We start from the raw sequence: 137,311 nt of genomic DNA on the forward strand, positions 1-137,311 counted from the left end.
CCATGGAGTCAACCTCCTGGTACTTATTTCTACTATTCTTGGGTGTTAGTCTCCTACTCTGTTATTCTATATTCCCCAGATGAGTGCAACCTTTCTATGTCTGTCTCTCTTTTTCTGACTCATTTCACTTAGCATGATACTTTCCATGCTGATCCACTTATATGCAAAATTCATGACCTCCTTTTTTCTAACAACTGCATAGTATTCCATTGTATAGATGTACCAAAGTTTCTTCAACCAGTCATCTGTTCTAGGGCACTCAGTTTTTTTTCCAGATTCTGGCTATTGTAAACAGTGCTGCAAATGGGAGCTCTATTTCTAATTTTTTGAGAATCGTCCATATTGTTTTCCAAAAGGGCTGAACCAGTCGGCATTCCCACCAGCAGTGTAGAAGGGTCCCTTTCTCCCCAAATCCTCTCCAACAGCGATTGCTTTTGTTCTTTTGGATGTGTGCTAGTTTCTGTGGTGTGAGGTGGTATCTCATGGTTGTTTTGATCTGCATCTTCCTGATGATTAGTGATGTAGAGCACTTTTTCATGTGCCTTTTGGCCATTAGTATGTCTTCCTTGGGAAAGTTTCTGTTCATTTCTTTCCCCCGTTTTCTGATGGGGTTGGATGTTTTCTTCTTGTAGAGTTCAACCAGTGCTTTGTATACCATTGATATCAACCCCTTATCTGATGGGTATTGTGTAAAAAGTTCCACGATTCTTAACTATAACTTAAGAGCACAATCATGGACAAGTGCTGTCATGATCCAAAAACAACGAAGAGACTAGGACCCTACTAAGGATAGGAAAGAAAAATCTGGCTTGAGCACTGTAGTCTGAGATCGAGATGGCCCCAGGAGAGCAATTCTATGAGCTTAATGTATCTCTTTCTGTGTCTATACAAAATGATTAATATTATGAATTCTTATATGTTAGTTTGGACAAGGAGAGGAGAAACACACCCATGGGATTCTGCTCTTGGGCGGGTGTCCTGCTGAAAGAGAATTTGTCCTAGAAGCAGCATCCCTTGACGGAAAGAACTTGACCCCTATTGATTGTGACCACACCTATGTGTAAGCCCCAAACCTTCATGCTTGGGGATTTAACTAGGCTATAAGAGTGGGTTGGGGGTTCCAGTGCCAGATCCAGAGAAGCCAGATCGAGATCCAGATCCAGAGGGAGAAGGAGAATGAAGTAGCATGGGGGAGGAAGAAGCAGGAGGAGAATCAGAGGAGAACGGAGATGGGAATGGAATAAACTGCAGCTGAGACCCACCAGCCCTGACTCTCATTCCTTCCTTCACTTCCTCATCGCCATCGGCCTCGCCGGGGTGGGAGATGCGGCATGAGACTACTGAACGCAGGTGGCAGGAGAGAGATAAAGCCCGCTACTCTCCTTTTTTGTGCTTACACACGCAAGGTCTCAGGAGGTCTGAGTTACTGGCAGGCCCCATCTTGGTGCCCTCAAGCCCAGACTATTATCAGGAGAGCTTAGCCCAGCAGACAAACAGCTCTGGCCCCTGACAATCCATATCTGACTGCTCTGGTAGAAGCCAACCCTTGTAGTCTGAAAGCACCTTTGGAACGCCCAGGCGTACTAAGGTCCATCGCCTGCTGTGCTCCCCTGTCTGTCCATGGGCATCAGGGCTTTGCTCCCTGACAAAGACCAGGGCACTCTATTGCCAGACGCAGTGTAGTCCCGGCCCCGTCTGAGTCTGTGTGATTAAAGCGACCAGTGGATGCTGGGTCCCAGCAACCCTGAGCCCATGGGTACTACCTAAGCCTGTTCGAAGCTGGCTCAGATTTTTCCAGGCATCTAAGATCTCAAACAGTATCCAGCTATGCTCACACTTAGTGCCATCAAAGAGGCCAGACAATGAGGACCGTTGACCCCAGCTGCATTCCATCATGGTGCCATAGCCAGTGCCAGGCTCGTGACAACACATTCCTGGTGACTCCTCAAGCCTGCTCAAATTCGGAGCCACGGCTTCCCCTGCTCTATATTATTGAAACACTGGTTTACAAAGTTGTTCATGATGGTGTGTTACAGGTGTTCATGTAGGGAGCCATTTTACAGAGCTTGGCTCTTGTCTTCTGATCAAACAGAGGCTTACTTAAATTCCTGTAGCAAGGTTGCCACTACTGATCTTATTGATCTTATCTTACCGCCATTTGTTTCTCACTAGCTGATGCCCATGCCTGATCTGCATTTTACGACTGTTTGTATGGGGGTCCCAAGCACCATACCATACCACCTCCTCCAGCAGAGAGGTATAAATACTGTAACTGCCCTAGAATAAACTCTCCTTCTGGCTCTTCGTCTGTTCATTCGGCTGCGTCCCCTCCTTAGCCCCACAAAGGGTCCTCCCTGCTGGACAGGACGGGACCCCCACATGTTCAGTATTCCAACACCAATCCTTATTATGTGACCGTGGTCACCTTCTCTCCACCATTGTCTCAACCACCAATTTTCTCAACCACCCCTCAATCTACCTCTGTGGCAGACCCACAATCATTTATTTTATAAACATTTTTTTGTTAAAATAAATTGCCAACAGAATGATCAAAAATGATTTCATTACAGAGAAGAAGCCAGGCGTTCTGGCGAGCAACGCGGCTGGAGAATGCTCCGGACCCGAGAGCGGGCCAGCAACACCAGGGATCCAGACAGAGGAGGTATAGCCGGTACACCTTCTCCAGATTGAGCCCCGGCGACAATGAGCAGCAACTAACACTGCTCTGGGATGCGGGACTGGGACAGCTCCGAATTGCACAGCTGCTAACGTGGTCGTGCGACCTTTTCTAAAAACTGAAAACATACAATCTTTTATTGCCATCCAACATGTCTGCCTGCTGGAGGAAAACCTCCAAATAATGATAGTGAGATCCCTGTTGAAAATTAAAGGTAATCAAAATAAGGAAAGAGTAAAGTGAAAAATGTCTGCCACACAGGTAGAGGGGGAGTGGGAGGGGAGTATGCGGGGGTTTGGTGGTGGATCAAATATGAAAACTTTGTAACTGTATCTCAGTGATTCAATAAAAAATAAAATTAAAAAAATGATTTCCTTAGAAGAAAATTATTGAATATTGTTGATTCTCACCATGGGGACATTAAGTCCTTGTCTGAAGGATTACTAAGATGTTATTACAAGTTTAGCCTTCCGTGATACCATTTTTGTTCTTTGAAATTGGTTGATTCTATGTTTCATCCCATCCAATCTGGTGTGCTGTTGCAGGATTGTCAGCATTGTAGAGGTGGAGACATCATGCAGGGAATTCAGAATTTTTTTACTGGGTGGTCTAGTGTAGGATAACATAGCCTCTGACAGTTTAGGTTTATTGGGTTACTCCCATCACAGTACTCCCATTCTTCTGTGTTTATTTGTAACTTCTTTCTTTGTGTTCTGTTGACTTGTGAATATTGTTTTTCTCTTCTCCTTGAGTCCTTTGCATAGTTTATTCAGGGCCATGTCCTTTTGTATGGACACAGGAAGACTTAGCAAATGCTATGCTTTTGTAACCTGGGAGTCATTTGACTCTACATGATATTTTCCTCTAAGGACCTAAGCCTCAGCTGCCCTTACTTCCTAGCACCCCCAAAAGCAGGGTCCCGACGAGGGACGAGACGGACCCAGGGCAAGCGGTGAGCAAGGCTGGCAGGTGAGCATCCGTGCGGGAGAGCTGGTTCGTCCCCCTAGGCCTCTGGAGCAGAATCACCAGCCCCTGCTTAGGCCTTTGTGGAATTCTAGAAATAAGGGGAGATGGAGAGACTTGCACACATTGATGGTAGAGACAGCAACTGGAAAGTACTCCTGCTGTTACCCAGCTATGAAAGATGCGAGTTTCAAAAATAGAAACGAATGCCCAAACAGGGACGAGAGCCATCGGTGGCCGAGAGCGGCCTTCCCAGGACAGACAATGGAGACTGACAGAAGAAGGATCGGTGGATGGAGAAACTGGGTCCGGGCTCCAGGCTGATGGGTAGACAGTTGATTTCTCTCTCCCTCCCTGTGTAGTCCAATTTCTCCCCTTATGGCACAATCATAGTCATAGTTTTGGCCATAGTCCCAGTCATCATAGTTCCCTTATTCTAGTCTTCTCGTAGACCTCAGAGTCCTCTCCTTTCTTACCTCCTTCCTAGTCTCGTCTTAGTCTCATAGTCCTCTCCTTCCAGTCATCGTCCTCATCTGGTCCTCCTCCTAGTCCCGGACTTTCTAGTCCCCTCTTACTCCTTACAGCATAGTTCTAGAGAAATCATGAAGGGTGGGGTACACATAGGTGGGGTTGAATATTGTCATAACAACAAACAGAGGTAAAGCCACCCCTTCAGGGGAAGTTCTAGGAGATTTTGTCTAGGACAAAATCTCATCGGAGGGTTCAGCACTCTAGATTACTAGGAGATCTGCTCAAAGGCAGGATTCCATCCAGGGTGAATTCTTTCTCCTTTCCTCAGCTGGTAATCCATTGAAACAATGAGAGTAAATCTACTTGTCATACTTCTAGTCAATATAGGATTATTAGTGCTTGATGGAATTGGGTATGTCTCAGGGGCACTCTTGTGGGAGTAACTCAATAAACTAAGCTCCCTGGGGGAGCAGCAAGGACACGCCATTGTTATCCAACAGAAAGCTACCTGAAGAAGACTTCAAAACAACTGTCTTACTGATACTCACTGAAATGAGGACTTCTATGGAAGGTAATGACAATAAAATCAGAACTCTGATATAAGCTTGAGAAAAGTCCAAGCAGAGAGAATAAAGAATGTAACTGCTGCAATTTAAAACTTAGAATAGAAAGCTTCAACAGCAGAATGAAAAAAAAATCAGTGAACTCAAAGGTAAAGTAGTGTAAAACAAATTAAAAATTTATCACCAGTAAACTGACCATCCAAGTAATATTAAAGACAATTTAATGAAAAAAACAAGAAGCCTAATTTGGAAGTAATGAAAAACCTTGAAAAAAAGAAAAGAAAAAGTAGGAGATAAGTTGATTGATAATGAGGACTCAATGTTTTGGTTTAGGTGGTTTGTTTTTTGCTTTTTGGGTCACACCCAGAGATGTACAGGGGTCACTCCTTGCTCTGCACTCAGGAATTATTCCTGGCAATGCTCAGGGAACCACATGGGATGCTGGGAATTGAAGCCTGGTTGCCGTGTGCAAGGCAAATACCCTACCTGCTCTGCTATCACTCCAGCCTCAGACACATTGCTTTTAAGTTTGATGGTTCTTATGCTGATTCTTTATGCTACTTAGTCTATTTTAAATTTTAATAATTTATTTTTTATGGGGGTCACATCCAGAAATGCTCAGGGGTTACTCCTGGCTCTGCACTCAGGAATCACTCCAGGCAGTGCTGGGGGGATGATATGGGATGCCAGGGACCAAATCTGGGTTGGCTGCGTGAAAGGCAAATGCCCTACCTGCTGGACTATTGCACATGGCCCTTAATTTTAAATTTGAGATAACATATTTCTCAGTTCTAAAAGTTATACTTATTCTTTTAAAGTTCATCTTCTTTCTGGGTGCCAGAGTGTTAGTGCAGTGGGAAGGATGCTTGCCTTGAAAGTGGCTAATCAGGGTTGAATCCATATGTTAGGGTCGGCAGATCTCTGCCCGGGGGAGGCTCGGAGAGATAAAAGAACAAAACCAAGACAACTCTTTCTGCAAATGCATGGGGTTTATTTAAGCCAATATAGCTATATTGGGACCTTCAATTGTGCCACAATAGCGTGGCATAACCGAAGGCCCCAAACTCAAAAAGCTAGCTGTTTTTATACCCTTTTGGGGGAGAAATGAAAATCTCACATATCAAAGGGAATCACATAGGTCACTTAATTTGCATATCTAAACATTTGTTGACAAATGAAAATCTCACATATCAAAGGGAATCACATCTATATATCAAAGGGGATCACACATAGGTCACTTGATTTGCATATCTAAACATTTGTTGACTGTTAACTATTTCCCTGCAAATGTTTGCCTATAGTTCCTAGGGCAGTTTGTTGGCCCATTTGGTGACAGAGTCCTGCCCAGTGGAAGGTCCTGAAGACATTTTTCAAAGCAGTCAAGTAGTTACAAAGGGCAACTTCAGCGGTTAACCTTTAACCTGCCCTTCAGTTCTTGACTCTTAACTTGCCCTCCTCTTCACATAGACCTTCTAGGGTCCCCTGACCACCCCCAAGAGATCCCTGAGTCCCACAGGTAGTCCCCAAACAAAAATAAATAAAATAGATATTATTTCAGTAAAAAATTTTTTATTTATTTATTTATTTTTGCTTTTTGGGTTACACCCAGCGATGCACAGGGGTCACTCCTGGCTCACGCACTCAGGAATCACCCCTGGCGGTGCTCAGGGGACCATATGGGATGCTGGGATTCGAACCGGGGTAGGCCGCGTGCAAGGCAAACGCCCTACCCGCTGTGCTATCGCTCCAGCCCCTAAAAAACATTTTTGGATCCTTCATGTGTGACTTATTTTATTTTGTATCCTTTTGGGTAGATTATTTTTTCTCCACATATTGATAATGGCTTCCATTTCTCTTCTTTTCTCTTTCATTCTTGTTGGAGATTTATTTTACTGGCCTTTCAAAACACTTTAGCATTTTAATCAGTTTCTCCATTTTTTTGTTTTCAGAAAAATAATGCTCTTAAATTTCCTTATCTATATTTTTCTGCTTAAATAATATGTACTATTTATTCCCTTTTCTAGATCTTGCAGAGGAAACTTAGATTACTGATTTTAGAATGATCTGTTTTTAAATAATATGAACACTTAATACTTTGAGTTTCACTCTCCAATTTTATTTCAAAATATTTCTGTAGAATTTATAATTGTTTTGTTTGTTTTTGGTTTTTGGTTTTTTTTTTTGCTTTTTGGGTCACACCTGGCTCTGCACAGGGGTCACTCCTGGCTCTGCACTCAGGAATTATCCCTGGCGGTGCTCAGGGGACCATATGGGATGCTGGGATCGAACCCGAATCCGGGTTGGCCGAGTGCAAGGCAAATGCCCTACCCGCTGTGCTATCGCTCCAGCCCCTTTGTTTGTGTTTGCTTTTGGGGTCACACCCGCAATGCACAGAGTTTATTCCTGGCTTTGCACTCAGGAATTACTCCTTGCACTGCTCAGGGGACCATATGGGATGCTGGGAATGAAACCTGGGTGGGCTGCGTGGAAGGCAAGTGCCCTAACCACTGTGCATGGCCCCAGCCTCAGAATATATACCTTTTAAAATAAAATTTCTCTCTTTGACCCATGGAATAAAAACACTTTGCTTGATATTAAGAATTTAGAATCCTGTTTTTGTGTGTAGTTATCAATGGATAGTTTCACTCTCTAACGGTCAGTGTGTGTGTTTATGTAAATATGTCACTGTCACTGTCATCCCATTGCTCATCAATTTGCTCGAGTGGGCACCAGTAACGTCTCCACTGTGAGACTTCCTGTTAGTGTTTTTGGCAAATCATATAGGCCACAGGTAGCTTGCTAGGCTCTGCCGTTTGGGCAAGATACTCTTGGTTGTTTGCCGGGCTCTCTGAGAGGGATGAAGGAATAAAAAGAAGGTCGGCTGCATGCAAGGCAAACACTCAACACATGTGCTATGTTTATAAATGATACATATAAATGAAATTCTTCAATAAAACCAGGATCATTCATCTTAGAGCATTCATCTTAGAGCGAATGCATAGCATCCATAGCACCTGTGTTCTGTGCTTGGGCCTTAGCAGCACAGGATGTAGCCTTGGTGGCTCCCAATGCCAGGCCTGGCCACTGAGCACCCTGACCCGAAGGGGGCATAAGGGGGACCCAGATATCTTAATAAAGATACCCCTCCTGAGTGTCTTAAGAGTGACCCCTATTGGGGCTGGAGCCATAGCACAAAGAGTAAGGCTGTGCATGCAGCCAACCAGGTTCGACTCCCAGGATCCCATATGGTCCTCCGAGCACTGCCATGAGTAATTCCCGACTGCATGAGCCAGGACTAACCCCTGAGCAACACCGGGTCTGACGCAAAAAAGCAAAAAAAGAATGACCCGTATTTTAAAAATAGTTTTAAAAAAGTAGATGTGAAGCAGAAAAAAGGAATGAACAAATCACACACATAAAGGACCAGGAATAGGACAGACACAGCAGGTAGAAACGGCTACAGAGAAGGCCCAGCTGGAGGGCCCCAAGGAAGACCCCCAGGCCGAGCTGTGGCCGCCTGCGGGGGGGATGCAGCTGTGGCCTGGGGGGTCAAGCCTCCGTGCTGGGGGCGGGCGGGGTGGGCTTGCCGGGATGTGCCCGAGCACTGAGCCCTCCTCCCGGCTCTGCCCTTTCCAGGAGAGACGGACGCAGCTCCTGGGGGTCGCCAGGAACCCGGGCACCTTCGCGTCCCTGATCTGATGTGACCGAGCCCTGGTCGCGCCTTCGGAACTTCGACTGTTGGTGACCCGCGGGTCGCGGGCCGAGGCGCGGGGCGGGAGGTGGCGCACAGCGGGCCCGGTGTCCATGCCCAGAAAGGCTCGGGCCGAAGCGCCGCAGTGTGTGGCCCTGGACCCCTGGGCCCGCCAGGCCGGGCCGCTGCTGCCGAGTCCTGCAGACCCCGCAGGACGCGCCTCTCTGCGCTCACCAGGTACCGCCAGGAGACACCGCCGAGTCTCCTGAGCACCACCCGACTCCCCCTGGGCTCCTGGGAAAGCCCCAGACCCGAGACGGCTCAGCGGAGCAGTCCCCGGCGACCCTGCGGAGAGAGCTCAGGCCCGCAGCAGCCCCCCGCGGCCAGGACCCCTGGGAAGGCGCCTCCTTCTCCCGCACGGCTTCTCCACTGCCCTCTAGTGGCCACCGCTGGCATTACGCCAACAGGCCGGGAGAAGCGTTTCAAGAACCCAGGTGCATTTGGACCTAGCAGGCCAGGAAGAGGGTATGGGGAGGGGCTGGAGCAGCAGCACAGCAGGTGGGCCAGCTGCCTTGCAAGCCCCGCTTCAGTTCCCGCCACCACCGTGGGTCTCCCAAGGTGTGGCCCAAAAGAATGTCTTGGGAATTGACAGGCAAACCAAGACTTGACTGGTGAGGCAATTCCTGGTGAAAAGATTGAGGAGTTGTGTGTGTGTGTGTGTGTGTGTGTGTGTGTGTGTGTGTGTGTGTGTGTGTGTGGTTTTCAGTTTTCAGGTGTGCACATACGTGGTGTGTATTGCTGTTAGGCATGCACATACCTGGTATGTGTCTGCTTGTTGTGAGGTGTACTTATATCTGTGTGTGTGTGTGTGACTGTGTGGTGTACACATACCTGGCAAGTCTGTGTGTTTGGCGGTTGAGATGAGCACACAGCTGGTCTGTGTTTGTGTGTGTGGCTGTGAGGTGTGCACATACCTGTGCACCAGGTTGAGAGGGGTAGAGACAGTCTTTGTGAGGAAGTGAGTCTGCAAGCTCTGGGGGTTCATTGCAGGGGCCCCAGAGAGGGGACTGTTCAGGACAGTCCAGGAGCTGGCCTGGTGGAACTAAGCCCAGGTCTGAGCTTCCCCTCATGCTCAGCATGGACCTGGGAGCCACACACGAGACAGCTCTGGGCTTGGCCCACTCCTCTCCCTCTGAGCCTGGTCTTACCTAGGGCTCGGTGCTGGCCTGGGGCAGCCTCTCGATGGAAGTGTCCCCTCAACAGCAGCGTGGGAGAGGCAAGGCTCCTGCCTCCTGCGCAGAAGCCCCAGGCCTAGCTGGGTCCCAGAAGCTCCCTTTCTGGCTCCAGCTGCTGGAGCAGGAGCTGGACGTTTTGGTGAAGGTTGGTTGAGTGGCAGGTGGTGTGTGTGCGAGTGTGTGTGCGTGTTGTGTGTGTGAGTGTGTGTGTGTGTGTAACTGTCAGCTGTGTGTGGCATGCACAAAGGTAAGATGAAGCTGCAGAACCCTCCCCTGACCTCACATTTGTCCCCACAGTTGTGTCCATGGAGTCCCAGCTGGCTACCTCGCCAGGAGCACAGGGTACTGTCCCCACCTTGGACGGTGGCTGCCCTATTTCCTCTCACGCCACACTTTTGGCTCTAGAAGCTGGGTCTTCCTGGGCTCTGTCCTTCTCAAACAAATCAATTTTTAAAAAATCAATCCTTCAGCCTTGCTGCTGAAGATATCAGGAGGCAAGATAGCGCTTCTGAGGAAGGCACAGCCCACTCCCCCCCACAACAATTGTTTCTGTCCCACTTGGCTAGTGACACAAGGGTGGGTGGCCACCCTATACAGCTTCCAACTTAGTTCTTTTGCTACCAAAAGGTCACAGGACACAGGTCCTGCCCCACCTGGTCTGTGTTTGCCCACAGGCAGCCTTCCAGGCTTCAGCACCCCACATTCTCAGCCAGGTCAGCTTGCACAGTCACAGCCCAGGGCAAGTATCACCCAGTCCAGGCACCTCCAGGGTGGGTCAGTGCCCTGGGAGAGGCATTGTTCAAGGACAGCGTCCCCCACCTTCCACCCCCTCCACCCCGCCCCACACACACACAAACCTGGCTGTGCCCGGTTTATGTAACTGCAGCTGCCAAGACCACATGGGCAAGAGTGACCTTGCTTCCATAGCAGAGGGCCCTCCAGGCACCGGACGTTCCCACCCAAAGCATCTCCCTTGATTCCCCTTTAGGGAACCCGTTGCACACAAACAGGGTTGAGCAAACACAGGCAGAGGCTCTGCAGAGGAGAAAGAAGCCCAAAGTTCCCACTTTTCTCCCCCATCTCACCACCTGGACAGATATTGGACAGCCCGCTCAGTCACAGATGGGAGGGTGCACTGCAGAATCTCCTTGGGCATAAACGTCTTCAGACTTTTCCCTGCGAGTAGACCGAGCAGAACCAGGGAAGGGCCCAGGGCCACACGCAAGACCAGTGCAGACGGGCGCGCTTCGGGGAGCCGCCGCTGCAAGGCTGGTGGTACCTGTCCTGGCAGGTGCATGAGCACCCACAGCCTCCAACTTCCCCATCCGCAGCCCCACGCAGCCAAGCACCCGCTTTCACGGATACCGGGAGCGCCCTCCCACCGCGCCTCCTCTCTCTGGGGTAGCCCGAGCTGAGCACTGACCCCCAAGCTGTGTTCAAATAGGCTCAAAGTCCCCTCCCGAACCCCTCCTCTCCCTGGCGCCCAGGCCGGGCACCTGTCTCCCGCCTGCCCTTTCCAGTCCCAGAAACTTCCCCCAGACGCAGGCCTGGGTGCTCTCCAGACTCGCGCCGAGAGGGTGTCCTTGGGGCTCCCCCGGGGGCAGCGGCCACCCACGAGCTGGAAGGCACCGCGTATGGGCCTCTGGCATGGTGGTTGTCCAGGCTGCCCGCCCCGCCAAGCCCAAGGCTGACCAGTGTCCGGAAGCGCCCGAGGGCGGGCGGGTCCCGGGCAGGGGGCAGTGTGCGTGGCCTCAGGCGCGCTCCTGGGCGGCAGGGCAGGGCAGCGCGGCCAGGTTCGGTGCAAGGTGGCCAGAGCTGGGGCCAGCGCGTGGCCGCAGGACGGCTCCTGGAGAGCGCAGGCAGGGTGGCCAGCGGCCCTACAGCCCAGCTGTCATCTCGTGCATCCTGTCCCGCCAGGGCTGCCCTTGGGTTTGGAGGGTGAGATAGTTCAAAGCTTTCATGGTTGGGTTACAATCTCACAATGATCGAACTCCCATCCCTCCACCAGTGCACATTCCCCACCACCGATATCCCATGTATACCCCCCCCTTTCCCACCCTCCGCCTGTGTCCATGGCAGACAATATTCCCCATACTCTCTCTCTACTTTTGGGCATTATGGCTTGCAACACAGACACTGAGAGGTCATCATGTTTGGTCCATTATCTACTTTCGGCACACATCTCCCATCCCGACTGAGTCCTTCAGCCATTATTTTCTTAGTGATCCCCTCCTTATTTCATCTGTATTTTCCCCTCCGTTTATGAAGCAGGCTTCCAGCTAGGGGGCAATCCTCCTGGCCCTTGTATCTACTGTCCTTGGGTGTCAGTCTCATGTGATGTTATTCTATACTGCACATGAGTTAGTCCTTCTATGTCTATCCCTCTCTTTCTCACTCATTTCACTTAGCATGATACTGTCCATGTCTATCCATTTACAAGCAAATTTCATGACTTCATCTCTCCTAACAGCTGCATGGTATTCCATTGTGTAGATGTACCAAAGTTTCATTAACCAATCATCTGTTTTAGAGCGCTCGGGTTGTTTCCAGATTTTGGCTATGGTAATCAGTGCTGCAATGAATATATAGGTACAGAGGTCATTTCTATTGTGCTTTTTTGCATCCTCAGGATATATTCCCAGAAGTGGTATTGCAGGGGCATATGGAAATTCAATTTCTAGTTTTTGAAGAACTGTGCATCATTTCATATTCTTGAAGTGTGCTTCCATCAGGGCCTGGATCAAGGTTATAGCAGCTAAGACACTTTCCTTTCACAAGCCCATAATAAGCTTGATCCCTGGCTCTCCATAGGGTCCCCTAAGCCATGCTATAGTGGTTCCTGAGCCCTGAGCCAGGAGTAGTCCCTGAGTGCTGCCTGGTGTGTCACAAAGAAATGAAACGAAACAGTCACTGTTACCAATATTTGTCATTCATTGACTTACTTTGAAATTGTCTGATGGTCAAGTTGCTCTTCTGAGACTATGGTTGAGACTTGTAATCCTTTTGTAGCATTCATTGCCTCTCTGAATTCTATGTTTACTTAGAAAACTATCTATCTGAATGGGCAGTCTGCTGTTACATACTGGTCCTATAATTTTCTAACTATGCAGATACTAGAGACGCACAAAGGAATCTTGGAACTGATCAGCTAGCTGCAGAGATGCTTCCAGAATTTGCAGTAGGCCACTTTCACCGGGCTACTCCAGATGGGAGCAAGTGCTGTCCGTCTGCCTGCCCCCTAGGAAATCCTGCGGCTGCCATCTTTCAGAACTCAATGAAAAGCCCAGGTATGTGAGAGCAGTAGCGGCAAACACCAGGCCTCACAGGACAGGGGAGGAGCTGGTCCCTCTCCTCCCCGCCGCCGATGGGACTCTTAGGTGACACCCATGAAATGCCCCCGGCTACTTATTAAGATCCTAAAGGACCATGATCCAGAGACACAAACAAACCTCGGAACTGAGCAGCTCACTGCAGAGATCTCTCTAAAACCTACATATTAAAAGTATAGAATTCCAGGAGAGAAGCTGCATGACACTATATGCTATTCATAATAAGCAATACAAAACAAATTGTCTAGCATTGCTTTTTTGTCAGGTTTGAATGGTGTTGGGAAAATTCCAAATAATAATGGGAGACTGGTGTCTAAATATTCAATGTAATCAAAGTAGAGAGAGAAATTGTCACCACACAGGTAGGGAAAGCATTGGGCTGGGGCAAGAAGAGAAAACTGGGGATTTGGTGGTGGAAAATGTGTAATGGTAGAGGGATGGGTATTTCATCATTGTATGACCAAAATTCAAACACAAAAGCTTTGTGACGGTATCTCATGGTGATTCAATAAATAAATAAACAACAGAACAAAACAAAATAAAAAACCTACTGCAGATACTTTGATGGTAAACTTCATTTTACTACTCACATTTAAGATTATATTACCATGCTCAATAAATAATAGCCCTGTGCTTTAGCTGCATGCATTTCTGCTAGGCACAGCATCATATCAGCTCTACGTTACTGCAAGCTTTAATATAATCATTGAATTTTCCTTTTGTTTTACCAGTCCTAAAGCCCAATAGCAATCTATTTTAGCCTTGTCAAAGGACAACATATGCAGCAGTATATATTGAGCTCCATGAAATGGGAACAATCTTAGTCAAATGATCGTTGACATCCACATAGGTTACTCAGTCCCTTGTTTAACATTAACAAAGGGATGAACTGTGAATCTATTTTTTTTTTTGCCTTTTTGGGTCACACCTGGCGATACTCAGGGCTGACTCCTGGCTCTGCACTCAGAAATCACATCTGGCGGTGCTCTGTGGACCATATGGGATGGTCAGAATCGAACGCCCAAGTCAAACGCCCTACCTCTGTGCTATCATTCCAGCCCCTGAACTGTGAATCTTGGAGTGGATTTTTCCCCCAAGCTTTTAGAGGACAGCTACTAACTTGGGAACTAACCTTACTGCCGTAAGCAGATTGTAGTTCTCTATCTACCCAAATGTCAGTTCTTGTCAATTGATCCATAGAGATATTGATCTTGGGATTAGCTTTTGCATTTATAATTGCCACGGGGCTATACAAGGCTCATATCCCCATTGCCAAACTTTGGCATGGGAGAGACAGGTACAAGGCAATTGTTCCAAATCTGAGGAATCATCGCATTCTGTTGCAGCTAAGCCACGAAGTCCTGTAATATAAAGAGAGTCAGCTTCTTACTGCATACAAGCCTGTTTTTTTTAATTAGTTTATTTTTAATTAGAGAGTCATCGTGAGGGTACAGTTACAGATCCATACATCTTTGTGCTCATGTTTCCCCCATACAAAGTTCGATAACCCATCCCTTCACCAGTGCCCATTCTCCACCACCAGTAAACCCAACATCCCTCCCCCCTCCCCAGTCCGGTCTCCCCCCACCCCACCCTGCCACTATGGCAGGGTATTCCCTTTTGTTCTCTCTCTCTGATTAGGTGTTGTGGTTTGCAATAAAGGTGTTGAGTGGCCATTGTGTTCAGTCTCTAGTCTGTATTCAGCCTGCATCACCCTTCCCCCACCTGACCTCCGACCACATTTTACTTGGTGGTCCCTTCCCTGAGTTACCCAGAATGAGAGGCCAGCCTCCAAGCCATGGAAACAATCTCCTGGTACTTAATTCTACTATTCTTGGGCGTTAGTCTTATAGTCTATTATTCTATATTCCGCAGATGAGTGCAATCTTTCTATGTCTGTCTCTCTCTTTCTGACTCATTTCACTTAGCATGATACTTTCCATGTTGATCCACTTATATGCAAACGTCATGACCTCATTTTTTCTAACAGCTGCATAGAATTCCATTGTATAGATGTACCAGAGTTTCTTCAACCAGTCATCCGTTCTAGGGCATTCGGGTTTTTTCCAGATTCTGGCTATTGTAAACAGTGCTGCGATGAACATACATGTGCAGATGTCATTTTGGTTATACTTTTTTGATTCTCTGGGATATATTCCCAGAAGTGGTCTTTCTGGGTCAAATGGGAGCTCCATATCTAATTTTTTGAGAATCGTCCATATTGTTTTCCAGAAGGGCCGAACCAGTCGGCATTCCCACCAGCAGTGTAGAAGGGTCCCTTTCTCCCCACATCCTGTACAACAGCGGTTGCTTTTGTTCTTTTGGATGTGTGCTAGTCTCTGTGGTGTGAGGTGGCATCTCACGGTTGTTTTGATCTGCATCTCTCTGATGATTAGTCTTGTAGAGCACTTTTTCATGTGCCTTTTGGCCATTCGTATCTCTTCCTTGGTAAAGTTTCTGTTCATTTCTTCGCCCCATTTTTTGATGGGGTTGGATGTTTTCTTCTTGTAGAGTTCAACCAGTGCTTTATATACCATTGATATTAACCCCTTATCTGATGGGTATCGTGTAAATATCCTTTTCCATTCTGTGGATAGTCTTTGTATTCTGGTCACTGTATCTTTTGCGGTGCAGAAGCTTTTTAGTTTAATGTAGTCCCATTTGTTGATCTCTGTTTTTACTAGATTGCTTAGTTCCGTGTCACCTTTGAAGATAACTTTATCTTCAATATCATGGAGGGTTTTGCCGACCTTGTCTTCAATGTACCTTATGGTTTGTGGTCTAATGTTGAGGTCTTTAATCCATTTTGATCTGACTTTTGTGCATGGTGTCAGGTCAAGGTCTAAGCCCATTTTTTTGCATGTGGTTGTCCAGTTGTGCCAGCACCATTTGTTAAAGAGACTTTCCTTGCTCCACTTCACATCTCTTGCTCCCTTATCGAAGATTAGATGATCATACATTTGGGGTTGTGTGTAGGGATATTCCACCCTGTGCCATTGGTCTACGGCTCTGCCTCTGTTCCAGTACCATGCTGTTTTAATTGTCACTGCTTTGTAGTAAAGTTTGAGGTTGGGGAGGGTGATGCCTCCCATCATCTTTTTCCCAAGAATTGTTTTAGCTATCCTTGGACGTTTTTTGTTCCATATGAATTTTAAGATTGCTTGATCCATTTCTTTGAAGAATGTCATGGGTATTCTTATACGGATCGCGTTGAATCTATATAATGCTTTGGGGAGTATTGCCATTTTGACAACATTGGTTCTCCCTATCCATGAGCAGGGTATATGTTTCCATTTCCTCATGTCTTCTTTGATTTCATGGAGTAGCGTTTTGTAGTTTTCTTTGTAGAGGTCTTTTACTTCCTTGGTTAAGCTGATTCTGAGGTACTTGATTTTCTGGGGCACGATTGTGAATGGGATTGCTTTTTTCATGACCCTTTCTTCTGCCTCATTGTTTGCATATATGAAGGCCATGGATTTTTGGGTATTGATTTTGTAGCCTGCAACTTTACTGTATAAATCTATTGTTTCTAAGAGTTTCTTAGTAGAGGCTTTAGGCTTCTCTAGATATAGTATCATATCGTCTGCAAATAGTGAGAGTTTGATTTCTTCCTTTCCTATCTGGATGCCCTTAATCTCTTTTTCTTGTCTAATAGCTATCGCAAGTACTTCCAGTACTATATTGAAGAGGAGTGGTGAGAGTGGACATCCTTGTCTCGTGCCTGATCTGAGAGGAAAGTGTGCCCTTCTAATTTTAAGATTCTAAAGCTGATAGGACCAAGTAATAAAGGGACCACTCAGAATCAGGTAGGATGCCCCTTTTCTTTGAGCCTCTGTTAGTTCTAAGATCAGTTCTAAGATCAAACAAGTTCTCAGATCATCTTCTTCCATTGTTTGGAATGTAAAGTTCCTTGGAGGGTGGCCAGGGATCATGCTGCCCAAAGCCTGAAATAATTTCAGAAAGTCTTCCTTTTCATTTTTAATCCTGGTATATGCATTATATGCATCAGTGCTTGTAGGAGTTGAATATTCTCCCCATGTTTAGAAGCTCTTTTTGCCCCATTCTTACCCTGATTGCCAAATCTCAAGAACACACTCACCCTTGGGGTTTTGCTTACTCTGCTTCAGCAGGGATCCACTGCCTCAGTTCTGGGTACTCCTAGTTTATTGAGGTTTTTTTGTTTGGAGTTGATGTCAGCCAGTTCTTACTGTTCCGGTCCCTGTAACAGTGCAGTTGCTAGGCACCTGCACGGGCGAACAGGCTTTGAAGGAAGCAGTCATTACCTCAGGATTAAGGAAAGAGACAGAAATAAGAGAAAAATCATGGGGCTATGGGGCTAACATCCTCATGGGCTGAGTACATGGATTCAGGTGAACACAGATGCTTTCAAAAGTTCATTCCTCACAATGTAAGATGCACTTTTGAAATCACTCTCTCGCAGGCTGAACACAAGAACAGGTCAATACTCGTTCTCACATCTCTACTTTTTCCAATATGCATTAGGTTGTTTGCTCTGAGCCCTTGGCACATTTGTTTGCTGTGTCCTTTTGATGGCTTGATTGGACATCACACACATAGTTTCTTCTTGCTTCCTGACCTACTGTCCCTCTCTGTCATTCTCTCACACACATGCAAAATTATCCTGTAACACTGTGGCACTAATACTACTTGTCCCCATTCATACTCATGATGGTGCACATTGCTATTAACAGTATTCTACAACTTTTGATTTATATTCCCTCCTTTGGGACCGGGAGTGCTAATGCAGCATGTAGAGCACTTCCTCCCACTTGGCCAGCTGGAATTTAACACGTGGCCTTCTATATGGAAGGATTTATCCTCGACACTGCCAGGATTTGTCACAACATAGAGGTAGGAATAAACCCTGCTTGAGTATTCCTGTCTATGACCCCAGGAACATTCAAGAAAAGACAGTCTTTTGGTTGCCTGCTCATGAGAGGTTATTCAGAGTACCTCAAATTCATGTGATCACGGTTCTGCGTACCTTTTCATTTCTATTGAAGCAGTATCTGAAATTTACTTCTCTGCTCATTTGCTGCATTTGTCTGAAGCACTGAATGAGTCTTATTTTATGTTTTGTTGTCATGAAATACTACTTGGCTCTTTTTTCTTAATCGATATATTTATTTTTTATAAATTTGTTAATTGAATTGGGCTGGAGTGATAGCACAGCAGGTAGGGCGTTTGCCTTGCATGGGGCTGACACAGGTTCGATTCCTTTGTCTCTCTCAGAGAGCCTGGCAAGCTACCGAGAGTATCCCAACCTCACGGCAGAGCCTGGCAAGCTAGCCGTGGTGTATTCTATATGCCAAAATCAGTAACAATAAGTCTCAGAATGCAGACATTACTGGTGCCTGCTTGAGTAAATTGATGAACAATGGGATGACAGTGGTACAGTGATTATTGAATCACTGTGAGAGTAGTTACAAAGCTTTTGGTTTTAAGGTTTGGTCATACAATAATGAAACACCCATCCCTTCACTAGTGGACATTTTCCACCACCAAAAACTCCAGTATGCCCCACATCCCACACCCTCCCCTTACTGTGTGGCAGATGATTTCCTCATTACTCTCTCTCTCTACTTTGATCACATTCAATATTTTGACAGCAGGCCCACCATTATTATTTGGGATTTTACCCCGGCACTCAGGTCTGCTGAAAAGGCAACACTGACAATTGGTTTTCTATTGCTGAATAGGAATAGCTTATGATGTCGCGTAGCTGTGCGATGTTGGAATTCTGAAATTCTGAAATACCAGGGGCTGGTAACCTAATGCGGAGTCTGGACACTTTTCTGCCAAAAGCCACTGGGTTCCGAGATCTGTTTCTGAGTCTCTGGGATCATGGCTGTTAAGCAGCAGCTTGATCAGGAGCCAGAGAGGCCCACTTGGCTCTTTTTTCATGGCTAACGGAAGCATTTCCCTCTACAGACATTCTCTCCTGCCTCGTTCTCATGCCATAACAAGTTGTTTATGACTTGGTAGGTTGATTTCGAATATCACAGTGTCATCCTCTTTTTCTTTAAGATCACTTGCTTCCCTTGAAATCTCTGAACTACTGATTCATGCTTATGTCTTTCCTCAACAACAACAAAAACATGCCACTTAGTGTCACAGAGGCTGACAAAGCATGGATATCATCACATTAACCAGCATCCTTCCTACGCAGCATGGAGGATGATTCCTACCCTGGACTATGGGACATATTTTCTTCAGTGTGAGGGTTCTTCCCCACACTGCAATCGTTTTGCTTGTCACATTGCTCATAATCTTCTTCTACAGTGCCGTCCTTCTAAAGAGAGCATGCCAGTGTTTCCTCAAGCCGTGCAGTTGCTTGTCAGTATTGATGCCTACCGCATACAGTTCCATGTGCATTTGGCATATCATGCGCTGCCAGGTAAGTCTGCCTCAATGGCATCCGATAGATATGGGTTGATGACAGGTGACCACTTGGTGCACAGTTTCTGAACAGTAAGTTTCGGGGAGGTGAATGGGTGGTTAGGTTTAGAGTTCGGGTTAGGGATTTAGGTTAGAACTAGGGTTAGGATTAGGGGTTGGGGTTAGGATTGGTATTGTTCCATTAGGGTCCTGAAGGTGGGGGTAAGAGTGAGGGTGAGGGTGAGGTTAGGGTAAGAGACTAAGGGTTAGTTGTAGAAGGTTCAAGTTAGGGTTGGGGCTAGGGGTAGGAGTAGGGGTAGAGTTAGTATTAGGGTAGGGTTAGGGTTAGAGTTGGGCTGGGTTGGGTTTAGGTTTAGGGTTAGGACTAGAGTCAGGGTGGAGGTCAGGGTCAGGAGGTAGGGTCGGAGGATGGGGTAGGGGTCAGTGTCAGGGTCAGGATCAGGGTTAAAGTTAGAGTTGGTTAGGGTTAAGGTTAGTGTTTACGGTTAGGGTTAGAGCTAGGGGTAGGGTTTGTTTAGGGTTAGAATTAGAGTGGGGTTGTGGTTGTGGTTGGGTTAGGGTTGATTAGGGATAGATTTGGTATAGTTTAGGGTGTTAAGGTTAGAAGAAGGGGTAGAAATAGGGGTAGGGGTAGGATTGGTTGGGGTTCCGGTTAGTTTGGGGTAGATTAGGGTTGTCACAGGAGTATTAGTAGGGACATAGTCAAGGTCAGGGTAGGGGTAGGGCTTAGTATAAGGTTAGAGGTAAGGGGCAAGAAGAGGGTTAGGGTTACAGTTAGGTATAGGGTTAGGGCTAGGGTTAGGTTTCAGTTTAAGGTTAAGGTTGGGTTAGAGTAGAGTGGGTTAGGATTTGGTTAGGGTTACAGTTTGGTTAGGTTAGGGTTGGAAATGTGTTTAGTGTTAAGGGTTAGGACGAGGGTAGGGTTTGTGGTTGTGGTTAGAGTTAAGGATGAGTTGAAATTGAGGATGGAGTTAGGTTAGGGTTAGGGCATTAGGGTTAAGCTGAGGAATAGGGTTTGGTTAAGTTTAGGCTAGGTTTAGGTTTCAGATAGGGTTTGGAGACGGTTATTAATAGGGTTAAGGGTGGGGTAGGAGTGTGGGTAGGGGTAGAGTTAGAGATAGGTAGATAGTCACCTTTCTTTAGGAGCTGACAGGTATGACTGTGTATGTACCACAGCTTCACATTGACTTGGGCACCAGCCAATGTTTGCCTCTAGATCATGGGTCTTGTCACAGACACCCTTACAATGGCAATGAACATGGCTCCCATTTTGGATGCAGTTAGCAAGGGAGAGTCGCTGCCTTCCACTGGAAACCTGCCCCTCACCCAAGACTGCACAGCAACTTCCGAGCAGGCGCCCTTGTAGGGCCATCTCTGTTGGCTCGGTGAGTCTCAGCATAAGAAGAAGCTCCTGATCAAGCAAGATGCAGGGACGGAGGGTGTTTGAGGGCAGGAGAGGTTGGTGTCCCTGAAGGAGGAATGGCTGAGTCATATCCCAACAGGGGACAGCCAGACCTCTGCTCCCACCCTCTGAGTGGGCATCTGGAGACTCTTGTGCCTGTAGCTCATCCGGGAATGCAGCCCCTGCAGGTGTTTCCCAGACAGAGGCCCTGTGCATGGCCACTGAGTGGGCCAAGTTCCTTGAGCATCATGGCCTTCTTTTGGGGGGAAGGGCACTTACAGGGATGGCAGTTTGCTGAGGAAATTAGTTCGATGCTTTTAGAGCAGAATGAGGAGAATCGAGTAGGACACCGGGATCCTGAACACTCTGACACACAGTTGCCTCCACTCTAGCTGTAGAGAGGGAGGAAGTCATGACCTGACTGGGGGGCAAGTTTTGGTGCTTATGGGGGACACCAGTAGCTCTTGTCTCATGCACAGGCCCTACCTCCCTGAGCCTGACATCCTGTCCCAACCCTCAGTGACATTTGCTTCTGCAGAGGGGAGGGAGCCAGAGAGGGGAGAGGATTCCCAGGCCTGTGGGATGGAGGACGCAACTTTGGAGTCCAGGGCCCAGGGGTCTGGTCAGCCTGGACGGGGGAGACATGGAAAATCCAGTTGAACTAAATCCTCAGAGTTAGGACCCACATTCTATTTCCAGATAGTCGGGGAAAACTCTCAACTCCCTGGTTCAGTCAGTGGGTGCCATAGCAGGGGAGGGCATTTGGTCAGATGGAAGGAATTCATCAGCTCATAGAACTCTGGAAAATGACCTCACTTCCCTGGTGACCATCCCCAACTGCCATAGAACCCTGGTTCCCCTGTGGGCTCATTCTCGAGAAAGTGACCGTCTAGTTCACTTGCACTGAGAAGCAATAGACATGTTTTCATGTTGTATGCCCAAGATCAGAGGCTCTGGGCTGAGGCGAGGCCAGAGTGAGGGTGATCGCTGTCCCTGCAGACTGTGGAGGAGGGCTCCACCCTACCCACAACACCTGTCCCAGGTGAGGAGGAACTCAAGGGTAATCGGGGTCAACTGGGTCAATAGTTCAGAGTTGTGATGTACTTCAGTGGACTCACACCCCTGTTCCTGTGTGTGTGCGTGTGTGTGTGTGTCTGTGTGTGAATTAAATTTGATTGTTTGAGTTGTGGGTCATGGTCCAAGGGTGTCTGACGGGAGTGAGTCGTGTTCCTACCGGAAGTAGCTGCTGCCTCGTGAGGGAAGGCTGGTGTGTGTCATGGACACTCTTGACAAAACAGTTTTTAAAAAATGGAATCTCCATGAGATACTCAGTTTCAAAGTTGTTCTTGATTGGCTTTCAGTCATACATGTTCAAACATCCTTTCCTTCACCAGTGTATATTTCCCACCACCAACATTTCCAGTTTCCTTCCCACCACCCTCACTCCACACCTACCTCTATGGCACGAAATTTTCTTCTCTTTCTCTCTCTATTTCTTTTTTTTTTTTTTTTGCTTTTTGGGTCACACCTGGCGATGCACAAGGGTCACTCCTGGCTCTGCACTCAGGAATTACCCCTGGCGGTGCTCAGGGGACCATATGGGATGCTGGGAATCGAACCCGGGTCGGCCGCGTGCAAGGCAAACGCCCTACCCGCTGTGCTATCACTCCAGCCCCCTCTCTCTCTATTTCTTTCTCTATTTTTCTCTCTCCTCTCTCTTCTCTCTCTCTCTTTTTGAGCATTCTGGACTGCAATACAGGTACTGAGAGGTTATCGAGGTTATCATGTTTGTTCTGTTACCTACATTCAGCACACAGTTTTCATTCATGATTAACTACCTTTATCATAGTGGCCCTTCTCTATCCTAACTTCCTTCCCTGTCTCTCCCAAAAGTTTGTGGACCAGCCCTCCTGGCCCTGTTTCCAATATCCTTGGGAACTAGTGTCATACTAATTGAATTTCATGATGTTTATTCTGGTGGCTGTGTAGTATTCCATAGTGTAGATGTACCATAATTTCCTTATTCAGTTCTCTGTTCTCGACACTCAGGCTGTTACCAGATTCAGGCTACTGTGAATAGTGCTGCAGTGAACATAGAAGTGCAGGCGATTTTTCAGCTCTGTGCCTATTTAGTCTGTGGTATATTCACAGAAGTGGCATTACTGGGTCCTAAGGAAACTAATTTGAGGTGGGGGGCAGGGCAGAATGGCCATATTGTTTCCCAAAAGGGCTTTGCCAGTCGGTCTTCCCACCACAATGAATGACAGCCCCTTTCTCCCTGCATCTGTGCCAGCACTGGTCATTCTTCTTCCTTTCGCTGTGTGCAGTCTCTGTGGTGAGAGATGATATTTAACTGTTGGACCAAACAGATTCTTCAAGGGGGCCCCCGTGTCAGGTCCCTCCTGGGCGTGACGGACTCTGTGTTGCAGAGCTCAGCTCGGGACATCCCAGTGGAGCCCCTGGTGGGAAGCAGCTGTTCTACCTGCCAGGACAGGAGCCCAGGACCACATGTCTGCAGTAATAGCCAGTGCCTGGCACAGGTGAGCAGGTGACATGGGTTCCCACACTCGGGGTCTGAGATGGGGAGGTGGGTGCAGAGCCCAGGCCCCAACCCAAGACACCTGTGACACTTCCATGGTGACCCCTCGGGGTGTCCACGGCCCATCTCAGAGTGATCCAATCCCCAATGCTCCTCTGGCACAGGGTCACTGAAAGTCCATCCCCACCCACTTCAGAACATGGAGCTGACCCAGAGGGCCACGCCCACATTCCCCTCAGTCACACTGTGTGTCTGCACTGCTGCTGTGTGACCTTGCCCCAGGGACACGGGGCTCAGACAGCTCCCCTGTCTGGCTGACTCTCCAGGCAGGAGCAGTTCAGGTTGGGGGTTAGAGAGAGAAGGAGCAGAGGACTGCGGTGTCCGTTTCCCTGAAACTGCCATTCCTTGGATGCACCCCTGGGGAAGGAGGCCCAGAGAAAGGAGCTGTGTTGGCTGAGTCCCTACACTCCCTCAGGACACGTGGGGACAGGACTCAGCCCACAGAGCAGGGAGACCTCAGCTGGCATCAGCTCCTGAGCATCTCAGCAGCAGAGCAGGGCCCTCCTGTGGCTGCTTGCTGCAGTCTGGGTCTGAGGCTTCCCCAGCACAGGCCCAAGGCAGGAGAGGCCCCGCCTCCTAGTGGCCAGGGACAGAGTCTGTGGGCTGGCCCAGGGACTCCTGGAGGGGAGATTCGGTGGCACATGCCAGCTCTCTCCACTAAGGGAAACACTAGAATACACTGGCCACTGGGCAAAGGGGGACCTCACAGGAGGGCCCAGAGGATGGGGGGAGAACTAGGGAGGAACTGCCACAGCTCTGAAGCCCCCCAACGGGAATCCCCGGCCCCCTCATGGGGGCAGAAGAAACTGAAGAGAAAGCAGGTCCCGAGAGTAGCTGCGGGAGCTTCTCTGCTAATGAGGAGGGACCTGCTCAGATCCTCAGGGCCGTGCTTGTCCTCTGGCCTGTGAATGCCCCCAACTGACAACAGCAAACTTCACTGGTCAGAAGGGCAGTCCTCAGCCCGATTCCTCGCACATGTGGGAGCTCCTGTTTCCGCCCCCAGGAGCTGGTTTCCCGCAGTTCTGAGCTCCAAACCCTCAGCACCGGCTCCATGGGGAACCTGCTGACCACCTTGCACCCCCTGCCCACCAGCAGGAGGAGCCCGTGTGCCCGCGCTCTCTGGATGAGGCCTGCACGATGCTGACCCTCAGCGAAAGAACTGTGGAGATGTTGGTCTCCCTGATGCAAACCTCCCCAGGGCGGAAGTTCTCCTCTGTTACCACCATCCTTCCTACCGGCCTGGCCTTCCCCATTCCCACGCGGAACCTGCACCAGATGCTGCGCTGGTGAGAGCCACCCCGCCAGCCCCTGGGCCTCACCTGCCTCCCCGCCTGGGGTGCTCAGAACGGGCCAGGGCCTCTCTGGGCTTCTGCTGGTTCTTCTGAACACAGTGTGGAGAGAGTCACGCAAGGTCCTGGAGGTGGACATGGGATGGGCCGTGACAGTGCTGGGCTGCTGCCTGGTCTCCTGGCCATGAGCTTCCTGTTCATTCTTGTTCCTGCCCATGGAACAGCAGCCGCAACACTCAGAGCCTGTGGCTTGGGACTCCCAGAGTACATGCACAGGAATCCCCTCCGAACTCCAAAGCATTTCTGTCCATCCATGCCCTGGTCTTCCTCTCGGTGTTGCTGTGGGCGATTAGATGTCTCTGGGGACACACAGGTGTCCCAGCACCCCGGGACAGGAGAAGGGTTTGGTGGGGTGTTTTTCCATACATCAAAGCAGCACCTGGTCATGCAGCATTTCTCCACACAACATTGTCACGCGAGAACAGAGCGACTCCCTGGGACTGAGTCCTGGTCTGAGCCTCAGGATCCTGCCGTGTGTCCCGAACACTCCATGGGCACTGTCCTGCTTCCTCTAGGTCTGGATGCCTCCTCCCGTACTTGGAGCAGGTTCTCAACTACGGAGACACACTGAAGCAGTGAGTGGTCCAGGGTCCTCCATCCAGAGTGGACACACAGGACTGTGTTAGGTGCCATGTGTGGGCAGAGTCAGAGCTCAGGCATCATTTCCCCAACACGGGAACCTCTCTGACAGGGTCCCTGCATCACAGAGGGCTGAAGAGGGGTCCCAGGGCTCAGGAAAGAGAGCAGATTGGGCTGGGGTCTCCCTGAGTGGCCCACACTCCCTGCCCCACCGCCATTGTCTGGCCTCCTCTCACCCCCTCCTGCTCATCATCCCTGGGCCTGCAGCAGCAGACGGGCCCCGGCAGGTGCTCTAGAATTCCCAGCAGCCCAGGACAGGCCCAGGTGGGGAAGGTCATTTTCACGACCTTGGGGGCCGACGGCATGGGGACCCAGTCACAGGTTCTCTGTTGGATCTTCTCAGTGGCATGATGGCTCAGCTGGGCTCCAGGTGAGGGGACCTTCTGTTGGGAGCAGGGGAGGCACGTTCCAGGGTCCTGACTCTGCTCCCCGCACTCTCCCCAGCGCCCTGAGTCCCATGTCGGGGTCCTGGCCTGAGGGATGTGCTGAGTGGCTGTGCTATGTCCCCATGCAATCGATGCTGGGCTGCATTCTGGTGCATTTCTCTGACTGTGGCCTCCAAGTTCATCTGAGGAAGGAACTTCTCCTGACCGCACTGATCGGGGCTCAGGGTAAAGGCCCTGCCCTCTGGGGTGGCCGGGCTCCTGCATGTCGTGGTCTGGGGACAGGGCTCTGCTGTTTCTGGTTGTGGCTTGGCGGGACCCTGAGGCGGGGCCCTTCTCTTCAGACGTTGCTCCAGCCCCAGCAGTTGTCCCAGAACCACCTGAGGAGCTGGGCCTGCCTCCGCGGGATGCCCCAGAGTCGGAGCCTCTCGAAGCCTCAGCTGCGGCCGTAGCACCACGGGCTGAGCTGGAGAATGCCGGGTCTGGAGACACGCATGATGCCAGTTCAGGGAACGAGCAGGTCTCCATCAGCACGTTCCCTGCCCGGCTGGTGGCCGAGCAGCTGACACTCATGGACAAGGTGAGAGGCAGCGTCCGCCCACACCTGCCTCCCCGGGCACCTCTGCCAGCAGCGGCCCTCCTGGCCCACACTCACCCTCTGTGGCGGCTCCCTGAGCCCGCACTGTCCCAGAATGGCTGAGATGGCCCAGTCAGGGGAGGCACGGGGTGCGGTGCGTGTCCGTGAGCTCAACAGAGAGCAGTAGGGGGAGGGGCTTTTGTGGCGGGTAGACTAGTGTCGAGAGTCCCCGTGTCTGCTATGGTCTGAGCAGCCTGGACTCCATGAGGCCCCTCAGGGCGGTTCCCTTTGAGGGGGACGCAGGAACCAGCCCCCAGCACAGCTGTCACAGAGGAATGTGCCTCTGAGGGGTGCAGAGAGGGGAGCCGGGGAGGCCCTGAGCCTGAGAGGGCCCCAGGAGCAGGCAGAGAGGCCCTGTGCCTGCACCTCGCATCAGTCTGGGTTCCAGAGTAATGAGACCCTCAGTGTCCAGCACACCCCACAGGACCGAGTGGGACTGGCCCTGTCCTCTGTCCTATCTCCTGGGGTGTCTGTGGCTGATCCTGTCCCTCTCCATAGGAGCTGTTCCTTGAACTGGTGCCATACCACTGCCGGGGGGACCTCTCTTCTATGAGGAAGAAGCCAGGCTATGAACATGTGTGCCCCACTGTGCGGGCCATCGAGAGCCAGTTCATCACTGTGGCCAACTGTGTTCTCACCACCTGCCTCTCGGAACTGAGCCTGCCCACGCGGGCTCGGATGCTGGAATACTGGATCCTGGTGGCCCAGGTATGTTGGGGTGGCTCCCTGAGGGTTGAGGTCCCTGGTTTGGGTGGGGTACCTGTGGTGTTGGGGTCCCTGGGTCCTGGGGGTCCAGGTGTGTGGTGGCTGTGTCCGTGTGGAGTTGGGGACACTGGGTCCTGGTAAACTGGGTATCTGGAGGGCATAGTCTCTGTGGATTTGTGGGCACTGGGTCCTGGGGGCCTGGATATGCGGGGGCAGGGGTCCCTGTGGAGTTGGGGCTGCTTGTTCTCCTGTGAAGCTCAGGAGGGAAGATGGTCTCCTGCTCCTAGGACCGCGGGTGTTTCCTGCAGGGACAGTGACCTGGGGCCGTCCCAGTGGGTGGTCCATCATCCTACCTGCTCCTTCCTCGAGTCATGCACACGCTCTCCCGGGGTTTCCTTGGGGATCTCTGTGTCCCCTGTGGACCCCAGGCTCTCAGGGTCCCCCATATGAGGCTTTGCACTGAGTCCTGCAGGGAGCTCAGACTCCAGCTGCCCTGTCCCCTGCTCTTGCCTCCCAGGAGTGCCAGCGCCTCCGCAACTGGGCGTCCACCTATGCCATCATCTATGCCCTGCAGAGCCCCGCCATCAGCCGACTTCGCCAAACCTGGCGCCTCGTGTCCTGGTGGGTGCCCCTAGGGCTTCGGCCTCTGAGCCCTGTTCGCAGAGCCCCTCAGTGAGCTGAGACCCCTGGGGACAGCAGCCCGGGAACCAGGCTCTGGGCAGGGAGCAGGACTCGGCTTCCGCAGCTGAGCAGGGCCCTGGGGGTGCAGGGACAGCTCCCTCGGGACAAATGTGCTCCCTCCCTAGGTGGAGCCTGTGGAAACTGAGGGCCCTGTGCAGACAGGCCCGGAAACATAGACGCTGCAAGCCACCGCAGGTATTCTGCAGGCTGGAGGCCTGCATGGAGGAGGCGGGAAGGGAGGGGCGTGTGCTGGTCAGGTTTCTGTGACATTCCTGTCTTCTCTGTATGGGCACAGCAGGTGTGTGGGTTGGGTCGAGGCCTGTTGGGGGCTGTGAGCACAGGAGGCCTTGGGGGCCTCTGCATGGGGCTGCTGCTCTGGGTGGGGGCTGCACGCTCAGCTGTCGCTGTTCTCCTCAGTCTGGGCCTGAGGGAGGAGAGTGGGGGCCGGGCAGGAGGGCAACAGAGGCTCAGGGTCGGGTGCTCGTCCCCATTAGGAGCAGCGCTGCAGCATTGTGTCCTGGCTGAGGAACCTCGGGAGGCGCCAGGTGAGGGGCGTGTGCGGGACCCAGGGACAGAGGGGTGGCCCCCATAGGGGTCTTCCCTCAGCATGAAGTCGGGGCCCGAGCCCTGCCTCAGGCTGACCCAGTCCCGACCCAGGACAGAGTGGGCGGTTGCAGAGCTGGTGCTTGGAGGGTGGGTGGGGGAGCCTGGGAGAGGGCTGGGACCCTGGGACCCACGGGAGGGCCCTCAGCTGTGGGCAGGACATTGGGAGGCCCTGAAGAGGCTCCTGCTCACCTGGAGCCTGGCAGTGGGAGGCTGATTCTTGGGGTATCCTGAGGACCCCAAAGCAGGGCCCCTTTCTAACGGCCCCTTCGGCACAGGGTGTGGTCCCCTTCCTGGGGCCCTTCCTTCAGGAGCTGGAGAGTCTGGACAGAGAAATGGAGGATTTTGGGGTGAGTGAGCTGGGGGCTGGGCGGGCTGGAGCCGACACCCCCCTGCACCTCAGCCCTGGGCAGAGCTCCTGAGGGAAACTCCCCTGGCGCTGGGCTGACACCTGAGGCAGGAGCAGCACGGGGCACTCAGGCCACGTCACCCAGTTCCCAGGGATCAGCAGAGCCCCTGGTGCAGAACCACCTGAGGTCGGGGGCATCCCCAACCTCTCCCTCAGCAAGAGGCGTGGGGCAGAGGGACCTCAGCATCCACCTCAGGGACAAGGTCCTTGTCCCCGCTGGACACCCTAGTGTGTCTCAGGGAGAGTGGGCCCGAGTCCCTGACACCCAGCCCTGTCCTTTGAGCTCAGAGCCTGGCATAGGGTCCCCCAGAGGCCCTTTCTCATGCCCTTGTCTATTTGTTCCAGCGGGAGGTGTTCAACAAGGAGAAATTCACAAAGGTGAGCAGCTGGGACTCTGCAGGGGAACAGAGGAGGGGACCCGACTTCCCTGTCCCCTGGTCCCCTGTTAGATCCTCCTTGTCTCTGTCCCTCTGGCCTGACACCCACAGTAGGAGAATGAAACAATGGAAACCCATACATGAGCATGGGGGACAGAGATCCATCAAGGGGAACTTCCTGGTGGAGGGTGTTTTCTGATCTCAGACAAGTGGAGATGCTGATGGGCAGAGTGAAGGGGGGATCCCTGTGGAAATTCTCCTTTCCAAATCCCTGTGAAAGTCCGCCTTTGGGCAGCCCTGGCCTGGTTGGCGCCGCCCACTGAGGTCTTTCCCTTCCTTCCTTCGCAATATCCCAGGAAACTAAAATCCTCCGGGAGATTGTTGTGCTCCAGGAGGCCGCGGAGAACTACCGCCTGTGGCCCCACGACCAGTTTCTCACCTGGTTCCAGGCCCTGGAGCTGATCACGGAGGAGGAAAGGTGGGAGGGCCAGGCCTGGATCGGGGCGGGCCCGGGTTCTGGTCCCTGGGACAGTCTGCGTCGTGTCCATGGACCCACGGTTCAGATTGATTGGCAGCCTGGGCCCTTCTGATATCCTGAGCCTGGGAGGGACCGTACTAGTGTGGCTTTGGTCACCAAGCTCTCCCTCTCTGTCCCCAGCTGCGTCCTGTCCATCCAGCGGGAGCCCCCGACTCAGGCGTCCAACCAACACCACGGCCAGGAATGTGCTTCATAAGCTGCTGTCCACACTGTCACCTTCACCTCCTCCTCTGCTTTTTGTCTTTAAACAATCTCAACTATTTTATATTTCTTATGAACATTTAGTTAGTTTAGTATTAAAAGAATTGACCCAAAGAATGTGTCATATTGCAATTTCCTAGTGACACAATGTCCCTCCCTGGCCATCCCCACACACTCGGCACCCACACCAGCAGCAGCCGTCTCATCATCACAGGGTGGTGGATGTGCAGATACTATCCAGAAACTTCTTTCATCTCCTTGGTTTCTGAAACTTCCTTCCTGCACAGGAACCTTAGGTGGACACCACTGTCAGGAAGGCTCTGCTTCTTCCTGTGTGCATTCCCTGGGCACTGGGGCTGTTCTCATTGCTGGGGAAGCTCTTGCACTTTTTCAAGGTATCTGCGGGGTATCTTCTGGTATACCCTCAAGCGGGGCAGATGCAGTCTCTGCAGCATCGTCCTCTGGTGAAGGTTGTTAGCAGGAAAGAACTGGTTTCCCTGGCTCCCAGCCCCTTCGGGTGAAGCTGAGCTGCTGTTCCCTGTTTCTGTCCTCCTGGTAGCCACGATGTGAAGAGCTCAGCTATTGTTCCAGAGACACGACAGGTTGTGTTCTAGTGACAGCAGGACCTGAAGGCCCTCATTAGTGATGCCCCAGTTTCTGCTACCCTGGGGATTTCCCCTTGCCATAGCTTTCCTCGTGCTGCTCATCTCCTCTGGGGAGAGACCAACCTCCACCAAAGTGGCCCACTGCTGGTTCCCTTTAGAGAAAGTCGACCCGTTTCCCAGTAGCCTGACGTCCTCTCCCAGGGCCAACAGGCTCCTCTTCTCTTTGTCCTCTCCCCCTTGCCTGGGGTGTTCCTGCAGTGTCCTGGGCTTTACTCTAATTGTGCATAGAAATGTACCATAGAATCCAGTAAGGCACCATCTATGTGAATGCTTCATGGTAGCACATGTAGACATTGGTTTTCATGGTCCTCAATAACAAAAATTAAAAGTATATTTACACTTAGATCTGATTTAGGGGGGCTGGAATGATAGCAGAATGGGTAGGGTATTCACCTTGTACGTGGCCGACCCGGGTTGAATCCCCAGTGTTCCATATAGTCCCTGAGCACCACCAGGAGTAATTCCAGAGTGCAGAGCCAGGAGTATCCCTTGTGCATCGAGGGTGTGACCTGAAAAGCAAAATAAATAAATAAATAAATAAATCATATTTGTGAGTTTCATTTCCTTTCTGACATTAAGTCACTTTCCATTAGGACTCCTGTTTTCAACAATGGTATTGTTCGTAGTGTCAGTGTGTACACTTGGCATTATTTCCTCCTTTCATATTGAATCAGTTCCCCAGAGAAGTTAAGGAAGGAAAATGGGCCCGGGCTGTTCCCTGTGGAAGGTTTCCCTGAAAGTGTCTTAACTGCACCTGGAAGATGATGTGGCTGTCTCAGGTGACCGTGTGTAGCCCAACAGCCCCCTAGGCACAGTATCTGCCTCATCAGTCCCCAACCCTGCCGAGGCTTCCCTTCCCTCCACCCCTCGCTTCCTCAGGCCTATTCTGAGGGCGCGGCTGGGGTGTCCCTGAGACAGAGGCAGGCAGGTGTTGCCAGTACCGAGGCGAGGCCTCCGTTGTGTGGGGCTCAGCACCCCTCAGGTGCTTCTCCAGCTCTGATCTCCGGCATCACTCTTGGAGGAGCTTAGGGGTTAGTGTGTGTTCAGACATCAAAATTGGTCCCTGTGTGAGAAGAGTCCACTCAGCACCTGCCCCTCTTGTCCCGGGCCCCTCCCTGATTCTACCGTGTTTCAATGCCCCGTGGCTCTGAGAACTCCAGCCTAAACCACACTCAGAGAGAGAAATATACTCTCCATGGGAGAGTTTGTGCTGTCACACTTTCAAGGTGTGTGCTACAGGGATTTGTTGTGACAACATCACGGGTCCTTCAATTCTTCTCATAATCATTACGGTTGAATCCACTGCCATTAAATAAGAGGACATCCAGGGGGTCACCCATTAGATGCTTACCATTCAGTGCCAACAATACACATACAAGCCTACAACCAAGACAGGTAAAACAGCAGGCTCACAAAATAATAAAGTCCAAATGACTCACTTTCCTTGACTGAGAGGTGTTGTGTTCAGTTGCATTCTTCTGTTTCAGTCAGGAGATGCCCGGCCCTCATAAAGCTCATCCCAAGAGGTCATGGTTCTCTCAGCCCAAGGGAGAAACCCAGGAGGCACTGCTCGGGGACACCAGCTATCTCGGGGGTGACAGCAATGACCCAGAATCAACAGCAGTGCTGACAGCACGAGCCTGTGGCCTCCAAGAATCCCTGCATTGCGCTTTGCAGATGTGATCGTGTCAGTGTGAGATCATTCTCCGTCCCTCCCCAGCGGGCCTGTGACAGCAGGCTGCTCCCCACACACTGGACAATGGTGGAGCAGCTCCTGTATGTCTGTGCCCAGGCCCCTCACAAGGGTGCATGTCAAAAGGAATCATTTTTTCCCTGTTTGGATGGCTGTAGATTCTTGATTATTCCTGTCATCAATACTTAGAAAGGACACATTTGACCATGTGTGATGACAAAATGCAAAAGAAGATATGACCGTTAGCATGATGTAAAATTCTAAGTTTTCTTGATATCCCATATGGTGGTGTGGAGTTCTCGGGTCCGCCCTGGTGACTTTTGGCCCATTGGGTGGATGGGCCAAGGCAAGGCCCTGGGGGTGTGGTAAAGCTGATCCTATGGGGTTGGGACTTACTCAGACTCTGAATAGGGCTCAGGGCCTCCAGGTCCACATCTGGCAGTGCTCAGGGCCTCCTGGGCTGCTCACTGCAACATTCAGGAGACTATTTGGTGCTGGAAATTGAAGTGGAAAATCCAGCATATAAGAGATGGACCACGTGCTCTGGACCATTTCTTCAGGCCCAAGACATCTGATTTTACTGTGATCTATTTGCCATTTTTTCTTTTTTATTAGTTTTTGGTCATACCTAGGGATACTCAGGGGTTACTCCTGGCTATGTGCTCAGGAATCACTCCTGGTGCTGCTTGGGGGATCATATGGGATGTGGTGAATCAAACCTGGTCAGCCGCATGCAAGGCAAGCTTCATGCCCCTTGTATTAGCCCTTTGGCTCCTAACTTTGCCATTTGTAAAAAAAAAAATTAATATTTCCTGACCACACATATTTAAATTCCAGAAGGAGAAGAACAGTGAATTAAATTTGTGTTCAATACATTTCTAAATTGTATCTCTGAATCCTACTGAACACAGGCTTGCAGGCTGTGTGAGCCTCAGCCCTGCCACACTCCTTGAGACAGTGTTCCACTCACATCTCCTTCCGAACTCCGGGAGCTGGAGCCACCCACCCGGGGCTGCTGTGGGTCCGTGGGCTCAGACAGGGACACCCTGAAACCCTGCCGTGAGAGAAGACCCTGATGGCCCTGGAATGAACCAGACTAGAGAACAGAGACGGTGGGAGGTACCCATGGTCCGAGTGTCTGTTCTGTCTGTCTGCTCTTCCCCAGGGGCCTGCGGGGAGTGACAAAGGCTGTCTCCTTGGTTTTCCTCCTCCCTTTACTCTAAGAAGCAAAGAGTTTGATGTCAGCCAATATCAAACGCTGAAAGGTAAATCCCTCAATCTCCCTTGAGCTCCAGGGAACCAGGGGCCCCCTGCAGCCTCGGGCAGCTGCACAGTCGCCCTGAAGGGGGGGGGAGGCGGCTTCTTCCCAGGTTTGTGAGCTGCTGAGCTGACATGCAGAGGTGGAGGCTGGTGCTGGCTGGAACTCCAGGGGCCACCCGGTCCCCAGACAGCCCTGAGGATGTGACAGACACTAAGATGCTGAGCAGAAAAGCAGGTGGTCTGTGCACTGCCATGCTGGAACACCGGATTCCCAGAGCTGCTCGCCTTCAGGGAGCTTCCTGGGAGACACCACCCCCTCCCGTGGGAGCCTGGTGAAGGGTGCAGACACCGCACGCTCAACCAGTAGTCGCCAACTGTGAGTTTTGCCGGCCCACTTTGTGTGTGACTGAGGCAGGCAGGGCACTGCCCACAGAGCCCTTTGCTCCTGCAGCCTGGCAGCATCAAGGTGGGGTGGGGGGCGGGGTGGGGGGACGACTCTGCTGCTGCTCTTTGTCCGAGCTGTGTCCCTGTCCTCTCCTTTAGGAGGGTGGGAGGGCTCAGGGGTGTGGTCTGTCCCTCAGAGCTGATGGATGAGGAGAGTGACCAGTTCTTGAAAGGCAGGTGTCCGCACACATGTCCCCCTGCCCGGGACACCACAGCCCCTCTGTCCTCCAGGCTGTGCACTGGAGGTGTGGATGATGGTGGGCTGAAACCAAATGTCCACCTATGCTTGGAACCTGCAGCGCAAAGGTGATGACTGAGCTCAGAAAGGAAGGGACACTCTGTCCACTCCTGCGAGTCCATCAGAGCAGAGAACAGCTCCCAGCCAAAGAACATTCCAGGCACTGCACACTGACTCTGGTGGTGTGGGAGAAGCTGAAATCTTACTGGCCTTTACCTTCTCCTTGGGATTTGCAGGCCTGGGGTAACTGTATCACTGTCATCCCGTTGTTCATCCATTTGCTCAAGCAGGCACCAGTAATGGCTCCATTAGTCCCAGCCCTGAGATTTTATCAGCCTCTCCTTACTCATCCTCCCAACAGTGCCGTATTGGAGGCTCTTTCAGGGGCAGGGGAGTAAGACCTGTCATTGTTACTGCTTTTGGAATATCGAATACACCACAGGGAGCTTGCCAGGCTCTGCTGTGTGCGTGGGATACTCTCCATAGCTTTCCGGCTCTCCGGGAGGGATGGAGAATGTATAGAAGAAAATGCAAGCAAGTATGTTAAAACCAAACACATGTGTGCTGCTTCAGGCACATCAGTGGGCTAGACCCTAAGAGGTTGTGTGCCCGCAAATGCAGCTACGAGCTTCCAGGAGCTTTGTTTTATAGTGTCTGGATCTTGGCCATTGACGAGATTACATGGGGCCGGGGGCAGTTTGTGGGTGTGAGTGCCAAGCTACTGGAAAATGGGGGATCTGGGAGAGGTGGCCAGTCCTGATTCGAGCAGGCTTGGAGATCTCAGCCCTGGGTCCCGCACAGCTGGGATCCTCTGCCGGTTCCTTCATGCGTGATGCTCACTGAGCGTGTGGAGAGGGGCTTTGAGCATGGCTATGGCTGGGTTCTGGAGGGTTTTGGCTGCTGGGGCTCTGTTCGGTTCAGGGAGGGAAACTGAACCCACTCCCCTCCAAGGGGCCCCGGTGAAGACAGCCTGGTGCGGGGGCAGGAGATTCTGCCCCCTCCACATACTCTTGTTCCCAGAGATGCCCCTTCTCTCTGGGGGGGGCAGAAGAGGCCTCAGGGAGATGCATGAAAGGACCTTGGGCTCACAGGTGCTCAGGTCTCTGGTGCCCTGGTATCGTGTGGGCAGTCTTCCTCTGATGTGTCTCTGCAGTGGTGATGTTTGAGACTCGGTCACATCACCTTTTCACATCACCTGTAATGATGGCAGAGATTGAGCTCCTCAGCTAAACCCAGGGCTCTAAGGAGCTCAAGGTTGCCATCCTGAAGGTCAGACGAGAGCACTGCTGAGTGCTGGGGCTCATGTTCCTCCTCTGTGCAAGTTCCTGAGGTGAAATTGCTGGGCTGAGAATTCTGGTCAAATCCTCATGAGGCCATGTGAGGTCACTGCCCTGTCCCTCCCCGCCCACCTAGCATGCAAACCGAGTCCCTCCTGTCTCAGGTTGAGGACTGTATGATGCTGACCCTGGGGCAGGAACCCGGGGGGACTTTCTGGCACCTGACTTCTCATGGAGAAACAATTTCTGTGTTGTTTCTACCCATATAATTTTTACCATAAACTTGTTAAAAGTTTTTGTCACTTTTTTTATTGAATCATTGTGAGGTACAGTTATAAAGCTATCAGGACTTAGTTTCAGTCATAAAATGTTCCAACACCCATCTCTAGACCAGTGTACATTTCCCACCACTGATATCCCCCCATATCCCTCCTGCCACTCCCCTCCCCCCACCCCAGCCTGCCTCTGTGGCAGGCACCTTTCCTCTCGCTCTCTCTCTACTTTGGGGCATTATGGGCTGCAATACAGATACTGAGAGGCCACCGTCATGTTTGGTCCTTTACCCACTCGCAGCCACATCCCCCATCCAGAGCCATCCCTTCCAACCATCACTGTCATCATGGTCCCTTCTCTAGCCCGACTGCCTCTCCCCCGGCCTTGAGGCAGGCTTCCAACCATGGACCAATATTCCTGGCCTTAGCTTTCTACCATAAGCCTTCTCCACACCTGGCCTTCCCCATCCCCTCAATCCCTGGAGCAGGTGGTGCTCAGATGAGAGTGCTCCCGCCAGTTCCCGGGCTCCTCCAGTCTCTAGCTGTGTGTCCTGGGAAGGTCCCAGTGCCTCTCCTGGGTCAGCTGATTTCTCTGAAGGGAAGGCGGGAAAGGATGAACCATACAAGGTTCTTGAAGAGAACATGGGATCTGTCATGTAGAGGCTTTGCTGACGCCTGACTTCCCCAGCACTGTATTAACGGTAATGTTGATTTCTCCCCCGAAAGGCTCTCCCGCCTCCTGCCACAAAGCTCTGTGACCTTTGATGATTCACAAAGGCATCTGGGTGTGGAGAGTCGCTCACTGACTGGGCACAGGCTCTCCACGAAGGTCCTTTTGATTCGATGCCTGGAGCTGTACATTTCCCAGGATCACCAGGACCAACCCCAGCACAGACCAGGGCGTAACCCTGGACACCTGCTGATTGGGCTCCTACATCCCTAAGTCACACCAAAGGCAGATTCTATAAAATTTCAAGAAGCACCTTTTTATTCATTCGTCTGCTACCATGTTTGCCTTTGCTGGGGCTAGTTTAGGGGTGTTTGTGGGACAGAGACAACTCCAGGTCTCAGGGTGCTTATTCAGGCACTCTATGAAGTGAGCACCTACTATGCACATGTCATGGGACACGAAGGTCGTCACTGAACAAACCAGAGAGTTGCCCTGAGTTTCATTCCTAATCTAAGGGTAGGAATCCTGAACAATCCTGTCTAGAACATTCCCTTCGCCACTATCTTGGCTTCCTCCAGGATGGACATTTTCCTCAGGCTTTGAACTTGACATCAAACCACAGGTCCTGCTGGAGCAATAAGTGGTCTCTGAAGTTAGAAGGGGCCCTCCTGTCCCCACTGGCAGAGAGGACACACGGTGCTATGTTGGGGGACTGGTTGAAATTGGAGCTCACACATCATTTCTCTGAATGCAGGGCCCCCCTAACCCCTTCCAGGGTCACTGAGTCACGGAGAGTCCAGGAACCAGAGCAGGCTGGGAGCGGGCAGCCCCTGACTGCCCCAAACTCCCTTGCCTGCCTCTCACTCCACCTGCCCCGGTCCAACCCTCCGGAGTGAACCCTCTGGCTCCAGAGCACAGCTGCTGACAGCTGCCCCCAACGGCCCCCAGCCCCAGGGAGCAGGGTCGGGAGCTCGGCATGAGCAGCAGAGCCCCGACTTCCTAGGCGTCCATCTGACCCTCTCATGCCCCGGAGCCCAGAGTAGGAGGGTCGCGGAGCCGCGGGGTGGGGCCCCCGCAGGCAGAGCAGGGAGGCTCGGGTGAGGAGGGACAGTCCAGCGCTGCCTGTTTCCACGTGACTCCGCGGTGTCCTGCCCGCACCGTGGGGCCGGCTGGGTGCTGCGGGCGGGATCCTGGCCCGGCAGCTCTGTCCCTCCTCCAACCACACGCTGGCCTCTGGATCCCAGCTTCATGCCAGCCAGCACCAAAACATGCTATGCCGGGAGCACGGGGCGGAGCAGCTGCTTCCCCGTGGAGGCAGGGAGGTGGAGGCCTGAGCGGAGAGGCTGAGAGGGAGGGGCCCGGGCAGTGGGGTCTCACGGAGTTTCTGGGGACTCTCCCATCTTCTCTGCACGTGCAAGACAGGCCCTGGGGAGGCATCGGGAGGGTGCTGTCGGGGAGATGGGGCGGGGGCGGTCTGCTGGAGGGGACAGTGCGGGCTCAGGACAGGTGTGCAGGGCTGATGCGCTCCAGAGGCCACCAGCGGGGTGTGCGCAGGCGCTCTGCGGACGGAGCGCACTCTGTCCGGGGGTCCTGCCCAAATGGGAAAGGGCTGGTCCCATCCTAACCCTGGTCCTCGCAGAGCGAGAGCCCACACTCGCAAACGGAGGGATTCGTGGCCTCTGACCCGGGCACTGGGCCGCTGGGGGAGGTGGAGGGGGAGCCGGACAGCGGGGGCCCACACTCACCCCTGCATCTCAGCACGGGGCCATCGCCAGTCTGAAAGGACTCGTGGGATGCCCCTGAGTCCCGAGGGAGGAGCAGCCGAGTCCCCAGGCCCAGGAAACAGCAGAGCCCCCGTGCGGAAACGCTCTGCAGGACCCCTCAGGCCCTCTCTCCCTCAGAGCCCCTGAGGCAGAGGGACGCCCGGATCCACCTCGGAGACGTATGCAGTGACACCCCAAGCACAGGGCGGGTGGCCTTGAGTCCCTGACACCCAGGACCCTAATACCTGATGCTCAGAGCCTGGCCCAGGGTCCCGCTGCTCTCTGTGTGGCGCCCCTGTGGCTTCGGGCCGTAGTGCAGGCAGGGCTGGGCAGAGGAGCTCTGAGGCCCAGGGGCCCTTTCTCATGCACTTGGTTGTTTGCTTGCAGGGAAAGGAGATAAACATGAGAGGAAGGCAAAGGGGAGCAGGAGGTGCCTGAAGAACTGTTGGACGTGTCAGAACGGGGGAGGCTGCGTGAGCCTGATGGAAGAAGGGTCCTCTGTTAGCAAAGTCCTCGCCCCCTCCCTCACCTTGCACCCCCAGAGTGCTGACACCCGTCCCCGGAGGCCCTTTCTGCAGCCCTTCCCGATGTGACCAGGGAAATGTACTCCTGACTGGGATCACGTTGCCCTCAGAGGCCACAGCGAGTCACACCCTAGAGGAAGAGCAGTTTGTAGCCCGCTTTTCGGACTTGGAGGGGCTCTCCGTGGGCCAAGGTGAGGAAAGATAGGATTGAACTTGGCCAGGCCATGGGTCCTGTCCCTCAAAGAGTCCAATGACATATCATGGTCCTGGACAGCTCAGACTTCCCAGCCTGCCGACTGCTGGACACATGGGCCGGCTGCCAGACTGACCCTGAGAGGGACATCATTGATGTGGCTGCTGGTCCCCCACCACTGCCCCTCTGCCCCACAGCCGTGTCCTGTTCGGCCATAGAACCCAGGGCCCAGGTGGTCAGTTCAACTGTCACCAACAGAAAGACCCTTATGAGAAGCCAGTGTCCACACTGGCAGTGTCACATCCTCTGCTGTATGTCCTCTGCCCCATGCCATGGTTCTTCTGTGATGTCGGGGTTTTACCCTAGTTATACAGACAGATACACATGTAAAATGTAAGCCATGAAGCACCTTTAAAATGTAATATTTACATTGGAACACACAATTGTTTGCCATGGTCCTCACTGACTTAAAATTGAAAACCTTAAAGCTTCATTTTCTAGTTTTTACTTTTCATTTTTCAGTTTTGTTTCCTTTTTTAAAAATTTACATGGCATTCCATCCTTTTCTGTTTCCAGTAGTGCTATTGTTCACAGTTACGGTGAACACAGTGACATTTCATCCTTTGATATTTGATTCAGGTCCCCAGAGGAGTAAGTGACAGAAAATGGCCTGGGCTGTTCCTCTTGGGGGTTTCACTGACAGGCACTGTCATGTCTGTACTGCACCTGAAAGATGCTGAGTGCCATGGCAGGTGACCTCGTGCAACCCAGCTGCTCCCTGGGGACCACGTCTGCTTCCTCTGTCACCACCCCTGCAGTGGCCTCCCTTTCCTCCACCCCTTGCTTCCTTAGGCTTGTTCTGAGGGCACGGCTGGGGTGTCCCTGGGACAGCGCAGGGCAGCTCTGTTTGAGAGAAACCTGCAGGAAGGTGCTGCCAGAGTCAAGGAGGCGGGACGCACCCAAGACTGAAGCTGAGCCTGACCCCATGACAGAGGCTGAGCCTTTCATGTGACCTTCAAGTCATGATGCTAAGTGTGGCCCCACAGTCCCAGCACCTGCTGGACAGAGACCTTAGGGAACAGGGATCAAGGATTGCCTTGTCTTCCTTCCAGAATCCCGCGCCCCCTCACTCTGCTCCTGGGCTTCTCCCGGAGGGGTGCCCGGGCCAGGCCCTCCGAGCCTGTTCTCTGGAGCTTCCTTATACTCTTTAATAAGGTTTCTGGACTCAGCATTGCACATTACTGTTGTCTGAAATAATCTAGTGACTGCTGAACTGTTAGAGTGATTCATGTCCTTTGTTTATGTACATATAGATGCTCAGAAATATACACGTAATTACCCTGTTCAAATAATATTCTCTCAGTCTGTAAGTTAAGTTTCTTTCTTTTTTTTCCCAGTGTTTTTGATGCGGTTGATTATCTGTTTCCAGGACCTGAAGCAGATTCAGGAGGAGGACAGGTAGGGGAGGACACTCTGGGTCAGGCAAGGACTGGGGGCCTGTCCCTGACAGAGTCCAGTATTCACAGCTCCCACAGCCCTGACTTCTAGCCCGGCTACTGCTGGACCCCCAGACCGTGGGAGGGACACTGCTGGTGTGGCTGGCGGGAGCCCAAGCACTGCCCTCTCCCTCAGCTGCGTCCTGTCCTCAGGCCCCAGGCTGGCAGCTCAACTGTCCACACCATCAAGAACCCTCATGGATGTCTGTGCCCACACCCAGGCTCTCTTCCTCAACAGCAGGGTAGTGGGTCACTCAGGGCTCAGCAGCCCCTCCCTCCCACTGCTCCTGCCATGGTCCATAGTCGGGGTGCCCACGTGTTCCCTGTGGACACAGCCTGAATTTGATGCTGTTCTAGTCAGTTCTGTTCCTGTCCCGTGGGGTCTGTGGTGATGTGGTTGGTTCTGACCCTTTCTCTGCTCCCTAGAGGGAGGTGAGTTCTCTCCTCTCCTGCTCCTCTCTGCAGCCACGGGCTGACTTCACTTGGGGATGAAATGAAGTGCTCCCCCGGGTCCACCTTCTGAGGGGAGCAGGTCCCCTTCCTGGATGTCATGGTCAGGTCAGTGCTGTCGTCGTGAGCAAGAGAAGCAGCAGCAGTGGCTCCCCTTGACCTGGAGTTTCACCACCTGTGTGATTCCTGGGAGACCAGTCGCTGCCTCTCAGCCCCCAGCTGCATCCTGCCCTGCTAGCTGAGGCTGCCAGTTCAACTGTCACCAGCAGGGAGAATCCTCAGGGGACGGAGTTGTCCAGGCTGGACGTGCAGCTGATTGCACAACAGCATGACACAGTGGGCCAAAGGGTATGCTGGGGACCCCTCTTGCTCAGATGTTAAGAATGAGCCTCTAGGGCACATTAATGATGGGGAAGGTCCAACCTTGCCACGTTCTCCCCACATTCTCCCCACTGGTGGGCAGACAGCTCTCATCTCAGTGAAACACCCGCTGTACTGGATGTGGTCAGAGTAAAGCTGCAACTCCCTGGACTGTGGTGATATGTGGGTCTCTTGCTTCCTGCGCTCACTGAAATGCAACTGCTTCCCTGGCTCCTGGCTCTTAACTCTTCAGCCTCAGCTCATTGTCTGTGACAGAGGAGAAGGGCTCCCCTTGGCCCACCCCTCTGAGGGGTGCCCTGTCCCAGCTATCCTGCTCATCTGGTAACTGTGAGCAAGAGCAGACAGTGCTGGTCCTCTGAACTGTAACTTGTCAGACATGAGTGTTCATTGGCTGGAATAAGATCTGCTCTGAAACCACTTTCTGCCCCAGGACATTGTCATTCCTTGGCTATTTTTTAGGTGTGGAATTTTTTTCTAGAAGCCAATTCTTTGAACTAAACTTTGGAAATCTTTCTTCCCCTAGCATACAATCTTAGCTTTCACATCACCACTAAATGAGGATAAACATTTCAGGATATAAATCAGGATTGGAGGAAGCAGACAGAAGCCATTGGAAATGGACTCCGCATGGGAGAACTATCAAGGCCCGTTTCCCCTCCTGAAACTAGATCTTTTCTTCCACATCTAGATTGGAATCCTCCTTTGATCCATGTCCTTGAGCTCTAAATTAAGCTTTTTCCATTTTCCTACCCAAGGGAATTATGAGAGATATGACATTGAAATCAGTACTAAGGAAATGCATCATGACCTCAGAGATCCCCACAAACTAGGATGTCCCACACATCCCTCTTGTCTTTGTGCAGTGACCTCCCCCGCCCTCTTCCCTTTGCTGTGTTGTCACCCTTGTGTTGGCCATGAGCAGGATTTCCATAACTGTTGCCGTGTTTTCCAGTTGGCCTGGGGTTCACCCAGTTTGGGGTCTGGAGATCAGTGTGCACAGTGAGGTGTTGCACTAGTTAATGTGAGCTGGTGCCGAATTGAACTCTTAGTCTCATGCACTGCAGGCAGGTGCTCTGCTAGAAGTCCCATTTCTGTGACCATGCATTCCTTTTGGTTTTTTTATTTGTTTTTTAAAAAAATTTAATTCATGAATCACCATGGGGTACAGTTACATACTTACAAACTTTCGTGTTTGCATTTCTGTCATACAGTAATCGAGTACCCATCCCTCTACCAGTGCCAGTTCTCCACCACCAATGATCCCAGTGTCCCTCCCACCACCACCACCCCTCCCCCACCTGGCCTCTGTGGCAGGGCATTCCCTTTTGTTCTCTCTTTCCTTTTGGGTGCTTTAGTCCATGCATTCCTTTTAGAGAGACTTCCCTAGTAGTGTCAGTCCTCTCCGCCAGGTCTCTGGCTGCTGTGGTTGCCGTTCCACTTGTGACATTTGGATCCCAGTGAAGGTTCTCAATAGCTTGAGAAGTTGAAATGAATCTTTTCGATAAAGTTAGGCAAGAAAGATAATAAAGCCTTTCAGACTAGAAAAGTAACTAAACTCTCAGTAGTTTCAGAGGACATGATATTTTACCTAGGAACCCCTAAAATCTATACCAAAAAGCTGCTAGAAACTATGAACTTGTTCAGTAAAGTGGCAAGCTAAAAAGATCAATTTGCGGGGCTGGAGAGATAGCACAGCGGGTAGGGCGTTTGCCTTGCACGCGGCCGACCCGGGTTCAAATCCCAGCATCCCATATGGTCCCCTGAGCATGGCCAGGGGTAATTCCTGAGTGCAGAGCCAGGAGTAACCCCTGTGAATCGCCAGGTGTGACCCAAAAAGCAAAAAAAAAAGAGATCAATTTGCCAAAACCGTGGTCCTATTATTAAATAATAAAACAGAAGAGAGAGGATTTTTGTTTTTTTTTGCTTTTTGGGTCATACCCCAGCAATACTCAGGTGTTACTCCTGCCTCTGCACTCAGGAATTTCTCCTGGCTGTGCTGGGGGACCACACGGGGTGCTGAGGCTCGAACCCAGGTCAGCTGCATGCAAGGCAAATGCCCTACCTGCTGTACTATCTCTCCAACCCAGAGAGAGAAAGATTTTTAACATCCTCATTCACAACTTTGCCTCAAATAAAACAAGTGTTATGGAATTAACCTAACAGAAGAACAAAATTCTCATATAAAGAAATGTACAAATCACTGTCACTGTCACTCCATTTCTCATCGATTTGCTCTAGTGGGCACCAATAACGTCTCCATCGTGAGACTTGTTACTGTTTTTAGCATATCGAATATGCCTCGAGTAGCTTGCCAGGCTTGCGGCTGACCCGGGTTCGATTTCTCCGCCCCTCTTGAAGAGCCTGGCAAGCTACTGAGAAAACAAATCACTACTAAAATAAATTTTGAAACACGGGAGAAAATGGAAATATGTCCCCTGTTCATGGATGGGAAGGATTAATAATGTCAAATGACAACCTAGCCCAAAGCATTATGCATATTCAATGTAGTCCTTATTTTTTTAAAAAACCCTTGACATTCATTAAAGATACAAATCAAACAGTGTAGAAATTTATATTGTGTAATAACACCCTCTCTTCACAATAGCCAGAACAATCTTAGGGATAAAATAAAATGAGAGACTTCACTCTCCCTAAATGTCCAACTGTAGTATAAAGTTACAGGAATCAAAACCATGTAGCATTGGATTAAGGACAGACTCAGACCTTGGAATAGAATCAATAGTCCAGAGACAGATCCTAGGTATATGAACAATTTATTTTTGATAAAAGACCAAAAAGTATGAAGTGGTCACAGAAAGCCTCTTCAACAACTGTTGTTGGGTAAGCTGGTTGGTCACATGCTAAAGAACGAGCTCAGTCCCCTTTCTAACACTACACATAAAAGTTAAATTAAAATTTAAGATCTTAATGTCATACAGGATTCCATAAATTATATTGATGAAAACATAGTCTGAACACTTTTGAACATTTGATTTAGAGATATCTTCAATGATTCAATGCATTTGGCCAAGTAAATGGAACCAAAACTAAGTAAATGGCACTGCATCAGAGCAAGAAGTTTCTACACAGTGAAAGAAGCGACGAGAATATAAAGATACTACACAGACTGGGAGAAAATATTTGCCCACTATACATGGTACAAATGGTTAGGATGTATATATACATGTGTATATATAAATATATACATCCCATTACATACATATAGGTACATACATATAGGTATACATACATACCTATATATGTAGTCACACACATACATATGTATCCTCCTCAGTGGTAGAACTTTACAAGAAGGAAAATAATCAACCAATTCAAATAAGGGGGTGAGTCATTTACAAATACTTTTCAAAGAAGGCATGCAGATGTCCAAAAGGTATATAAAAAAATATACTGTACCTCTTATTATTAGGTAAATGCAAATTAAACCAGCAATACGACATCTCATAGAAGACCAGTACATGTCATGTTGCAACAGTCAAATGACAGTTTGCTTAATCACGCTCACCAAGACAGAGTCTTGTGGCTGACCAGACCCCAGCAAAGCACCTGAAGCTCTCAGTGCCAATCAAGGCTCTCAAGAGCATTTATAGGGTAATCGTACGAGCTCCCCATTCTTTCACAGTCTATCACGCATCAGCAAGGCAGGGCAGGTTACAACATGACTCTTATCAGGCGACAGGCAGCACAGCTCACAGCAAAGGAAGGGAGTTTCCTGAAGCCAGGGGTTTTGTGATTTGTATTCAAACTGCAAGTTAAGACCTTTCTCAAAGGTAAAATTGGTCACCCATACCAGCAAAATCATAAGTCCAAGGAATACCTGCCATAAAATTTTAAAAACACATGATAGAAAACTACATTTATTATAATTCACACATCACAATCACAAAGAACAAAAGTGATCAGTGTTGATATGGATGTTGGGAAATAAGACCATCATTCATTGCTGGAGGAGATGTCAATATGTGCAACCTTTTGGGAAAACAATATAGACACTTCTCAGAAGAAAACAGAAATTGAGCTTCTATTGCTGGGGGTATGACCCAGTAATCCCACTTCTTGGCATGTACCCCAGACGCCCAAACTCTACTCAGAAAAGACATATTGCTCTCCTATGATCATTGCAGCACTATTTACAATAGCCCAAATCAGGAAAGAACAAGGCAAACGCCCTTCCCGCTGTGCTATCACTCCAGCCGCAATGTTAAAATTATTTTTATTTTTTATTTTTTATTTTTTTTGCTTTTTGGGTCACACCTGGCGATGCACAAGGGTTATTCCTGGCTCATGCACTCAAGAATCACTCCTGACGGTGCTCAGGGGACCATATGGGATGCTGGGAATTGAACCCGGGTCGACCGCGTGCAAGGCAAACACCCTACACGCTGTGCTATCGCTCCAGCCCCCCAATGTTTTTAATAGTGATTTTTCTCTAACGAATAGCTTACAGTTTGATGAAGCAGGTAGCAGAATACTTACAATATTTATATGCTTATATACTTATATAAGATGATGATGAGGAGGAGGCTAATTGCGAGAAGTTGGCTGTTTTAGAAACATTGATATTACGGTTAAAGTATTCTTCCCTGACATAACAAAAAGGCAGTGGTGGAAGGTCAAGGGAGTTTTGGAGGTGGTAGCACATAGTAACTTTGTTTATAAATACTATGAGCTTAAACACCATTACAACCATATTATTTAAACTTAATAAAACTTAAAATAAGTAGAATATAATAAAATTATTGTCACTGTCACTGTCATCCTGTTGCTCATCCATTTGTTCGAGCGGGCACCAGTAACATCTCTCATCGTGAGACTCATTGTTACTGTTTTTGGCATATCGAATACGCCATGGGTAGCTTGCCAGGCTCTGCCATGCAGGCTCGATATTCTCGGTAGCTTGCCGGGATCTCCCAGAGGAGCGGAGGAATCGAACACGGATATGCAAAATATACTTTTTCAGTGAGGCAGAAATTTTTTTTTTGTTTGTCTTGTTTTGTTTTGGTTTTGAGCGACAACAGCACTCAGGGGTCCCTCCTGGCTGGCTTGGGGGCCCATACGGGAAGCTGAGGAATCAAACCTGTGTTGGCATGTGCACCCTACCTGCTGTACTATCACCTGACCCCCAAAGAAAGATAGTTTTTCTTGAACAAAACTTACTTAGAAAGATGTAAGGAGGGAGAAAGAAGAAACATGTGTTAAAGAGAGAACACAGTCTTCTCCAGAGAGGAAAGAAGCCCAAGCAAAGAGACTCAGAGATAAGCAAGTGGGATGCATGTTTAAGGGAGAACACGAGCTTGGAGAGCAATTAAGCAAAGAAAGAGACATAGAGGCAAGCAATAAAGATATGTGTCCAGGGGAGAGGACTGGAGCAAAAGCACAGCGAGTATAACGTTTGCCTTGCACGCAGCCGACCTGGATTCAATTCCTCCATCCCTCTCAGAGAATTCAGCAAGCAATGGAGAGTTTCCCGCCGAACTGGCAATCTACCCGTGACATATTTGATATGCCAAAAATAGTAACAAGAAGTCTCACAATGGAGACGTTACTGGTGCCTACTCAAGCAAATCGATGAACAACGGGACGACAGTGCAGTGCAGTGTAGCTCAGGGGAGAACACAGACCAGAGAACACAGGCCTTCAAAATTTTAATTAAAAAAAATAAAGAGAAAAATGTAGACATAACTCTCCAAGACATTGAAGCTAAAGGCATCTCTAAGGGTGAAACACCACTAACCAAGTAAGTGGAAGCAAAGACAAACAAATGGGACTATATTAAATTAAGAAGCTTCTGCCCCTCAAAGAAAATAGTCATCAGATAGTCCACAAACTGAGAGAAATTATTTGCTTATCTGCAACTAATAACGAGCTTATATCCAAGAGAGCTAAAGCACTGGTAAAACTGTACCACTGTAGCACTGTCGTCCAGTTGTTCATTGATTTGCTCGATCATGCACCAGTAATGTCTCCATTGTGATATTTGTTGTTACTGTTTCTGGCATATTGCATACGCCAAGGGTAGCTTGCCAGGCTCTATCCTGTGGGTGGGATACTCTCGGTAGTTTGCCGGGCTCTCCAAGAGGGATGGAGGAATTGAACCTTGGTCGGCCGCGTGCAAGGCAAACGCCCTACCTGTTATGCTATCGCTCCAGTCCCCAGGTAAAGCTGTACAAGGAAAAAAAATCCAACCCCATCAAAAAATGGCAAGAAAAGATGAACAGAAAATTTCTCAAAGAAAAAGTATAAATGGCAAAAAAAAAATCATATGAAAAATAAACTCCACAAAGCATTAGAAAAATGCAAATCAGAGTCCCCACCAGGGCCGGTGCTGGGCTCCGGCCGGTTTCGGCCCGGGTGCCCACGCCTCTGCACAGCCGGTGGATGTGGAACGAGCGGGAACCAGAGACAATTTAGGATTTGGGGTTCCAGCAAGTGCTTGCACCCATGTATGGAGACTGTGAACTAAGCTTTTGCCACATGCTGGTCCAGGAAGGGAAATGATTCATTTTCCAACTTTAGTCTCCGCGGACTTAATTACTATAATACAGAAATTGTAAACCGCGCGGCCGCAGTGGCCACGGGACATTTTATCTCTTCATTCTCATCAGTGGAAAACTTATTATCAAATATTTCCTTGTTAATAGAGCTGTATTCTTGGGGGATAAATTCCAACAAAAATAGTGAGTCTGTATTGAAACTCTAACAACAATAGTGAGTTGAGTGTTGAAATCTGGAATGTAATCAAGGTACAGAGAAAAGGAAGTGAAATTGTCACTCACTCGGGGGGGGGGGTTGGGGGGTGAGGGGTGGGATGTATACTGTTTTTTTTGGTTTTGCCTTTGTTTTTGTTTTTATTGGTGGTGGAATATGGGCACTGGTGAAGGGATGGGTGTTTGAGCATTGTATAACGGAGATATAAGCCTGAGAACTTTGTAACTTTCCACTTGGTGATTCAATAAAATAAATTAAAAAAAAAAGAAAACTGCAAATCAAAGCAATGAGATATCGCCTCACACCAGAGTCACACTCATCACGAAGAACACAACCTCCTGTGCCGGCATGGGCAGAGGGAAAGAAGGACTCTCTTTCACTGCTGGGGAATGTCCACTGCTCCAGCCTTTTTGGAAGACAATCGAACATTCCTCAGAAAACTAGGAATTGAACTCCCATACGATCGACAAGTCCACTCTTGGAAACATACCCAAGGGCCCCAAAGCACAAACAGAAAGGGCATCAGCATTCCTATGTTCATTGCAGCACTATTCAATAGAACCGAAATCCACAAACAACCCTGAGCAGATCTCCTAGTCATCAGGAGAACCCTCAGATGAGACTTGTACCTTGAGTTCATCTCCTAGACCTTCCCCTGAAGGGGTGGCTTTACCTCTGTTTGTTGTTCTGACAACACTCAACCACACCTATGAGTACCCCACCCCTCATGGTGTCTCTGTAACTGTGCTGTAAGGGGAGAGAGGGGACGAAAAGACAAGATGAGGACTAGGATGAGGGAACTATGATGCCTGGGACTACGACCACGACTACGATTGTGCAGTGAGGGGAGAGATCGAACTATGCTGGGGAGGGAGAGAAATAAACTGACTCCCAACAGGCTGGGGCCCTGTTTCTCCGTTCCCCAGGTCCTATGTCCGTCTCTTGCCACCGTCTGGTCTGGAGAGGCGGCTCTCAGCCACTGAGCCCCCGAGTCCCTATACATTTTGTTATATAGATCTCCCACCTCTTTTGCTAAGTCCATTCTTGGTACTTAATGTTTTGGGACACTATATTAAATCTGTTTCTTCTCTGATTCAATTTTTGCATATAGAAACACAACCAATTTTTTGTCTATGTTTATGTGTTTCTGTGCTTTGTGTTTATGTGGCTAACTTTAAAGCTAGCCACATTGCTGTGTTGCTTTATTGTTTCTAGGAGGTTTTTGGTGAATTATTTAGGGTCTTCTATGTATATTATTATGCCATCTGAAATTGATGATCATTCTACTTCTTTTTCAATTTGAATATCATTTTTTTTTAAATTTGAATATTTTTGATTTATTTACCTTGCCTGATTGCTGTTGCTAGAACGTCTAATACTATACTGAATGAAAACTGAGACAGTGAACATCCTTGCCTTGTACCTGATCTCAGTGGGAATTCTTTCAGTTCTTCACCATTAAGAATGAGATGTGGAGCAAAGAGATAGGACTTGCCTTGCATGATGCCAACCCAGGCTTGATCCCCAGTATCCTATATAGTCTTACAAGTCTCACCAGGAGTAATTTCTGTTTGCAGAGTCAATAGAAAATTCTGAGCCTCGTGGGTATGACCCCCCCCCAACACACATACCAAAACAAAACAAAAGAATGATACTGATGAGAAGAACCCCCTGCCTGTATTACAAACAGTCTCACTTCAAGGAGGTTAACCCCAAAGAGCAGGACCTGCCAAGGAACCACTGAGTCTGGGCTGTGCCATAGAGCCATGGGGTGTATTTGGGATGGTCATAAGATGGTTTGAGTCTCGCTTTGTCACCTTGGCCACCTGTCAAATGTGCTCAGGTCCTTGACGTTATCCAGACCCAGCTTTGCAAAATAACACACTTTGGAATTTCAACTTCTGTCCTCTCCTGCCAGGTGCCTGCAAATGCCCCAACCTCCATCAGATAGGCTATCAAACGAAGCTTTTGCCTTTGGACTGGAGCCAGTTCTGGAGCACAAGCTCACCGGATCTGCTGGCACATTTTCCTACTTCTCAGTACGTATTGTTTGTTGTGTCACTGTGATGAGGTCACTGTCACTGTGATGAGGTCATTCAGATGTAACTGATAAAAAATAGAAGAAAGGGAGGTCTCTGGAAGTCGCTCTTCGCCTCGAGCCAGATCGATGCCTTGTCCCTTCTTGCTCTCTACATTTCTCTCGTGTGTCTTGCCTCTGCACCTCCGACTGACTGATATATCGCTTCACAGAACAGAGGTTCTTTGCACTTCTATTTTATTGAGAATTGTTATCATTAATTCAAATTGGAACTTGTCAAGGCTATTTTAGCATCTTTTGCTATGTTCATATGATGTTTGCCTTGCCTTTTACTGATGTGGAAAATATGTTAATTGATTTGCGTATATTGAACCATCTTTGATGAATCCCACTTGATAATTATATATGATTTTTTGATGTGCAGTTGGATTCAGTTTGCTAAGGTTTTGTTGACGATTTTTGCATTGATGTTCATCAAGGAGATTGGTCTAAATTTTCATTTCTGGATGTGTCTCTATCTACTTTGGTTATTAATGCAATGTGAGGTTAGTAGAAGCTTTTCGAAAGCACTCCTGATTCTTCAATATATTGGAAGAGTTGAAAAAGTAAATGCAGTAAGTTTTCTCTGAAGGTTTGATAAAACTCACCAGCCAGCCCATCCTGATGGAGAATTTCATTCTTGGAAGATCTTAATCACTATTTCAATTTCATTATTTGTGATTAGCTTGTTCAGTTTTCTACTTTCTCCTCATGGGAGATTAGATGTTTCTAAGAATCTGTTCATTTCTTCTATGTTCTCCACCTTAACATCACAAAGTTGTTTGTAGTAACCTTTCATAATATCTTGAATATTTGAGGAGTATGTTGTAATTTTTCCTCTTTCATCTCTGATTCAATTCATCTGGACATTTTCTTTCTTTCCCTTATGAGTCTAAGGGTTTGTCTATCCTGTTTACTTTTTTGGTTTTGTTTGTTTGTTTTGTTTGTGTTTTTTGCTTTTTGGGTCAAACCTGGAAATGCACAGGGCTTACTCCTGGCTCTACACTCAGGAATTACTCCAGGCGGTGCTGAGGTGACCATATGGATTGCTGGAAATCGAACCCGGGTCGGCCGCATATAAGGCAAATGCCCTACGTGCTGTGCTATCACTCCAGCCACCTTGTTTACTCTTTTGAAGAACGAACTCCTGGTTTCATTTATTCTCTTTTTTTCTATAATATTAATTTCTGTTCAAGTTTTTATTACTTCTTTCAGTCTATTATATCCTATGTTTATTTGTTGTTTCCTCTACAGATTTTTGAGATATGTGCTTAATTCATCTATTTGGATGCTTTCTTCTTTCTTAATGTAGGCCTGCATTACTCTGAATTTCCCCCTTAGTACAGTTTTCAGTGTATTTCATATATTTTGGTATCTTATATTTTCATTCTCATTAGTTTCAAGAAATATTTTTATTTCTTCCTTTTTTTCTCTTTGATCCAAATGCTGTTTAACAGTGACTTGTCCAGCTTCCAAAAGTTTGAAGTTTTCCCTTTTTTTATAATCATTTTCTACTTTCATGTTATTGTGGTCTGAGAGAATACTTTGCATGATTTCTATATTTGTAAATTTATATATAGTGGGTTATGCCCTAATATGTTATCTATCCTGGAGAACATTCCACATGCACTAGAGAAAAATATATCCTCAGTTTTGGGGAGGTTGGTGGAGGTGCCTGAATGTAGGATAACATTGGTTAGTCCTTTCTCCCTGGCTGCAGGGAGCTTAGGTTTGTTGGGTTACACCCATCACCATGCTCCTGAGGCACTCCCATTCCTCTATGTTTATCTTTAACTTCTCTGTGCTCTCTTCCCCAATCACCTAGATCCCTAAATCAGACCCTGTGACTTGTAAGGTCAGATCCCTGTAACAACTCTGGATTTTGTATTTTAATTGAAATATTGCTTTTCTCCTTCCTTTATGTCCTTTGCATAGTTTACTTCAGAGCAATGTCCTTTTTTGTATAAACATAGGAAGACAGATAACTCTATGCTTTTGTAACTTGGGAGTTAATTGATTCCAAATAATATTGATTCCTGGATGTCTGTAGTATATATTACGTGACTCAAGCCTTAGTTCCCCTTTAGTTCCTAGCATCTCAGAAACAGAGTCCCGATGAAGGGACTGGATGAAGCCAGGGCAAGCTGTGAGCTACCCTGGTATGAAAACAGGACAGGCCAAGCATCATAATACTTAATTATAACTTAAGGCAAGGTCGTGGATGAATTCTGTCATGGCCCAAAGAAAAATGACTGGACAAGGACCCTGCTAGGGTTAGGAAGGACTCATCTGGCTTGAGAAATGCAGTCTGGGATCTATAGCCAGATGTCCCCAGCAGAGTCACCCTATAAGATTAACATATCTCTTACTGTGTCCATACAAAATGACTAGAAAGATTATTAAGAAGTAAGTAGATCTAAGATGATTGTTTGTGGACTAAGTAAAGGAGAAGTGTGTCCTTAGATAAAATCAAAGCCCTTGGGCTGATCTCCTAGCAGGAGGACATCTTTGTCTTAGAAGAGCTTCCCCAGAAGGAAGGGCTTTCAGATGTTGATTGTGCAACCTCACCTAGGTGTCCTTGCTACCCTGAATGCTGGAAAGCTGGGCTCTAGAAGAGGCTGCAGGAGTGTGTGTGGAGAGACTGGCACGGGGGACAGGAGGAGATGGGAATGAGGGGCAGTGTGAGACTGGAACGGGGCGCATGGGGAGAATGGAATAAACAGCAACTGGTCATCAACTAACCTGGCAACCCTGTGCCCTCCTTTATTCATCTGCTGGATGCTGTTTGGTCTATTATAAGTATGGCTACTCCAGCTTTATTCTGTCTCCCACTGGCTTGTATGACAGTTTTCCATCCTTACACTCAGAGTCTATATTTACCTAGTGAGTTTAGGAGTGTTTTCTGTAAGAGCAATAGAAGTTTCTTTCCTAATCCATCCAGCTACTCTTTGTCTTTTGGTAGGACAGTTTAGTCCACTGAAATACAGAAAGCTTATTGATAAAAGGGGCTCTGTTGCTATTTTATGTATGTGGGTGGGGGTTAATTTTTCAAATGCTTTTTATCGGAAACCTTTCAGTAATTCTTGCAGGATTTGTTTACTTTGTCTTGTTTGTCTGAAAAGATTCTTATCCATCCCTGCAATGTAAATGACAGCTGGATGAGGCAGCTGCTGTAGTCCAAGATGAAAAAAAATTTCTTTTTTCATTTGGTACGTTGAATACCTCCATCAACAATCAAGAATCAGGGTTGCTGCTCATTTGCCAAGGCATCAAAAATCAGATGGGCCAGACACGTAATGCAATTTAGAGATGACCACTGGACTAGAGCTGTTACTGACTGGATTCCACGGGATGTCAAAAGAACGTGTAGCCACCCACCTACGAGATGGTCACACTTCTCCGTCAGTACCCTGAGTGAATGGTTTGAGGCTCCTCGTGTTCCTGGAGTGAGCAGATGCCATTGGACTACACTAGCATGTGACAGGGATGAATGGAGACATTACTGGCACCCACTCGAGAAAATTAATGAACAACTGATGACAAGTGGTACAAGTGATACGTTGAGTATGTTATTCCATTCTTTTTTTTTTGGCCTGAAATGTGTCATATGGGAGATCTTTTAGTTTTTTCCCTTGTACCAGAGAATTTTATTCTTTCTTGATGCTTTAAGTTGTCTGTCTTTTGCTTTTTTCATTTCTATTACTATGTGCCTTGGTGTTAGTTTGCTTGATTCTATCTTGTTTAGTCTCTGAGCCTCTTGAATCTCTGCAAAAGCCTCCCTTCAGAAACTGGAGAAGTTGTCAGTTATTTTTTCTTCCTCTCGTCATTCTTCCCCTTTCTCTTTTTCCTCTCCATTTGCTACTCCTATAATATTCCATTTGCTGTTATTCATCAATAATCTTATTTTATATTTTATTTCTTGACCTCTTTTCTTTTGCAACATCATTATCATGGTTGGCTAGCATTTTGTCTTCACTGTGACTGATATGGTTTTCTGCATGCAGAATTCTGTTTTTTGTGGCTTGCTATCCTTGCATTCTTTATTTCCTTTAATTCCATTTGTATAGACTCTTGAATAACACGTTTCAATTCTTCCTTGATCTGATTGAGTTTCTCTTCCAGTGATTCTTTTATTTCTATTGCCATTTCATGAAGTGTTGATTTGAGGGTCTTTTTAATGAGGCTCAAAATTTGAATTGAGCATGAGAATTTGCCTGGACTTCCCTCTCTTTCTGCCATTGCAGATGAGTTTTTTTGGTATCCCCACATTCTTAGAGCTTTGTGGGTGCTGCAGGTGAGCTTTAGATTTTCGTTTATCTGAATATTGACTTTATTTGTTATTAAACTGATCTAATTTATTATTTCCAGGGCTACCACTTGTGGTCTGTTGTTTTTCTAACTATTTCCATGATCTTGAGGTGGCATTTCAGTTGATAGGCAAGTGTAGGTCTAGTTACTCCCATTTAGATACCAGGGTTATTGTGGAAGGATTGTGGGAGAGAATTATGAACATGCTGTTAGTGGAGTTGAAGGAATAGAGTTGTTGCAAGGATGCTGACATGCCCACGTGTTGGGGGGTATTAGTACAGCCACTGGGTCCACTTGGGACTGCTTGGGCTTAGAGACAGGGTCAGCTTAGGCAAGTCCAAAGGGATGGTATCAAGGCACAGGGTGGTGGTAGTGGGTCCCACAGTCCAGGTGTGGGAGGAAGGGCTGTCTCAATGAAGGCTGAAAGGAGACGGGGTGGGTAGGCAGTAGTGCCTCACCATACGCCTCACAGATCTTTAGACCTACATATTATTTTCATTCCCTATAGAGGGATTTATTTATAAATTCTCCCAAATACGCTTACAGATTTGAAATTCTAGGAGGAAAAGACCATAGAGAGTTCTTTGTATAACAAAAGCATCCTTCAAAAATGAAAGAGAAGTTCAAAGAGCACTGAAAGAAATTTAATCTAGCAGGTCTGCCCTACAACTAAAACCAAATTCACTGTCACTGTCACTGTCATCCCATTGCTCATCAATTTGCTCAAGCAGGCACCAGTAACTTCTCCATTTTGAGACTTGTTGTTACTCTTTTTGGCATATCAAATACACCACGGGTAGCTTGCCAGGCTCTGCCGTGTGGGCAAGATATTCTCGATAGCTTGCTGGGCTCTCCAAGAGGGGCGGAGAAATCGAACCTGGGTCAACCGCGTGCAAAGCAAATGCCCTACCGCTGTGCTAGTTATTAGACAAGTATTTCTCAATCAGAGACCATAAGATATTTTAGAGGGTCATAGGTTAAAAAGTCTCATACCTGGGGAGCCAGAGCATGAGACCAGGAAGCTAATTGGTAGAATGGGGTGGGAGGGAGACACAGGAAGGAAACAAGGTCAAAAGCCGTCATGATCAGAAAAAGGTCAAGACACAGTACACTGGCTGGACACTAACTCACATTTTCATGAAGAAATGTAGATGAGTAGACAATTACATGGGCATATATAAAAATTCTATCAATTTTTTTATAACTTTTCTCTAATCTCATTATAAAATAGTTACGTGCTTGCTAACTATAAAACCATGTTGATGGGTTATACTGTTTAAAGATGAAATGTGTAAGGTAAGCAGCAAAAAGTAAAATGAGAAAATAAAACAATAATATTTTTTAAAGCTTTTTAAAATCTTTTTTTAAAACCTTTTTTATTGAATTAAAAAAAAGCCTTTTTTGTTGAATGTGAGATAGACCTTTACAAAGCTGTGCATGATTGGATTTCAGTCATACAGTATTCTAACATCCATCCCTCCACCAGTATATTTAGAACACATTGTTTTTTTCCTTTTGGTGATGCACAGGGATTATTACTTGCTCATGTGCTCAAGAATTACTCCTGGTGGTGCTCAGGGGACCATATGGGATGCTGGAAATTGAACCTGGGTCAGCCACGTGCAAGGCAAATGCCCTTCCCTCAGTACTATTTCTCCAGCCCCACACAATTTCTTAATACGTGAGATGAAATCCCAGAAAATAAAAAACATTTATGGTGGAAAAAATAGCAAATTCATTAAGATTAAGCAAAATAAGTATTTAACACAAAATGAAAATCCCAGAGGAATAAAGGAGCGAGAGAGTGGATGAGTAGAAAAGTAATTATAAAATAAAATACAAAGATATTGTTTAGCAAGTATATTAAATGTTTATGGAGTAAACATTTCAATAAAAAAGAAGAAATTTGAAGAAATGAAAGAAAAACCAACGCTTTAACTTTCTACAAGTTGTAGGATTTAGAGTCAAAGAAAGAAATAATTGAACATATGCAAAAGAATAAATTCATACAATATATGAAAGGAAAAGCTGTACAATGTAAAACTAACAGTAATAGAGTTTCTATGGGCATATCAATGCTGGTAAAATAAATTTCAATATGAAAATATATACAACAGAATTCCACTAAAGGAAAAGATGACAGAAAGAAGTGAAGAAATACTCCAAAGGCTACTTTCAATTGTGGATAGGACAAATAACGCAATATATACAATGATATAGAAGATATGGCAACACTACAAATTAGATCTAACGAACACAAAATACTGTCCCACACAACAGCAGAATAGATCCATTCAAGCACACATGGTAAAGGCCATAAAACAAGTCATAATAAGTGTAAAAATGCTGAAATTATTCAAAGCACGCACTCTAGGATTAAAAAAATAACAATAATTAAAATTAGATATTCACAAATACATAGAAAATTAAAAATGTTGGAGTATTTACAAATGCATCTAAGAAATCATATGGGAATTAGAGAACAAGTTAAGATGGATACAAGAAAACCACAATGTACAGGGTTTGTAGGATGCTGCTAAATCGGTGTCTGGAAGGAAATTCACATCTGGAAATGCTTATGCTAGTGAAGAAGAAGCATCTCCAGTCAATATCTACATTTCCATTTTAAGAAACTAGAAAAAAGGAAGTGAAAGTTCAACCCAAATCAACCAGAACCAAAACATGAATATTAAAAAGAAACAAATGAGATAAAGTCGACAATGGGAGAAAAAAAATCAATAAAGTCAAAAGTTGGTTCTTAAAAAAGATCAACAAAATTGACAAGTATTTAGATTGGTCAAGGAAGAAAATGGGGGTATGGTGCCGCCAGCAGGTCAACCTATACCTGCAGGGTGAGTGCATCAGCAGCCTGATGGTGCCTTCAGGCTTCCTGATACCCCGAAATTGCCACCATATCTTTGGCCGGACCCCAACAACTTGGGATCAAGTTTCCCAAAAAATTAAAAGGCCAAAAACTCTGTGTGAGGGAGCCACACCCACAGACCACCTCTGGCTCAGCTATACAAGCTCAATTATGGGTCTTATTTCAGAGACCCATAAATAAATCTCGAAAGAGATCAAAAACCACAATTAATCTCATACCTTCGCATGGCTGAACAGACCAGGGTAAATCAGAGGGGAGGGGGGGAGATTGGCCTGGTGACCACCCAAGCAGAGAGCCCCCAACAGCCACTTGCCTCCACAATCCAAAATCACTGCCATACCCTGGCCTGACTCCATGGTCTCAGGATGGACCTTACCAAGATATAATTTGCTGAAAATTCTGATATGTGGGTTTTTTGACTGAAATCTCCAGGCTTTCTTGGGGGTCAGGATGGGCTACCCCCCCCACCTCCCTGTACTTCCAGAAGCCTTGGCAGTCACATCTACACCCCAAAGCTGCCACCCAGTTAAAAAGCTGCTCCAGCCTTAATTTGGGAGCCCCAGCCGAAATTAGAGCAAAAGTAACTGCCACCCCCCAACCCGGAGTGGGGCTCTCCTCAGGGAAGAGTCTCCCACCAAGAACTGGGGGCTTCCACCGCCATGACCCAGGCTGGGAACTTGGGACTCAGTCCCCTTGCAAGTCCTGCACTGCCGTAGCCTAGAAGGTCCAATGGGGGGACCCCCAGGATGGGGCGCAGGGAAAGTCTAAAGGGAACGTGGCCCCAGGGCGCATGGTGCACCCCCACGCCACCCCACCCTGCACCGTGCACCACTACCCGGCAGCCTGCACCCCGCACTGCACCACACACCCCCAACTCGCACACTGCACCCCCATTCCTCACCGCACACCCCCACCCAGCCCTGTGCAGCCTTCATCTTGCATTCTGCACCAAGATTCCCACACTGAGCACCATGCACCGTTCACCCCCAACCTACACTCCGCACCCAAACCCGCCTCCGCACTTGAATCCCCCACCGCGCATCCCCACCCAGCCATGTGCATCCCTCACCCTGCACTGCCTTCCACGCACTGCGCACCCAAACCCTGCAACGCACACCACGCACCCCCTCCCAGCACCCCCACCCCATAAGGCGCACCCCGATCCCGCATCCCCCATTCTGCACCATGCACCTCACAGCCCGCACAGTGCACCCCCATCCCGCACCATGCACCCCCACCCCACACCCCGCACTCGCACCACTGCCTCACACTCACACTGGCTCCATGGCAGCAGTTCCGAGTGGTCCAGGGCAAGCTTATGGGAGGCTGGCCTCAGCCCGGAGTCTGGCAGGAACAGGAGAGACAGAGTTGCAGGGGCAGAAAGGGACATGGCAGCGACCTGGGCATGGCACTCAAGCAGCTTGGCAGCGACTAGGCAAGCCCAGGTGAGGCACTTTCCAAGCTGGAGAACTAGCAGCCCGCCTCAAGTAGGGAGGGGGCGGGGCCACGGCGCAGCTGCCACTCTCAGGGATGCTGCCCTTCTCCTAGGCAACCTACACAGGGGAGGGGGAAGGACTCATGAACTCTGGGCTTCCCTGGAGAACGCTGAGGGATTCCTTTCCTACTGTGCAGCAAGACCAGGGGTGATTCGGAGATCACAGTGCTCTCCTCTGATGACTGAGATTAGTTATCTAATCAGTGTGCTCTGACTTGTGCTGTGCCCTGAGCAGGCTCAGACTCACTCTCTGGCTGCCAGAATCACCACTAAATTTCAGGACTTCCTCTTCCTTCAAAACAGTTTCCTGCTCTCTCGGCTCTGGTCTCTTCAGCTCCATCTGATACAGAAGTTGTTTTTGGTTTGAGGGTCACAGCCAGCAGTGCTCTGGGATAACTCCTGGCTCTGCACTCGGGAACCATTCCTGGGAGGCTCTGGGACCTTACGGATGCCTGGGATCGAATCCTGGTCGCTAGCGTGCAAGGCTACTTCTCCAGCCCTTAGACATGCATTGTTTTATCAAACTCTCTCGGTGTAAACTCATGACTTGGCACATGTGAAGCAGGCTCTCATCCACAGCTCCAGCTCCAGCTCCAACATCATCTGATTAAAAAATATATATAAGGGGGTCAGGCAGCCTTGTCTGGACCCAGCCACAGTGCGGTCTTTCTTCTGGAGGGGCTCAGTAGGGGTGTCTCTGGGTAGGGACAGGCCCGGGCAGTGGGTAACTGGAAACTGTGGACTTCGCTTTATGCTCTGGCACAGTTCCGGGACCCCTGAGGATCCAGCCGCTCCCTAGGTAACCCCACTGGCTTGGAGGTGCTGGGAATGAAAGGTCCTTGCAGGACTGTTTGGCATCTTGGAACCTTGAGGCTCAGTACTGTTTGGGGGCCTCACCTGGCCATGCTCAGGGATTACTCTTGGTTCTGGGCACAGATCGCTTCTGGCAGACTGGGGGACCACGTGGGTGCAGAGGATCAAACCCAGGTGGACCACATGTAAGGCAAATGCGCCCCATGCTAAACTATGGCTCTGGCGCTAACAGCTAAAAACTTAGGTAATAAGTCATGAAATTAATAGGCTTTTGTTATGGTTGAGGGTGGCACACTTGGCATTGCTCAAGGGTCACCCCTGGCTCTGCACTCAAGAATCAATCCTGGCAGTGCTCAGGGGACCCTTAGAATGCTGGGGATCAAACTCTGGTCAGCAGCATGCAAGGTCAGCACTCTACTTACTGTACTATTCTGCCCACCCTTGACCTAGAGATGTGTCCTGTGACACGCACTTCACACGCAGCACCCTGAGGCCAATGTGAACCCAGAGCCTCACCCTGAAAGCACAGTGCCACCCCCTGGCCCCGTAGACCATCCATGAGTGGTGGTTGTGGGGGGGGGGCGGGTGTTCTGGCCTGCTTTGACAAGTGCCAGCTGGCGGGTGGAAGTGTGCGTGTGCGGTCTGGTCCTCTGTTCCATGGTCTGCTCACTTCAGCAGCCCACAGCTCCTCTGAGCTCGTCTCTTTGATCATGAACCAACGTCTCAGCTAAGATGTTTCAGTATTTCTGCTGAAGCAAAAGAAAGCAGGACTGTAGGAGGGCCCGGAGGGGCCACTGGATGTCCTCCTATGGCTTTCAGAGGTGACTGAGCTCTGGGCACCTCAAGTTCCAGAGTTCCAGGCTGAGGAGCTGGGGTTCTGTTGCTCTTGGATGCTGCCCTCCTTGCCCGCAGACACTGAGGCCGGTCTACTTTGAGACACCGCCTCCTCCTCTGGCCCTGCAGCCCAGTTTCCAGCTATTCCAGCTCTCTGGTGGGGATGTAGTGAACTGTCTTTGGAGCCTTGCTGAGCACCCGCCTGACTGCCAAACTGTGAGGGACTGCAGGCTGCTGGACCCCTCCAGTCTCAGCCCCCAGCCCACAGACCAGCTCCCTCTGCAGGCCAGAGAGGCAGGCTGAGCCCGGTGGGGGATTCCCCCCCTTCCTGCCCCAGTCCTGTCCTGGATTGCACCTGCAGTGTAGAGAGGTGGGAGGGTCGGTCAGGGCCTTCTGCAGGGCACTGAGTACTGTCCATTCCCTGACCCAGCTCCCCACACCTGCCAGGTTCTACTCAGACCATTCGCCCTCCTTCCTCCCACAGAACTGGGACAACAAAGTGCTCTGGACACTGTTTATATGAACCATTAACAACACACCAAGGCCAGCAAGCACAGCCTCCCCTTCCCGCTCCTGGGAACACCCAGACTCAGCCACAGTCACTATAAGACCAGTGATTAGGGCTTCGTACCACCCGCCCCCTCCTGCCACAGTCTCCTCCATCCCCTCCCTCTCCCTCTCCTTCCATTCCCTCCATTCCTTTCATTCCTCTTCATCCTCCTACATATCCCACCTGCCTCCTGTCTCTCCCCTTCTCTCTGCCCCTCCCTTCCCTCCCTCCCTGCCCTTCCTCTCCTTCTCCCTCCCCTCCTTTCCTCCTTTATCTGTATTTGGAATCTTCTTCGTTTGAATCTCCCCAGCCTCATACACATCTTTGCCACCACATCACAGCATAGTACCTCCATCCTTTAACTAATCCCTTCTGACACAGATCTAACAGAACATCTAAAGGATTGTTTCTATACTCATATCTCTAGTCTCTGACTCAGCATTCCAAGTCTGCCCTTGGAAAGTCAGCCAGGAAACTGCTTCGTTAGATGTTCCAGAACCCTGAGCTACCCTCCCTGCTTGCAAAACATTGTGAACCATCCACTACCCTCCACCTGTCTCATGGAGTTTTCTTTGTTGTTGGTTTTTGTTAGGGTCCGTGATTCGAGGAACGAGACATAGTAAAAATTGTGAGCAGATTTCCTTTATTCACGCCAAGCATATGTGACTGGTCGACCAAGTTCCCCTGCATAGAGTGGAACCCTGCCTTGCTGTAAGCAGCCCCTTTTATGCCCTCTTGGTTTGCACCTGCCTTCCTTGGACTGGCTCCCTCCCAGTACTCAGGGTGGTGTTTTTGTCTGATTGGCTTATTCCTTCTTTGCAACCCTGGCCCTAAATCTCAGGTAACTCTACCTGACTTCCTTTCCCCTGCCCTGTCTGCTGTTGGGTGTTTTACCTTTTATGGTCTTGGACTCTTGCTTATTCTTCTGCTTTTGCATGCCTTCCCAGGACTTATGCCAGTGATGGTCTCAACTAGATTAAAGATAAACCCGGATATTCTGTTCACTATGCCTGTTCAAATTAGAGCCATTACTAACACGAAGTCCCTAATGTCAGTCACTGCAGCCTTTCAGCTTTGTTTAGCTTTGTTTGATTTATTTATTTTGGTTTGGGGGCCACACACAGCAGTGCTCAAAGAGTACTCATAGCTGGCTCTGTGTGGGGTGTGGTTCTTGTGGGTGTGGGTATATGGGTGGTGTGGGGTCGGTTTGGGATCTGGGGGTAGGGGTGAGTGGTCACCCCAGGCTTTGCTCTGGGAACATGCAGTGTCAGGCTCGAGGAGCTATCTCCCTGTCTGTGGTCATGTAGCTATGATGGTGCTGTCTTCTGTCCCACAAAAACCCAGATCCCCGAAGTGCTGTGAGGAAGCCTCACTGTTAAGGCGTGAATAGGTCGGGCAGATTTATTTTCATTAATTTGGGGTGGGGCACATCCTCAGGAGCCCAGGGCTTACTGCACTTCATTCAGGGGTGGCCTCTGGTGGGTTCAGGAGACTCTGTGGTGTACTGGGGATTCAATTCAGCTTGGCTGAATAAAATAAAGTGCCCACCCACTGTACTATGTCTTCGGTTCCTTTTCTTTTCTCTTTTGTTTTTACCTATTTATTTTTAAATTTTAAAGGATCACAATGAGATAAAGTTACAAATTTACAAGCATTCGTGATTACGCTTCAATCAATGTTGGAGTACCCATCCCTCCACCAGTGCCCATTCTCTACCACTAATGGTCCCAGTGTCCCTCCACCACCCTAACCCCTTCCCACCCCCTGCCTCTGTGGCAGACACATTCCCTCTTTCTCTCTCCTATCGGGTGTTATGGTTTTCAGTATAGGTACTAAGCAGCTATTATGCTTGATCCATAGTCTACTTTCAGCACTCATCTACCAACCTGAGCTATCCCTCCAACCATCACTTACTTAGTGGTCTCATCTCCATCCCACCTGCCTTTACCCCCCAGTACATGAGATAGGCTTCCAAGCTCTGGAGTGAACCTCCTGGCCCTTATCTCTGCTATCCTTGGGTGTTAGTCTCCCATTCTGTGACTTTATATTCCACAAATGAGTGCAGTCCTTCTATGTCTGTCACTCTCTTTCTGTCTCATTTCACTTAGCATGATACCCTCCATGTTGATCCACTTACATGCAAATTTCATGGTTTCATTTTTTCTAACAGATGCATAGTTATTCCATTGTGTAGATATAGCAAAGTTTCTTTAACAAGTCATCTGTTCTTGGGCATTCGGGTTTTTCCAAGATTCTGGCTATTGTAAATAGTGCTGCAATAAACATACAAATGCAGATGTCATTTCTACTGTACTTTTTGCATCTCCAGAATATATTCCCAAAAGTTATTGCTGGGTCAAATAGGAGGTCAATTTCTAGTTTTTTGAGAAATATCCATATTGTTTTCCCAAAAGGCTGGACCAGTCTGCATTCCCACCAGCAGTTAAGGAGAGTCCCTTTCTTCCCACGTCCATGCCAACACTTTTGTTCTTATGGATATGTCCCAGTCTATGGTGTGAGATGATATCTGACTGTTGTTTTGATCTGCATCTCTCTGATAATTAGTGATAAAGAGCATTTTTTCATGTGTCTTTTGAATATTTGGATTTCTTCTTTGAGAAAGTTTCTGTTCATTTCATTGCCCCATTTTCTACTGGGGTTGGATGTTTTCTTCTTGTAGAGTTCAACCGGTGCCTTTTATATTCTAGTTATTAGTCCCTTATTGGAGAGCTATTGGGTGAATATCCTTTCCCATCCTGTAGACTGTCATTGCATTCTTTGTAAACAGACTGTCACTGTTTTTTGGTTTTTTTGGAGGTGCAGAAACTTCTTAGTTTAAGGTAGTCCCATTTGTTTATCTCTTTTTCCACTTACTTGGTCAATGGCATTTTGTCTCGAAAGATACCTTTAAGCTTCAGTATCCTAGAGAGTTTTCTGATCTTTTCTTCAATGTTCCTGATGGATTCTGGACTAATGTTAAGGTCTTTAGTCCTCTTTGATCTAACTTTTGTGCATGGTGTTAGGTAGAGGTCTGAGGCCATTTTTTTTTAATGTAGCTGTCCAGGTTTGCCAGCACCATTTGTTAAAAAAAAAAAAAAAAAAAAAAGCTTTCCTTTCCTTGCTCCACTTTACATTTCTTGCTCCCTTATCAAAGATTAGATGATCTCATATTTGAGGGGATGTGTAAGAATATTGAACCCTATTGCACTGGTCTATGGATCTGCTTTTGTTCCAACACCATGCTGGGTGTGGAATAGTAGCTGGTTTGTCTATCCCGTATATTGTTTTCTCCAGAGATCAGTGGTTTCCAGAGGTGGCAATGTGTCTGTAATGGGGAAGTGACAGGGATCAATAGTCTCAAGAATTACCCATAGACCTCTGGCCACTGAGTACTGGTCCTGGAAGCTCTATTTTCTCCAACACAAGGGATGTAGAGAGGGATCTGAGCCTTGCAGCTTCTTGGGAAATGATTGTGCAATCAGCACTAAGACCAGGTTTCTGTTATTTTTTTCCTGATATTGGAAAATTGCTGGGACCTGGGAACTGGTTGGTTTCATCTGAGTTGAAACTGCTACACTTTCTCTGTGGCAACAAAGTCCCAGCCCTATTAGGTAAACACAAAGTATCCACCAAGAGTGGGGAGGTGGGGTAGGGACAGGCATCTGCAGCACAGGCCTCTCTGTCGGAATCCTGGGGTCTAGGACGTGCCAGAATATTAAGACTTAATTCTCTGCTCAGAAGTTAGTCTCTTGTGTAGAACCTTCTAGTGGGCTCAAACCACGCCCCGCCCTTCCCCATTCCCTCCCTGTGGTGGAGCTTTTCTATGGAATGATTTCCTATAGCATTGGCTTATTGGAGCCCTGCTGGTGTTTCAAGGGGGAGCAGCGCCCCCTGGAGACAGCGCTGCAAGTCGACCCTTCAGGTAGAACCTGTGGCACAGCAGGTGCCCTGGGCGCTGGGGGTGGAGGCCCAGCTCAGGATCATCCTCACAGGGGACTCGGGCCCATGCCAAGTGCTTTGGGCACACTGTTTCCTTTCCCTGAGTCTCACATTATGTTTGATCCTAACCTGACAAATTTCCCATTTGTTTTTGACACAGCAGTTGCTTCAGAGAATACTAAACCCTGCACCCTTTCCTTCTTCACCATGTCTAGCAGTTTTGTGCTGAATTGATTACATCAGAGTATTCTTTTCAATTAATTGTACTTAAAAGTACTGTTTTCAGTGATGGCCCTTCAATGAGTTCCGTTGAAATGAATGTGATGATAGAATTGCTGTTATCAAATTATGTGTCTGAATTGCAATTACTTTGTAGCAGTCATTGCAATGTCCGGTTATTTTATGTGACTATTAAAATATACCTCAGCCTTCTACTATGTACTACTATTAGCCATTTTCTAGTGGGATTTCTTAATGGCAAAGCAGGTTTTTTCTGAAGTCTGTTTATCCACTGCTTAGTATCTGAGATTTCACTAGCGAGCTCTGAAGCTAGTTGCCCCCACATCAGATAGCTTATTGCTGTGTCAAACACTCAGGCAGAATTTCCTTCCATCTCTCTGTTCACATATGAACCAGCGGCCCCTCATTCTTGAATATGGAGTTTTCCACCCCAGCAGTTGGGCCATTTCATTTTGGTCCTGGTGTGTCCTTTGGTAGTTTCCCGACCTGCCCATTTCATTCACATCTCCCTAGGTGACCTCTGACTTGCTTTTGCCTTTAGCCTCTTGTGAGTGCAGCTGCTGGCAATATTCCTGTGTACCTTCAGCCTGAATGGGCCCGTTTGATTCCACCACCAGCAATCATTGGCCAAAATTTCCCCCTACCCTTCTCCCATTCGTGTTCTGGGCAATGCTTGGGAAACTGGTAGCTACTCCCAGTGACGTTTGTTCATCTGGTTGGAAAGTTTAGTGCTTGTTGGGAACGTGAATTGAATGCTGCTCAAGCCCAGTGATGTTTGGGGACACTAGGGCCACGCCTGACTGTGCTGGTGTGGGCACACAATGCGTCATGGATTTAACAGTGGAAAAATCGGTAATCATTTTACATAGGGAACTTCAGTATTTAATGATCCACTCACTAGAGTCTGTATCCGTATACAGTGGCCCTGAGTACTCTAAACAGTTTTGGGAAACACACAAGTCAGAAGTCACTGTCATCCTGTTGTTCATTGATTTGCTCGAGCGGGCACCAGTAAAGTTTCCATTCTGAGAGTTGTTGTTACTGTTTTTGGCATCTCGAATACGCCACAGGTAGCTTGCCAGGCTCTGCCATGCAGGCTGTATACTGTTGGTAGCTTGCCGGGCTCTCCAAGTGGGCGGATTTGGGAAAGAGTTAATTTATAAGTTATACACAAATTGACAAAATTTTGTCATGTTTTGATGTCAAGAATTTCATCTTCTCTTGCATATGTGCATAATCTGGGGTGTCATGAGTTGCCTTTTTCACGCCCATGTAAAAAGTATCAAAGTATCTTTCTCGCCAAGATTTTTTTTTAATGTAGGAGTACTGCTTTTTATTCAGCCATTGACTAAGCTGATTGAATTGGGCATGAACTCCACATTACTTGTTTTTAATCACCCTGAGACACAGTTACAAAACTTTCATGTTCGAGACTCAGGCAATGACAGAACACCCATCCCTCCACCAGTGCACACTTCCCACCACCAGTCCTCACCCTGCCTCCATGGCAGACAGTTTCCCCAATACTCTCTCTCTACTTTTGGGCATTATGTTTTGCTCAACTTTTCCCACCACCATTCAAGCCTGCCTGCCAGGGGCAGATGCTACATCATTTATTGTCCATTGCTCATTTTGAAAATCTTGGGTGCTGCGGCCACTCGCTTCTAGAATCCTAGATTGAAATGGTTGGGTTCAAAGACGTTTCCGGAGGGCAGTAATTCATTTGGGGATTCGGTTGGGCGTCTCTGTACCAGGACTGTTTCTGCACTAAGGTGGCACCAGGAGCCACATTTTGGGTGTAACACCCAGGCCAATAAGAAGTCGGGGAGTCGGGGAGGAACAACCTCTGCCGCCATGCAGCATGGATATTTAGTCCTGGAACCCGCATACCTGGGTCTTGCTTGTGGAAGCTCTTGGTTGCCAGGATTCCATTTGGAGTAGGTGGGCACACAGTACCTGCTCCATCTGGGATGCTCCAGTGAAATTGGCTCAGTTTGGGGCCTGGAGAGATCTCCAGTTTTTTAGAGTTGTTTGGAACTCATTCCTGTGTCTCTGAACCAGGGTTGTTGTTGCGCTAAAGTGGCACCCTGAGGCACATTGTGGGCAACAAGCAGGAGTGGAGCCAGGGAGGGACACCAGCACCTCTGCCATCATGTGGCATGGAGATTTAGTCCTGGAACCATACTGGGCCTTGCTTGTGGAAGCTCTTGGTTGCCAAGATTCCATTTGGAGTAGGTGGGGAGATTGCACCTGCTCTATTTTGGGTGCACCAGTGAAATTGGCTCAGTGTAGGGCCTGGAGTGATCTCCAGTTCTGTGGTGTCTTCCGGGAATTGCTGCTGTGTCTCTGGCTTTTGATCTCTTGGAGATTTATCTATGGGTCTCTGAAATACGGTCAATAAATGAGCTTGTCTAGCGGAGCCAGACGTGGTTTGTGGGCATGGCTCTCACATACCTAACTTTTGGCTGTTTAATTTCTTGGGAAACTTGGTCCCAAGGTCTTGGGGTCTGCCCAAAGGCACAGCAGCAATTGTGAGGTGTCAGGAAGCCTGAAGGCACCATCAGGCTGCTGATGCTCTCGCCCTGCAGCTACAGGTTGACCTGTTTGTGGCATCATACTCCCGTGGCCAAGATTCTTTGTCAAGGTCCTGGTCAAGCTGCCTATGAGGCTCACATGGACGCACACTTCCTTATACACAAGGAAGGCATGCTTTGTCAATCTTTCCTGCTTCCAGCAGATCACTAGGTCTTGCTCCTTTTTCCCCCTGGTGGTGGACAGTATGCAGTGTCAGGGAAATGAAGAAAGAGCAAACTTTTTTTTCACACCCGGCTGTGCTCAGAGCTGATGCCTGACTCAGTACTCAGGGATCCATCTCTGGTGGTGCTTGGGGTACTGGAATTTCAACCTGGGTTGGCCACGAATGAGGCAATAGCCCTACCCTCTGTACTGTCTCTCTGGCCTCTTCTTTTTCTTTTTTCCCCATTCAGACAATTTGTATGCAGAAGCTGCTCTCTTCCACTTACCTGTACTCTTGAGGACTGAGGGCTGTAGCCTCCCATTCCAGTTGCCTAGGGGTGTGGCCTCCCCTGTGTGACTGCTGAGTGGGTAGGCTGGACTGTGTGACAACTGGCAGGGTGTCCTCATTTGTGTGATGTAGGGGTGTGGCCTCACCTGTGTAATGCCTGGGGTGTGGCCTCACTTGCCTGTTGCCTAGGGGTGTGGCCTCACCTGTGTAAGGCCTGGGGGAGTGGACTCACCTGTGTAACTACTGGGGGTGTGCACTCACCTGTGTAAAACCTAGATGTGTGTGTGGCCTCGCCTGTGTAACACCTAGGTTTTGGCCTCACCTGTGTAATGCCTTGGTTTTGGCCTCCGTGTATAATGCCTGGGGGTTTGGCCTGGCCTGTGTACCGCCTGGGGCTGTGGCCTGGCCTGTGTACCGCCTGGGGCTCTGGCCTCCCTTCCAGCAGTGCCTCAGGCTCTGGCCCACTTCTGGGCGCTTTCATGCTTTTCAGGGGAGGGGGCTCCTTCCCGCCAGAACCCCCTCACAGGCCTGTGCCTGGGGGTGGGGGTGGGGCGGCTGTGACTGAGGGGCTGCTGTTTTGGGCCAACCTCCTCCTGTGGTTTGGTCCCTTATTTTCTCGGGGAGGGCTCCAGACCCTTTAGCCCTGCCCGCTCCTCCACGTGGTCAGAGTGGCGCATCCCCTCAGCCTCCACAGACTGAGGTCCTGCCTGGCGCGCCTGACGCCAATGCCTGCTCGCTTTCCCTGGGCTCTGAGTCCCGCTCACCGCCTCTCCAGACCCGCTGTCCCTGCAGTGACGCCCCGGGAGCGCTGGCCCTCCCCGCACAGTGCTCAGCTGGGCCCACAGACGGACCCGTTGGCCCCGACAGACGCTGTGCTTTTCCCCCTCTCCGAGGCAAAGTGGATTTTCTGAGAAAAATTTGGAGATGTGGCGAGAGGAGAGAGCAAGAGACCACCTGCTTCTCTTGAAAATGCTCTCGGGCACCCCATTGTGTGCTCAGTTTATGCCTCTTTTTTTTTCTTTTTGCGGTCACACCTGGTGATGCACAAGGATTACTCCTGGCTCTCCACTGAGGAATTACTCCTGGCGGGGCTCAGGGGACCAATTGGGATGCTGAGAACCGAACCCGGTTGGCCGCGTGCAAGACAAACGCCCTACAGCTGTGCTATCACTCCAGCAGCAACACCTTTTGCTTTATGCATCCTTTTGTTCTCTTGGCCTGCCAAGTTTCTCTACAGAGTCCAGTGCAATATTATTTTCATTTCATATTCTTTAAGTGTGCTTCAATCAGGGCCTGAAGCAAGGTTATAGCAGCTAAGACACTTTGCTTTTACAAGCCCATAATAAGTTTGATCCCTGGCTCTCCATATGCAATGTGGTTCCTGAGCCCTGAGCCAGGAGTAGTCCCCCAGTGCTGCCTGTGTGTCACAAAGAAATGAAACGAAACAGTCACCGTTACCAATATTTGTCATTCATTGACTTACTTTGAAGTTGTCTGATGGTCAAGTTGCTCTTCTGAGACTATGGTTGATACTTGCAATCCTTTCGTAGTATTCATTGGCTCTCTGAATTCAATATCTACTTAGAAAACCATCTATCTAAATGGGCAGTCTGCTGTTACATACTAGTCCTATAATTTTCTAACTACTGCAGATACTAGAGACACTCAAACGAATCTCGCAACTGAGCAGCTAGCTGCAGAGATGCTTCCAGATTTTGTAATAGGCCACTTTCACTGGGCTACTCCAGATGGGAGCAAGTGCTGTCCCTCCGCCTGCCCCCTAGGAAATCCAGCAGCCGCCATCTTCCAGAACTCAACAAAAAACCCAGGTATGTGAGAGCAGTAGCAGCAAACGCCACGCCTCACAGGACAGGGGAGGAGCTGGTCCCTCTCCTTCCCACTGCCCTGATGGGACTCTGAGATGACACCCACAAAATGCCCCCAGCTACTTATTAAGCACCTAAATGACCATGATCCAGAGACATACAAATGAACCCCAGAACTGAGCAGCTCGCTGCAGAGATCTCTCCAGAACCTACAAATATGTAAAATAAAAAAAAGTTTAGAATTCCAGGAGAGAAGCTGCTTGATATTATATTGCTTATTCATAATAAGCAATATAAAACAAATTGTCTAGCATTGCTTTTTCGGCAGGTTTGAGTGGTGTTGGGAAAATTCCCAATAATAATGTGGCCGAGATGTGATCCCGGGGGCCGCACGCATGTGCGGCCTCTCCGCAGCTGCACAAGCGTGAATCCAGACCCAGCAAAACCTTTCGGCGTGGGCAACTCCTCGCAGAATGTCTCCAGCCTGAGAACTAAGCCTCGGCCCCGTGCCTGCCCAGGAGGGGAAAGGTATTTCTCTCTCTCGCCTCTTTCTCTCCGGGGATGAAGGGCGCAGTGGCCGCCATATTAAGACGACCACAGATTGGGTTTTCAAGCCTGCAATTATCTAATATCTGGAAGAAATCTCCCTGGACTTCTTGTTAAAGTACAGAAATTCAAAACCGCGCGGCCGCGGTAGCCCGTATTTGTCTTCACAGTAGGTCTGAATCTAGTGGGGTACTCCTAACAACAATAGTGAGGTTTGTGTTGAAATATTGAATGTAACCAAAGTAAACAGAATGTAAAATGAAACTTATCAGTTACAAGGTAGGGGGTGGGGGGGCGGGATGGGAGGTGTACTGTGTGGGTTTTTTTTTTTTTGGTGGTGGTATATGGGCACTGGTGAAGGGATGGTTGTTTCAGCATTGTATAACTGAGACCTAAGCCCGAAAGCATTGTAATCTTCCACACGGTGATTTAATAAAATAAAAAAAAATAATGTGGGACTGATATCTAAATATTAAATGTAATCAAAGTAGAGAAAGAGATTGTCTGTCACACAGGCAGGGAAAGTGTTGGGCTGGGGCAAGGGCAGAATACTGGGGATTTTGGTTGTGGAAAATGTGTAATGGTGGAGGGATGGGTATTTCATCATTGTATGATCGAAACTCAAACACGTAAGCTTTGTAACGGTATCTTATGGTGATTCAATAAATGAAATAAATAAACAACAGAACAAAACAAAACAAAAAACCTATTGCAGATACTTTGACGGTAAAGTTCACTTTATTACTCATATTTAAGATTGTATTACCATGCTCAAGAACACAGTTGGATCGCTCAGTCTCATTGAGCCCCCATTTCTGCAGTCCTAGGACTGATAGACATAAGTGGTCACTCACACAGCTTTGGAATGAAACACCAGACTCTGTACTAACTTGACTCACCTGGCTTCTGGTTGAATGAGGATGCAGTGCTGCTTACTACCTGAGGTGCCATGGAACATCAGCGCGACTCTGATGATTTTCAGATGCCTCTAAGGTCACATCCAGTGGTGTTTGGGGGGCCTCCAGAGCTTCACTTAGCAATACTTGGTGTGGGGGTGCCATGGGAGTGGCATTGGGATTGAGCTGGGGTCAGAAAATACAAGGCATATGTCTTAACCCCTATACAGTCTCCCTGGTCCCCCATACAGAACTTTTATAGGCAACTCTCTTTGGGCCTGGCTTCAGAATTGTCTTGACTTTGTGTCTAATTGAGGTTCCTGGATCTCCCCAGACTCACTAAGTCAGGGACTGGAGTGCAGGCCTGTCCTGTTTGCCCAGTTTCCAAAGCGTTTCGCCACTTGTTCCCACTGGAGAAGCCGGACGTGGAGACAGACTCAGGAAGATGGGTGGCTCATGCAGAGGTTGGAAGGGGCCATAAAGGTGCGTCAAACGAGGATGCACAGGAGCCTTCTGAGCAGGGAGAGTGAGCGGTGCTGCAGATGGCCTGGGCTGTGGTCAGTGAGGAGAATGTCTCGAGTGCCTGAGAGGGTGAGCAGAGCGGTGGGACGTTAGGTGGGCACAGACATGCTAGCGTGGGCACCGGAAAGGCCTGAGTGCTGCTCGAGCCCCCTGTGACACTCTGAGAACAGGAAGGATGCTGTCCCAGGGGCAGGTCCCTGCGCTGCACTTTCCTCGGGCAGCTGCTTCTGCTCATCACAGCCCCCCTCAGCCTACTTCATTGCCAAGTCATTTGACAGCAGATTGTTCCAGGACAGGCAGACCAGAGATGGTTCAACACCCTTTGGCAGTTCAAAGGGGCCCCAGGGTAGACAGCTCACAGTTGCACCAGAATGCAGGCAAGAATGGGGTGTGTGTGTGGTGGGGGAGGGTGGTGGTGGAAAGTCAAGCGACCCATTTGATTTCCCGCAGATGGAGGGAATTCAGAGTCTTGAAACCAGTAAAGTCAAGCGACCCATTTGATTTCCCGCAGATGGAGGGAATTCAGAGTCTTGAAACCAGTTATTCAAGAAGTATTAGAAGAGCTTCTGTAAAGGACAGGAAAGATTTCCCTTGTGTTTTGCAACTCTGAGTGTGGCTCTCATTCAAAATGCTGATGGTTGCCCTCTACTAGATTAAGAAAGGTACGTTTATTCCTAGCTTCCTAAGGGGTGTTTTAAAGAGTTTTAGTGATGAATTAACATCTCACATACACTGAAAGTTCTATGTTTGATCAGATTTTTTTGCATCCAATGTGATTTTTCATTACAATCTTTTACTTATGAATACAGACACTTAAAATCTGTAACATAATATTTTCTAGGGGGCTGGAGTGATAACATAGTGGGTAGGGCGTTTCCCTTGCACGCTGCCGACCCGGGTTCAAATCCCAGCATCCCATATGGTTCCCTGAGCACCGCCAGAAGTAATTCCTTAGTGCAGACCCAGGAGAGTAACCCCTGTGCATCGCAAGGTGTGACCCAAAAACCAAAAAAAAAAAAAACATTATATTTTCTAGTATAAAATCAATCTTCCCTTTCTTAGGATAAAACACTTTAGTACATTTATAGGCCTATTCAGAATTTTTCCTTTATATTTTCTTAATTCTTTTCACTTTTACTAAATTTATGTTTGAGGTTTTACCTATTTCAAACTTTTGAGTTCATTTTAAACTCTAGAATATATTATAACATAATTTAAAATGTTTTACTAATGGTGGGGAATATAAAATAAATACAAATGAGGTCCAAGTACATATTAAAATCTAATGCAATATATTTTAGATTCCAGAGTTGGAAACTTATTTATGTAAATGAGAATAGGCTTTATATTGTGTTAAATGATTTTAATTTCTCTACATAGGTTAAAAACATATAGCACTCGACCACCACAAATCGACTTATTTTCTGATAGTCCCATTTACCTTTCTTTCACGTTTTGTGGGAGGAAACAATGTGAAATAAATTTGCTCTGTGCCTGACTGGGGTGCAGGCTGATGGGTAGAAGGGAACCTGGGGACACTGGTGGAGGGAAAGTCACAATGGTGGTGGGGTTGTTCTTAGGTATAGTATGCCTGAAACAACTCTATTATGAACAACTTTGTAAATCATGGTATCTTAATAAAAATAAATTACAATAATGAATTAAATACATATATTTAAAAACATTAATTAAGAGCAAGAAAATCCACTCATAACCCTGAGTCCTTCTCATCATTTATAAATGTCATACGCATACAGGGATGTCCTGAGATAGGTGTGACATCCTCAGTCCTGTGATTAGGGTCCCACGTGTGCCTAATACTTGATGACAGATGTGTGATGATGATGCTATGCTGGGAGCCATGCAGGTGAGCCATGAGGAGGATGTGGAGAGAAAAGGTGAGAAATAACTGAAACTTTCCAGGTAGATGATTCTCGGGATAAGATGGAGATGATATGCAGGGAGAGGAGCAGGAAGCATATCAATGAGGGCCACGGGGAGCTGAATTAACTACTATGTGCCAGAAAGCAGGAGGAAAATCTGTGGAAACCCAGTAGGAACAAATCTGGGTGGTAAAACTCATTACACTATTTTGCTTTCTTTCTTTTTATTTTTATAAATCAATTTAAAACCATTTTATAGTGACCAGAGAGACAGCACAGGGGTTAAGGCTCATGCCTTGAAGTGCCTGACCCTGGCTTGACCCGAGCATAGTGTGGCCTCACTAGCATGACTGGCCCCCAACCTCTGGTAGCACCACATCCTTGGGCCTAACCTTCAGATGAATCACTTGGTTGACGGAGAGTTCCAGGGAGGGCCCCTGAGCTCCCTAAACATCACTTGAGAGGCCCCTCCACTAATATTTATTTCCCCTCGTGGTGCTACTATGATTCTGGGTCCTGCACAAGGGCAGTGCTGGAGAGTCAACTGGAGGGGTCCTCAGCCGGTCAGGTGGGCGTCTACTGCTGAGCACCCCAGGCCTCGGCCTCTTGGTCTGTGATGGTGCATCCAGTGCTGGAGGAAGAAACACTTGCCCAATCCCATTTCTCCTCTTCTAGGATGCCAAACTGTAGGCCAAGAGGAAGAGGAGGAACAAAGGTGCCTGGTTTAAGGGGAGAACGAGACCACAGACTACTGACAACATCATGATGTTCCCCTCCAGCCACAAGACCTGGCAGTGGATGGGGAGACAGGGACCCCCGAGACGCTGGTGAGCACAAACATCAGAAATGCAGATTTCAACTGGGCTCAGGAGTGCAGGTACCTGCTGGAGGATTTCCCCACTGAAGCCTCATCAGGGTGACAGAGATGTTGCAGAGGCAGGCCCTGGGCTGTACTGTGTGTGGTCCACCTCTCAGCCAGGGAGCCCATAGTCCTTACCCTCTGCCGAGACTGCCAGGGAGCACAGGGGAGTGTTTGCGAGTTCCCCAACAGGGAAGGTTTGAGAGGAGGCTGGGCCCCAGCCAGTGCTGCTCTAGCCACAGTGAGGGCTGCTGCGGGAGAGAGAAGCCCTGGGGTGGGGGAGTGGGGGGTGGCTCCAAGCCTTCATCAGTGTCCCGGGGAAGTTCTAACCCTTGCTGAGAACTTCAGAGCTCCTTTATGGATTTTGGTCAGTTCAACAGTTCAACCAAGAAAGTTGGGGCATGAGAGGTAGCTCAAAGCTCAGGTACAAATGCCTTACCTGTGTGCGACCCCAAGTTTTACCCCTGGACAATCTCTCCCCTGTATTGTGGTTTCCAAGCATGGCTGGGTGTGACCCTCTTGGCCCCTGTACACTCCTGGAGGGAACCCCAGAATAAGACAAGGACAGTGTACTCTGTTCTTCCAAAACTCCTTTGCTCTGTGACTGAGACGCTGCTGGGTGACAGTAGTGACAAGGCTAATGTGTCGAGCACTCGCTGGTTCCCCTTCACAGTGACACTTGCCCTGGTCCTTGCATACATGAAGCCCCAGACAAGAAGGTGTCTCTGTGTCTCTGCCCCAGGGAGATGCAGCTGGAGCTCTGCAAGCCCGTTTGCTTCATTGTCTTTGGTCCACCCTGGTGGTGGGCCGAGTGTGGCCGACCAAAGTCTGTCTCCTTTCAAGGGTCTGAGTGAGCAAAAGAGGGATTTTGGTTACAAAGCCAATGAAGTGGCTCCTCGCTGCTTGCTCATCTTTGAGGGGACTGTCACATGTCCTCCTTCTCTATTTGCATACCTGTCTACCCACATGGGACTAGAGAGCAGGAAGAGAGTTCAATTTTGATTTGTTTGGGAGCCACACTTGACGGTATTCAGGGTTGACTCTGGCTCTGTTCTCAGGAATCATTCCCAGAAGACTTGGGGTACCATATGGGATGCTGGGGATCAAACCCAGATTGGATGTGTGCAAAGCAAATACTGTATCTACCAAATTATTGCTCCTTCCCCATAGATCCCAACATTTTTGCCTCTTGCTTCTCCATAAACAAACCTTCTCTCCTTCCACAACACTATATTGAAATATTGTGGTTTGCAAAGTTGGTTGTGATTATTTGTTATAGGCATGTAATATTCTAACCCCAATCTCACCATCACTGTCACCTTCCCTCTACCATGTCTCCATTTTCCCAGCCACCTTTCAAGCCTGTCCCTGTAGCAGGCCCACAATAATTTATTTTATATTGCTTGTTACACTAACTGGCTAATGGGATGATAAGAAAAATACTTAAGTAAAAGAAAATTTGTGAAAATTGTTGTATCTCACCATGGGGATATTAAGTCCTTGTCTGAGAGTTTACTAAGCTCTTTTGCTAGTTAAGTCTTTTGTATGAGTATTTTTGTTAGTCGAAATTAGTTAATGTCTACTTACGTTCCTATCCAATCTAATGTGTTCCTTCTGGGATGTTAGTATTCTAGAGTTTGGTGATTTCAAGCTTCAGAAAATTCAGGATATGTAAGTGGGCAGTCTGGCCCAAGACTGTGATCTCGTCTGCCGGGGCTTTGGTAGGGCAGACACTGATGCCATCCGCCCCTGAGATCACCTTCGAGGTCCCAGCCGGGATTGGGTACATGAGAGATGTTTGTGGGAAGTTGATCTCTTTCGGGATTTAATCATGAGTCTCTGGAGCAGGGCCAGTAGATGAGCTTGCATGGCAGCAGAAGTCGGATAAGGTGTGGCTGCCAGAGTTTCCGGAAGTACAGGGAAATGGAGGGAGGTCACCCACCCTGACTCCAAGAAGGTCTGGAGTTTCAGCCCCCAAATCACCCAGTGTACCTGAAATTTTTGGTAGGTTAGCATCTCTGTGGGGTTAGTCATAAGGCTGTGGAGTCTGGTAGAGACATGGTGGCATCTGTTGAGGTGTGAGTGTGGCTGCCAAGGTTTTGGTATGGTGGGAACTTCGCTCCTCCACCCCCAGATCACTCTGGACATACCTTCCTTTGAAGACAGTGTGTAGATGAAATACTGGAGCAGAGGACACCCTGATCTATTTCCTGCTGTCCTCCCCAACCCCAGCACCCCTGCCCCTGCTTCCCGGGCCCCTGGCCCCTGCCCCCATGTCTCTGGCAGGGCAGAACTGGACTAAGTTCAACTTCACAACTCTATACTAGACAGATGCTGGACCTAGTGGACCAGGCAGGGCCAATGTTCAGCTGCCTAAAGACATCACTCACATCCAGCTAGGTCATCTTTGGTGGCACAGATGTTAGTAAAGGGCTGGGGATTTTATTCTGTTACATGAGTTATACCCCTTTCACCCATTTCCTTGATGGGTGAACTCTTGGGTTCCAGACATTCAGTACAAATGGTCCTGGAAGCTCTTCCTCCAGATGTGTCTCAAAACAAAAAGTAAGAGACATAGAGGAGAGGGAGGGAGGTATAGGAAGAGAGAAAGAGACAGGGAGGTGAGAGAGAGGGAGAGAGAAGAAACAGAGAGAGGGAGAGAGAGGGAAAGCACTAGGCAAGCAGAGATGCCCTTGAGACCTTGTGGTCTCCATGGAAGAATGGGATTCTCACAAAAAATACTTACTGTCTCTGTCCTAGGTTTCCTGTCTGTACAACTGGGACGTTAATATAGCTGCAAGACAGGGTGACTGTGAGGATAAAAGGCAGTGATAAAAGGTAGAGTTTAGGACACCACCATTCTGGAATAAGCATGAATAAGAATGCTGTATATAATTATTACATGATGATGATGATAATGATGATGATGATGATGATGATGATGGTGATGGTGATGATGATGATGACAATGGTGATGATGATGCCAATTATGATGATAATGATGATGGTGATGATGAGGATGATGTTGATGGTGGTGATGATAATGATGATGATGATGATGATGATGATGAGATGACGATGATGTCCTGATCTGTAGTCTGGTGATGTTCTACTCCTCGGTGGTTCTTAGGTAGTTGGCTACCAATATGAAAAATGGGTAGTGAACGTTTGTTGATGATCAGTGTTTATCCATAAGAAACAAAACAAGAACAAAATTGTTTTCAGTCAGCATTGTGCATTTGAGATACCCCTTGTTACTAAACTAGAAATCTAAGTGTTCAACATTTGTACTGCTTTGTAGGTGTTTGTCTACAAAGTGATGTGAGTGCAGGATTTGAATTTCTCCTAGAAATAGACACCAAAATTGCTTTACTATGTGACTTCTAAGCAAAAACCAATCAGACAATGGATGACGAAAAGCAGGCTAGAACCAAGATCTCCATTGGTGTTTTCAGAGTAGACAAATTAGAGCTTTATAGAGCATAGTCCCAGAGACAGAAGGATGACAAAAAGCCTAGGGGAAAAATGAGACATTTTGAAGCACCCAAGTCTGAGCAATTTTCCCATCACCCCAAGGATGTTTCTGAGAATTAGAGGAAGGGAAACTTTCCATCTGAGGCACCCCAAGGATGTTTCTGAGAATTAGAGGAAGGGAAGCTCTTTCCATTTGAGGAGAGTGATTAATTAGATATCTTCAGGGGAAAATAGAATTTTATCCTTTTCACACACTGTTGGGCTAGAGCGATAGCACAGTGGTAAGGCATTCGCCTTGCACATGGCTGACCTGGATTCGATTCCTCCGCCCCTCTCAGAGAGTCCAGCAAGCTACTGAGAGTATCTTGCCCGCATGGCAGAACCTGGCAAGCTACCCATGGCGTATTCAACATGCCAAAAACAGTAACAAGCAAGTCTCACAATGGAGACATTACTGGTGCCCTCTTGAGCAAATCAATGAGCAACGTGATGACAGTGACAGTGACAGTGACACACACTATTGATAAAATGTATTCCCAGTGTATCAGTGACCATAATATCATATTCATAGACTGAACATGACAGGAATCAAGAGTAGAGATCAAGAGTAGAGACTTGAAAAGAGAGAGAGAAAATAGGACCTTGGTGTATGTTTATTTCCTGCACTGGTCAGCAAGGCAAAATCAAAACATATGCAGGAAACCCTTGATTTCCTGCCATTGTAAGAACAACATGCTGATTTCACACCTAAGATCCAGATTGTTCCCCATTCCTGAAACTCCCAGCAGGACTAGAGGATTCACACTTTATCCCATTCCATCCAATACCGAGACCATGTCCAGTTTTCATTTCCTACCATCTGATGAGTACCAGGGCTACCTCTGTGACCTAAAATCAGGATTTCTCTAATAATGATGTGGTCAGAATCTATTTATGGACTTATTCGGTGTTTGGAGGCTTATTGCATTGCATCTTCTACTTCTGTTACTTTCCCTATTAGATTTCCTTCTTCTGATTTCTGATTTTTAATAACCCACCTTCATTTTTAGAGATTAAGCCACAGTCATTTCTAGGCATTGTAAAATCTTCTCTCAGCCTGTCAGCTCTGACTTGTCAAGCTCACACCAGACAAGTGAGATAAGGACCAAGGTCTGAGTTGGCTATTAGAGACTCAATGGAAGTCCTTTAGAGTAGACCAGTGGTCAACAACGCTGGTCAGAGGACTATGCTGGTCCCCAGAAGTTTCCACAGGCTTGGAATGATTCCTGAAGCTTAACATTAACTTAGATACACCTGCATTAGGTGGCAGTGACATCAAGATTGACGTATCCGTGTTAATATATGTTTCTTTCTTATAAATCATTAGAAAATTCTGCTTTAGATGTCCATTATTTTTCATTGGACCTGAAGAGGCAAATATGTGTCCCACTTTCACTGATTTGTAATGCCAAAGGCCAGGTGCACTGAATGAGACATTGATTAGATCCTGAGTCAGGGAAAGAAAGCTTAGCCAAGGGGCTGTCCTTGCCCAGGAAGGGGCTGGAGGATCAGCAAAGCCTTGTGTTAGCCACGGTACTGAGGGACCCCTCCAGGACCCTCACTGGCCTACAAGTTTGCAACTCTCTCTCTCTTTCCTTTTGATGCAACTCTCTTCTGGGGTGCTTGGGGCACGGAGAAAGCCTCCTCCAGCACTCAAATAAGGAGATATTTGAACTGTCCCTGGGGAGATTGAAAGGGGAGTGAGAGAGGTGGGCAGGTGCCTCCCACCCTCTGTTCCTAAGGAATCAAGTGACATTTGCCTCCCACCTCAGATCTGCTGAGGTTCTCTCCTCCCTCGTGTGGTTCTGGGAGGGCTGTAAGGGAGCCGGGGTGTCCAGACCTGCTCCCCAACATTGAGGTTGTCTACAATGTCCTCACAGGAAATATTATTTCTGTAACCCGGGCTGAAACCATCTCTGCCCCAGTCTGTGCAGACCCTGCGAACTGACACTCACAGGTCAATGTGAGTCTCTCTGGGCTTCCCCTGGTCTGGTCAGTTCAATCTGGTTCTTCTTGGTGTTGTCCTGCCCAAGTGGGCATTGGGTTGTTCATTCAAGGAAGTTTCCAAATTCCTATCATCTCGTCCATAGAAATCAGCAACAATAACGTCCCTTGAGGGTTCTTCAGGTTCCTGCCTCAGATACGCATCTTGTTTCTGCCCGCCCTGGCTTTAGAATGCCTGCTGTGCCAGCCTTTGGGCCCACGGTCTCTATTCAGTGCCCATACATGTGCTCCACAGCTGGGAAGTGTGACCCGAGGTGTGTCCATGTGTGAGCACTGTGGTGACCTCTGGGGAGCACTACAACCTGACGTGAGACCCAGCTAGCATGGCTAGAATTGTGTGAGCCCCCGAGCCAGGCCTGTGAGCCCTGGGCAGTCACCATGCAGCAGCCACTAGAGGAGGGGACAGGGTCATCCAAAAGCAGTTCATATCTGCTGTCTGGAGCTCTGCTCTGATGCCCTGGCTGCTGGCTCAGGTGATTTTTGCGTGTCAATGAACCACATTGAAGGAAGAAGAAAGATTTGGGCCCTCAGTCCCATCTTCACCATGCCAGTGTCTCAACTCCCAGAGGTGAGGCTGGCTACTGTGTGGGACAGAAAGGAGTGAAATATTATATTCCCATCCAAGCAGGACTGCTTGTCAGCAGGATTGTTCAGCTTCTACATCACTGTATCACTGTATCACTGTCATCCCGTTGCTCATCGATTTGCTGGTGTGAGCACCAGTAACGTCTCCATTGTGAGATTTGTTGTTACTGTTTTTGGCATATCGAATATGCCATGGGGAGCTTGCCAGGCTCAGTCGTGTGGATGAGATACTCTTGGTAGCTTGCTGGGCCCTCCGAGAGGGGCGGAGGAATCGAACCCGGGTCAGCCACGTGCAAGGCAAATGTCTTACAACTGTACTATCGCTCCAGCTTCTACATGATTTTTGGCTAATAAAGATTTTGCTTCTTGTTATAAATTTTGCTGGAGCAGCCCACATAATACGTACGTTATGTATATTATATTTGATCCCACTTAATTCAATCCATGTTTTCTCATAACCAACCATGCTTCTGCAGTAGGAGAGGGCTCAAGGGCTCAGTGCATGCTCCGCTGAGCTCCAGCTTTGCTTGCTGGTCCCCAAGGACTATTAGCACGATGTGAGTGTAGAGCAGCCAGTTGACTTCGTATCAGCGAGTCACTTAAATGACTGTGGTCACTATTCCTCATGTCCAGTGAGATCAAGTTCACATTTCTCGGGCTGGGGAGATCACACAGTGAGTAAGACACCTTGCAGCCATGTTGGATCCCAACCCTGGATTTCGCCCCCAAGCACTGCCAGAATCCTCCCTGAGCACAGCACCAGGATAGAACCTTGAACACTGAGGGGTGGTGCCCCAAACAACCCCTATTCCCAGGGACACACACAAAAGGTCATACACATATATTTTTGTGTGGTCACTCTTACCTTTTGGATGAGTCTTTTAAAACAGCTTTGGATTTCACGAGAGTTCCAGTACCCCACCCGCAGTGGCTCCTCCTAGTAATGTCTGATATTGATAGAAACGTGTGATAAATGTGAAGCAGTCCTTCCTTAGAGGTTACTTGGTTTGCCCTATTTTCTCTGTTCCGTCCCAGGTTCCCACCGTGGCCTTCTCAGTGCTTTTAGTCACCTGTCTCAGACTCCTTACAGCTATGACTGTCACCAGAGTTTAATGTGATAGACTGAGTAAAGATGGCATTGTTTTACATCACTGTAGGTACTTCAGGAAAAACAGATCCATGCCCAGACCACTGTGAATGACAAGCACTCTGCCACCGTCCAGTGGAACCCTTTACCATGTCCACGGTTGTCAGTCTCTCTGTCCTCAGATTTAGGATTAGGCTCACTGGCTTTCCACTGCACTTCTTTCTCTTCCTGAGAGCAGTGGAAGCATTGAGTATTTCTGTTTCTTTTGGAGACCCTCCAATTCTCTCTGGGTTCTTTTTAATGGTGAGGTGCCCTCTTTTATTAGGAGCTGACAGATACGACTGTGTATGTACCACAGATTCACATTAACTTGGGCAGTAGCCAATGGTTGCCTCCTGAACATGACTTTTGTCACAGACACCCTTACAATGGCAACGAACATGGCTCATATTTTGGATGCAGTTAGCAAGCAAGAGTCACTGCCTCCCACTGGAACCCCACCTCTCATCCATGACTCCACAGCAGCTTCCCAGCAGGCGCCCTTGCAGGGCCATCTCTGTTGGCTCAGGGAGTCTCAGCCTCAGAAAAAGCTCCTGATCAAGCAAGATGCAGGGACGGAGAGTGTTTTAGGGCAGGAGAGGTTGGTGTCCCTGAAGGAGGGATGGCTGAGTCATATCCCAACAGGGGACAGCCAAACCTCTGCTCCCACCCTCTGAGTGGGCATCTGGAGACTCTTGTTCCTGTAGACCATCCAGGAAGGCAGCCCCCTAAGAAGTTCCCAGACACGGGAACTATGTGCATAGACACAAATTGGGCCAAGTTCCTCAAGCATTATGGCCTTATTTTTGGGGAAAGGCAGTCCCCGTGTGCTATGGAATTTGGGTGGAAACATCTAGAGTAGAATGAGGAGAGACGAGTAGGACACCAGGGTCCTGGACACTCTGACGCACAGTTGCCTCCACTGTAGCTGAAGAGAGGGAGGAAGTCGTGAGCTGACAGGGGGCTGAGGTTTGGTGCTTATGGGGGACACCAGCAGCCCTTGTCTCATACACAAGTCCTACCTCCCTGAGCCTGCAGGCTGTCCCAAACTTCAGTGACATTTGCTTCTGCAGAGGGGAGGGAGCCAGAGAGGGGAGAGGATTCCCAAGCCTGGTGGACACAACTCTGGAGTCCAGGGCCCAGGGGTCTGGACACGGGAGACATGAAAAATCCAGTTCCACTGAATCCTCAGAGTTAGGACCCACGTTCTATTTCCAGATAGTTGGGGAAAACTCTCAACTCCCTGTTTCAGTCTGTGGTGCCATAGCAGGGGAGGGCATTTGGTCAGGTGGAAGGAATTCATCAGCTCATGGAACCCTGGAAAATGACCTCACTTCCCTGGTGACCATCCCCAACTGCCATAGAACCCTGGATCCCCTGTGAGCTCATTCTCGAGAAAGTGACCGTCTAGTTCACTTGCACTGAGAAGCAATAGACATGTTTTCATGTTGTATGCCCAAGATCAGAGGCTCTGGGCTGAGGCGAGCCCAGAGTGAAGGTGATCGCTGTCCCTGCAGACTGTGGAGGAGGGCTCGTCCCCACCCGCAACACCTGTCCCAGGTGAGGAGGAACTCAAGGGTAATCCGGGCCCACAGGGTCAATAGTTCACAGTTGTGATGCACCTCGGTAGATTCACATCCCTGTTACTGCGTGTGTCTGTGTGTGTGTCTGTGTGTGTGAATGAAATTTGATTGTGTGAGTTGTGGGTCATGGTCCAAAGGTGTCTGAGGGGAATGAGTCCTGTTCTTACGGGAAGGAGCAACTGCCTCATGAGGGAAGGCTGGTGTGTGTCATGGACTCTTCTTGACAAAACAGAGTTTCTAAAAAACGGAACCTTCTCGAGTGTATATTTCCCACCAGCAACGTTCCCAGTTTCTCTCCCACCACGCTCACCCCACACCTAACTCTATGGCACGAAATTCTCTCTCTCTCTCTCTCTCTCTCTCTCTTTCTCTCTTTGTCTCTGATTCTCTCTGTTTTCTCTCCTCTCTCTCTCTACTTTGGACCATTATAGACTGCAATACAAGTACTGAGAGGTTATCATGTTTGTTCCGTTACCTACTTTCAGCTCACAGTTCTTATTCATAGTTAACTACCTTTGTCATAGTGGTCCTTCTCTACCCTAACTGCCTTCCCTGTCTCTCCCAAAACTTGTGGACCAGTCCTGCTGGCCCTGTTTCCAATCTCCTTGGGAACGAGTGTCATCCTAAGTGAATATTATGACGTTTTTCCTGGTGGCTGTGTAGTATTCCATCGTGTAGATGTACCATAATCTCCTTATTTACTCCTCTGTTCTCGACACTCGGGCTGTTTACAGATTCAGGCTACTGTGAATAGTGCTGCAGTGCAGATGATGATTCAGCTCTGTGCCTATTTAGTCTGGGGTATATCCCCAGAAGTGGCATTGCTAGATCCTATGGAATTCAATTTCTAATTTTGGGAAGGGGGGAAATGGCCATATTGTTTTCCAAAAAGGCTTGGCCAGTCGGCCTTGTCACCAACAATGAATGAGACCCCCCTCTCTCCCTGCATCTGTGCCAGCACTGGTCGTTCTTATTCCATTGGCTGTGTGTAGTCTCTGTGGTGAGAGATGTTATTTCACTGTTGGACCAAAAAGACTCTTCAAGGGGGCCCCCGTGTCAGGTCCCTCCCAGGGGTGACAGAGGCTGTGTTACAGAGTTCAGCTCGGGACATCCCGGTGGAGCCCCTGGTGGGAAGCAGCTGTTCTACCTGCCAGGACACGAGCCCGGGACCGCACAGATGCAGTGACACCCAGTGCCCGGCACAGGTGAGCAGGTGACACTCAGGGTCTGAGATGGGGAGGTGGGTGCAGAGCCCAGTTCCCAGCCCAAGACACCTGAGACTCTTCCATGGTGACCCTTCAGGGTGTCCACAGCCCATCTCAGAGTGATCCAGTCCCCAATGCTCCTCTGGCACAGGGTCAGCTGAAAGTCCATCCCCACACACTTCAGAACAAGGAGCTGACCCAGAGGGCCACGCCCACGTTCCCCTCAGTCACACTGTGTGTCTGCACTGCTGCTGTGTGACCTTGTCCTCATGGCCCAGGGACACGGGGCTCAGACAGCTCCCTGTCTGGCTGACTCTCCAGGCAGGAAGCAGCTCAGGTTGGGGGTTAGAGAGAGAAGGAGCAGAGGGCTGCGGTGTCCGTTTCCCTGAAACTGCCATCCCTGGGATGCACCTCCAGGGAAGGAGGCCCAGAGAAAGGAGCTGTGTTGGCTGAGTCCCTACAGTCTGTCAGGACACGTGGGGACAGGACTCAGCCCACAGAGCAGGTACAGCTCAGCTGGCATCAGCCCCTGAGCATCTCAGCAACAGAGCAGGGCCCTCCTGTGGCTGCTTGCTGCAGTCTGGGTCTGAGGCTTCCCCAGCACAGGCCCAAGGCAGGAGAGGCCCCGCCTCCTAGTGGCCAGGGACAGAGTCTGTGGGCTGGCCCAGGGACTCCTGGAGGGGAGATTCGGTGGCACATGCCAGCTCTCTCCACTAGGGGCAGCACTGGAGCACAGTGGCCACTGGGCAAAGGGGGGCCTCAAAGGAGGGGCCCAGAGGGTAGGGGGAGACCTGGGGAGGGATCTGCCACACTCTGAAGCCCCTCAGCGGGGCTCCCCAGCCCCTCACCGGGGGGCAGAACAAACTGAAAAGGAGGCAGGTCCTGAGAGCAGCTGCAGGAGCTTCTCTGCTGATGAGGAGGGACCTGCCCAGCTGTCCCCCTGCTGTCCCTCTGCAGGGGGTGGGTTCCTTGAGACCCTCGGGGCCATGCCTGTCCTCTGGCCTGTGAATGCTCCCAACTGACAACAGCAAACTTCATTGGTCAGAAGGGCAGTCCTCAGCCCGATTCCTCGCACATGTGGGCGCTCCTGTTTCTGCCCCAAGAGCTGGTTTTCCCCCAGTTCTGAGCTCCAAACCCTCAGCACCGGCTCCATGGGGAACCTGCTGACCACCTTGCACCCCCTGCCCACCAGCAGGAGGAGCCCATGTGCCCGAGCTCTCTGGATGAGGCCTGCACGATGCTGACCCTCGGCGAAAGAACTGTGGAGATGTTGGTCTCCCTGATGCAAACCTCCCCTGGGCGGAAGTTCTCCTCTGTTACCACCATCCTTCCTACCGGCCTGGCCTTCCCCATTCCCGCGCGGATCCTGCAGCAGATGCTGCGCTGGTGAGAGCCGCCCCGCCAGCCGCTGGGCCTTGCCTGCCTCCCCGCCTGGGGTGCTCAGAAGGAGCCAGGGCCTCTCTGAGCTTCTGCTGGTTCTTCTGAACACAGCGTGGAGAGAGTCACGCAAGGTCCTGGAGGAGGACATAGGATGGGCCGTGACAGTGCTGGGCTGCTGCCTGGTCTCCTGGCCATGAGCTTCCTGTTCATTCTTGTTCCTGCCCATGGAACAGCAGCCGCAACTCTCAGAGCCTGTGGCTTGGGACTCCCAGAGTACATGCACAGGAAACCCCCTCTGAACTCCAAAGCATTTCTGTCCATCCATGCCCTGGTCTTCCTCTCGGTGTTGCTGTGGGCGAATAGACGTCTCTGGGGGCCACACACGTGTCCCAGCACCACGGGACAGGAGAAGGGTTTGGTAGTTTGGTCTTTCCATACGTCAAAGCAGCACCTGGTCATACAGCATTTCTCCACACATTGTCACGCAAAAACAGAGCTACTCCCTGGGACTGAGTCCTGGTCTGAGCCTCAGGATCCTGCCGTGTGTCCCGAACACTCCATGGACACTGTCCTGCTTCCCATAGGTCTGGATGCCTCCTCCCGTACTTGGAGCAGGTTCTCAACTGCGAAAAAACACTGAAGCAGTGAGTGGTCCAGGGTCCCCGATATCCACAAGGGTCAGCCGGGTCTGTGTTGGGTGCCGTGTGTGGGCAGAAGCCAGAGCTCAGGCATCATTTCCCCAACAGGGAACCTCCCTGACAGGGTCCCTGCATCACAGAGGGCTGAAGAGGGGTCCCAGGGCTCAGGAAACAGCAGATTGGGCTGGGGTCTCCCTGAGTGGCCCACACTTCCTGCCCCACTGCCCTCGTCTGGCCTCCTCTCACCTCCTCCTGCTCAGCATCCCTGGGCCTCAGCAGCAGACGGGCCCGGCAGGTGCTCTAGAATTCCCAGCAGCTCAGGACAGGCCCAGGTGGGGAAGGTCATTCTCACGACATTGGAGTCCAGGGCATGGGGACCCACTCACAGGTTCTCTGTTAGATCTTCTCAGTGGCATGATGGCTCAGCTGGGCTCCACGTGAGGGGACCTTCTGTGGGAGCAGCGGAGGCACGTTCCAGGGTCCTGACTCTGCTCCCTGCACTCCCCCCAGCGCCCTGAGTCCCATGTCGGGGTCCTGGCCTGAGGGCTCTGCTGAGTGGCTGTGCTGTGTCCCCGTGCAACCGATGCTAGGCTGCATTCTGGTGCATTTTTCTGGCTCTGGCCTCCAAGTTCATCTGAGGAAGGAACTTCTCCTGACCGCACTGATCAGGGCTCAGGGTAAAGGCCCTGCCCTCTGGGGTGGCCGGGCTCCTGCACGCCGTGGTCTGGGGACAGGGCTCTGCTGTTTCTGGTTGTGGCTTGGCGGGACCCTGAGGCGGGGCCCTTCTCTTCAGACATTGCTCCAGCCCCAGCAGTTGTCCCAGAACCACCTGAGGAGCTGGGCCTGCCTCCGCGGGATGCCCCAGAGTCGGAGCCTCTCGAAGCCTCAGCTGCGGCCGCAGCACAATGGGCAGAGCTGGAGGACGCCGGGCCCGGAGACACGCATGATGCCAGCTCGTGGGCAGCTGCCAGCCGGGCCAGCGAGGCAGCTGACGGCCCTGAGCCTTCCTGCCCCGGCAGCAGGCCCTTGGAGGAGCCGGGGAACGAGCAGGTCTCCGTCAGCACGTTCCCTGCCCGGCTGGTGGCCGAGCAGCTGACACTCATGGACAAGGTGAGAGGCAGCGTCGCTCACACCTGCCTCCCCGGGCACCTCTGCAGGCATCGGGCCTGCTGGCCCACACTCACCCTCTTTACCAGCTCCCTGAGCCTGCCCTGTCCCGGGATGGCCAAGATGGCCCGTGGCAGGGGAGGCATGGGGAGGGGTTCATGTCCTTGAGCTTAACAGAGAGCAGTGTCTGAGTGTGTGTGTGGGGGGGGGGGGGGGGCGGTGCTGGGGCGCCTGTGGCGCGGAGACTAGTGTCGCGGGTTTGTGTGTCTGCTATGGTCTGAGCATCCTGGACTCCATGAGGCCCCTGAGGGCGGTCCCCTCAAGGGGGACGCAGGAACCAGCCCCCAGTGCAGCTGTCACAGAGGAATGTGCCTCTGAGGGGTGCAGAGAGGGAGCCGGGGAGAACCCTGAGCCTGGTAGGGCCCAGGAGCAGGCAGAGGGGTCCTGTTCCTGCACCCCGCATCAGTCTGGGTTCCGGGGTCCTGAGCCCCTCAGTGCCCAGCACAGCCAAAGGGCCGAGTGGGACTGGCCCTGTCCTCTGTTCTGTCTCCTGGGGTGTCTGTGGCTGAACCTGTCCCTCTCCCTAGGAGCTGTTCCTGGAGCTGGTGCCAAACCACTGTCGGGGGGACCTCTCATCTATCAGGAACAAGCCGGGCTACGAGCATGTGTGCCCCACTGTGCGGGCCATCGAGAGCCAGTACTACACTGTGGCCGCCTGTGTCCTTACCACCTGCCTCTCGGAACTGAGCCCGCCCGCGCGGGCACGGATGCTGGAGTACTGGATCCTGGTGGCCCAGGTATATTGGGGGGCTCCCTGTGGAATTGGGGTCCCTGGATCTTGGGGGTCCAGGTATGTGGTGGCTGGGTCCTTGTGGAGTTGGGGGCACTGGGTCCTGGTGGCCCGGTATGTTTGGGATGGGGATCCCTGTGGAGTTGTGGGCACTGGGCCCTAGAGGCCTGGGTATGCAGTGGGTGGGGGTCCCTGTGCAGCTGCCTGTACTCCTGTGAAGTTTGGGAGAGAAGATGGTCTCCTGCTCCAAGGACCGCGGGCGTTTCCTGCAGGGACTGTGTCCTGGGGCCGTCCCAGTGGGGCCCATCGTCCTGCCTGCTCCTTTCTCGAGTCATGCACACATTTTCCCAAGGTTCCTTGGGAATCTCTGTGTCCCCCATTGACCCCAGATTCTCAGTGTCCCCCATATGGGGATTTGCACCGAGGCCTGCAGGGAGCTCAGACTCCAGCTGCCCTGTCCCCTGCTCTTGCCTCCAGGAGTGCCAGCGCCTCCGCAACTGGGCGTCCACCTATGCCATCATCTGTGCCCTGCAGAGCCCCGCCATCCGCCGACTCAGCCAGACCTGGGGCCACGTGTCCTGGTGGGTGCCCCCAGCTTTGCGGCCTCAGGGCTCTGTCTGCAGAGCCCCTCAGTGAGCTGAGACCCCTGGGGACAGCAGCCTGGGGGCCAGGTGTTGGGCAGGGAGTGGGACCCTGGCTTCCCGCAGCTGAGTGGGGCCCCAGGGATGCAGGGACAGCTCCCTCGGGACAAATGTGCTCCCTCCCTAGGTGGAGCCGGAGGAAGCTGAAGGCCCTGTGCAGACAGGCCCGGAAACATAGACGCTGCAAGCCCCCACAGGTAGTCTGCGGGTTGGAGGCCTGCATGGAGGAGGCAGGGAGGGAGGGGCGGGTTCTCTTCAGGTTTCTGTGACATTCCTGTCTTCTCTGTATGGGCACAGCAGGTGTGTGGGTTGGGTGGAGGCCTGTTGGGGGTTGTGAGGGCAGGCAGCCCTGGGGGCATTACATGGGGCTGCTGCTCTGGGTGGGGGCTGCAGGCTCAGTGCTGTCGCTGTTCTCTTCAGTCTGCGCCTGAGGGAGGAGAGTGGGGGCTGGGCGTGCGGGTAACAGAGGCTCAGGGTCGGGTGCTCATCCCCAGGTGGAACAGCGCTGCAGCTTTGTGTCCTGCTTGAGGAACCTCGGGAGACGCCAGGTGAGGGGCATGTGCGGGACCCAGGGACAGAGGGGTGGCCCCCACAGGGGTCTTCCCTCAGAAAGGAGGCCCGGCCCAGCCCTGCTTCCGGCTGACCCCGTCCCGACCCAGGGTGGAGTGGGTGGCTGCAGAGCTGGTGTGTGGAGGGTGGGTGGGGGAGCCAGGGAGAGGGCTGGGACCCTGGGACCCACGGGAGGGCTCTCAGCTTTGCAAGGAGGAGGACATTAGAAGGTCCTGGAGGGGCTCCTGCTCACCTGGAGCCTCGTGGTGGGAGGCTGAGGCTTGGGGGTGTCCTGGGGACCCCCAGAGCAGGGCCCCTTTCTAACGGCCCCTTCGGCACAGGGTGTGGTCCCCTTCCTGGGGCCCTTCCTCCAGGAGCTGGAGAGTCTGGACAGAGAAATGGAGGATTTTGGGGTGAGTGAGCTGGGGGCTGGGCGGGCTGGAGCTGACACTCCCCTGCACCTCAGCCCTGGGCAGAGCCCTGAGGGAAACTCCCCTGGCGCTGGGCTGATACCCGAGGCAGGAGCAGCACGGGGCACCCAGGTCTCGTCACCCAGTTCCCAGGGATCAGCAGAGCCCCTGGTGCAGAACCACCTGAGGTCGGGGGCATCCCCAACCTCTCCCTCAGCAAGAGGCGTGGGGCAGAGGGACCTCAGCATCCACCTCAGGGACAAGGTCTTTGTCCTCGCTGGACACCCCAGTGTGTCACAGGGCGGGAGGGTCGGCATACCTGACACCAGCCGTGTCCTTTGAGCTCAGAGCCTGTCACAGGGTCCCCCAGAGGCCCTTTCTCATGCACTTGGCTGTTTGCTTCCAGGGGGAGGTGATCAACAAGGAGAAATTAACAAAGGTGAGCAGTGGGACTCTGCAGGGGAACAGAGGAGGGGACCCGACTTCCCTGTCCCCTGGCCCCCTCTCGGATCCTCCTTGTCTCTGTCCCTCTGGCCTGGCACTCACAGTAGGAGAATGAAACAATGGAAACTTATATATGCGTGTGGGAGGGCAGAGATCCATCAAGGGGAACTTCCTGGTGGAGGGTGTTTTCTGATCTCAGACAAGTGGAGATGCTGATGGGCAGAGTGAAGGGGGGATTCCTGTGGAAATTCTCCTTCTAGCCTGCCTTTGGGCAGCCCTGGCTGGACGGCGCCACAGCCCACTCAGGCCTTTTCCTTCCTTCCTTCCTTCCTTCCTTCACAATGTCCCAGGAAACTAAAATCCTCCAGGAGATTGTTCTGCTCCAGGAGGCTGCAGAGAACTACCGCCTGCAGCCCCACGACCAGTTTCTCACCTGGTTCCAGGACCTGGAGCTGATCTCCATGGAGGAAAGGTGGGAGGGACAGGCCTGGATCGGGGAGGTTCCGGGTTCCGGTCCCTGGGACATCTGTGTCGTGTCCCTGCACCACAGTCCAGATTGATTTGCAGCCTGGGCCCTTCTGACCCCCTGAGCCTGGGAGGGACCATGCTACTGTGGCTTCTGTCGCCAAGCGCTGCCTCTCTGTCCCCAGCTTCGTCCTGTCCATCCAGCGGGAGCCCCCGTTTGAGGCATTCTTCTACCACCTCCGCCAGGAAGGAGCTTCACTGGAAGCCACTGTCCACCCTTACTTTAACATATCCTTCAGTTGTGCTTGTGTTTAAAGAATCTCAACTAGATTGTATTTGTTAATAACATTGAGTTAGTTTAGTATTAAAACAATTGACCGAAAGAATGTGTCATAGTGCAATTTCCTAGTGATACAATGTCCCTCCCTGGCCATCCCCACACATTCGGCACCCACACCAGCAGCAGCCATGTCATTATCACAGGTGGGGGATGTGCAGATACTTATGCAGAAACTTCCTTCATCTCCTTGGTTTCTGAAACTTCCTTCCTGCACAGGAAGCTTAGGTGGACACCACTGTCAGGAAGGCTCTGCTTCTTCCTGTGTGCATTCCCCTGAGCACTGGGGCTGTTCTCATTGCTGGGGAAGCTCTTGCACTTGTTCGCGGTATCTGCGGGGTATCTTCTGGTATGTCCTCAAGCGGGGCAGATGCAGTCTCTGCAGCATTGTCCTCTGGTGATGGTTGTTAGCAGGAAAGAACTGGCTTCCCTGGCCCCCAGCCCCTTCGGGTGAAACTGAGCTGCTCCTCCCTGTTTCTGTCCTCCTGCTAGGCACTAAGTAAAGAGGGTACTGTTGTCTAGAAAAAGCGCCGAGTCGTGTTTAGTCCCCACCCCAGCAAGCTCACTGCCACCCTTCCTGGGTGATCCAGAGTCTGGCGTCACAGATGAGGGCCCACACATGGCTCATGACCCCCCACACTTCCCTTCCTTCCAGGGCCAAGGTCAAAGCAGGGGTTGACCAGAGTGAGGGTTAGGTGGGGATGTTCAGGTGGGCAGCAGGGCAGAAGAGAGCCCAGGAGATCAGGAAAACAAGAGTAACCGCAGGCCCTCAAGGTCAGAAGGAGGAACCAGACTGATAGTACAGAAGGCAGGGTGCTTGCCTTGCATGTGGCCGAACAGTGTCAATCCCCGGCATCTTCTATGGTCCTTCAAGTCCTGCCAGGAGCAATCCCCGAGTACAAAGCCAGAAGTAACTCCTGAGCACTGCAGGGTGTGACCCAATAAGCAAAGAAACAAACAAACCAGTCCTGGTCAGCAGAATAAAGGGCTCAAGAGCAAAGGCACCCAGGAGAGCTGAGGCTCCCTCATGGCTGGGGGGTGCTTCTTCCTCAGCACAGGGGGCCTTACCTCCAGGGCACAGAGGTCACTAGAAATGTGGGATTCAGTCTTGCCTGCAAAGAGAATGGTCTAGTTGAAAGAGGAACCTTCCCCAAGTTTCCCCTGTCCCAGAAATCGGGAGAGGGGCTGCATTTCCTTTTGACACAGGGACCCGAAGGAGACGAGACCATGGCTGGTTGGGAAGCACCTTCCTGGCCCCTCCCAAGGGAGCATCCGGCAGCCAGAATGTCCAGGAAGGGAACGTAGTATAAAGAGGCCATCCAACAGCTGGCATGGGGCACACTGACATCACACCCACAAAAACAAAATTCAGGTTGCTGACAATTCCGTTCCATATTCCAATGTGTCACATCTGCCTGATGAGACAATTTGGAAGGACACAATGAGAAATCATTTTATACCCACATAGATATACCCATGTACATAGTCACATACATATACACATGCTCCTAATAAAGATAAGAAAGAATATTTATAATAATTATAATATTAATAAGATAAATAATGTTTATCCTTACAGTGCATAAAGTGTATGGATAGGTTGTTTCTGGCATTCCAAGAAAGTCAACTGTGAAATAAGACAAATATTTCACTTCACTTGGAAAGCAAAGTGTGTCTAAATTGTGGGAGGGTGTGTTTGTGTTTAGAAGTGAACCCAGGAATTCACTAGGCGAGGCAAATGCTCGGCCTCGATGCGTTGTCTAAAACATAGAGATGAATTTTAGAATGCGTTTCTACTTTTGGGAGTTTTTATTTCACAAATCAACCTGATTGAGGCTCAGTAGGGCTCTGAACTGATCCCGCTCTCCCATCCTCTCGTCAGCAGACAGATGACAAGGTGACATGGCTAATGAAGCGTGTCCTGGGCCTGCGGGACAGCCCCACAGCAGAACACGGCTAGAGGCCATCAGGAGGCGTCACCTCGTGAATCCTCTGCAGCATACCTGCCTAGGACCATTGCTCAAGTCTTCAATATTTCTAATATGTAAATTCTGAGTGTCTTAGAAAACCATTGGAAAGACAAAGCAGTCTTTAAGAAAAAATACCACTAAGGAGAAAAGTCTTTTGGAGACACTTGCCCAAGTGTATCTTGTAAAGATGCACTTAAAGGTACAAGTGTATCTTTAAGATACACTTATTCTTAAAGAGGGCCTGGAGAGATAGTGCAGGGTTCAGGCTCCTATGTGCCTGGCCCATGTCTGCACCCCAGTATTACCCCTGATACTGTCAGAGCATCCAACCATCATGGGTGCAGCTCTGAATCTCTGGGCGGAGTCTGTGGTACCCTGAACCCTACGTGGAAGCCATCATGACAAGGTGTCTTGACTAAAAAGATGGTAAAGCATAAGATTCCAGATGTATGTAGAATGCCAAATTTTACTTATTTATTTTTATCAAATTAAAAAATTCTTTTGGGGGCTGGAGTAGCTCAGCGGGTAGGGTGTTTGCCTTTCACAGGGCCAACCAGAGTTCGATTCCCAGCATCCCATATTGTTCCCTGAGCACGCCAGGAGTAATTCCTGAATGAAGAGCCAGGAGTAACCCCTGAGCAGTGGATTTTGGTGTTTTTGGTGTATGGTGTGACTCAAAAAGCAAAACAATAAAGTAAATAGATAAAAATTATTCTGTTGCCACATTGAACAGTGTTCAGGGCTTATCTGACTGTTCTCAGGAGTCACTCCTGGCAGAGCATGGGGCATGAAAGGTGTCAGAGTCAATTAGTGGTCATTCACATGTATGGAAAGTGCAGGGGTGAAACAGTGGTCAGTCATATGCAAAACAAGACCCTTGACTCTGGTACTGGCTCTTGGGTCCCAGAAAGCCCAATTTTAAGCAGCACAGTTGAATTGTTTCAAGGCACCTGACCTCAGGCTCTAAAGAGAACTAATTGTTGAGGGTTGTACGAACCCCTAAGCCTGCTAGTCTGGCAAACTCAGGGGAGAGGCATGTGTGCTAAGGAGGTTCCTGGAGCCAGAGCCTCGGGTAGGTGTGGAGGCTTCTCCTCACAACACACAGTCCTCAGGCACTGGCACAGCCTCCAGGGAGTCAACGCTGAGACCATCTCCTCAGAACCAGCCTCAGGCTCCCCAGAAAAAGGTCCAGGACCCCCAAACCATCATCCCTTTGGGACTTTGATTGTTGCTTTGGACCTGCAGGTCCCTAACATGGGGGTCCCCTGACCGCTGCCTTGATGGACACGATAATTGACTCAATTTGCTCCCGGGATTCAGGAAGCCAATCAGATGGCTACCAAGGCTGCTAAAGCATAGGGAGCGACAGCCAGATGAAGAGAGAGAGATGGTGAGATTGCAGTTATAGTAGCACTGGTCTTCACAGAGTTTGGGGCTCAGCAGAGAAAGAAGTGGAAGGGTTCAGGGCAGAACCTTAGTACAGCAGAAAGGGCACTTGCTTTGCATGCCGCTGACCCAGATCTGATCCCCACATGGTCCCCAGAGCTCTGCCAGGAGTGAGCCCTGAGCATAGAGCCAGGATGAAGCCCTGAAACAGCTGGGTATGATACACACACCCAGAGCCACCCCATCACCCCCCAAAATTGGAAGTATTCTGGCTCCCAAATCTAAACAGCCTCAAAATACTTTCTTTTGGGGCCACAAGGCGTGACCTATGAACTCACCCACATTTAAGAGAGACTCAACTTCCTGGGCTTCTGCCATGCCCTGGTAGGGCTGGAAGCAGAAGCTGTAACTCTCTATTTCAAGATGCCTCTGCCCAGGGTTGTGGCCTCAGGGCCCTTAGGGAAACCCTGGCAGTCACTGCACTCGGATGGCTGTGTGACTGTTTCCAAGAGCCGAGAAAATCAGAGAACAAGAAAAGAGAACAGCAGAGGTTTCTGTTGCTCTGATCCTTATGGAAATCCCAAAGGTTCAAAGTCTCACTTGAAATCTGTGAGCCGGAAATCATGGAAGAAAGCCAAGTAAAAGGGAAATATAGTTTTTGGCTTTGAGATCATTTGAGTGGTCCTAGGATTCATTTCTCTTTCCTTCTTTGTTTGGTTTTATTTTGATTTTGAGGGGCTGGAGCGATAGCCCAGCAGGTAGGGCGTTTGCCTTGCACGTGGCCGACCCGGGTTCGATTCGATTCCCAGCATCCCGTATGGTCCCCAAAGCACCACCAAGGGTGATCCCTGAGTGCAGAGTCAGGAGTGACCCCTGAGCATCGCTGGCTGTGACCCAAATAGCAAAAAAACAACAAAAAATTATTTTTGAGTTTTTCTTTGTGGCCCACGGCCAGAAATGCTCATGGCTTCCTCCTGGCTCCCCACTAAGGGATCAATCCCTTCTAGTGGGCTCAGGGGATCCTATGTGATGCCAGAGATGGAATCTGGTTCAGTTGCTCAAGGCAAGCGCCTGACCCGCTGCCTAATCTCTCTGGCCCTGAGAGATACTTCTTATCAACCACATCACGTCAGGAGCTTGGGGAATCCTGGTCAGTTCACCTCAGGACCTCTGTGCTCTTGTTGGTAGAGTGGGGGTGATAATCCTTGAGCCTTCAATTGGGGTAAGCCTGTTGGTGCTGATTCCTGGGAGTCTGTTCTGAGCCGGGCACAGGCTCCCCGTGGCTGGTGCTGCCCCAGGCTTTCCTGCAGCCCAGGGTGAGGAGGAGGGCGGTGCCCATGCACAGAAATGCAGCCACTGAGATGGAGAGCGGGAGCAGGAGCTTCTGTGGAGGGAGCAACAGCCAGGTGAGGAGCACGGGTGCACGGCCCAGCCTCCTGCCAGGAGTCCCTCCCCCAGCCCAGCTGTTGGGAGAGTCCTGCTGAGCTGGCCAGAGGCAGCCCTGGGATGTCTCGGTGCTCTGAGCCCTGTCCCTTGTCCCTGGCTCAGGCTCGCGTCCTTCTCTTGCTTGGGGATGGGGATGTGACGTGTGCTCCTCCTCCTCCCCTTCCCAAGTCCTTTGTCTTATTTTCTGGGACTCAGCCCGGCCCTCTTGGTCCTCCTCGATCACTTCCTCCCATAACCCATTTTTCCCCACAGTGGGTTGCTAGTCCTGGAAGGGTCAGGACTCACGGCACAACCACAGATTAGATACTAATGTTTAAGGTGGTTCTGCAACTGTGTGGAATGGAACCATTATGTAAGTGTTGATTCATTCTTTTGAAAAATCATGCCCTTCTGACTTTCAATAGTGAGATGAGTATCACTGTATCACTGTGTCGCGCGCCGCTTCGTCCAGCGAAGAAACACGCAACTCGGAGATCCTTTTGGCTGCGATTTATTCAGGAACTTTCTCATGCGTTAGAGAAGAAATCAGGAACGGGGACGTGGAGTAAGGAGGAAAAGGGGACGCATGAGGGAGAACCGACTAGCTAGGTGACTTCCCCCCTTATATACTTCTCCCTGCCTGTTTGCCCTAAGTGTCTGCAGCTGATAAACCAGCCATAACTTGTGAGCGTGACAAGACATCCTGATTCCCCATCAGGTGTTGTTCACGAAGCACGGTGCAACCAACAAGAAACAGGTGTTCACGAAGCACGGTTCCATGGAGGCTCTCCACATCACTGTTATCCCGTTCTTCGTCGATTTACTCAAGCGGGCACAGTAACGTCTCTATTACACTTAGCAGCCTCTCCTTACTCGTTCTTCCCGATGATGGGAGGTTCTTTCAGGGTCTGGGGAATGATACCTACTGTTACTGTTTTTGGCATATCGAATATGCCATCGGTAGCTTGCCAGGCTCTGCTGTGCAAGCGGGATACTCTCTGGAGCTTGCCAGGCTCTTCGAGAGGTATGTATATATCTGTTACTGAAATTTGGATATGAATATGCCAACGGGGGCTTGCCAGGCTCTTCCAAGTAGGCAATAAACTCTCGTTAGCTTGTCAGGTTCTCCAAGAGGGAGAACTAAGCTATTAGATGTTGTACAGCTGCATTGCGGCTGCATGCTTCTCAGAGCTTGGTTTTATAGTCTCTGGATGTTGGCCGTTGATGGGATTACATGGCTCTGGGGGCAGTCTTTGGGTGTGACTGCCTAGCTACTGGAAAATGGGGGATCTGGGTGGGAGAGGCCCAGTCCTGATCCGAGCAGCCTTGGAGATCTCGGCCCATGGTCCCACACACCTGGGTTCCTCCAATAGCTCCCCCTTGCTCGAAGCTCGCCTGAACGTGTGGATATTTGCCCTGAGCATGGCCGTGGCTGGGTTCCAGAGGTCTTCAACTGTCGAGTTGAGACTCTGCAGGGCGGTGGGGGAGGAAAACAAAACCTATCCCCACTGAGGGGGCCCGGTGAAGACAGCCAGGTGCAGTGGCAAGAGACTGTGCCCTCTCTTCCGGGAGCTTGGTTTTATAGTTTCTGGGGTGAGATGAGTATGTGGTGACAAATTATGCTATAAAATAAGTGGCTCCGCGCACAATTGCTGCACCCTTCACGGGAGATTTCGGAGGTGCACTGAGTGTCGTGTGTCCCTGTGGAAAGGAGGACGCCAGCACGCTCCCTCGTCCTGGCCCACTGCGCTCCCGTGTGAATTGCTTCCGCTCTCAGGCCGCCAGTGCCCTGGACGAGCACTGCGGCAGACCACGGCTCGGAATAGTCCTCTCCTGGGTCGGAGGAGGAACCCCAGGGTGGACTTCCTTCCACCACAGCAGGCTCTGAGGGGTGATGTCTGGGCTGTCCTGGGTGACGGGGCTGAGAAATGGGAGAGGGTGGGGGGACTCAGGACGTGCCTCTCCCTAGGCTTCTGGAAAGGGTCAGGAGCTCAGCAGCCCTGAGCGTCCATCTCCCTCCCCGACCCGTCCCCACCTCTTCTCGCACGGAGCCTCACACAGCCGGGGCTTCTAGCGGGGGTCCCTGGTGTTGCCCCCACACAGCACAGCTGCCAGGGTCTGTGCTTGGTGCACAGCCAGGGGCCTGGACAAAGGCTATTGGCTACTCTCATGGCCAGAGGCCGGGTCAGCTGCTGACCTGGCCATGCACAGCCCCCCAAAAATGTGTCTGCTGCCCCAGGGAATACACCATGGCACAAACTGCAACCTTTGTCCCCATTTTGCAGAGGCACACACTGAGGCTCAAAGAGTGTCAAACTGCCTGTGCTGTGCGGTGAGGAAGGAAAGGGAGGGTGAGAGCACAGGGCGACAGGGGACAGGGAAACTCCCTGTCAGTGATAGGACGGGGGCCGAGGTCCAGCCTGCGGTTTTCCTGCTGCCCCTTGCGCAGAGTGGACGCTGTGAGAGTGGACAGCGATCTGCATGACTCTCTCCCCAGTGCTCTCCTGCAGGAGGAACCCGCTGTGGGAGGGGCCCTAAGGGAGACACAGCCAGACCCCAGCTGGCGGGTCTCACGTGCTCAGCCCACAGGCCTTTCTGCTCCCCTCGCTGTTTCCGGTTCGGCTCAGGCCCAGCTATACCCACAGCCTCCTCCTAGCTCTGCTCAGGAGTTACCCCCAGCAGTGCCCAGGGCCGCGTGGGGACAGGGATGGAACTCGGGTCTCCTGCGTGCTTCACAGCTGGCAGCCCGCCGAGCTCTCCGCAACGCCTGCTTGGCCTGTGGCTCCAGCATGCTGCTCCCTTCCCCCCTCTCCCTGTTGTCTCTCAGGATACAGTTCCACTCCTCCCACAAGGCCCATGTGATGTCACCTCCTCCGGGGAGGCTTGCAGGCCTTTCCAGGCTGGGCCTTGCCCACAGTCCCCTGTCCCTTACTTGCTTTAGTCTCTGTCCCAACACTCTATCCTGTCACCTGCTGTGCTGCCTCTGAGCCTTAATTTCCCTGTCTTTCCCCCAGCACTGAGTAGGGACCTGAAGGGTGTTTGATCTTCCTCCTGGGGCCTAGCCCTGTGCTGACAGGGAGCAGGCAGTGAGCCCAGGCTGTGCCGGAGATCAACCCTGCCGTCGGCCCGGTCAGACTCAGTCCCTCAGGTACCTGGTGCCTAGGTATCACCACTGAGACCTGTGGGGAGGGGCCTTTGTGATTCTGCTTTCAAGAGGAATAACAGGGAACTTGGGGGCAGTGTAACTCCAAAGCCCAAATTCCATTTTTTTTTCTTTTTGGATCACAACCGTTTATGCACCGGGGTTACTCTTGGCTCTGCACTCAGCAATCACTCCTGGCGGAGCTCGGGGGACCCTATGGGATGCTGGGAATCGAACCCGGGTCGGCTGCGTGCAAGGCAAACACTACCCACTGTGCTCCCCAAAATTTTACTTTGAGGCTTAGTCTGTCTTTGGGAGAAGGCCGGCTCTCTGGGCCGGGGATGCACATGTCCCAGTTTGGCCCCTTCAGCCTCTGCTGCCTGTTCCCCACCTGTTGCTGTCTGTCGCTTTTCTTGAGTCCAACCCAGCTACCTGTGTCCCATCTCTGGAGTAGCTGGAGAGAAAGTAGGGCCAAGGCAGCGCTGCCACGGGCACAGGTGGGCAGTGGTATGGTTGAGCCACCGCCGTTCCCAGCAATGTCTGGAAGGAAGAAAGTGAAGGTGGAAGCAGAGGGAAGAACTGGCCCGAGGCCTGTGGGTCTGCGAACAGGCACCGGCTCAGCCCTTAGAGCCCAGTGAGCTGGGGCAGGTTGCAAGTAAGCCAAAGGGAACAATTCCCAGGGTCCCTTGCACTCTAACACCTTGTTTCCATGGGGCAGAGTTACCCTGAGATACCACGAGCCGGAAGCATCTGAGACCAGACTCCCGGGAGTTGGGAGGTTCCACAGCAGTAAAGCCCCGAGTCTTCCACCCTGAGGGCAGCCGCGGTGATGGGGAAGCAGCCAGGGTCAGGGTGGTGCTGGATGGAGAATCGAGACCTTGCCTTGGACCTCGAGCGCGAGGCCAGTAGGATGCAGCAGCAGCGTTTCCGTGTCCCCTGACCCCAGGACGGCAGGCTGGGTGTCTCTGCATCTCACAGACAAACTCTTCCCTTTCAGCTTCTGCAGCCACTCAAACTGCCCACAGACCCTGAGAATAAACCCTGGGGTCAGGGACTCCCCCAAATGCCTCTGTAGGGCTGTGAGCACGGGCGCCCCTGCAGTGCACCCCACTTTTGAAAGAGGAGATCTCAGTTCCCACCTATCAAAATGAAGAATGATTCTATTTTTTGTGGCTCCATCCGACCTTCTAAACATTCCTGCCATCGCAGGGGCATTTCTTAATGGCAGGAGCTCAGCTCCTCCAGGACCATGAATTATGATCCCGGCCTTGGGTTCAACATAACAGGTTGTACCTAAGCCAGGGGTCAAATATGCAACGTGAAAGGTCTGAAGTAAATGGGCATTGCCTACCAGCCTAAGTGGGAGTGCAGGATGTTATTATCATCGTTGTTGGTTTGGACACACCCCAGAGTGCTCAGAGCTTGTCTGGGCTGCGTGCTCAGGAGTCACTCCTGAAGGGACTCAGGCGACCAAGTTGTCTAGGTGCAAGTCTAGCACCCTTCTTGCGGGGCTAGCTCTCTGCCCCAGGGAGCTCTTATCAGCAGCACACATGGTTCCTATGTGCACAGACATCCCTGGGGGAGGGGCTGTCCCGAGAGATAGTACAGCCCGCGGGCGACTTGCCTTGTGCGTGGCCAAGCAAGGTCCATCTCCTGCCGTCCGTCTGGCCCAGCCCATGAGGAGGAGCCCTGAGTGCTGAGTGAGGAGTAAGCTCTGAGCGCCGCAGGGTGTGACCCGAAAACCCAAACCAGACACACAAACACCCACCTTTCTGAGACTCAAATGGGAACCCTCTGATGCTTGGTAATAGCTTTGTCTCGTGATAAGAAACACACAAGACCCAATATTCCCACACAAACCCCCGCCGACATGAGCCATACTTGCTCATGAGTTCCTCTCCGGCAGGGAGGAAATTGCCAATAAACTTTTCTTTGTGACAATCTTTCTACCTCTGAGTCTCTCCTCACTCAGTATTTTCAGCAGGGAAATATGGACCCTGGGAACACCGGGCCAACACAGAGAGCTCCGGCCACGGGTGCTCTGCTCCTTTCGTCTCCACGTCCAGCAGGGCCCCGGGGCCGGGGAGAGAGCACGGCCGGTGGAGCGCATGCTCCACATGAGAAGGGCAGGCTGGTCCCCAGAGCACTGTGCTAGGAGCAGCCTCTATGCACCATCAGTGTGGTCCACAAAGGATGAAACCAACAAACAAGGCCCAGGGCCATTCTCTGTGGGCTTCAGCTCCTGCCCCCGCCCTGCCTGCCCCACCCCTGCACAGCCCCCTTAACCATAACAGCGGTTGTGCTTAGAGTTAAGGCTTAGAGCTGAGGTTGGGGTTGGAGTTAGGTCAGGATTAGGGCATTAGGGTTAAGTAGAGGAATAGGGTTCGGTAGGCTTAGGCTAGGTTTAGGGTTTGGGTAGGGTTCGGAGAGGGTTATAAATAGGCTTAAGGTAGGGTATAAGGTTAAGGTTAAGGTCAGATTACAACTCCTTCAGGAGTGACTCCTGAGCACACAGCCAGAACAAGCCCTGAGCACTTCGGGGGGTGTCCCCAAACCAACAACAACGATGAGATAATAACATCCTGCACTCCCAGTTAGGCTGATAGGCAGGACCTGTTTACTTCAGACCTTCCACGTTGCATATTTGACCACTGGCTTAGGTACAACCTGTTATGTTCAGCCCAATGCCTGGATCATGACACAGTTTAGGGTGTTAGGGTTAGAGGAAGGGGTAGAGATAGGGGTAGGGCTGGGATTGGTTGGCGTTAGGCTTAGTTTGGGGTGGGTTAGGGTTGGTACAGGAGTATTAGTAGGGACATAGTCAGGGTCAGGGTAGGGGTAGGGCTTTGTATAAGGTTAGGGGTAAGGGGGAAGAGGAGGGATAGGGTTACGGTTAGGTATAGGTTAGGGCTAGGGCTCACTTGTATCACTTGTCATCCCATTGATCTTCGATTTGCTCAAGAGGGTGTCAGTAACGTCTCCATTTAATCTGTCGCGTGCTAGTGTAGCCCAATGATATCTGCTTGCTCCAGGAACAGGAAGAGCCTCAAATCATTTATTCAGGGTTTTAATGAAAACGTCTGACTATCTCATTGGTGGGCAGCCACACGGTCTTTTAACGTCCTGTGGAATCCAGTCGGTAACAGCTCTAGTCCAGCGGTCGTCTCTGAATCGCATTATGTGTCCTGCCCATCTGATTTTTGATGCCTCGGGAAATGAGACAGCATCCCTGATTCTTGACCACAGATGGAGGTCAGAACCTGGGATTCCTTGTGTCACTTAAGTGAAACCTGGTACTCCCAGCATGGCTCTTTTGATTCCTCTTTGGGATACCCGAATAGCATTCTCATCCTGTTTTCGTAGGGCCCAGGTCTCTGAGGCGTATGTTAGTGCAGAAAGAATTGTGGAGTTGAAAAGATGTGCCCGGAGCAGGAGTTTCTTTGTCCTCTTAACCACTTCTTCAACGCTCTTGAAGGCGTTCCACACCGCTCTCTTCATCCTGCGCAGTTCTGGCGCCAAGTCATTCTTCACGCTGAGTTCTCGACCTACGTACACGTAGCTGCTGCATTCGGAGATGTTTGTTCCATTGAGAGCAAATGGAACATCAGGGACTAGTTCGTTTTCCATGAACATCGTTTTGCTGAGATTCAGCTGCAGTCTGACCTTTCCACACTCGTGGTCGGAGTTGGCCAGTATTTGTGCTGCTTGGCTAATGTTTGGCTGTGTAAACACAAAGTAAGGGGGCATGCCACAGCAGCGCTCTATCTCTCCCCCACCCCACTGCCCGTGTTCGGTAGTCTCGAGCCGCTTCCCCCACCCCTGGGAGGTTGATGGCGATGGGCAGGCGAAGGAAGGAATGGGAGCCAGGCTGGTTGGTCTGAGTTGCAGTTTATTTCATTCCCGTCTCCATTCTTCTCTGAGTCTCCTCCTGCTTCTTCCTCCCCCATGCTACTTCATTCTCCTTCTCACTCTGGATCTGGATCTTAATCTGGCTTCTCCAGATCTGCCCCCCACCCCCAGCCCACACTTACAGCCTAGCTAATCCCCAAGCATGAGAATTTGGGGCTTACACATAGGTGTGGTCACAATCAATAGGGGTCAAGTTCTTTCCCTCAGGGGATGCTTCTCCTAGGACAGATTGGCTTTCAGCAGGAAGACCCACCCAAGAGCAGAATCCCATGGGTGTGTTTCTCCTCTCTTTGTCCAAACTAACATATAAGCATTCATAATAGTAATCATTTTGTATGGACACAGTAAGAGATACATTAAGCTTATAGAATTGCTCTCCTGGGGCCATCTCAATCCAGACTACAGTGCTCAGGCCAGATTAGTCATTCCTATCCACAGCAGCGTCCTAGTCTCGTCGTTGCTTTTGGATCATGACAGCATTTGTCCATGATCAAGCTCTTAACTTATGGTTAAGAATCATGGCGCTTTGTCCTGGCCCATATCAATACCAGGGTAGCTCACAGCTTGCCCTTGGCCCCTTCAGTCCCTTGTCGGGACCCTGATTTTGGGGTGCTAGGAACTAAGGAAAACTGAGGCTAAAGTCGAGAAAGCAGATGCACAGGAGTAAATAATATTTAAAGCTAATTAAATCCCAAGTTACAAAAGCATATTATTGACTGTCTTCCTTTGCCCATACAAAAAGGACATTGCTTTAAACAAAACTATTCAAAAGACATAAAGAGAGGAGAAAGACAATATTTCACTCATACACATAAAATCATAGATTTCTGAGGAATCCGACCCTACAAGTTAACAGAGTCTGACTAGGGGGAAAAGATGTTAGACCGGTTTGGGAAGAAAGCATGGAGAGGGGTTTAAGATAAACGCAGTGGACTGGAAGTGCCTCGGGAGCACTGTGATAAACCTAAGCTTCCTGTGGCAAGGGGAACAGGACATACCAATGTGTCTTAAAGTGTTTAGAGATTATTACCAGATAAACCTAAACTCTTTGTGGCAAGGGAGAAAGGACAAACCAATGATATCCTACACATACCTGAGCCCATGGGTACTACCTAAGCCTATTCGAAGCTGGCTCAGATTTTTCCAGGCATCTAAGATCTCAAACAGTGTCCAGATATGCTCATACTTAGTGCCATCAAAGAGGCCAAACAATGAGGACCGTTGCTCCCAGCGACATTCCATCATGGTGCCATAGCCAGTGCCAGGCTCGTGACAACGCATTCCTGGTGACTCCTCAAGCCTGCTCAAATTCGGAGTCATGGCTTCCCCTGCTCTGTTTTATTTAAACACTGTGGTATACAAAGTTGTTCATGATGGTGTGTTACATGTGTTCAGTATTCCAACACCAGTCCTTATTATGTCACCACAGTCACCTTTCTCTCCACCATTGTTTCCAATTATGTCAACCACCCCTCAATCTGCCTCTGTGGCAGACCCACAGTCATTTATTTTATATAGATTTTTTGTTACCAATAAATTGCCAACAGAATGAACAAAAATGATTTCCTTAGAAGAAAATTAGTGAACATTGCTGTATCTCACCATGGGGACACTAAGTCCTTGTCTGAGGGATTACTAAGATGTTGTTACAAGTGAAGCCTTCGGTGTTACCATTTTCGTTAGTTGAAATTGGTTGATTCTAGGTTTCATCCCGTCCGTTCTGGTGTGCTATTACAGGATTGTCAGCATTGTAGAGGTGGAGACATCATGCAGGGAATTCAGAATTTTTACTGGGTGGTCTAGCTGGATTTAAAATTGCCATTGGGCAGTAGCTTTAGAGGACCAGAGCAAGCAGTTGCTGGGGCTTTGTTTGGGCAGGTGCTGGTCTGTCCCCTCCGAGAGTGCCCCAGATGTCCCAGTCCTAGAAATCCTTGTGGCTAGTTGAGCTCTTTCAAGATGTATTTATGAGTTTCTGGAGCAAGGCTGGCAGGTGAGCATCTGTTGCGGGAGAGCTGGTTCGTCCCCCTAGGCCTCTGGAGCAGAGTCACCATCCCCTGCTTAGGCCCTTGTGGAATTCTAGAAATAAGGGGAGATGGAGAGACTTGCACACATTGATGGTAGAGACAGCAACTGGAAAGTACTCCTGCTGTTACCCAGCTATGAAAGATGCGAGTTTCAAAAATAGAAACGAATGCCCAAACAGCGACGAGAGCCATCGGTGGCCAAGAGCCGCCTCCCCAGGACAGACGATGTAGACTGACAGATGAAGGACCAGGGGGACGGAGAAACTGGGTCCGGGCTCCAGGCTGATGGGTAGACAGTTGATTTCTCTCTCCCTCCCTGTGTAGTCCAATTTCTCCCCTTATGGCACAATCATAGTCATAGTTTTGGCCATAGTCCCAGTCATCATAGTTCCCTTATTCTAGTCTTCTCGTAGACCTCAAAGTCCTCTCCTTTCTTATCTCCTTCCTAGTCTCGTCTTAGTCTCATAGTCCTCTCCTTCCAGTCATCGTCCTCATCTGGTCCTCCTCCTAGTCCCGGACTTTCTAGTCCCCTCTTACTCCTTACAGCATAGTTCTAGAGAAATCATGAAGGGTGGGGTACACATAGGTGGGGTTGAATATTGTCATAACAACAAACAGAGGTAAAGCCACCCTTCAGGGGAAGTTTTAGGAGATTAACTCTAGGACAAAATCTCATTGGAGGGTTCAGCACTCTAGATTACTAGGAGATCTGCTCAAAGGCAGGATTCCATCCAGGGTGAATTCTTTCTCCTTTCCTCAGCTAGTAATCCACTGAAACAATGAGAGTAAATGTACTTCTTATCATACTTCTAGTCATTTTGTATGAACACAGTAAGAGATATATTAAGCTTATAGTTTGGCTCTTTGGGGGAACATCTTGCTATATATTCCAGACCACAGTCCTCAGGCCAGGTGAGTCTCTCCTAACCCCAGCAGGGTCCTTATGCAGCTACTTCTTTTTGGGTCATGATAGAATTTGTCCCATGACCTTGCTCTTAACTTATTATACTTAACTTATTATACTTATTATACTTCTGCTGCTTAGCTTGTCCCCTTTCGATGCCAGGGTAGATAATTGCTTGCCCAGAGTCCATCCAGTCCATTTGTTGGAACCCTGCTTTTGGGGTATTAGGAAGAAAGGGCAAGTGAGGTTTAAGTCCAGTCAATATGATGCCCAGGAGTAAATATTATTTTGGAGCCAATTAACTCCCATGTGACAAAGCATAACATGAACTGTCTTCCTGAGTCTATACAAAAAGAGCATTGCTCAATAATGTATGCAAATGACATAAAGGAAAGAGAAAGCAATATAGGATTATTAGTGCTTGATGGAATTGGGTATGTCTCAGGGGCACTCTTGTGGGAGTAACTCAATAAACCTAAGCTCCCTGCGGGAGCAGCAAGGACAACCCATTATTATCCAACAGAAAGCTACCTGAGGAAGACTTCAAAACAACTGTCTTACTGATACTCACTGAAATGACTTCTGTGGAAGGTAATGTCAATAAAAACAGCAGAAGTCTGAGATCAGCTTGAGAAAAATCCAATCAGAGATAATAGAGATAAAGAATGTAACAACTGAAATTTAAAAATTAGAATAGAGGGCTTCAACAGCAGAATGAAAAAAAAGAAAGAAAAAGAAAAAGAAAAACCAAATCAGTGAATCAATGGTAAAGTAGTGTAAAACAAATTACAAAATTTATCACCAGCAAACTGACCATCCATGTAATATTAAAGGAAATTTAATAAAAAGAACAAGAAGCCTCATTTGGAGATAGTCAGAAACCTTGGAAGAAAGAAAAAGTAGGAGAGAAGTAGACTGATAATGGGAACTCATTGTTTTGGGTTTGGTGGGATGTTTTTTTGCTTTTTGGGTCATACCCAGAGATGTACAGGGGCCACTCCTTGCTCTGCACTCAGGAATAATTCTTGGCGGCGCTCAGGGAACCTTATGGGATGCTGGGAATTGAAGCCCCAGACTCATTGTTTTTAAGTTTGATGATTCTTATGCTGATTCCTTATGCTACTTAGTCAATATTAAATTTTAATTATTTATTTTTTATGGGCTGGAATGATAGCACAGCGGTTGGGCTTTCGCCTTTCACGCGACCAACCCATGTTCGATTCCTCCGCCCTCTCGGAGAACGCGGCAAGCTACCAAGAGTACGGAGCCCGCATGGCAGAGCCTGGCAAGCTACCCGTGTGCATTGGATATGCCAAAAACAGTAACAATAAATCTCTCAATGAGAGATGTTACTGGTGCCCACTCGAACAAATCGATGAGTGACAGGATGACAGTGGCAGTGATTTTTTATGGGGTCACATCCAGCAACGCTCAGGGGTTATTCCTGGCTCTGCACCCAGGAATCACTCCAGGCAGTGCTGGGAGGATGATACGGGATGCCAGGGATCGAACCTGGGTTGGCTGCGTGTAAGGCAAATGCCCTACCCGCTGGACTATTGCACATGGCCATTAATTTAATTTTTTTTTTTTTTTGCTTTTTTGGGTCATACCCGGCGATGCACAGGGGTTACTCTTGGCTCTGCACTCAGGAATTACTCCTGGCGGTGCTCAGGGGACCATATGGGATGCTGGGAACCGAACCCGGGTCGGCCACGTGCAAGGCAAACGCCCTACCCGCTGTGCTATCACTCCAGCCTCTAATTTTAAATTTTAGATAACATATTTCTCAGTTCTAAAAGTTATACTTATTCTTGTAAAGTCCATCTTCTTTCTGGGTGCCAGAGTGTTAGTGCAGTGGGAAGGATGCTTGCCTTGAAAGTGGCTAATCAGGGTTGAATCCTTAGACCTTCTAGGGTCCCCTGACCACCCCTAAGAGATCCCTGAGTCCCACAGGTAGTCCCCAAACAAAAATAAATAAAATGAAATAGATATTATTTCAGTAAAACACATTTTGGACCCTTCATATGTGACCTATTTTATTTTGTATCCATTTGGGTAGGTTATTTTTTCTCCACGTACTGGTAATGGCTTTCATTTCTCTTCTTTTCTCCTTTCAGTCTTGTTGGAGATTTATTTTAATGGCCTTTAAAGAAATCTTCAGCATTTTAATCATTTTCTCCATTTTTTTTGTTTTCAGGAAAATAATGCTCTTAAATTTCCTTATCTATTTTTTTCTGCTTAAATAAAATGTACTGCTCATTCCCTTTTCTAGATCTTAAAGAGAAAACTTAGATTACTGATTTTAGAATGATCTGTTTTTAAATAATATAAACATTTAATACTTTGAGTTTCTCTCTCCAATTTTATTTCAAAATATTTCCATAGAATATATAACTTTTAAAATAAAATTTCTCTCTTTGACCCATGGAATAAAAACACTTTGCTTGATTTTAAGAATTTAGATTTCTATTTTTGTGTGTAGTTATCATTGGATAGTTTCACTCTCTAATGGTCAGAGATTCAGAGATGACCACTGGACTAGGGCTGTTACCGACTGGATTCCACGGGACGTCAAAAGACCGAGTGGCCGCCCACCAATGAGATGGTCAGACTTCTTCATCAAAACTGTGAATGAACAGTTTGAGGCTCTTTGTGTTCCTGGAGCAAGCAGATATCATTGAGCTACACTAGCACTCGACAGGGACAAATGGAGATGTTACTGGCAGCCGCTTGAGCAAATCTAAGATCAATGGATGACAAGTGACAAGTGATATCAAAAATTATCACTGTATCTGTCATCATGTTGCTCATCAATTTGCTCGAGCGGGCACCAGTACTGTCTCCATTGTGAGACTTGTTACTGTTTTTGGCATATCGAATACACCACAGGAGCTTGCCAGGCTCTGCCCTGTGGGTGAGATAATCTTCGTAGCTTGCTGGGCTCTCTGAGAGGGGCAGAGGAACGGAACCCGAGTCAGCTGCATGCAAGGCAAATGCCCTACCACTGTACTATCACCCCAGCCCTGTCAAAAATTTTTTGATAAAAAATTAAGGGAAATAAAACTGAAAAAGAATAAAAAACATTGATAAACAAATTTACTGACTTATTCAGGTGCTTTATTTCATATGATGGAGCCTACACTTTTTTTTGTGGGGGGGTGGAGGGTCACACCTGGCAATGTTCAGGAGTTAGTTCTGCACTCAGAAATCTGCACTCAGAAATCACCTGGTTCTGCACTCAGAAATCACCTCTGGCAGTGCTCAGGGATCATATGGGATGTCAGGGATCAAACCCGGGTCTGCTGTATGCCAGGGAAAACATCCTATCTGCTGTACTATCGATCAAGCCCCACCTATTTCTTTATACCCTGATTTTTATTTTGGAAATTTCAAAGATATACAATAAAATACCTAGCTTCAGCAGGTATAGGTTTTTGTTTTCTCCATGCTGTGCACTTGGAGCATATTCTAGACAGCAGATAATTCCATCCACAAATATCTGACCTTCTCTAAAAGATACTTGTATTCACTTTCAATCATGTAAGAAGATGTTATATTGATTGAAGAGCACAGTAGTAACCGTTTTAAACCAAAATAGCTGTTCAGTGAGAAACTAAAATCACTTTTAGATATTATTTATGTACCGATAGTTCTGGTTTGGTTTGGGGCTCTGTCGGGGGGTGTGTGGGATCGAACCTGGGTCAGCTACGTGTGAGCAAACACCCTGCCTGTTGTCCTGCATCCCCAGGCTCTCGGGTGCTGATGACCCTGACTATTCCTGGCCTGATACTTTTTCCCTTGAAATTCGGTCTTGATATTTTGAGTTCCTTTCTGTGGACTTCATCCCTTTCTCTGTACCCCCACAAGGGGGCAGAAGAAGGAAGAGCAAAGTAGAGTTTAAATGAATCCAGCTTGAAGTTCATTTTTATTCATCAGCCACTGAACATTTTTGGAATAACTTTTCAGAGTGACTCCTGAAACAACTTATAATGCCTTTTCACATTTTTTACAGTAATAATCGGGTATTTCTAGGGGGAGTTAAATTTTAATCTTTAAAAAGGCATTTCCAGAGATCAGAGCAATGGCACAATGGGTAGGGCATGCAGCCTTGCATGAAGCTGACCTAGTCGGGTTCCATCCCCAGATGGTCCCCCAAGCACCACCAAGAGTGATTCCTGAGCTCAGAGCTAGGAGTAAGCCCTAAGCCTTACTTACCTCACTCCTCAGAGCTAGGAGTAAGCTAGGAGTAAGCTCTGAGGAGTGAGGTAAGTAAGCCCTAAGTGCAGGGCATGTCCCCCAAACAAAAATAACAACAAGTAAATGATTTCCCAAGCACTATCCGAGTATTCAACTTTCTCAGTTAATAATTTGGGCTTCAGGACCGGAGAAATATCTCAGCGGGCCGGAGTGCATGCTTCCACACAGAAGTTCCAGATTCTATTCCTGCACTACAGGGACCTTTAAGAACCTGCCAGGTAAGACCCCCGAGCACTTAGCCCAGAATAACTTCTGAGGTTTGAGCGTATATGTAGTTTGAGAGTTACAGGTTTGAAAGCTCTTCTTAAAATTTCTCATCAGCTGCATGGGCTTGGGTTGATGGTAGGTCCGTGCTCTGGGACCCTTCATAGTGCCCAGGCCAGAGCAGCCTGCGGCCCCGCACCGTTGCCTGGCCCTCCCAGGGGACAGCAGGCGCTGAAGCAGGTCACACAGCACAAATAGGAGCAGCGTGCTTGAGTCATAGTGCCTGGTGACACTGGAAGACAAACATGCTTGATGTTTACATATTTAGATATTGACCACTTTCAGGGAGCCATTCTATGCAACAACCCTTTACCACATTTTTACTTTAATGATGTCCCTTTTGAATACACAAAATGTAGAGTAATTTAATGGTAGTTTTTGTTTGTTTTGTTGGCACACCTGGTGGTATTCAGGGCTTACTGCTGTCTCTGTGCTCAGGGATCACTCCTGGCAGGCCAAGGGGAACGTATGGGGTGGAGGGGATTGAACCCGGGTAGGCTGCATGCAAGATAAGTGCCCTATCCACTGTACTATCACTCCAGCCCCTGATTCAGTGATAATCTGTAGAAATAACTTGTTGAAAGTAAATTGCTATGAGCTAAATGTCTATTTAAATTCTTAAATGTCTCTTTAAAGTATTGGTTTGAAACTCATTAGTGAAGTTCTTAATGGCTATTCTCTAATTTTCTGTGGTATAATTTGTATATTGATTTTTCTGTCCATCTCAGAGAGCCCGGCAAGCTACCAAGAGTATCCCGGCAGCATGGCAGAGCCTGGCAAGCTACCTGTGGTGTGGTGGTTCAATACGCCAAAAACAGAAACAAGTCTCACAATGGAGACATTACTGGTGCCCGCTTGAGCAAATCGATGAGCAACTAGATGACAGTGACACAGTTATACAGTGAAATAAGTAAATAAATAAGTAAGTAAATAGCAAGCAGGAAAGCAAGCAAGCAACTTGTCATTTTGACTTAGCTGCAAGTAAGGTACAGGTAGGGAGGAAGCGTGAAGTGGTTGTCACTGAGCACAGGAAGGAATACCCATTCCTTGAAATAGGGGATGCAGTGTCCAGGGGCATGTTGCCGTCACATAGCCTGGGCCTCTTCTCCTGGTGCCACTCTCTCCACCTCCCAGGGAAAGTGCGCTATGCTGAAGTCCCATGGCACTGTTCCCTGGGCCATGTGCTGCCGCTCCCTCTGTCTGTCTGTCTGTCTGTCTGTCTGTCTGTCTGTCTCTCTCTCTCTCTCTCTCTCACACACACACACACACACACACACACACACACACACACACACACACACACACACAGAGCACCAGCACCCAGGAAGGACTGTTGTTTTCTTTCTCTTTTTCTGCTGGGCCCCAAATACAGGCGAGCCGGGCGCTGTACCACTGAGCCCCCTGCCTGGCTCCCAAGATGGAGTGGGTGTAGCATTCATTGATTCATTCGTTCACTCCCTCCCTCATTTTCCCTTCCGAAGTGACGATCCATCAGCTCCGTTTCTTGGAGTCAGAATGCCATCTCACCCCCTCTGGACCCAAACGGGTAGGGAGGAGGCCTGGAGCCGACCCGCTCTCCTCGCGAGCGCCCCCTGCCGGAGCGGTCGTGGCAGTCCCCCCAGCAGAGCTCCATGGGAGATGCTCTAGAGAAAGGACCCTCCTGGGCCCCCCACGACCCCGTCCCGCGGGCGGCTCCCTCCCTCACGGTGATGCAGTAGATGAATTTACTTAAAAAAAAGAAAGAGAAAGGGTGACTCAAGGGTCGACCTCGGGCTGAGCGGGGCTGGGGCGGGGGAGGGGAGGGGGGAGGGGGGAGGTGGTGGCGCAGGGGGGGGGGCCCTCAAGTCTGGCCCGAGCCCGAGCCCGCCGCTCCTCTGGCCTGAAGATTTCCAGCCCTCGGTTTGCGCCTGGTCACGTGCGGGCCACTAGGCCCACGGGGTCGCCTCAGGCCGGCGGCAGGAGCCGAGCATGGGCCCACCCGGGCGTGGGGGCCGAGCCCAGCAGCGCGCGGGAGAATCTCTCCCTCCTGGCCCCGCCACCCCCACCCCTCCGCGGTCTAGGGCGGGGGGAGGCGGTGGGAGCAAGACCCGGCTCGGCCCCCCCGTTGGCCTGAGGGTCCCCCCTGAAAGGCTTTCGTCTGCGTCTCGGGGCCCTCAGGAACCCTCTGACGGTGCTCGGGAAACCTGTGGGCGCAGGAGCAGAACCCGGGTCACCCCGCACGAGGCGAGCGCCCTCCTGGCTCAGGACTCCACCCACGGCCCCAGGCTGCCTGCTCGACCCCTCATGACCCCGAGCCCAACACTGAGGCCGAGACTGGAGATCTTTACCTTGGGGAAGTCGGGCCGCGGCAGTTCCACCGCATAGCCACCAGAGGGCGCCGTGGACCGTTGCCAGTGGTCCCCTGCCTGCGCATCAGTCTACCGGGGAGGGCGCTGGCCTTGCACACAGCCCACCCGGGTTTGACTCCCAGCATCCCGCAGCGTTCCCCTGAGCACAGCCAGGAGTAATTCCAGGATGCAGAGAGAGCAGTCAGCCCTGAGCATCGCTGGGAGTAGCCCAAGAAGGAAAAGAAAAAAGAAAATCCTCTTGCTTCACACACACACACACACACACACACACACACACACACACACACACACACACACACAAAATCAGGGACACTCAGAGGCTCTGCGCTAACCTCCTCTCACCAGTAGGTGTCGCCGTAGCCCCACTTGGGCTCAGCCCCCAACTGGGCTCTTACTAAAACAGCCAATTCCTGTGCTCTGAAAACCTCGAGATTTCCTTCTACTTCCTGCCTTTTGAGACACTGCAAAGGGGCCTGGGAGGACAGTGTTTACCCCAGCAGCAGTGGCCCGGAAGGACAGAATTTTAGTCACGGGGCCCAGAGCCGGAGTAAAGCGTGGAGAGCACTTGACTTACACACGATGAACCCGGGTTCCATATCTGGCACCGCACAGGGTCCCCCGAGCACTGCCAGCAGTGATCCCAGAGCACTGCCAGCAGTGAGCACAGAGCCAGGAGTCATCGGAGCACCGCTGGGTGTCACCCCAAAACAAAAACAAAGTCTATTATGATTTCAGGCATGGAAGAAGGTGCTTTTATCCTGATGTGTCGAGTCCAGGAGCTTTCCCTGAGGGGAGGTGGGGATGTTATGGGTCAGGTGGGGAGAGCTCTTCCCCCAGTTCTCCCTTGGCAGGGTGGCCCACAGTGCGAGACGAAACAAGGCTCTGTGGAATGCGGGGGAGCCCCGTGCTCCCACCCATCCATCCCTGCCGCTGGCCTTGCTGCATGCCCACCGTGTTTCAGGCTCTGCTAGGGACGCTGCGAACCCAAGGAACCCCTGCTCAGTGGCGGGGTAATGGGGGGAGGGCATATGACAGCCACGGAGAGGAAAACCTGGAGTTCTTGGAGTTCAGGGCAGGTGGGGAGTTCAGGGAGATAGGTCGGCGTCCCAGGTGGGCCGCTGGGCAGGGGCAGGGGCAGGGTGGTGGGGCAGCTGGAACTGCCTGGCTGCCTGGAGCTCCGTGCTAAATCATGACAGAACGAATGAGGAGGATGAGAAAGGGGAGATGGGAAGGAGGGTGGAGGGAGGAGCGGAGAGGGGACAGAGCGTCCCTTCTCCAGATACCGCCTTGACAAGGTGCTGGGCTGGGTGGATATCAGCACCTGCAGTACCAGCAGTAGCCATCAGGAGGCACTGCAGCCCGTGGACGCCTCAGCAGCCAGGCTCTCCAGGGAATGGCCTGGATTGGCCCCGCCCCGGTCCCGCCCTCCAGGGAGTGACCTCGATTGGCCCAGCCACACCGCGATATGCGAGGGTCAAAAGCATTACATCAGTCTCAAAGATATCAAAAAGTTTACAATGCTCACAATTAAAGATCTTTGTAACATATCTGCTTGGCCAAAGTTCATTAGAAATTTTATCTTTAGAATTCCAATTTCTAGGGAAACAGATATAAAAGAATTAAAACACTCACAGATTCCCAGGCGCAGTAAGGATTCCATATTTGTAGATAAACCGTTACTCTTAAGGTCAAGACTAGGTTGATACCTGGTAACAAAGCTTAAGTGAAATAAAGTTACTGTGTAGACTAATTGACAATAGTTTGAAAAAGAGACCCTACCAGTTATTGTCCACTTGTGTGGTGTCTCTGCAGGTCCTGGGGCCGCTCAGGGCCTTGAGCCTCACCCACACAATTCTCCATTCTCAGAAACCACTAAAGCCAAATGGACTGTTCTTAGCCGTTTGAATTATTTTTCCTTCAATAAAAAGAAAGCTGCTCTGGACTCCAGCAGGAAAACCCGATATCTTTAACTTTTATCAAGGCACAATTCTGTGGTCTTGGTAGCTCCTGAAATTTAGGTTACCAACAATCTCAGAAATCAATAAAAACACTGGTAGGGTAAGAAATTTTGCACCAATCTTATGACTTGAAACACTCACATTGAAATCCATTACTCTGAAACTTGTTTTCATGTTCCACAATAATTTGAACTCACATTCTAATAATCCAGTGCAAATACAAACAAATATAAACCATTCATTTTTATGAAAGTAGGAAAACCTTCTTTGGCTTACTTTTAAAGTTCTTAATTCCCTCAAATCATAAGGTTTTTACACTAGATACGTTAGCAATTTCACACTTTTTAGACATAGAAAGAGGCCATTGGTACTCAGAAAACTTTTAGAAAACAGCATATGTTTATGAAGACATGACAAAACTTTGTTTTGATGGCTGCTATACCTCTGTTATTAAACTAAGTAGACTAATTTTATCTCTGCACTCTTTTACAACACTCTTGTTTTTAACCAGAGAGGGCTTCTCTTAACCGGTTCCTGTCAGACCAGGATGTAAGGGGTCTTTTCCGGGTGTCTTCCCAGTCCTGGAAAGAAAAATTTTACCTTTAACTTTTCAGAAAGGTCCCCAGATCAAAAGTACCTTCTGCTAGTCAGCTAACATTGAAGGCTGGCCATTTTGCAGAACAAAGAGTTATCAGTTTACCTTTCTTCACCTCTACCGAGAGGCTGCTGCCCCTGGACCTGAAATTGCTGAAATGGCCAGTCACAAGGGAAAGTGGGGTCGACTGATTCTGACCCATGACAAATTCACAGATGAAGGGCTCGAATACCAAAACAACAGTCAGACTCAACACACACGTAGTAATCCAAAGAATATGACACAAGGAAGACAAATGAACACCAAAGACAGACACCAACCCTTGTACACAAGTCCCCGAGGCTTCTCCCAGTGTCTCCATCTGCACTGCCACTGCTTTCTGGAGACTTAAAAAAAAGAAAAGAAAAAAATCATCGGGGACGTCTCCCATAATACTTAGCTGCCAGCCTCCTCGCCTGGCGAGGTGGCCTTACGCCCTTCTACTGAGTCGACAGTTGGCTGCCAAATCCCAGATCCCCTGGTGAGCTGGCCTAACGCCCCTGTGTGGGCCATCACGAAACATGGCTTTATGCCCCTGACCTGTCTCCCCTTCACTCAGGCCTCTCAGTCTCAACGAGACCGCCCCTGAGTGACTGCAGGTTTTCATAATAGAAACTCCTATACTGAGATGTGGTCTGCCTGCTTTTCCACTTGGGAATCCTGAGGAATGAGCCCCCAGATGTTAAACCCAGGGTTCCGGGTTCCCAAGTAGCAAGACGGACAGAGACATGAACATGATAATGCAAAAGCAGTAGGAGTTTTATTCCAGTATCCTGGGGTCATCTATCTCACCCACAGAGTGGTCTCTTGATAGGACCCCGACTTCAGGCAGCAAGCAGCTTATATAGGGTTTGATTACATAAGCAGTACATGCCTTATTGTTTTAGAAAAGGATCTGACTTAGTTACCAAAGGTAACTAAGTGTCTAGGGTAACAATGGTAAGACAACAATTAAACAATAATTTCCAGTATCAGTACCAATTTTATGATTACATAGTCTTCTCATTCTTTTTAAACAAAAAGCACCTTCTGGGGCATTGTGAGAATTGATTAATTGAGCCCACTTGCTGAGTCCAGAAACTTTCTCAGGTGGGTTCAGGTTGGCTAGTTACACATTTTTTTATTGCTGGGAAACTGAATCTGTTTCAGTTCCAGGAATTAAACCCGGGGCCACCTGATTTTTCTCATTTCTGCCGCCTGTCGTGGTGTCAGTTTCGCCCTTACACGGGGTTCAGACTCCAGCATCCCGTATGGTCCCCTCAGCTGGCCAGGAGCAATTCCTGAGCACAGAGCCAGCAGTCAGCCCTGAGCACTGCTGGGTGTGGCCGCCACCACTAAAACCCACTACAAATGAAGGCAGTGGGGACCTGGTGGATGGGAGGCAGTGAGGTGAGGACAGGGGTCTGGTGCCAAGATGGAGCTGGGAAAGGAGGGGGACAGACACTCCCTGCCCTGACTCTTGTGTCCCTCCCCCAATCTCTCTCTCCCTCCCTCTCCCTCTCCCCCACCTCCTGGGACCTCCTCTTGCTTTTGATTCCAGCTGAGAGAGCCAGAGCAGGGGGAGCAGAGAGAATCCTAAAGTGTGTCCCCAGCAGAGTCCTTTGCCAGGAAAAGAACTTGGGTGTCCCCAGCTCCTTCTCAAAGCCCCCAACCTTACTTTTTTGGGGGTATACCCAGCACTGTTCAGGGTTTCCTCCTGACTCTGTGCTTAGGGGTCACTCCTGGTGGGGCTCGGGAGACCATCTGGGGTGCTGGGGACCAAATTTGGGTGAGCTGCATGCAAGGCAGCCACTCTACACGCTGTCCTCCATCCAGACACACCCCAAGCTTGCTTTGCCTCTCCCCTCCATGGGGACCTCATCACTCCTCCATAGCTTTTAGAAAACAATTTACGGGGTGATGGGAAAGGCGATTGACCATCAAGCTTGGGGGTTGGAGCAGTGATCCCTGACACCCCATCGGCTCTCCTTGAGCCCCGACATGAGAGATCCCTGAGCATCGCTGGGTGTGGCCTCCCAGACAAGCCAAAACCATCCGGGGGTGTGGGGTGGGCCGGAGAATCCTGCCTGGCCCTGTGCATGCAGGGAAGTGCGGGTCTGGGCTGGTTTGCCAGAGGGAGGAGGGAAGGCCGGTGTCCGGGAGGCGTAGGGCCCCCCTGGTTCTGTCCCTTCCTGCCCGTGTGACCCTCGGCAGTGACCTGGTTCATTCTGCCACAGTGGCTGGGAGGCAACGGAGGTACCTAGCGAGAGCCTTTGTCCTCCAGGTCCTCACAGAGACAGGATGGGGGAGGTGGGACTGCTGACCCAGATGGGGCCGGGCGGGCCCACGCGGCGGCTCAGAAGCTGCAGAGCTCCCAGGACCAAGTGCTTTTCTGTTTGCTCTTGGGGTTGGCTGGGGGGCTACACCCAGCAGTGCTCAGGCTGACTCTGCACTGAGGGAATCATTCCTGGTGGGGCTTGGAGGACCCTAAGTGGCACCAGGGACCAAACTGGGCAAGCCAGGCACCTGCTCGCTGTCCTACCTCTGACTCCAACCCAGAGGACTGATGTCCAATCTGACTTTCCCGTCACCTCATGCAAAAAAATAAAATAAGGCTACAGGGGGCTGGAGTGGTAGGACAGCGGGGAGGGCATTTGCCTTGCATACATTCCACTCAAGGTCAATCCCTGGCATCCCATAGGGTCCTCTGAGCACCCCCAGGGGTAATTCCCAAGAGCAGAGCCAGGAGTCAGCATTAAGCACCAACACCAAAATGAGACCAAATGAAAGTAGAACACCACATGGTCCAGCGGGCCCAGCCTCTCCACCGAAGGAGTCGGAGAATTTTTCCTGGAAGCAATCCTGGACCACTGAGGCCTGCGAGGCAAGATTCATAGCACTGGGGCAAGAAGTGGGAACCCCACAAGAGTCCCTGTCCATGGTGAGGAGGCCTTGGACAGGGCTGTGGGGTTGGGGTCCCTCCATAGAATGCTCTGGATCCTGAGTGAAAAAGGATCCCACCATTTCCGACCGCAGCCCAGAACAAGTGGAGATAAAAATTACTGGGCCAAGCTCAAAGGATGAGCACAGGTACCCAAGCCTTAGTTCTTCAGAGAAGGCACTTGCCTGGCACACAGCTGACGTGGGTTCGATCCCCAACATCCCATATGGTTCCCCAAGTACTACCAGGAGTGATTCCTGAGCACAAAGTCAGGCGTCTGCCCTGAGTACCATTGGGTGTTGCCCAAAACAAAACAAAAGGTCTGAGCACAGGCTTTGCATCCAGGATACTGGGACCTTTGTTATGGTTTTATTTTGTTGGCTTTTTTTGTTTTTTTTTTTTTTTGTTGTTGTTTTTGCTTTTTTGGATGGGCTGGAGCGATAGCACAGTGGGTAGGGCATTTGCCTTGCACGCGGCTGACCCGGGTTTGATTCCTCCATCGCTCTCGGAGAGCCCAGCAAGTTTCCGAGAGCATCCCACATGCATGGCAAAGCCTGGCAAGCTATACGTGGCATATTCGATATGCCAAAAACAGTAACAACAGCCCCACAATGGAGACATTACTGGCGCCCGCTGGAGCAAATCGATGAACAACGGGACGACACTGCTACAGTGCCTTTTGGGTCAATCCAGCAATGCTCAGGGGTTACTCCTGACTCTGCACTCAGGAATTACTCAGTGCTCAGGGGACCATATGGGATGCTGGGAATCGTACCCAGGTTGTGCACGTGCAAGGCAAACACCCTACCTGATGTGATAACACTCCACTCCCCTTGTTATGGTTTCTCTTTTATTTTTTGGGCCACATCCAGGCAATCCTCAAAAATTTGTCCTAGCTCGGCACTTAATGTTCACTTCTGACAGTGCTCAGGAGCTACAGTGCCAGAAATGTAGTATTGTCCACATGCAAGGCAAGTGCCCTGCCCGCTGTACTATTTCTCTGGCCCCAAACAACCAGGGCAGTTACCAGCCAAATTGTGCCCGACACTTTAAACATTGTGTTTGGTTGGTTGGTTTTTATTTGGGGATCACCTCTGGTGGTGCTCAGGGATCAATCCTGGTGGTGCTCAGGGACCCTACGGGATGCCAGAGATCGAAGCTCAGTTGGCCATGTGCAAGGCCAGCATCCTCCCCGCTGGACTATGGCTCCGACCCCTGAAAATCTTACCCGCGCAGGGGCTGGAGAGTCAGTACAGGGCCAGGAGGTGAAGGCGATTGCTCTGCACGCGGCCAACCACGGTTCTATCCCGGCCTCCCATAGGGTCCCTAAGCACCACCAGGAGTGATTCCTGAGTGTAGAGCCTGGAGTAATGCCTGAGCATTGCCGGGTATGACTCCCCCCAAAAATGTCTCCAAGGGTTTGTAGCTGGAGGGAGAGCACAGCAGGGCGGGCATCTGTCCTGCACACAGCCAGCTTGGGTTCGATCCGGCATCCAGTATTGTCCTCCGAGCACGGCCAGGAGTAACCCTGGAGCATTGCTGGGTGTGTGGCCCTGGCAAACAAACAAAAGAATTCCCACACTCCAGGGGCTGGAGCAATAGGACAGTGGGGACGGAATTTGCTTCCCAGGTTACTGATAGGTACAATCTGTAGCATCGCATAGGATCCCTGAGCAATGCCAGGAGTGATCCCTGAGCACGGCCAGGGTCAACCCCTGAGCATCACCAGGGGTGTGGCCCAAACACTAAAAAAAAAAAAAGTAACATAATAGGAGACTAACACCTACTTTGCAGAGCTGAGGGCCAGGAGGATGGCTCCAGGCTTGGAGCCGGCCTCGCGTGCTGGGGAAAGGGCAGCTGGGACAGAGAAGGGACCACTAAGTAAACGATGGTTGGAGGACTCACTGGGGAAGGGAGGTGCACGCCGAAAGTAGACTATGGATCAAGCCTGAGGGCCACTCAGGACCTGTGTTGCAAACCACAGCCCTCAGAGGGAGAGAGGGAGTAAGAGGGAATGGCTCTGCACAGAGGCGGGGGGGGGGGGGGCAGGAGGGATATTGGGAACATTGGTGGTGGAGAACGAGCACTAGTGTAGGGATGGGTACTCAGTCATTTCATGTTTGAAACGTAATCACCAAAGTTTGTACATCTGTAACTGTTTTTCACGGTGATTCGTTAATAAATAAATAAATAAATAAATCCATATGTTTGAGTGTCTCCGGCGTGAGGCCTTGGGTATGATCCCCGGTGCCCTTGCACATGCCGAGTGCGATGCTGGTGGCACAGCCAGACAGGAACAAGCTTGGAGCTGTAGCACAGCAGGGAAGGTGTTTTGAACACAGCCTGTGTGAGTCCCATCCTGCGCAGCCCATAGTCTCCCCTGAGACTCTCCAAGCGTGATCCCTGAGCACAGAACCAGGAGTCAGTTCTGAGTACCTTTGGATGTGACCCCCGAACATCAATCTTTAAAAATTCTCCGTTGTGCTCTGGTGACTGTGCAGCGTTTCTCAGCCGTTTCCTGGCCGCAACCCCCTTCTGACTTAGCTCCTTCCCATGACACAGAATAAGACCTACTTGCCTTGCAGGAGTTCGATCCCCGGAGCTGCAGCGTTCGGCCAGCCAGTCCAGACAGCTCAGGTATCTGGACCCTGCCCCACCCAAAAGAGTGTGAGTCCCAGAACGACTGCACCAAAAGACACGCACTCCACGTCGGCTGCAAGGACCCCTCCTCCAGGAAGCCCGCTGTGATTCCCGCAACTGAAGAGAACTTCTTGCCCTCCTCCCTACCTTCTTTTCCTCTGTGGCACCCCCTCTGGCTTTGCTGACGCACCTGTTCATCCAACTAGAGTCAGAAGTCTAGGAGGGCCCCGATATTTGTAGTCTATGGGTGAGTATGTGTTTGTGTGTCTCTGTGCACGTGTGTGTGCTTCGATGTGTGTGCACTTTGTGTGTGCATGTGCGTGTGTGTGTATGCTTGTGTGTGCATGTGGGTCATCACGTGTGGATCTGGCTGAGCCTACAGATGGATGCATTTGGGGGGTCCTGAGGGAGGGGGGTAGGATGAGGATTTGATGGGGCCAGGGCCTTGATCCATTTGTGTCTGTCACCCCCTCCATCAGCCGGCTCTGTCCATCCTGGGAGATCCACCCTGGCCTCCCCCCTTCCACAGCTGGGAGTCAGGGGCTGAAATTGCCCCAGAGTACAAGATGCCATTCCTTAGGGGTCCTGGGAACCTGCCCAGCAGCATATGCAAATCAGGGGGCGTGCCCTGGCGCTTCTGTCGCTGCCTGCTGCTGTTCCTCATTCTGGAACGCTCTGTGAGCTCCTTCCAGAGGTCTCTGGAAACTATTAATTGCGCCTCCTTCCAAATTCCTGCCTGTGTGCTTCTCCCTGTTTTGTTTTGGGCCACACACCGGCGATACTCAGGGTTTCCTCCCGGCTCTGCACTCAGGAATCACTCCTGGCGGTGCTCAGGGGACGCTATGGGATGCCGGGGATGGGACTCTGGTCAGCAGCTTGCAAAGCCAGTGCCCCACTTACTGTACTACCCCGCCCAGCCTGGGCCGCGTGCATTTTACCCTGAGTCTGTGTGTGCGTGCTGCATGTGTGTATGTGCTTGTTTTTTAAAATATTTTTTATTTTAGTTTTGATTTCAGGGCCACACCCAGTGGTTTTACTCCTGGTTCTGATTTCAGGAATTGTTCTTGGCAGGCAGGGGGACCATATGGGGTACCAGGAATGGAACCCCAGGCTACAGTGTGCAAGTAACTGTACCTTGCTCTGTGCTATTACTCCAGCCCTTTATTACCTTTATTATTTTTTAATGAAGGTTGGTTTGCCTTTGGCCACACCAACTAGTGATGGGAATTAGAGAAACAGTCTGAACCCCACCCTCTCCCAGGACAACGGCAGGAACTTGCCAAAGTGGCTTTGGCTTCCTTATTTTATTTGGGTATTCAGGGTCTTGGGGCAGACCACCCCCCCTCCAGGGAGCTCAAGAAACCAGAAAGGGTGCGAGAGCCCAGGTCGGTCACAAACAGCAAAACCCCTGCCTCGATCTCCCATCTCTCTGTCCCGACCCCCGTTATTCAAAATTTGCTGCCATGGACCCCATCACCCCTCATGTCTGAGTGCTCCTCATTCCCCTCTCCCTGGAGAACAAAAAGCCCAGCCCAACTATTTGTCTCTTCCTTCACTGATGAAGGATAAAGGGGAGATTAAGATCAAGTACTCCCTGGGGCTGGAGTGATAGCACAGGGGATAGGGCGTTTGCCTTGCATGGGGCCCGACCCAGGTTCGATTCCCAGCATCCCATAGGGTCCCGATGCACTGCCAGAAGTGATTTCTGAGTGTATGAGCCAGGAGTAACCCCTGTACATCGCCAGGTGTGACCCAAAATGCAAAAATGCAAACAAATCAAAGAAAGAAAGAAAGAATGAAGGAAGGGAGGGAGAAAGAGAGGAAGGGAGGAAGGAAGAAATAAGCTTTGGGTTGGAAGATTCAGGAGGAAGTGTGGACCTTCAAGTCGCTCTTCCACCCACCCCACTGGAGGAACCACCGAACCTCTGAATAAATTTTTTGAAAATCCTTGGAGATCTTGGGATATTTCTGTGCTCCATCTCCATGTGCTAATTCTGCACATTCATTCCTAAACAAGCCCCCCCCGCTTCACCCCAAAACTCGGGGGTTACCAGACTGAAATTTCCGCCCATACCCCTCCACCGCGGTGAACAGGGCAAGCACAATGTTTAGAACATCTGAAATCTATGGGATTCCCCAAAACTCTGGCAGGGAGTAAGAGAGTGTTTGGGGGTCCTTCAAAATGTACAGAGTGGGGTGCCGGAGCTAGAATACAGCGGGGTGGGTGTTTGCTGTGCACGTGGTGGACCTGGGTTCTATCCCCAGCATCCCATATGGTCTCCTGAGCACCGCCAGGAGTAATTCCTGAGTGCAGAGCCAGGAGGAATCATGAGCAACGCTGGGTGTGACCCGGAAAAGCAAAAAAAAAAAAAAAAAAGTATGGGGGGGTGGGAAGAGGTGTGAGGATGACCGTGATGGGAAACCTTAAAAAGGGCCAAGAAAATGGGACAGGAATGTGGGCAGGCTCTTGCCTTGCCTCGGCCCACCTGGGTTCGATCCCCTGCACCATAGGAAGCCTCGAACCCCCACACCTTTAGCTCTACTCTAGCCACCCCCAGATAAAGCCAGAGCACTGGTGTGGCAGGGTGGGGGGCTGCAGAGGTGGTCGAGGATTAGGGGTCTTTCTCCTGAGAGCTGGAAAGTCCGGGGAGCTTCTGCAGGTTCTGGAGGGAGGTCAGGAGCAGGGGTGGACATTCCTGATAGAAACGCAGGGACAGGGACACGGACGGAAATGCTCCACAGCGCCGTCTTGTGGTGATGGAGAGGAAGTAGTGCGTCCCGGGTTTACAGGGAAGATTTCCAGCCCTGGGTTTGGCTTCAATGATTAAGGATCAAGTGCGCTCCCCTCGCGAATCCAAGCACCCCATATAGTTCCCTGAGCACCTACAGGAGAAATTAATGAAAGAATAGCCAGAAGCCACCCCAGAACATTGACGGGTGTGACCCCAACCAGAAACTTGTGTCACTTGTATCACTTGTCATCCTGTTGATCTTCGGTTTGCTCGAGCGGACGCCAGTAATGTCTCCATTCATCCCTGTGGTGTGCTACTGTAGCCCAACGGCATCTGCTCGCTCCAGGAACACGAAGAGCCTCAAACCATTCATTCAGAGTTTTGACGAAGTCTGACCATCTTGTAGGTGGGCGGCCATGTGGTCTTTTGATGTCCCGTGGAATCCAGTCAGTAACAGCTCAAAGGGCTCGATCACAGATATCGCAAGGGGGATTCAGAACTTTTCTTGCTCAGAGCGAAGAGAACAAATAATGTAAGAAAATAACCTTGCCTTGCTCGTTCCAGGCCATGTTCAATCCTCTGCACCCCTTGAGGTCCAGAGACAAAGCTGGGGCAACCCATTCGACCCCCAGAGGAGATTCAGCCATGTACCCCACAAAGACCTGAAGGCAGAATCGAACTCAGGTTACTCAAGTAAAAGACAAGCACCCACAGGCTCTCCTACCGCTGCACCTGTGGAAGCTGCTTGCTTGATCCTTAATTACTCCATACTTAACGCTGAAGCTAACTCAAGGGCGGAAAACTCTTAAGAGAAATGGGCCTGGGGAGGAAAGAAAACGCCCATATCGCCATCTCGTGGCTATTCCGCGAAACTACCGCGGCCCGACTTTTCCCACGCTTGAGATTTCCAGTCCTTTGCTTTGCTTCAATGTGAGGGACAAGGTCATTAAGGATCAAGCAAACAGTGCAGCCGCTGGGACGTGAGCAGAGCGGTGAGTGCTCTGGCTTGCAGTCACAGGTCCATGGTTCTTTCTTTGGCTCTCCACACAGCCCGACCATCACGCCGGAGTGATTCCTGAGTGCAGAGCCAGGAGAACCCCTGAGCGTTGCTGGGTTTGTGGCCCCCAAACCATGAACAAACAAAATAGAACCAAAACAGCCTCAGTCCGTTGGTGGCAGATTCCCTCACCCCAACGTGGTGGGTTCTGAGCTGTATCTTGCTGTATCCCTGTATCTTCTCTGTAGAAGAGGTTTGGGGCACCCTCAGAACGTGGGGTGATGGCACGTGGGGTTGACTATAACTGAAGACCTTTCCAAAGAGCTGGGTCACAGAGAGAGCAAGGTGGGTTCAGCACTTCTCTCGTTCAAAGTTAACAGAACAACAACAGAATAATCTCACCCTGCTCGTAGATGACCAGGTTCAATCCCATGTACTCTATGGTCTCCAGAACTCTGCGGGCCCACACCAAAGCATCCCCCCTCCAAAAAAATATATCCTCGGAGCCAGAGCTACAGTACAGCAGATAGGGCATTTGTCTTGCACATAGCCAACCCAGGTCCAATCCCCATTATTCCATATGGTCCCCCAAGCACCGCCAGGATTACTGGCTGCAGAGCCCGGAGTAACCACTGAACATCGCTGGGTGTGACCCAAAAAGGAAAAAAAAAAAGCAAAAAACAAACTCCTTGGCAGAAGTGATGTATTTAGAATTTCCAGGGAAGGAGACTGCCGGGTCTTAGGCTCATTATTCCTGTGTTAATTAAAATTCTCCTTCACTCACCCCCAGTCCCTCTGATGGCTGTTACCTTCACCCCAGACATCTGGAGATGCCGGAGTTGAACCTGGCCTCTGCCACCCTCCTCCACGGAGAACAGAAGACATGGGACTTCTCATGTGTAAAGGAACCCCAAAACTCTCCCAGGATGGAAGATGGCACCCTCAGCAATGTGGGGTGCTGTGGTGTGGGGACGTGGGGTCTGGAGACCTTTAGAACTGAGTTGGTTGGAGACACCATACTGCGGGAAGGCACAGCCTCTCCTGTGTCACCCTGTTTGCTCTCGGGCAGCTGGCTCTGGGGCACTGTGCACTGGTGTCCCTCCACACAGAGAGTGAGAGGGGCGAGCCCCAGGCAGTATGGACCCCCAGACACAGTTCACCAGTTTATTCTCTGACCCGAGGCCCAGCAGGGCATGGTCAGGGCTGGAAGATGCTGGACTCTCACATCCCCTCCAGCCCCTGGTGGGTGTAAGCGAGTGGAATCCACCAGAAGCGGCCTCCTCTTGGCACACGGACCCCTCGAGAATAAAGGCAGGACCATTGGGATCTGGGGACACCCCCCAACCCTCACTCGACCCTACCTGGTCCACACCTCCTGATGATTCAGGGGAGGGGGTTGGACGCAGGGGTGAGGCAGTGTCTGGAGTTGGGCTGAGGGGGGCACACAGCTACGCCAGGGGGGCCCAGTTCCTTCTGGAGTCAGACTTTGACTCCTACACTCAGGGACTCCACATCCGCTGTGCTCCCCCAAATGTCAGGGGAAGCCAATGAGCAGTCTTGCATTGAACAGGAGGAAATGTAGTAGTCAACAAGGAAGTCCGGGGTACCAGAGTTTTGGGGGGACAGGTCAAGAGGCAGGTTTGGGGGGGCCTGTATCAGCTCCAAGCTGGTAGTCCTTTGTATGGGGTGCAGGGGTCCTCAACTTCCAGATAAACTTCCGATGCACCCCCCAGGAGAGGAGGGGGGTGGTTTGGGGTCCCCAGGGGGCTAAGGAAGGAAGAAGATTCCTCTTGTATGACCGTGAGGCAGTTCCAGGAGAAGATAAATAGGGCGGCGGAGGCCTCAGCACCATTAGTACCCCCGTGGGAGCGTCCCGTCTGTCCCCCCTCCTGCGACCCCCAAAACTCAGCAACTGAAGCAGATGGGCCCAGCTGAAAGTGAACTTTGGGTCAGGCTGTCCGAAGCCTGCGGCCACCACGTCTAGCAGAGGTAGGACAGTTCCTGGCACTACTGAATTCCAGCAGACTTGGCCTGGCCCTTCCGGAACTGCTGGGGTGCGGGCGGGGCCGGATCAAAGCCCTGATTGACATGTGCAAGACCAGCGCGTCTGGGTAAGGGACAAATTGGGATCAAGGGGAGGTCAAAGTCAGGAGCAGGTTTACTTCCGGGCCTGGGCCTGAGGACTTAGCCTCTGAGCTCAGGTCTGGGGTCTCCTGGAGGGTGAACCAGGCTTGGGATTTAGGGTGTGGCCCGGTCAGGTGAGGCTGGAATCGGGATTGAGACCACAAACAGGACGGAGATGGGGGTGGGGTGATCAGGATCAAGCAGGGTGGGGGACCCCCGTTTCCTGCGATCAGGGACGAAGCAAGCCTAGAGCACTTAACGTGGGGTGGGCCTGGGTGTCCAGAACGTCCCCTGTATCCCTGTTGGTCCAGGTGGACCCTGGGAGGCAGAATGGGGGCGGAGTCAGGCTCAGAAGGGGCGGGGCTAGCAATGTCACTCTCGCCCCTTACCCCGCCTCCCGCCGGAAGTGATCAATGGGCCCCGCCCCACGCGCGAAAGTCCGGCAGGGAGCTCTCCTGAGTGGGGCCGTGGGAACCTGCCAGGCCTGGGGCTCAGCGCTGCACAGTCGGGACAGAGGCCACTTGAGTGACCCTGCGTGCAGGGCTGGGCTCCAGAGTCCTGTCTGCAGGTACCAGGATGGGGTCCGGGAAGGTGTGGGCGCTCGCCCTCCCGGGGGCCCCACTCACCGCATCGCCCTTGTCGCCTCCGCTCCCCTTGTGGCCGGGTGTGGCCCTGTCTCCCCGCACAGGAGTGGACACGAGGAAGGACCCGTCCCCCCACCCCGGGGGCTCCCCCAAGCTCCTCTCACCTTGTCCCCCTCCTCACCGGAAGGGCCGGCTGCAATTGCGGGCCCAGGAAGTCCCAGTGGCCCAGGGGTCTCGTCTTTGCTGATGCCCCCGGGGGGCCACTTTCACCTGGTCGGGGGAGGGGAGAGGGGTTAAGAAACCAGGGCGGAAGTGGACTTCTCTCCTGTGCGGCCAACAGGACCTTGACCTCCACTCTGACCAGGGAGTCCGATATTCCCGGTGGGACTCAGAGGTCCCCGCTCCCCTGGGGAGCACTGTAGGGAGGGAGAGGCTATGGGGAGTCTCCCTGTGAAGGACACCTGAGCTGGAGGGTCCCTCACACAGCAGGCAGAGAGACTGCCTCTATTCTTTTTCCTTTGCTTTGGAAACCACACCCATTGATGCTCAGGGCTGACTCCTGGTGGTGCTCAGGGGACTGAGTGGGAGGTTTTGATTCGAACCTGGGTCAGCCGGGTGCAAGGCAAGCGCCTTCCCTGCTGTCCCATCGCTCCAACCCTCTGCCTAGAGCCCCGTATGGCTTTCAGCTCACCCACAGAGAAGCCCAGTATGGAAGAAATAAAGAAAGGGAGAGATAAAGAAAGAAATAAAGATAGAAAGAAAGGAAGAAGAAAAAGAAAGGGAGAAAGAAATAAAGAAACATAGAAAGAAAGAAAGGAAGACGAAGAAAAAGAGAAAGAAAGGGAATAAAGACATATAGAAAGAAAGAAAGGAAGAGAAAAAAGAAAGGGGGAAAGAAATAAAGAAGTGTAGAAAGAAAGGAAGGAAGAAGAAGAAAAAAGAGAAAGAAAGGGAATAAAGAAATATAGATAGAAAGAAAGGAAGAAGAAAAAGAAAGGGAATAAATAAATATAGATAGATAAAAAGGTAGAAGAAAAAGAGAAAGAAAGGGAATAAAGAAATATAGATAGAAAGAAGAAAAAGAAAGACAGGGAGAAAGAAATAAAGATAGAAAGAGAAGAAAGAAAGAGAAAGAAAGAAGAATAGAAAGAAAGGAAGAAGAAAAAGAAAGGGAATGAAGAAATATAGATAGAAAGGAAGAAGAAGTAAAAGGGAAAGAAAGGGAGAAAGAAATAAAGATAGAGAAGAAAGAAAAAAGGGGGAAAATGAAATATAGATAGAAAGAAAGAAAAAAGAAAGAAAGGAAATAAAGAAAGACAGGAAGAAAGAAAGGGAAAAGAAGAAAAGGAGAAAGAAAGGGAGAAAGAAAAATAATAAATAAAGGAAGAAAAGAAAAAAGGGTAGTGGGTAATTCTGTAACATCACAGCAGGATACCTATGTGGACACCCTGAACTCTCTAACAGACATGGCTGGTCTGCCTTTAAAGGAACAGATAATGCGAGGCCTCCTTGAGAGGGTACAAAAATATTGTCATTGGTTTAAGCCAAAAATATAGAACAATTTAGATTTATGGACAAAAGTAGGGAGAGAATTGTGTTATGCTAAAAACATGGAGATTTAAATATCAATACCCAAAAATCCATGGCCTTCGTATATGCAAACAGTGAGGCAGAGGAAAGGGACATGAAAAAAGCAATCCCATTCACAATCGTGCCCCAGAAAGTCAAGTACCTCGGAATCAGCTTAACTAAGGAAGTAAAGGACCTCTACAAAGAAAACTATAAAACGCTACTCCATGAAATAAAAGAGGACACGAGGAAATGGAAACATATTCCCTGCTCATGGATAGAGAGAATCAACATTGTCAAAATGGCAATACTCCCCAAAGCATTATACAGATTCGATGCCATCCCTATAAAGATACCCATGAAATTCTTCAAAGAAATGGATCAAGCAATCCTGAAATTCATATGGAACAACAAACGCCCACAGATAGCTAAAACAATTCTTGGGAAAAAGATGATGGGAGGCATCACCCTCCCCAACCTCAAACTTTACTACAAAGCGGTAACAATTAAAACAGCATGGTACTGGAACAAAGGCAGAGCCACAGACCAATGGAACAGGGTGGAATATCCCTACACACAACCTCAAATGTATGATCATCTAATCTTTGAGAAGGGAGCAAGAAGTGTGAGGTGGAGCAAGGAAAGCCTCTTTAACAAATGGTGCTGGCACAACTAGACAACCACATACAAAAGAATGGGCTTAGATCTTGACCTGACACCATGCACAAAAGTCAGATCAAAATGGATTAAAGACCTCAACATCAGACCACAATCCATAAGGTACATTGAAGACAAAGTCGGCAAAACCTTCCCACGATATTGAAGCTAAGGGTCTCTTCAAAGATGACATGCAACTGATCAACCAAATAGAAACAGAGATAAACAAATGGGACTATATTAAATGAAGAAGCTTCTGCACTGCAAAAGATAGAGTGACCAGAATACAAAGACTATCTACAGAACGGGAAAGAAAATTTGCCCAATACCCATCTGATAAGGGGTTGATATCAAGGGTATATAAGGCACTGGTTGTACTCTACAAGAAGAAAACATCCAACCCCATCAGAAAAAGGGGCAGAGAAATGAACAGAAACTTTCCCAAAGAAGAGATACGGATGGCCAAAAGGCACATGAAAAACTGCTCTTTATCACTATCACTAATCATCAGAGAGATACAGATCAAAACAACTATGAGATACCACCTCACACCACAGAGAATGGCACACATCCAAAAGAACAAAAGCAACTGCTGTTGGAGTGGATGTGGGGACCCTTCTACACTGTTGGTGGGAATGCCGACTTCTTCAGCCCTTCTGGAAAACAATATGAAAAAATTCGAAATTGAGTCCCTATTTGACCCAGCAATACCACTTCTGGGAATATATCCCAGAGAAACAAGTCTAGTCAAAATGACATCTGCACTTATATATTCATCGCAGCACTGTTTTCAATAGCCAGAACCTGGAAAAAACCCGAGTACCGAAGAACACTGGTTAAAGAAACTCTGGTACATCTATACAATGGAATACTATGCAGCTGTTAGAAAAGATGAAGTCATAAATTTTGCATATAAGTGGATCAACATGGAAAGTATCATGCTAAGTGAAATGAGTCAGAAAGAGAGTCACAGACATAGAAAGATTGCGCTCATCTGTGGAATATAAAATAACAGTAGGAGACTAACACCCAAGAATAGTAGAAATAAGCACCAGGTGGTTGGCATGGCTTGGAAGCTGGTCTCACAGGCTGGGAGAAAAGGCAGTTCAGATAGAGAAGGGAACATCAAATAAACTGTGGTTGGAGGACCCGCTCAGGAGGGGAGATGCGTGCTGAAAATAGACCATAGGTTGAACACGATGGCCACTCCTACCCCTATTACAGACCACAACACCCAAAAGGAGAGAGAGAACAAAAGGAATGCCCTGCCACAGAGGTGGGGGGGATGGGATTGGGGGGTGGGAGGGATACTGGGTTCACTGGTGGTGGAGAATGGACACTGGTGAAGGGAGGGGTGCTCAAGCATTGTATGAGGGAAACACAAGTACGAAATTGTGTAAATCTGTTACTGTACCCTCATGGTGATTCACTAATTAAAAAATAAAAAAATTAAAATAAAAAGAATGACTGGAAAGCTATTTGTCTAAAAATAAGAAAAATAATGGAATTAGACACAAGTGATCTGTTGAATACAGTGTGAAAAAGTTTCAACAATTTTTCTGTTTTTTCACAATAAGATGACCTATTTTTATAATTTAATAAAATTATAACTTAAAATTTAAAAAAATGGAGATTTGATCCCAGCAAAGGAATGGAGCACATACAATTGTATTGCTGCTGCCCTGAAATTTTCACAGTTTGACTTTGAGTATGAGGAGACTTCTCTTTCGTCTTCTCATACGGCTCTCTGCACTGATTCATCAAATTTCAAAGCAACTTACAGAGAAACTCCTGTGTTAGAGGAGAAGAGTGGAGAAGAATCTTTGATTCAGCCTAAATTTGGTGCTAAGCCAACAGCATCTATATTATCTGGTGATTCATATCAAATTGATGATTCACCTGCCTGCCCGGTCTGAGTCTGACAGCTTCGAGTCAGACACAGAGAATTCAGTTTCAAAAGAGGTTGTAAGCGCCCAAGAGTTGAGAAAGTTAATAAAAAATTAGATAAATGAATAAGACAAATGAAGTACCTTGAGATGCACCACCCTTCTTAAAGAAGCATAATGCCTCCTGTACAGGGTACCACTGATCCTGACCCTTTGGCAGCTTCTTCCCCTCACTTACATAAGAATAGGGAAGAGGAATCTCTGTGTTGCCCTTCTAAGCTTAGTCCTGAGTTGCATTCTCTGATGCAAAAATCTGAAGCTCCTTTCTATAAGGCAAAATTGAGCCAACAGCCTGCTCAGTTTATGGCTTTTCCAGTCGTTTGTAATCCTGATGTGCAAAGAAAAAGACAGGCAGGGCAATGTGAGCCTGTTCCTTTTCAGTTTCTTTCCTCACTTAAGCAAGCTGTGACCACGTATGGTGTTACTTCTAATTCTCTGCTAGCCCTTCTTGAAAATTTTGCAGAAGCTAATACTGTAATTCAGCTTGATTGGCAAACTCTTGCAAAGGCAGTGCTAGAAAATTCTCAATATGTACAATTTAAATCTTGGTGGAAAGAAGAGGCTGGGAAATATGCTAGAATTCAAACACCAAAACATGTTGATATCACTGTGAACCAGATTTTAGGCACTGGCAAGTGGGCTTTAGCGGAAGAACAACTCCATTTGAAGGCAAACATTTTAGAAGCTGTTAATAAGAACTGTCTAAAGGCGTGGCGTTATCTTGAGACCTCTGCAAAATGTACTATGGTATTCACAAAAATCTTTCAGAAAGTAAATGAACAGATTTTATTGCCAGACTCCAGGACGCTCTTGAGAAGGCTATACCTGATGAAGGCCTTCGTGAAATGCTTATGCTAACGTTAGCGGTGGAAAACGCTACGGCAGATTGCCAAAAGGCAATCCAAACTGCTAAGTTAATGGGAAAAACTCTCTACATTATTTTATTAAAGTATGTAGGGAAGTGGGAACACCAACTCATCAGGCGCAAATAATAGAAAATAATAGCCACTGCTATTATCCTCTACGGCCCCCTGACCACCCCCAAGAGATCCCTGGGTCCCACAGGTAGTCCCTCAACAAAAATAAATAAAATAAAACATATTATTTCTGTAAAAAGCATTTTTGGGAACTTCATGTGTGACCTATTTTATTTTGTATCCATTTGGATAGATTATTTTTTCTCCACATATTGATAATGACTTTCATTTCTCTTCTTATCTCTTTTCAGTCTTGTTGGATATTTATTTTACTGGCCTTTCAAAAAACTTTAGCATTTTAATCATTTTCTCCATATTTTTTTGTTTTCAGAAAAATAATGCTCTTAAATTTTCTTATCTATATTTTTCTGCTTAAATAAGATGTACTGTTCATTCCCTTTTCTAGATCTTGCAGAGGACACTTAGATTACTGATTTTAGAATGATCTGTTTTTAAATAATATAAACATTTAATACTTTGAGTTTCTCTCTCCAATTTTATTTCAAAATATTTCTATAGAATATGTAGCTTTTTAAATAAAATTTCTCTATTTCACCCATGGAATAAAATCACCTTGCTTGATATTAAAAATTTTGATTTCTATTTTTGTGTGTAGTTATCAATGGATAGTTTCACTCTGTAAGGGTCTGTGTGTATGTATATATATCACTGTCACTGTCATCCCGTTGCTCATCAATTTGCTCAAGCGGGCACCAGCAATGTCTCCATTGTGAGACTTCTTGTTACTGTTAAATCATATAGGCCACGGGTAGCTTGCTAGCTCTGCGGTGCTGGCAAGATACTCTCGGTAACTTGCCGGGCTCTCCGAGAGGGATGAAGGAATTGAACCCAGGTCGGCTGCATGGAAGGCAAATACCCTACCCACTGTGCTATATTTATAAGTGATAAATACAAATGAAATTCTCCAATAAAATAAAACCAGGACCAGGTAGAGCATTCAAGTCTTAGAGCAATTGCAAAGCACCCATAGCACCTGTGTTCTGCGTTTGGTCCTCAGCAGCACAGGATGTAGCCTTGGTGACTCCCAATGCCAGGCCTGGCCACTGAGCTCCCTGACCCACAGGGGGCCTAAGGGGAACCCAGATATCTTAATAAAGATTCCCCTCCGGAGTGTCTTAAGAACGACCCCTATTGGCAGTGCTGCCAACGCCCCGGGGAGGAGCTGAGGTCATCACTGAATTTGAAGTCAAGTGGATACAAAACTGTTTCAGCAATGCAGACAATTAAGTGTGTTGTTGTGGGTGATGGTGCCGTTGGTAAAACATGTCTCCTGATATCCTATACAACAAACAAATTTCCATCTGAGTATGTACCAACAGTTTTTGACAACTATGCAGTCACTCTTGTGATTGGTGGAAAGCCATATACTCTGGGACTTTTTGATACGGCAGGGCAAGAGGATTATGACAGATTACGGCCACTGAGTTACCCACAAACAGATGTATTTTTCGTCTGCTTTTCAGTGGTCTCTCCGTCCTCATTTGAAAATATGAAAGAAAAGTGGGTGGCTGAGATAACTCACCACTGTCCGAAGACTCCTTTCTTACTTGTTGGGACCCAAATTGATCTCAGAGATGACCCCTCTATTACTGAAAAACTTGCCAAGAACAAACAGAAGCCTATCACTCCAGAGACTGCGGAAAAGCTGGCGCGCGACCCGAAGGCTGTTAAATATATGGAGTGCTCTGCACTCACACAGAAAGGCCTAGAGGATGTATTTGATGAAGCAATATTGGCTGCCCTGGAGCCTCCAGAACCGAAGAAGAGCCGCAGGTGTGTGCTGCTATGCACGTCTCTCCAGAGTCCTTTCTGCACAGCTGGTGTCGGCATCATACTAAAAGCAATGTTTAAATCAAACTAAAGATTAAAAATTAAAATTCGTTTTTGCAATAATGACAAAGGCCCTGCACCTACCCACATGCACTCATGTAAGACAGGCTCATAGGAATGGCCCTCCCTCTCCTGATACTAGTGAATTTTGAGTCATTGCGTATTTGTCAGAAAAGTGATCAGTGCTAGTTTCAGTTTTGCTGTTTTAAAAATTTTTTGTTTGTTTTATTTTTGTTTAAAAGCAAGGCATGCTTGTGATGACTCTGTAACAGAGTAATTCGGATTGTTAAAGCTGCTCTGGGGCTCCACTCTGGAGTAATCTGGGGCATCTAGTAATTGTTTTTTTTTTTCCTGTCCTTTTTTTTTTTCCTTTTGTGGAGCGGGGGGAGTGTGTGTAGGGTCAGTTTTTATTTAGTCCTTTTTGTTTTTATTTTTTATTTTTAATTCATTAACTATTGTATAGCCATTAAGGAGAGGAGGATGGATGGATTGCACATTCCACTTCCTACGCCTGGTTTAGAGGACATGCTCCCCGCCTGGTGCTCTTAGGAAGGAGTATAGCAGATGCCTCGTGCAGTAAAAATATTCATTTTTGAAAGTTGCCTTTTCTCTCCACCCGAGTAGGTTCGGTTTTTGATGAAACTCATGAAAGTGGAACCAGATTTGCCCCTCCTCTTTTCTAGGATGCACTATATATGTGACTGTGACTTTCAAGGAAATATGTTTGCCATTTAATTTTTTTAAAAAGTTTTTTCCCCTGAAGTTAATTTCTAACTTCTCTAATAAGTGAAAAGTATTGCACCTTTTGAAATATACCGAATGGATTGAGTACATAATTAAAAAGCATTTTTCCCTTCTCAATCATTGTCTTATATGCTTAGCATAGACAAGATGTGTAATAGTACAGTAGTCCTAGAAATAGCTGAAGACCTGGTATATAGAGAAAATATGAGGGGTGGTGCTAGAGGAAAGATACCCTTGCAATGATATGCAACCTGTTCCAAGTTAAGAAGATGGAGACCTGCTTCATTAAGAAGCTAGGGATGGGGTGGGGTGGGGAGAACACTTAACAACATGGGGACCAGCCAGGGGCATCCCTTTATTTCTGTTGTGCATCTGAGAACCCTAGAGCAGCCAACTGAGGCTCTAGGTTAATTAAAAATACAAAACAAAAAAATGGGGAACAGAGACTTATAAAGAGTCTTTATAATAAGTGTTAATAGGGATTTTATCAGCTCATTTTGGTTGCAAAAATTCCAGTTTTTAAAAATGGTCGGATAATTTTTCCCACCTTCCCCAATCCTAATTCTTGTAGAATCATTAGTGTTGAACAATGCTTTCTCATGTCTCAAGTCTTTGTATAAGCATTCTTTTCAGATGTATTAAACGAAAAACGCTTCAAAAAAAAAAAAAAAGAATGACCCCTATTGGGGCTGGAGCAATAGCACAGAGGGTAAGGCGTTTGCCTTGAATGCAGCAAACCCGGGTTCGATTCCCAGCATCCCATATGTTCCCCGGAGCACTACCAGGAGTAATTCCTGAGTTCGTGAGCCAGGAGTAACCCCTGAGCAGCGCTGGGTCTGACCCAAAAAGCAGAAAGAAAAAAAAAAAATGAACGCTATTAAAAGAATAGTTTCAAAAAAGTAGATGTGAAGCAGAAAAAAGGAATAACCAAATCACACACATAAACGACCAGGAATAGGACAGACACAGCAGGTAGAAACGGCTACAGAGAAGGCCCAGCTGGAGGGGCCCCGAGGAAGACCCCCAGGCCGAGCTGTGGCCGCCAGCTGGGGGGATGCAGCTGTGGCCTGGGGGGTCAAGCCTCCGGGCTGGGGGCGGGTGGGGTGGGCTTGCCGGGATGTGCCCGAGCACTGAGCCCTCCTCCCGGCTCTGCCCTTTCCAGGAGAGACGGACGCAGCTCCTGGGGGTCGCCAGGAACCCGGGCACCTTCGCGTCCCTGATCTGATGTGACCGAGCCCTGGTCGCGCCTTCGGAACTTCGACTGTTGGTGACCCGCGGGTCGCGGGCCGAGGCGCGGGGCGGGAGGTGGCGCACAGCGGGCCCGGTGTCCATGCCCAGAAAGGCTCGGGCCGAAGCGCCGCATGTGGCCCTGGACCCCTGGGCCCCGCCAGGCCGGGCCGCTGCTGCCGAGTCCTGCAGACCCCGCAGGACGCGCCTTTCTGCGCTCACCAGGTACCGCCAGGAGACACCGCCGAGTCTCCTGAGCACCACCCGACTCCCCCCGGGCTCCTGGGAAAGCCCCAGACCCGAGACGGCTCAGCGGAGCAGTCCCCGACGACCCTGCGGAGAGAGCTCAGGCCCGCAGCAGCCCCCCGCGGCCAGGACCCCTGGGAAGGCGCCTCCTTCTCCCGCACGGCTTCTCCACTGCCCTCTAGTGGCCACCGCTGGCATTACGCCAACAGGCCGGGAGAAGCGTTTCAAGAACCCAGGTGCATTTGGACCTAGCAGGCCAGGAAGAGGGTATGGGGAGGGGCTGGAGCAGCAGCACAGCAGGTGGGCCAGCTGCCTTGCAAGCCCCGCCTCAGTTCCCGCCACCACCGTGGGTCTCCCAAGGTGTGGCCCTAAAGAATGTCTTGGAAATTGACAGGCAAACCAAGACTTGACTGGTGAGGCAATTCCTGGTGAAAAGATTGAGGAGTTGTGTGTGTGTGTGTGTGTGTGTGTGTGT

The 137,311-nt window shown here is 49.6% G+C and overlaps 2 protein-coding genes, 1 long non-coding RNA gene and 1 other non-coding gene across 4 annotated transcripts; all 4 read left to right on the plus strand.

Moving 5' to 3' along the window:
- Positions 1–74,449: 74,449 nt before the first annotated feature.
- On the plus strand, positions 74,450–85,996 carry LOC129406586 (uncharacterized). Its single transcript, XR_008631088.1, has 3 exons — positions 74,450–74,592; positions 84,530–84,640; positions 85,833–85,996. It is a non-coding gene; the product is annotated as an uncharacterized LOC129406586 (long non-coding RNA).
- A 583-nt stretch (positions 85,997–86,579) lies between these two features.
- LOC129406541 (ral guanine nucleotide dissociation stimulator-like) lies at positions 86,580–121,303 on the plus strand. The gene is made up of 8 exons (XM_055144704.1): positions 86,580–86,604; positions 87,524–87,768; positions 88,353–88,562; positions 89,033–89,136; positions 89,324–89,393; positions 89,691–89,744; positions 121,128–121,241; positions 121,277–121,303. Exons 1-8 carry the CDS (start codon positions 86,580–86,582, stop codon positions 121,301–121,303), a joined length of 849 nt encoding a protein of 282 aa, XP_055000679.1.
- Positions 110,742–110,873, plus strand: LOC129406665 (small nucleolar RNA SNORA42/SNORA80 family). The gene has a single exon (XR_008631142.1). It is a non-coding gene; the product is annotated as a small nucleolar RNA SNORA42/SNORA80 family (small nucleolar RNA).
- A 12,647-nt stretch (positions 121,304–133,950) lies between the features above and the next one.
- LOC129406529 (cell division control protein 42 homolog) lies at positions 133,951–134,789 on the plus strand. Its single transcript, XM_055144675.1, has one exon. The coding sequence runs from the start codon at positions 134,003–134,005 to the stop codon at positions 134,648–134,650; it is 648 nt and encodes a 215-aa protein (XP_055000650.1). The 5' UTR covers positions 133,951–134,002; the 3' UTR covers positions 134,651–134,789.
- Positions 134,790–137,311: the final 2,522 nt, after the last annotated feature.

The sequence above is a fragment of the Sorex araneus genome, chromosome 7 (genome assembly GCF_027595985.1).
Source record: "Sorex araneus isolate mSorAra2 chromosome 7, mSorAra2.pri, whole genome shotgun sequence".
NCBI lineage: Eukaryota > Metazoa > Chordata > Mammalia > Eulipotyphla > Soricidae > Sorex > Sorex araneus.

Excerpts from the sequence above, each read along its gene's own strand:
- LOC129406529 (XM_055144675.1), top strand. The coding sequence starts at position 134,003 with ATGCAGACAATTAAGTGTGTTGTTGTGGGTGATGGTGCCGTTGGTAAA.
- LOC129406541 (XM_055144704.1), top strand. The coding sequence starts at position 86,580 with ATGGACACTGTCCTGCTTCCCATAG. Across the intron at positions 88,563-89,032 it reads ACTGGATCCTGGTGGCCCAG|GAGTGCCAGCGCCTCCGCAA; the intron begins GTATATTGGGGG and ends TCTTGCCTCCAG. Across the intron at positions 121,242-121,276 it reads ACGACTGCACCAAAAGACAC|GAAGCCCGCTGTGATTCCCG; the intron begins GCACTCCACGTC and ends CCCCTCCTCCAG.